Raw genomic sequence first — 144,179 nt, 5'->3', positions numbered from 1 at the left:
TCAGATTGTTTTTTCAGAGTCCATAGTCTCTCATTGTTCACCTCCCCTTCCAATTTCCCCCAATTCCCTTCTCCTAACTCCCCATGTCCTCCATGCTATTTGTTATGCTCCACAAATAAGTGAAACCATATGATAATTGACTTTCTCTGCTTGACTAATTTCACTCAGCATAATCTCTTCCAGTCCCGTCCATGTTGCTACAAAAGTTGGGTATTCATCCTTTCTGATGGAGGCATAATACTCCATAGTGGCTGCTGAGGTTTTATTCTTTTTTTTTTTTATTAATTTTATAAACATATATATATTTTTATTTTTTTTATAATTTTTTTTTATTTTTTTTTCAGCATAACAGTATTCATTATTTTTGCACCACACCCAGTGCTCCATGCAATCCGTGCCCTCTACAATACCCACCACCTGGTGCCCCAACCTCCCACCCCCCACCCCTTCAAAATTCTCAGATCGTTTTTCAGAGTCCATAGTCTCTCATGGTTCACCTCCCCTTCCAATTTCCCTCAACTCCCTTCTCCTCTCCATCTCCCCTTGTCCTCCATGCTATTTGTTATGCTCCACAAATAAGTGAAACCATATGAAAATTGACTCTCTCTGCTTGACTTATTTCACTCAGCATAATCTCTTCCAGGCCCGGCCATGTTGCTACAAAACTTGGGTATTCATCCTTTCTGATGGAGGCATAATACTCCATAGTGGCTGCTGAGGTTTTATTCTTTTTTTTTTTTATTAATTTTATAAACATATATTTTTATCCCCAGGGGTACAGGTCTGTGAATCGCCAGGTTTACACACTTCACAGCATTCACCATAGCACATACCCTCCCCAATATCCATAACCCACCACCCCCCAACCCCCTCCCTCCATCAAACCTCAGTTTGTTTTGTGAGATTAAGAGTCACTTATGGTTTGTCTCCCTCCCAATCCCATCTTGTTTCATTTACTCTTCTCCTACCCCCTCAACCCCCCATGTTGCATCTCCTCTCCCTCATATCAGGGAGATCATATGATAGTTGTCTTTCTCCGATTGACTTATTTCGCTAAGCATGATACCCTCTAGTTCCATCCAAGTCGTCGCAAATGGCAAGATTTCATTTCTTTTGATGGCTGCATAGTATTCCATTGTGTATATATACCACATCTTCTTTATCCATTCGTCTGTAGATGGACATCTAGGTTCTTTCCATAGTTTGGCTATTGTAGACATTACTGCTATAAACATTCGGGTGCACGTGCCCCTTCGGATCACTACGTTTGTATCTTTAGGGTAAATACCCAGCAGTGCAATTGCTGGGTCATAGGGTAGTTCTATTTTCAACATTTTGAGGAACCTCCATGCTGTTTTCCAGAGTGGTTGCACCAGCTTGCATTCCCACCAACAGTGTAGGAGGGTTCCCCTTTCCCCGCATCCTCGCCAGCATCTGTCATTTCCTGACTTGTTAATTTTAGCCATTCTGACTGGTGTGAGGTGATATCTCATGGTGGTTTTGATTTGTATTTCCCTGATGCCGAGTGATATGGAGCACTTTTTCATGTGTCTGTTGGCCATCTGGATGTCTTCTTTGCAGAAATGTCTGTTCATGTCTTCTGCCCATTTCTTGATTGGATTATTTGTTCTTTGGGTGTTGAGTTTGCTAAGTTCTTTATAGATTTTGGACACTAGCCCTTTATCTGATATGTCATTTGCAAATATCTTCTCCCATTCTGTCAGTTGTCTTTTGGTTTTGTTTACTGTTTCCTTTGCTGTGCAAAAGCTTTTGATCTTGATAAAATCCCCAAAGTTCATTTTTGCCCTTGCTTCCCTTGCCTTTGGTGATGTTCCTAGGAAGATGTTGCTGTGGCTGACGTCGAAGAGGTTGCTGCCTGTGTTCTCCTCGAGGATTTGGATGGATTCCTTTCTCACATTGAGATCTTTCATCCATTTTGAGTCTATTTTCCTGTGTGGTGTAAGGAAATGATCCAATTTCATTTTTCTGCATGTGGCTGTCCAATTTTCCCAACACCATTTATTGAAGAGGATGTCTTTTTTCCATTGGACATTCTTTCCTGCTTTGTCGAAGATGAGTTGACCATAGAGTTGAGGGTCTATTTCTGGTCTCTCTATTCTGTTCCATTGATCTATGTGTCTGTTTTTGTGCCAGTACCATGCTGTCTTGATGATGACAGCTTTGTAATAGAGCTTGAAGTCCGGAATTGTGATGCCACCAACTTTGGCTTTCTTTTTCAATATTCCTTTGGCTATTCGAGGTCTTTTCTGGTTCCATATGAATTTTAGGATTATTTGTTCCATTTCTTTGAAAAAAATGGATGGTACTTTGATCGGAATTGCATTAAATGTGTAGATTGCTTTAGGTAGCATAGACATTTTCACAATATTTATTCTTCCAATCCAGGAGCATGGAACATTTTTCCATTTCTTTGTGTCTTCCTCAATTTCTTTCATGAGTACTTTATAGTTTTCTGAGTATAGATTCTTAGTCTCTTTGGTTAGGTTTATTCCTAGGTATCTTATGGTTTTGGGTGCAATTGTAAATGGGATGGACTCCTTAATTTCTCTTTCTTCTGTCTTGTTGTTGGTGTAGAGAAATGCAACTGATTTCTGTGCATTGATTTTATATCCTGACACTTTACTGAATTCCTGTACAAGTTCTAGCAGTTTTGGAGTGGAGTCTTTTGGGTTTTCCACATAGAGTATCATATCATCTGCGAAGAGTGATAGTTTGACTTCTTCTTTGCCGATTTGGATGCCTTTAATCCTTTTTTTGTCTGATTGCTGAGGCTAGGACTTCTAGTACTATGTTGAATAGCAGTGGTGAGAACGGACATCCCTGCCGTGTTCCTGACCTTAGCGGAAAAGCTTTCAGTTTTTCTCCATTGAGAATGATATTTGCGGTGGGTTTTTCATAGATGGCTTTGATAATATTGAGGTGTGTGCCGTCTATCCCTACACTTTGAAGGGTTTTTAACAGGAAGGGATGCTGTACTTTGTCAAATGATTTTTCAGCATCTATGGAGAGTATCATATGGTTCTTGTTCTTTCTTTTATTAATGTGTTGTATCACATTGATTGATTTGCGGATGTTGAACCAACCTTGCAGCCCTGGAATAAATCCCACTTGGTCGTGGTGAATAATCCTTTTAACGTACTGTTGAATCCTATTGGCTAGTATTTTGGCGAGAGTTTTTGCATCTGTGATCGTCAAGGATATTGGTCTGTAGTTCTCTTTTTTTTTAAATTTTTTATTTTTTTCAGCATAACAGTATTCATTATTTTTGCACCACACCCAGTGCTCCATGCAATCCGTGCCCTCTACAATACCCACCACCTGGTGCCCCCAACCTCCCACCCCCCACCCCTTCAAATTCTCAGATCGTTTTTCAGAGTCCATAGTCTCTCATGGTTCACCTCCCCTTCCAATTTCCCTCAACTCCCTTCTCCTCTCCATCTCCCCTTGTCCTCCATGCTATTTGTTATGCTCCACAAATAAGTGAAACCATATGATAATTGACTCTCTCTGCTTGACTTATTTCACTCAGCATAATCTCTTCCAGGCCCGTCCATGTTGCTACAAAACTTGGGGATTCATCCTTTCTTTCTTTCTTTCTTTTTTTTTTTTATAGCTTTATAAACATATATTTTTATCCCCAGGGGTACAGCTCTGCGAATCGCCAGGTTTACACACTTCACAACACTCACCATAGCACATACCCTCCCCGACATCCATAACCCCACCCCCTCTCCCAACCCCCTCCCCCCATCAACCCTCAGTTTGTTTTGTGAGATTAAGAGTCACTTATGGTTTGTCTCCCTCCCAATCCCATCTTGTTTCATTGACTCTTCTCCTACCCCCTCAACCCCCCATGTTGCATCTCCTCTCCCTCATATCAGGGAGATCATATGATAGTTGTCTTTCTCCGATTGACTTATTTCGCTAAACATGATACCCTCTAGTTCCATCCACGTCGTCGCAAATGGCAAGATTTCATTTCTTTTGATGGCTGCATAGTATTCCATTGTGTATATATACCACATCTTCTTTATCCATTCGTCTGTAGATGGACATCTAGGTTCTTTCCATAGTTTGGCTATTGTAGACATTACTGCTATAAACATTCGGGTGCACGTGCCCCTTCGGATCACTACGTTTGTATCTTTAGGGTAAATACCCAGCAGTGCAATTGCTGGGTCATAGGGTAGTTCTATTTTCAACATTTTGAGGAACCTCCATGCTGTTTTCCAGAGTGGTTGCACCAGCTTGCATTCCCACCAACAGTGTAGGAGGGTTCCCCTTTCCCCGCATCCTCGCCAGCATCTGTCATTTCCTGACTTGTTAATTTTAGCCATTCTGACTGGTGTGAGGTGATATCTCATGGTGGTTTTGATTTGTATTTCCCTGATGCCGAGTGATATGGAGCACTCTTTTAATGTGTCTGTTGGCCATCTGGATGTCTTCTTTGCAGAAATGTCTGTTCATGTCCTCTGCCCATTTCTTGATTGGATTATTTGTTCTTTGGGTGTTGAGTTTGCTAAGTTCTTTATAGATTTTGGACACTAGCCCTTTATCTGATATGTCATTTGCAAATATCTTCTCCCATTCTGTCAGTTGTCTTTTGGTTTTTTTAACTGTTTCCTTTGCTGTGCAAAAGCTTTTGATCTTGATAAAATCCCCAAAGTTCATTTTTGCTCTTGCTTCCCTTGCCTTTGGTGATGTTCCTAGGAAGATGTTGCTGTGGCTGACGTCGAAGAGGTTGCTGCCTGTGTTCTCCTCGAGGATTTGGATGGATTCCTTTCTCACATTGAGATCCTTCATCCATTTTGAGTCTATTTTCATGTGTGGTGTAAGGAAATGATCCAATTTCATTTTTCTGCATGTGGCTGTCCAATTTTCCCAACACCATTTATTGAAGAGGCTGTCTTTGTTCCATTGGACATTCTTTCCTGCTTTGTCAAAGATGAGTTGACCATAGAGTTGAGGGTCCATTTCTGGGCTCTCTATTCTGTTCCATTGATCTATGTGTCTGTTTTTGTGCCAGTACCATGCTGTCTTGATGATGACAGCTTTGTAATAGAGCTTGAAGTCCGGAATTGTGATGCCACCAACTTTGGCTTTCTTTTTCAATATTCCTTTGGCTATTCGAGGTCTTTTCTGGTTCCATATAAATTTTAGGATTATTTGTTCCATTTCTTTGAAAAAAATGGATGGTACTTTGATAGGAATTGCATTAAATGTGTAGATTGCTTTAGGTAGCATAGACATTTTCACAATATTTATTCTTCCAATCCAGGAGCATGGAACATTTTTCCATTTCTTTGTGTCTTCCTCAATTTCTTTCATGAGTACTTTATAGTTTTCTGAGTATAGATACTTAGTCTCTTTGGTTAGGTTTATTCCTAGGTAGCTTATGGTTTTGGGTGCAATTGTAAATGGGATGGACTCCTTAATTTCTCTTTCTTCTGTCTTGTTGTTGGTGTAGAGAAATGCAACTGATTTCTGTGCATTGATTTTATATCCTGACACTTTACTGAATTCCTGTACAAGTTCTAGCAGTTTTGGAGTGGAGTCTTTTGGGTTTTCCACAAGTGTATCATATCATCTGCGAAGAGTGATAGTTTGACTTCTTCTTTGCCGATTTGGATGCCTTTAATTTCCTTTTGTTGTCTGATTGCTGAGGCTAGGACTTCTAGTACTATGTTGAATAGCAGTGGTGATAACGGACATCCCTGCCGTGTTCCTGACCTTAGCGGAAAAGCTTTCAGTTTTTCTCCATTGAGAATGATATTTGCGGTGGGTTTTTCATAGATGGCTTTGATAATATTGAGGTGTGTGCTGTCTATCCCTACACTTTGAAGAGTTTTGATCAGGAAGGGATGCTGTACTTTGTCAAATGCTTTTTCAGCATCTATGGAGAGTATCATATGGTTCTTGTTCTTTCTTTTATTAATGTGTTGTATCACATTGATTGATTTGCGGATGTTGAACCAGACTTGCAGCCCTGGAATAAATCCCACTTGGTCGTGGTGAATAATCCTTTTAACGTACTGTTGAATCCTATTGGCTAGTATTTTGGCGAGAATTTTTGCATCTGTGTTCATCAAGGATATTGGTCTGTAGTTCTCTTTTTTGTTGGGATCCTTGTCTGGTTTTGGGATCAAGGTGATGCTGGCCTCATCAAATGAGTTTGGAAGTTTTCCTTCTATTGCTATTTTTTGGAACAGTTTCAGGAGAATAGGAATTAGTTCTTCTTTAAATGTTTGGTAGAATTCCCCCGGGAAGCCGTCTGGCCCTGGGCTTTTGTTTGTTTGGAGATTTTTGATGACTGTTTCAATCTCCTTACTGGTTATGGGTCTGTTCAGGCTTTCTATTTCTTCCTGGTTCAGTTGTGGTAGTTTATATGTCTCTAGGAATGCGTCCATTTCTTCCAGATTGTCAAATTTGTTGGCGTAGAGTTGCTCATAGTATGTTCTTATAATTGTCTGTATTTCTTTGGTGTTCGTTGTGATCTCTCCTCTTTCATTCATGATTTTATTTATTTGGGTCCTTTCTCTTTTCTTTTTGATAAGTCTGGCCAGGGGTTTATCAATCTTATTAATTCTTTCAAAGAACCAGCTCCTAGTTTCGTTGATTTGTTCTATAGTTTTTGGTTTCTATTTCATTGATTTCTGCTCTGATCTTTATGATTTCTCTTCTCCTGCTGGGTTTAGGGTTTCTTTCTTGTTCTTTCTCCAGCTCCTTTAGGTGTAGGGTTAGGTTGTGTACCTGAGACCTTTCTTGTTTCTTGAGAAAGGCTTGTACCGCTATATATTTTCCTCTCAGGACTGCCTTTGTTGTTTCCTACAGATTCTGAACCGTTGTGTTTTCATTATCATTTGTTTCCATAAATTTTTTTCAATTCTTCTTTGATTTCCTGGTTGACCCATTCATTCTTTAGAAGGATGCTGTTTAGTCTCCATGTATTTGGGTTCTTTCCAAATTTCCTCTTGTGATTGAGTTCTAGCTTCAGAGCATTGTGGTCTGAAAATATGCATGGAATGATCCCAATCTTTTGATACCGGTTGAGACTTGATTTATGACCAAGAATGTGATCTATTCTGGAGAATGTTCCATGTGCACTAGAGAAGAATGTGTATTCTGTTGCTTTGGGATGAAATGTTCTGAATATATCTGTGATGTCCATCTGGTCCAGTGTGTCCTTTAAGGCCTTGATTTCCTTGTTGATCTTTTGCTTGGATGATCTGTCCATTTCAGTGAGGGGAGTGTTCAAATCCCCTACTATTATTGTATTCCTGTCGATGTGTTTCTTTGATTTTGTTATTAATTGGTTTATATAGTTGGCTGCTCCCCCGTTAGGGGCATAGATATTTAAAATTGTTAGATCTTCTTGTTGGACAGTTCCTTTGAGTATGATATAGTGTCCTTCCTCATCTCTTATTATAGTCTTTGGCTTAAAATCTAATTGATCTGATATAAGGATTGCCACTCCTGCTTTCTTCTGATGTCCATTAGCATGGTAAATTCTTTTCCACCCCCTCACTTTAATCCTGGAGGTGTGTTCGGGTTTAAGATGAGTTTCTTGTAGGCAACATATAGATGGGTTTTGTTTTTTTATCCATTCTGATACCCTGTGTCTTTTGATTGGGGCATTTAGCCCATTAACATTCAGGGTAAGTATTGAGAGATATGAATTCAGTGCCATTGTATTGCCTGTAAGGTGACTGTTATTGTATATTGTCTCTGTTTCTTTCTGATCTACTACTTTGAGGGTCTCTCTTTCCTTAGAGGACCCCTTTCAATATTTCCTGTAGAGCTGGTTTGGTATTTGCAAATTCTTTCAGTTTTTGTTTGTCCTGGAAGCTTTTAATCTCTCCTTCAATTTTCAATGATAGCCTACCTGGATATAGTATTCTTGGCTGCATGTTTTTCTCATTTAGTACTCTGAATATATCATGCCAGCTCTTTCTGGCCTGCCAGGTCTCTGTGGATAAGTCTGCTGCCAATCTAATATTTTTACCATTGTACGTTACAGACTTCTTTTCCCGGGCTGCTTTCAGGATCTTTTCTTTGTCACTAAGACTTGTAAATTTTACTATTAGATGACGGGGTGTGGACCTATTCTTATTGATTTTGAGGGGGGTTCTCTGAACCTCCTGGATTTTGATGCTTGTTCCCTTTGCCATATTGGGGAAATTCTCTCCAATAATTCTCTCCAACATACCTTCTGCTCCCCTCTCTGTTTCCTCTTCTTCTGGAATCCCAATTATTCTAATGTTGTTTCGTCTTATGGTGTCACTTATCTCTCGAATTCTCCCCTCATGATCCAGTAGCTGTTTGTCCCTCTTTTGCTCAGCTTCTTTATTCTCTGTCATTTGGTCTTCTATATCGCTAATTCTTTCTTCTGCCTCATTTATCCTAGCAGTGAGAGCCTCCATTTTTGATTGCACCTCATTAATAGCTTTTTTGATTTCAACTTGGTTAGATTTTAGTTCTTTTATTTCTCCAGAAAGGGCTTTTATATCTCCCGAGAGGGTTGCTTTAATATCTTCCATGCCTTTTTCAAGCCTGGCTAGAACCTTGAGAATCGTCATTCTGAACTCTATATCTGACATATTACCAATGTCTGTATTGATTAGGTCCCTAGCCTTTGGTACTGCCTCTTGTTCTTTTTTTTGTTGTGAATTTTTCTGCCTTGTCATTTTGTCCAGATAAGAGTATATGAAGGAGCAAGTAAAATACTAAAAGGGTGGCAACAACCCTAGGAAAAAAAACCCTTTAGCCAAATCAGAAGAGATCCCAAATCATGAGGGCGGAGAAAGGGGATAAAAAGGGGTTCAGAAAGAAAAAAGAAAAAAAAAAATTAAAACTATTAAAAAAAGAAAGCCGATAAAGAAAAAATATAAAAAGAGGAAAATATATATATATATATTAAACTATTTAAAAAACGTTAAAAAAGAAAATGGTAAAAGTTAAAAAAATTTAGCAGAAGAAGAGAAAAATAAAAAAAATTGAAGAAAAAAAATTAAATTAACTGCAAGGCTTTCAGATAGTAGTTGATTTTCTATTTCTAGAGTTGCTGTTCTTCTCTCTTCAATCTCCCGTTGGATTTGTAGGTATTTGCAATCTTTAGATAAGTTATTTAGCTGATCTCCCGCCTCCCGAAGTAGTCTCAGCCTGCTACTTCTCCGCCATCTTGACTCCTCCCTCGCTGCTGAGGTTTTAATATGGTCTTGGGTTTCTCAAATTTAGATCTTATATATCGTTGTAAGGTGAAATTTCAAGTGAAGATTGGGTAAGTCTACCGTTTCCATTTTTCCATTGTACACAAGGAATGTATTCCTTACCATTGGTAAATGCTGCTCAGCAAACACTATTACAGTTCTAGTATGTGCCACGTGTGGAAGGCATGCAGGTTGAACTACTGTCCCAAGGAGGATCACTACAGTAAAGCCAATGGACTTTTCCTAACCACTCAAGGTTATTTGTGATTCAGGCATGGTATCCCATATTAACCTGATTGGTGCATACTCCGGTCTTATTTAGAAAGTGTGTGCAGGCGGCTGACCGTTCCCTGGCCAGGCAGTGGTTCAGTAACTCACCAGACTCAGAAGTCAACTCCTGAGCATTAACATCACAGATTAAGGCTCCAGGTGCCCATGAGAAGGAATTTTTGTTTGTACTTTTCCCTGTTCTTAAAGAGCAATCTTTCATCAGTGGGTGGAAAGTACATAACAAGACCTGTGAAGAGCTTTCTATATAGAAGTCTAAAATTTTAAAGTCAGTCTTCATCTTCTTGGGTCTGTTACAAAGAAAGCCATAGAGATGTCCGGGTGTCTCCATGGGTTAAGCATCTGCCTTATGCTCAGGTCATGATTTGAGTGTCCTGGGATCAATTCCCACTTCAGGATCCCTGCTCTTCTCCCTCTCCCTGCTGCTCCTCTTGTTTGTACTCTCTCTCTCTCTCTCTGACAAAAAAGAAATAAAATCTTTTAAAAAAACCCTACAGACCCAAAATGGCAACCTTTAACTTAAGGCCCAGGTCACTAAACCAAAACTTACTACCTAACCCAAGTACAATTTCAACCCCCAAAAGAGACCTTTAAGCAGTGAACATGGGATTTTCCTGTTCAGCCCCGGGAAGATTCCTGATTGGTCTCTCCCATTCCTCTTAGGAGGGAAATAATACCTAATACAATGGATTTTTAAAAAAGATTTTACCCATTTATTTGACAGCAGAGACCACAGGTAGGCAGAGAGGCAGATGGAAGGGGGCAAACAGGCTCCCTGCTGAGCAGAGAGCCCAATGCAGGGCTTCATCCCAGAACCCTGAGATCATGACCTGAGCCAAGGCAGAGGCTTAACCCACTGAGCCACCCAGCCATCCCACAATGGACCTTTTGTTAACGATTTCCTTTTTCCTCCTTTTCCATTGCTGTAATCCTTTGGAGCTCACCTATACTTGCTGGGTGGGATGCTGCCTCACTCATGAATTGATTGATTAATACAGCCATTGTATCTTTAACATTTACATGGTTGAAATTTTGTTATTTAATAAATTTGGTGGCAGCAACGGGATCAGAAGTGGACTTTCATGGACATTCAGCGAAACAGGTGTGGGAAGCTTGAGTCCTTTGTGTTCCCTGTCTTTCCTGCTATTTTCAAGGCCTGTGGGTGAGTTCCTCTTGTTTCTGAGCTCCCCTTTCTTTCTTTCTAGGCTCCTGATCTAATTGGCTTTCAGGTCAGCATGGGCTGGCCGACGGTTATGCCCAGAGTCCAGCTGAGCTGGTGTGTTTGTCTATAACTCTATTGAGCTCACATATTTGCCCAGAGCCCAATTGAACTGGCAGAAACGTCTGCCCAGAGGCAAGCCCCTAAAATTTCAGATCACAGTTCCCTGGGTCCCATCCAAGCATGGCTCCAGGGAGAATTGTTGGTGCACACAGAGCCTTCCTTGTCCAGAACACAGTAGTATCTTTACTGCCCATACACCAAGGTGTACAATATTGTTTGTCTTGTTTTGTTTGTAGATAAAGACTACTCCTAATAGGGATCTCAGAGGCACAGTGACCTACAAAAATCGGAAGGCATTGGTCAAGCATTCAAAACCTCTTAGAGCCCTTGCCATCCCAAGGACACCCCTTGATAATATAAGTTGGTCAGGGAGTGGGTAGGCTGGATACTAGGTCAGCCATTAACCTCAAGAAAACTCATGTACTGAGAGCTAACAAACACACACACAAACCCGAATTCCAGGACACATCCCTGCAAGGTGTTAGCTCTGCTGGGAGAAGTCTTAGCTCCTAGGATCCTTAAATTATGATGAGTCAAGCTCACCACCTTCTAGTACACCTGCTCATTGTACAACTAACAACTATTGTCCCAAATGTTACAGATATCTAGCAAAAATGGCAAGATCCTACGAAGCTTGTTTTGTGTCCTAGGGTACTGGCTTGGTAACTGTCAGGTTGGAGATCCAAAATTAAGCTCTGACAGAAATGTGAACTTCAACTTCTTTGTGGATATATAGCTAGGCAGAAATGGATGTTAATTCCATTAGTGGCTATTTTCCTACCTTTCTGCTCCCAGCCCCCAGGGCAATTAGAACCTAGAAATACAATGTCCAAAATGGGGAACTTTCCAATTGGATAAGATCACTTAAGAAATGCATTTAGAAGCAAGTGTTCTCCAGTTACGCAGACTACGAAACCTCTGTTACTTGGCAAGCAGAAGTCTCTAAAATGTTTCAAAATTCCAAAGTCATTGAAACATTCCTTGCAAAAGTTTAATGAAAAATTAAAGGTTGAAGAAGCACCTAAAACAGAAAAACCTAGAGAAGACTGACATAACTCCTCGTGCTCCCCTTTTTGCTCCTTTGAGCATTCATTCTAGTCTGAATTGTTTTTCCACTCTGCAGACTACACAGCCATAAACAGATGTCTGCCACATTCATGGCCTTAGACACACCTTCATGGGAGGGCACCCAACTGAGCTCCTCCCAGAGCTGATAAAACTGGATGGTTTCTGGCAAGCTACTATACTATACTCTCAAACAGCCAAGTGGAAAATCTAGTAAAGTCCAGAGCCTGCAGAAGGGATCCTGAAAAACTGGCACTGCAGAGGGATGGGTGCAAACCCTTAGCAGAATCAGCTGCTTCCAAATCTGTCTGCAGTGCTTGATCCAGAGAGGATTATAAAATTTCACATTGTCTCATCCCTTCCAAGTCCAGACCCATTCCTATGGATCCCTTCTCTCACAGAGATAGGCTATTGCCTTCTTGCTGGTGGCATCCTGCCTAACTGTTCTTAGCTTTCTGCCTGCTGGGGACCTGCGGCTGGTTGGTTCCTTCCTTCGTCTCTCACTGTGAGTGACTCTGGATCTTGGGAGAGAGTATTCTTTGCACCCTCTTTGGGAACCCATCTTATACCCAAGTGGGGTCATTCCATACTGCCAGAAATCCTTAAAATTCAAATTATGCACCCAAAGGGAAGGAAGCAAATTGAAGCTCATATGCTTGGATAGGTTGGATCAACATAGGATGTCATTTCATGTAAATACAAGTCTGTGAGTACATTGAGAGCAACTGTCCTCACGGATCTGAACAGAACTGTAAATGCAGCTCTTTCAGCAATTCAAAGTTCCCCTAATCCTTTTCCCGATCCCCCAACTTCTCCTACTTATCAAAGGGTGCTTATAAAAGATTGGCTTTTTTTCTCCTTAAAGTTATACATCTTATCATGCCCGAGACTGAGGGAAACAAAAGGAAAGATGCCTTTCGAAAATACAAACTGCTAATAATAAATAAACATAAACTATGAACTGCTAAAGGGTTCCTGTGCCTAACCTCTAGCACAGTCTCCTTAATATTCCAGGGACACAAACATATCTTAACGTTTTCTCCAACATGTTAGTAACTCTAGGCTCCATTCAGTGGTCTATGTGTCCACAAATATATGTTGTCAGTGTCAGATATTTTTCTCACTGGATGGATATTGCCCAAATTAATTTGTAGAGAGCTCTATCTCCTTGGATTGGAGACAAGTACTTGTAAGGATTGGGCATTCTAAAACTGTCAGAAAGATAGAACCTGAACTAAATGTGTTTCAAATTCATATGATCTGGGCAAATAGACTTGGCTTTAGTTATCAGCACTAAAATTAAAACTTTCATGTGCTTTGGTTTGCTAAAATAAGTAGATGTGATCTCTATTCCAACATGTTAAAAAAATAGCTTGGAAGAATGACAAGCTTTTATGTTTCCTAATATTTAAAAATTTTTATTTTAATTAATTTTTATTTTATATTTTAAAATTTTATTTTTATTCCAAATTTTATTTATTTTATTATTAATTTTAATAAATTAAAATTTATTTTAATTCCAGCTACTCAACACACCATGTTATATTAGTTCCATGCACACAATACAGTGATTCAACACTTCCACCCATCACCTGTGCACATCAGGACAAGCACAATCTGCAATCCTCATCTCCTATTTCACTGATCCCACCCCATGTCTCACAGTTTTTATGGGTAATCTCAGTGAAACTGTTAGGAACAAGTCACATTGAATAGATGTAAATAAAATTAGAAATTTTAGATAAAGTCTTAGTCTCCTAAATCTCTTCGGTAAACTAAAATTTTAATGTTTTGGTGAGTTAGGTCAATGGTTAAATGGTTAAATGAAATAACTTTCATTAAATATCTAGATCATTACTAGGTAAGATAATACTAAGTTATTAGTAAATGAACATGAGTTTATCTCCTTTTGGTTACCTTAATGCAAAGAAACTGGGCTTGTTTTTAAATGCATTTTGTGCTTTCCTGAAAGATTGTTTACTGAAGAAGCACATATTTCAGCAAATTATGAAATGTATTCATAAATTTCCCAACCTAAAGAATACTTGTTCACAGTTCACAACTGCTTTCTTTAAAAATGAAAGTTTCCAAGAGTTAAGAATTCTAAGAAATGTAATGAAGGCTACTGAAAATAATAAGAAAAACAAGGCAGAATGCAAAGAAAGTAAGATGTGCATTTTTCATAAGCAAAGGAATAAGGAATGGAAGTCTTTTTTTTTTTTTCAGGGAAAAAAAGAAAGGAATTTTCTTCCACAGCAAAGCTGGTTATCTAAAGAGGGTAAACTCAGGACAAAAATTTGAATATAAAAGAGTAAGTTGTAAAGTCTTCTAAAAAGGGAATGTTTGGAAAGGAATGTTATGTGTGGTCAGGACAGACTAAGATTGGAATGAAGAATTTTCCAATAAAAAGTAAGCTGGTAAAACATTAGAATTTGGTCTTCCTTCCTCAAGAGAACAAAGGATTTTGTGGATTGTTTTTTAATTTTCTTTGGAGTTTTGCCCCACTTAAGTCTCTTTGACAGGGAACATTCCAAAGGATTTGCTAAACTAATTTGGCTTATTTGATATGTTAATTTACATGGGAATCATTGTCAATTAAAACTTCATACTAAGTTTTTTGTAGTTTTTGTTTGTTTGTTTTTTGTTTTTTGCTATTATAGTTGTAGGATTGTGGCACATGTAGATAAGGTCCATTCTGGTTCTACAAAACATGACTCCTCGTTGCCAGACAGAGGCCATCCTGATGTCCTTGTAACGTGGCACCTGTTTCCTTCTGAATCAGAGAGAAGAAGGTGGGTAAAGAATGGGAGTGATTTAAAGAAAGTCAGAGCTAAGGGAAAACCAAGACAACCACTTGGTTCTTCCCAGATCCCTGGCAAGCTCCATTTTTCTTGATTTTTTTTTTCATTTCTTCACCCACCATAGGGCATTTAAGATGATTCAAATGATAAATGGACATCAGTGGGAAGCCATATAAAACAGTAAAAACAAAACAAAACAAAACAAAACACCTGTTTACCAGTGCTGTCTAACCTGTCAGGTCCATAATCCTGAACAACTTTTTGTCTCCAGAAGTTTCAGGCCTCCTTCCTGTGGACCCTGCAGCTGGGTTCATTCCACTGCCACCTAGTAGGGTTTGTCATATACCCTTGTTGTTGTTTCTGTATTTTCTGGATCAGTTAAAGCCTTTCCCTGTCAAGGGGCTGAAGATTGATTGCAGTGTGGCAAAGACCCTGTTAAAAATGGGTTCCTCCCATGGGGCATACTTTCTGTGATCTCCAGTGACCTGGGCACATATTTCACTGGGAAAATCACAGGAGCCTTTAGGAAATCCTTGCAGACTTCATTGAATTGTTTCAGTGTACAACCTTTACTGACCTGCTCTGTTGCATGCTGGTCTATCCAACTACCATAAGCCTGCGATGTCCAGTGCTCAAGCCTGTCATCAACAGGTTATGGAAGCCTTCCTAGATCACAGTTAAAAGGATCCTCTCCATCACAGTTTACAGCTTGGTGATTAAGTATTTGAGACACATCATTAGAGGAAGATAGCCCTTGAAAGCCAGTAAAAGTGGGACCTTACTAAGTCTCCTTCTGTAAAACTCAAAAGTATTGAGCCTCAGGTGCACATCCCACAGTTACAGAAGGCTCCACCTGACACCTGGTCCTGCAAAGACACTTGATATTTCTGAATCTACTTGTAAGAAAGTGATATAGCTGACATCTGGTAGACCGTGCTCACCCAAGGCAATGGATCAAGACTCCAAGCTTTGACCAAACATACAATCCTTTACCCCTCTTCTCTTTTCCTTTACTCTGGCAATGGCCTGGGAAGGTAACACCCTCATCTGTATTGCCCAAGTCATTATTATGGCAGTATCCTCTGGAATTTAGAGCAACCTTTTATGTCAGGCTACCAGAAAATTCAGCCCTGGTCTGAAAATTACTCAAGCTAAATAAGACATCTCATTGGTTAATTACCCTACATTTATGGTCTGAGATAGAAGGGAACTACCAGGAAAAAGTGTGTTCCAAGATTCATGCCTTTGGCTGGCCTTAATTCCCTGGTTAGGGGTAAACGTAGATGGAATATGATCAAGACCTTTTCCTTCATTCTTGAAATTGTTGCAGAACCCCTTGCCAAAGCAATATCTGCCCAACAAGAATTCTTACACTCTGGCCAAAGGAGTTCTTGAAAATAAGGTAGCCCTTGGTTATCTCTTAGTTGAGCAAGGCTGGGTATGTGCTGTAGACAACAGCATGTGCTATACCCCGATGAACAGTTCTGGGGGAAGTTAAAGCCCAATAACATCAGATTACTGAGGAAGCCATGTGGCTTAAAAGAGTGACTCCTTCAGCAGGGTCTTTCTTACTCATTTGTTTTTAATTGTGTTGAGTCTTGGAGAACATAGCCTCAAACTGCACTCCAAACATTGGGAATTATCTTGTTTATTGTAATCAGTATAATCTGTGTGGTGCTTTATGTTTTCTCAAAAGCTCTAAATGCAAACGCAGAGATACTAACCTGTATACTAATGATCTTTCTACAACTGGAACATCAGGGAAAAAAAAATGAAGAGCATGACCAACTCAAAAATCTTAAGACTTAAGTGGTGACCTGTGAACATCACAAGGGTTAGTCAGAAAGGTCAAGAACTGTGAATACTTCACTGAGGAGCAACAAGTACTGTGAGCACTTCAGAGCAGTTGCTGAGAGTGACGTTAACGCCTTCAATTTAGAGCCCATCTCTCAGTTAAGCTGAGAGTCTGATCAAAAGGTGGGGTTGTTGAAAGGGAAAACCACAGGCTCAAAATGCCCTCACATGGCTTAAGGCCCTAAGTTGGTAAGCCAAGACTTAAAACCGACCCAACTGCAGTTTCAACATCCAGAACTATATAACTTTTAGCCAGCCCAGGTGGGAATTTCCTGGTCAGCACTAGGAAGTCTACTGACTGACCCCCTCTGTTCCCTTTAGGAGGGTGATCTTGCCTAAAACAATGGATTCTTAGCTGATAATGCTTTATTTTCTCCCTTGCTGTCTTATTTTTAAGATTTATTTATTTATTTGTGGGGGGCTGGTCAGAGGGAGAGGGAGAGCGAAACACAAACAGGCTCTGTGCTGAGCACAGATCCCTGTGCAGGGCTGGATCCCAAGACCCTGAGATCAGGACCTGAGCCAAAGCCAAGAGTCTGACACTTCACTGACTGCACCACCCATGCACTCCATCTCACATGTTATCTTGAAAGTCTTTTTTTTTTTCTTTCTTGTGGCCATCTGGAGCGCCCCTCTATCCACTGGATAGGATACTACCCAAGTCATTAGTAGATCAATTAAGACAGCACATTAGGTCTTAAAACTTACTGTGCTGCATTTGTCTTATTTCACAGATTCTTATTTTGTGCATTTACATTTGCTTCCTTTTATTTGCCATAAACATTTACCTATGCTTTCACCTGGACTGTGATGAAGATCCCATGAAATTATGTCAGTGAAAATGCTTGCTGTGGAAAACATAACATGGGTGAATTTATTCATACACTTATGTTAATGTACATCTTATTCTAGAACTAACACAAGTATGATCACAGAGTCAGCCACAAGATTTCAGTTCTACCGCTAACAGAGAGCAAAGCATTAATTTGATATAACCACTGGGCTAAGTGTGCTGTTAAATTCTGATTTTTCTAGTGATCAGAGAAAAGTAAAATGGAGAGTCAAGTTCCCAGTGAGCATTATGGTAAGGGAGAAGTTCTTGTTTATGACATATTTCACTTGACACTTATTTCTGAAATGGGTATCTCCCAAGGTCTTCTCATACAACATAGCTAATGATGGCATTTCTGTTCATGCAATTCTACAGTGGACATCTAGTGCTGGTTCTTGGGAGCTTTTTGTTCTTTTAGTTTTTGAGAAAAGCTTGTTCATATGTACGTACACTATACATGAAAGCCCAGAACAGTGAGTGATTCTGAAAAGAAAGAGCACCTAGATACATATACACGTTTTATTATCCAAACTATTACCTTAATGTCTCTATATCAATCAATGCATGATGTTAAGAGATTTTTGTTTATCTTTTTTACAGTTTTTATTTTCATTCCAGTTAGTTAACTTACAGTATTATATTATTTTCAGGTGCACAGTCTGATGAATAAAGTCACTGTATGGAAAAGAAGGAGACATCGAAAGCACTTTAAATTTAGCTTTTTAGGCTATTTTAACACTTAACATAATTATGCTAAATTTTCCTTCTTTGGGATTTACCCCCGCCCCTATACCTCAAACCCACTTCTTCCAGAGCACACTTGCTGCCAGCCCCAATGCAGAAATTCTCTTAGGGCTGTCTCCCACTGATTAGGTCCAGGGCGGGCCAGTGATGTCAGAGCAGCCAGGCAGCCACGGGGCAGGGGTATGGTGGTAAGGAGGGCCTGCATGGGGGACGCGACAGTGGCGGGGTATGAAGCAGCAGCGGGGAGGTGTGGCAGAAACCAGAGGGGTTGCGGTGAGGCAGCAGGGGCAACAGGGTGGGGTAGCTGGGAAGCAATGACTTGGAGTGGTGGGCTGGTTGGCAGTGGCTGTGGGTAAAGGGGTGGGGAGGTGGGGAGGCCAACACTAATACAGAGGCACGAGGTGGGATGCACCTGGGCTTCAAGGGGGCCAGGAAATGAGGTGGCAAAAAGGAGGCATGGCGAGTGAGGCAAGGATTTGGCAGGGGCAGCCAGGCAGTAGCAGCAGGGGACGGGAGGCAGGAAGAGTGGGGTGGGAGCCCTTGAAAATGGGGTAGGGCAGCAGTGCAGCACTTGGTGGGGGGGAGTGAAGCTAGACAGTAGCTGGCAGTGAGGAGAGGGGACCAGTGAGGGGGATGGAGGTGAGGCCACGCCTGCGTGGTGGGCATGACAACAGGGCATGTGAAGGCGGCTGGGCTGCGAAGCCAGCAGCAACAGAAGCATCTGGACCTGGGGCAGCAGCAGACTGGCAGTGAGGTGGTGGTAAGGGTCAGAGGGTCAGTGGGGGGGGGCACAGCGGGCCTAGGTAGCAGTGGAGGGCTGGCATAGCAGGGCATCAGCAAGGCAGTGGACAGCTGGGAAGCAATGTCACTGGGTCGCAGTCACTGAGGAGTTGGGGAGGTACAGTGGGGTGGCAGTGGTATTGGCGGGGCACAGTGGGTCAGCAGCGGAGTGGGGCGGGCGAAGCAGGACAGTATTGGAGTGGAGGTTAATTGTGGGTGGTGGGCAGGACCAGTGGGCCTGCGGTCTCATGGTAATGGGGCAAGGCAGTGGAAGCAGGGCAACCAAGGATGTGGCTGTGGCCTTGGAAACATTGGCAGCAGTACCAGGCCAGCAGGTGGGGGGGAGCGGGGATGCGGGGTGGGGGCAGGTTGGCAAGAAGGGGCGACATGGGTAGTAGCTTGGGGAGGGCTTCAGTGGCGCTGGGGGGATGTCCAGCGGGACAGCAGGTCGCTGGGGCGAGGTAGCTGTGGTAGGCTGCGCATGGCAGCAGGAATCAAGGGCAACTCAGTGGGGCAATGGGGCTGTAATGGCATGGGGCATAGGTGGGGCAGTGGGGCTGCACAGGCGGGAGGAGGTGGCAGCCAGGTGATAACCCTATGGTGGGGGGGACCAGTTGGGGGGAGCAGGGGTCACCAGAACCAGGTGAGGGGACAACCAGACGGTAGTGGCACAGGGAGCGGTGGTGGGCCCGTGGTGGGGGAGCTGTGTGACAGCCAAGTGGGGCAGCAGTGCGGCACCTGTTGGGGGTGGGCGCTGGGTGGAACCTAGGCAGCACCAACCGGGATTGGGGTGGGACCAGCCCAGAGGCAGCAGCGGCAGTGGGGCAGGCGTGGTGGGCTGGCCCATAGTTTATGTCAAGGGGGCGGTGCAGCGAAGCACAGTAGAGGCCGGTGGCACAGGGCCGCAGGGGAGCAGAAGGCCGCTGAGGTAAGGGGAGCAGTGTGAGGGGCACAGCAGGGTGGCAGGGGTGCATGTGGGCGGTAGCAATGTGATGGAAGGACGGAGAGGGGGGCAGATATTCAGGGCGGTAGTAGCGTGGTAATGCGCCTGGCAGCGGGGAAGCAATGGAGTTGGGGGAAGGGGGTAGCCGTTGGGCAGTAGTGGCTTGGGCTGGGAGGCGGGACCAGCCCGGCTTCAGCGGGGCGTCAACGTCATGGCGTGGTGGGCGGGGCTGCATGGGCCTGAGGAGTTGGCAGCCTGGTGATAATGCTAAGGTAGGTCAACGGGATCGTGGGGGAGGGAGCAGGGGTCACCAGAGGCGAGGAAGGGGCCAGGCAGTAGTGGCACAGGGAGGGGTGGCAGGCTGTGGGGTGGGAGCTGCATGGCACCCGAGTAGGGCAGCCATGCGGCACCTGTGGGCTGCTGGATGGAATCTAGGCGGCAGCAGAGGGGGTGAGGGGGTGGGACCAGCCCCAGGCAGCAGTGTAGCAACAGTTAGGAGGGCGTGGTGGGTGGGCCCATAGTGCACGACAAGGGGGCGGGGCAGCAAAGCACAGCAGAGGTCGGGGGCACCGGGCAGCAGCAGAGCGGCGGCAGCTGAGGTAAGGGGGCAGGGTTGCATATGAGGGGCACAATGTGGTAGAAGCGAGGGGAGGGTGGCAGATTTTCAGGGCGGTAGTAGCGCAGTAATGTGCCTGGCAGCTGGGAAGCAACAGAGCCGGGCGGAGCGGGGGGGGGGGGGGGGGATGCCCTTAGGCGGTAGTGGTGGTCGGGGCTGCATGGGCCTGAGGAGTTGGCAGCCTGGTGATAACACTGAGGTAGGGGGATGAGATCACCGGGGAGGGAGCAGGGGTCACCAGAGGCAGGGAAGGGGGCAGGCAGTAGTGGCACAGGGAGGGGTGGGAGCTCCGAGGCACTCGAGTGGGGCAGCCGTGCCGCACCTGTGGGGTGCTGGGTGGAATCTAGGCGGCAGCAGAGGGGGTGAGGGGGTGGGACTAGCCCCCGCAGTGTAGCAACAGTTAGGAGGGCGTGGTGGGCGGGCCCGTAGTGCACGTCAAGGGGGCGGGGCAGCAAAGCCTGCCGGAGGCCGGGGGCACAGGGGAGCAGTGGAGTGGTGGCAGCTGAGGTAAGAAGGGCGGTTTGAGGGGCACAGCAGGGTGGCAGGGGTGTATATGGGGGGACAACAATGTGGTAGAAGCCTTGGGGGGGGACGTTCAGGGGGGAAGTAGCACGGTAATGCGCCTGGCAGTGGGGAGGCAAGGGAGTGGGGGGAGGGGGGACTCAGACGGTAGTGGAGTGTGGGGGGAGGTGGGACCAGCTGGGTGTCCGCCAAGGAGTTGGCTGCCGCGTGATCATACTCAGGTAGGGGGACTGGACCACGGGGTTAGGGAGTAAGGGTCACCAGAGGCGGGGGAGGGGGCACCCAGGCAGCAGTGGTACAGGGAGAGGTGGCGGGCCTGGGTGGGAGCTTTGTGACAGCCGAGTGGGGCAGCCGTGTGGCACCTTTGGGGGATGGGTGGAATCTAGGTGGCAGCACGGGGAGTGAGGGGGTGGGAGCAGCCCCAGGCAGCAGTGCAGGAACACTGTGGTCGGCATGGTGGGCCATCCCATAGTGCGTGTCAAGAGGGCGGGGCAGTGAAGTGCAGCAGAGGCTGGGGACATAGAGCAACAGTGGAGCGGCAGCAGCGGTGCTAAAGGGGGGTCGTGTGGGGGGGTACAGCAGGGTGGCAGGGGTGCATCTGGGGGGCAGCAAGGTGGTAGCAGCGTGCGAAGCAGTAACTCGCGTGGCAGCGGGGAGGCAACGGAGCAGGAGGAGGGGCAAGCAGCTAGGTGGTAGTGGCAGGTGGCAGGGAGGGACCAGACTGGCACCAGCGGGGTGTCCATGTCATGGTGTAGTGGGCGAGGCTGCCGGACTCCATGGGAGCGAGGAGATGGCAGAGAGGTTATAACACTCGGGGGAGTAGGGCCAGCGGGGGAAGGAGGGGGGTGTCACCAGGCAGCAGTGGTGCAGGGAGGGGTAGCTTCCTGTGGTAAGGGGAAGCTGCATGACACCCGAGTGGGGCAGCAGTGTGGCACCTGTGGGGGGGTGGGTGGAATTTAGGTGGCAGTATGGGGGAGAGGGGGTGGGACCCAAGGAAGGGGCTCAGCAAGAGCTTGGCCAGTTGGTGGGCAGGCACATAATGCAGGTCAACAGGGCAGGGCAGCAAAGCACAGCAGAGGGCTGGGGCACATGGCAGCAGCAGAGCAGCAGCAGTGGTGGTAAGGGGCGGTGTTGGGAGGCACAGCAGGGTGGCACGGTGCATGTGGGGGTGCAGAAAGCTGGTGGTAGCATGGGCTGGGGGGCAGACGAGCTTGGCGGCAGCAGTGCGGCAATGCCTATGGCAGTGGGGAGTCAGCGGAGTGGAGGGGAAGGGGAAGCAGCTAGGCAGTAGTGACGTGGGGGTCGGGGGGACCAGCCAGGCATCATCGGGAGGCTAATGTCTTGGCATGGTGGGCAGGGTAGCAGGGCTGCAAGGGCGCCAGGAGGTGGCAGAGAGGTGAAAATGCTCAGGTATGGGGGCGGGACCAGTGGGGAAGGGAGCTGGTGTCACCCGAGCTGGGGGAGGGGGCAACCAGTCAGTAGTGGCACAGGCAGGGGTAGCGGCCCATGGGTGGGGAGCTGTGGACCATCCGAGTTGGTCAGCAGTGTGGCACCTGTAGGGGTTGGGTGGAATATAGGCAGCAGGGCAGGGTGGAGAGGGTGGGATCAGCCCTGAGGCAGCTGCGCAGCAACAGCTTGGCTGGCCTGCTGGGCCTGCTCATAATGCATGCCAAGGAGGCATGGCAGCGAAGCACAGCAGATGCGGGGGGGCACAGGACAGAGGTGGAGGGGCAGGAAGGGGGCGTTGTGGGGCACAGCAGTGTGGCAGGGGTGCATTTTTGGGGGGCAGCAAGCTGGTAGCAGTGCGGGGGTGTGGACCTGCTGGGCAGCAACATGCTTGGCAGCCAGGAGGCATCAGAGTGGGGTGGTGGGGGGAGTAGCTAGGTGGTAGTGTCCTTTACGGGTGGGCAGGACTAGCCGGGTATGAGCGGGATGTCAATGTCATGGCGTGGTGGGTCAGGCAGCGAAGCAAGGGCCTGGCTTTGCTGGGCTTGGTGCATGTCTACAGGGCGGGACCACTGATAGCAGCGGCAGCGGGGACCCAGGATAGCAGTGGAGAGGCAATGGTGGTTGTAAGTGGGGGTGCTGTGGATGGGGGTGCAGCGCGGTGGGAGCAGCTCATGTTGTGGGGGCAGTCTAGTGGTACCAGTGCGGGGAAGGTGGAGTAGGACTAGTGGGCAGCAGAAGCAGCGTGGCAACAGGGGTAGGGGAGCAGGAATGCTCCAGAATGGGGGCAGGGCTAGCAGCTAGGTGGTAGCATGCAGGGAGGGGTGGGCAGAAACAGCAGGGGGGCAGCGTGGCAGGTGGGGCAGCAGTGCAAGTCAACAGGGCAGGGCTACCAAAAGGGCTGGGTTACGAAGACCAGCAGCTGCAGGACATAGGGCAGCAGCAGGACATAGGGAAGAGTGGGACATAGGGCAGCAGCAGATCAGAAGCAGGGTAGTGGTAAGGGAGCAGTGACAGTGAGAGGCAGGGGACTGTTGTGGGGGCGTGGTGCACTCGGCAGGGTAGAGGTGCAGGGAGAGCACAGAGGGATGGTAGCTACAATGCGGTGGGGCAGCAGGACAGTAATGGCTCATGGTGGTGGGTGGGGTAGGACAGCGTGGCTGCATGAGCACATGTGGGGTGGCAGGCAGGTGCTGGCATGTGGAGAAGGGGGGACGGGACCAGCTGGGAGGCAGCTGCACAGTAACTGCACAGGAAGGGCATGAAAGGCGGGGTAGGTCCTTAATGCATGTCAATGGGGGCTGGACATTGAAGGTCAGCAGTTGCCTGGGGCACAGGGCAGAAGCCCAGCAGCAGCAGTGGTGGTAAGGTGGACAGTTATGAGGGGTGCTCTGCAGACGGCAGGGCCACAAGGTGGGGGCACCCAGGCGGTGGCAGCATTGGGAGAAGGCTGGGATGAGTGGGGCGGCAGCAGCACGTCAGTGGAGAGGGAATCTGGAGGCATTGGAGCAGGGGTAGGAGGGCCGATAGGCAGTAGAAGTTTGGGGGTGTTTGGTGGGACCATCAGGTTAATAGCTGTGTGGGCAGGGCAGTGAAATTCAGCAGCAGCAACAGCAGGATAGAGGGCAGCAGTGGATCCACAGGGGCACTTGCACTGGGGTAAGGTGGATTGCGAGGCAGGGGCTCTGCACAGCCACAGCAGCAAGGGGGCAGTATGCAGTGAAGAAATGGCACCGGGCGGGGAGGGGTGGGGGTGGGAGGGGGGGTGGGAGGGCGGGGGTGGTGGTGGTGGTGGCTGCAGTGGGGTGACTTGAGGAAGCACAGTAGGATGGCAGTAGACTGGGAGGCAAAGCAGGGAGGCAAAGCGAGGAGGGATTGGCCCTGAAGTGGTTGGGAGGGACCATCAGGGCAGCAGCTACATGGCAATGGCTGGGCATGGCTTGGGGGCAGGGCAGGGCAGTGGAGATGGGCGGGAGCAGCAGGGTGACCAAGGTAGCAGTGGTGGTGCTGTTGGAAACACAGGCACCAGGGCAGCAGGTGAGGGCAGTAGAAGCCTTGGAGGATGTCGCAGCAGGGTGGCAGAGTCCTGGGGGGTGCACAAGGGAGTGGTAAGGGCACTGGGGGTGGCACAGCAGGGCATCAGTTGCAATGGGCAGGAAGTGGAGCAGCAATGGCTAGGGTTAGCAGTTGTGGGACAAAGGGGCACAGCTGTGGAGTAGCAGGGTGGAGGGTGGCAGTGGTGGTGGCAGCGGCCTATCGGGAATGAGGGGTGGAAGGGACAGCGGCGGGTGTGTGGGGTGCATCAGGGTGGCAGTGGGGGGATTGCACAGTGGGGTGGCAGTGGTACGGGGTGTGGGGACCAGCCAGGCTGAAGCACAGGTGGGGGGGCAGTGATTGGTAGCAGCGCTATCAAATAATTTTTCTGCATCTGTTGAGATGGTCCTATGATTTTGATCTTTCGTTTCGTTAATGTTGCACATTAGTTTGATTGATTTCTGGATGTTGAACCGCTGTTGCATCCCTGAAATAAATTTTAATTGTACCTCTTCCGTATTGTTGAATTTGGGTTGCTGATAATCGGGTGAGGATTTTTATGTGTATGTTTATCACAGATACTAGTTTGTAATTTTCTTGTGGCAGCTTGGGAGGTTTTGATGAGGACTATGCTGTCCTCATAAAATGAGGTGGGGAGCATTCCCTCCTCTTGTTTTTCTGGCAGAGTTTGAGAAGGATTGCTATTCATTTCTTTTTCTGTGGATGATTTGTAGAATTCACCAGTGAAGCCATGGGGTTCTGGACTTTTGCTTGTAGGATGTTTTTGATTTCTTATTTAATCTCCCTACTGGTCATTGGTCTGTTCAGGATTTCCGTTTCTTCAGGATTCAGTCTTGGCAGTTTGTGTTTCTGGGACTGTATCCTTTTCTTTTGGATTGTCCAACTCGTTGGGGTGTAATTGTTCATAGTATTTTCTTATGAGCCTTTGCGTATCTATGGTATCTATGGTATCAAGGAACATCTCTTTCATTTCTGATGATGAGTCCTCTTTCTTTTTTTTTTGTTAGCTTGAGTCTGGATGAGACTCTGTCCTCTTTGTTCTTTTCAAAGAATCAGCTTTTTGTTGATATATTTTTTTAATCTTTCTATTGTCTTTTTAGTCTGTATTTCATTTATTTCAGTTCTGATGTGTTCCTCCCTTTCTTCTACTAACTTTGGTCTTTATTTGTTCTTTTTCTGTTTCCTTCAGGTATCAAGTTAGGTTGCTTATTTGAGATGTTTCATGTTTCTTTTTTTTTTTTTTAAAGATTTTATTTATTTATTATTTTAGAGAGAGAGCGAGAGAGAGAGACAGCGTGAGAGAGGGGAGGGTTAGAGGGAGAAGCAGACTCCCTGCAGAGCAGGGAGCCTGATGTGGGACTTGATCCTGGGACTCCAAGATCATGACCTGAGCTAAAGGCAGTCGCTTAACCAACTGAGCCACACAGGCGCCCTGTTTCATGTTTCTTTTTTTTTTTTATTAATTTTTTATTTTTTCAGCATAACAGTATTCATTATTTTTGCACCACACCCAGTGCTCCATGCAATCCGTGCCCTCTACAATACCCACCACCTGGTGCCCCCAACCTCCCACCCCCCACCCCTTCAAAATTCTCAGATCGTTTTTCAGAGTCCATAGTCTCTCATGGTTCACCTCCCCTTCCAATTTCCCTCAACTCCCATCTCCTCTCCATCTCCCCTTGTCCTCCATGCTATTTGTTATGCTCCACAAATAAGTGAAACCATATGATAATTGACTCTCTCTGCTTGACTTATTTCACTCAGCATAATCTCTTCCAGTCCCGTCCATGTTGCTACAAAACTTGGGTATTCATACTTCTTTTCTTTCTTTTTTTTTTTTTTTTTTTTACAGCTTTATAAACATATATTTTTATCCCCAGGGGTACAGGTCTGCGAATCGCCAGGTTTACACACTTCACAGCACTCACCATAGCACATACCCTCCCCAGTATCCATAGACCTACCCCCCTCTCCCAACCCCCTCCCCCCATCAACCCTCAGCTTGTTTTGTGAGATTAAGAGTCACTTATGGTTTGTCTCCCTCCCAATCCCATCTTGTTTCATTTACTCTTCTCCTACCCCCTCAACCCCCCATGTTGCATCTCCTCTCCCTCATATCAGGGAGATCATATGATAGTTGTCTTTCTCCGATTGACTTATTTCGCTAAGCATGATACCCTCTAGTTCCATCCACGTCGTCGCAAATGGCAAGATTTCATTTCTTTTGATGGCTGCATAGTATTCCATTGTGTATATATACCACATCTTCTTTATCCATTCGTCTGTAGATGGACATCTAGGTTCTTTCCATAGTTTGGCTATTGTAGACATTGCTGCTATAAACATTCGGGTGCATGTGCCCCTTCGGATCACTACGTTTGTATCTTTAGGGTAAATACCCAGCAGTGCAATTGCAGGGTCATAGGGTAGTTCTATTTTCAACATTTTGAGGAACCTCCATGCTGTTTTCCAGAGTGGTTGCACCAGCTTGCATTCCCACCAACAGTGTAGGAGGGTTCCCCTTTCTCCGCATCCTCGCCAGCATCTATCATTTCCTGACTTGTTAATTTTAGCCATTCTGACTGGTGTGAGGTGATATCTCATGGTGGTTTTGATTTGTATTTCCCTGATGCCGAGTGATATGGAGCACTTTTTCATGTGTCTGTTGGCCATCTGGATGTCTTCTTTGCAGAAATGTCTGTTCATGTCCTCTGCCCATTTCTTGATTGGATTATTTGTTCTTTGGGTGTTGAGTTTGCTAAGTTCTTTATAGATTTTGGACACTAGCCCTTTATCTGATATGTCATTTGCAAATATCTTCTCCCATTCTGTCAGTTGTCTTTTGGTTTTGTTCACTGTTTCCTTTGCTGTGCAAAAGCTTTTGATCTTGATAAAATCCCAATAGTTCATTTTTGCCCTTGCTTCCCTTGCCTTTGGCGATGTTCCTAGGAAGATGTTGCTGCGGCTGAGGTCGAAGAGGTTGCTGCCTGTGTTCTCCTCAAGGATTTGGATGGATTCCTTTCTCACATTGAGATCCTTCATCCATTTTGAGTCTGTTTTCGTGTGTGGTGTAAGGAAATGATCCAATTTCATTTTTCTGCATGTGGCTGTCCAATTTTCCCAACACCATTTATTGAAGAGGCTGTCTTTGTTCCATTGGACATTCTTTCCTGCTTTGTCGAAGATGAGTTGACCATAGAGTTGAGGGTCTATTTCTGGGCTCTCTAATCTGTTCCATTGATCTATGTGTCTGTTTTTGTGCCAGTACCATGCTGTCTTGATGATGACAGCTTTGTAATAGAGCTTGAAGTCAGAATTGTGATGCCACCAACTTTGGCTTTCTTTTTCAATATTCCTTTGGCTATTCGAGGTCTTTTCTGGTTCCATATAAATTTGAGGATTATTTGTTCCATTTCTTTGAAAAAAATGGATGGTACTTTGATAGGAATTGCATTAAATGTGTAGATTGCTTTAGGTAGCATAGACATTTTCACAATATTTATTCTTCCAATCCAGGAGCATGGAACATTTTTCCATTTCTTTGTGTCTTCCTCAATTTCTTTCATGAGTACTTTATAGTTTTCTGAGTATAGATTCTTAGTCTCTTTGGTTAGGTTTATTCCTAGGTATCTTATAGTTTTGGGTGCAATTGTAAATGGGATGGACTCCTTAATTTCTCTTTCTTCTGTCTTGTTGTTGGTGTAGAGAAATGCAACTGATTTCTGTGCATTGATTTTATATCCTGACACTTTACTGAATTCCTGTACAAGTTCTAGCAGTTTTGGAGTGGAGTCTTTTGGGTTTTCCACATATAGTATCATATCATCTGCAAAGAGTGATAGTATGACTTCTTCTTTGCCGATTTGGATGCCTTTAATTTCCTTTTGTTGTCTGATTGCTGAGGCTAGGACTTCTAGTACTATGTTGAATAGCAGTGGTGATAACGGACATCCCTGCCGTGTTCCTGACCTTAGCGGAAAAGCTTTCAGGTTTTCTCCATTGAGAATGATATTTGCGGTGGGTTTTTCATAGATGGCTTTGATAATATTGAGGTGTGTGCCGTCTATCCCTACACTTTGAAGAGTTTTGATCAGGAAGGGATGCTGTACTTTGTCAAATGCTTTTTCAGCATCTATGGAGAGTATCATATGGTTCTTGTTCTTTCTTTTATTAATGTGTTGTATCACATTGATTGATTTGCGGATGTTGAACCAGCCTTGCAGCCCTGGAATAAATCCCACTTGGTCGTGGTGAATAATCCTTTTAATGTACTGTTGAATCCTATTGGCTAGTATTTTGGCGAGAATTTTTGCATCTGTGTTCATCAAGGATATTGGTCTGTAGTTCTCTTTTTTGATGGGATCCTTGTCTGGTTTTGGGATCAAGGTGATGCTGGCCTCATAAAATGAGTTTGGAAGTTTTCCTTCTATTTCTATTTTTTGGAACAGTTTCAGGAGAATAGGAATTAGTTCTTCTTTAAATGTTTGGTAGAATTCCCCCGGGAAGCCGTCTGGCCCTGGGCTTTTGTTTGTTTGGAGATTTTTCATGACTGTTTCAATCTCCTTACTGGTTATGGGTCTGTTCAGGCTTTCTATTTCTTCCTGGTTCAGTTGTGGTAGTTTATATGTCTCTAGGAATGCATCCATTTCTTCCAGATTGTCAAATTTGTTGGCGTAGAGTTGCTCTTAGTATGTTCTTATAATTGTCTGTATTTCTTTGGTGTTCGTTGTGATCTCTCCTCTTTCATTCATGATTTTATTTATTTGGGTCCTCTCTCTTTTCTTTTTGAGAAGTCTGGCCAGGGGTTTATCAATCTTATTAATTCTTTCAAAGAACCAGCTCCTAGTTTCGTTGATTTGTTCTATTGTTTTTTTGGTTTCTATTTCATTGATTTCTGCTCTGATCTTTATGATTTCTCTTCTCCTGCTGGGTTTAGGGTTTCTTTCTTGTTCTTTCTCCAGCTCCTTTAGGTGTAGGGTTAGGTTGTGTACCTGAGACCTTTCTTGTTTCTTGAGAAAGGCTTGTACCGCTATATATTTTCCTCTCAGGACTGCCTTTGTTGTGTCCCACAGATTTTGAAACATCGTGTTTTCATTATCATTTGTTTCCATGAATTTTTTCAATTCTTTAATTTCCTGGTTGACCCATTCATTCTTTAGAGGATGCTGTTTAGCCTCCATGTATTTGGGTTCTTTCCAAATTTCCTCTTGTGATTGAGTTCTCGCTTTAGAGCATTGTGGTCTGAAATTATGCAGGGAATGATTCCAATCTTTTGATAACGGTTGAGACCCGATTTAGGACCGAGAATGTGATCTATTCTGGAGAATGTTCCATGTGCACTAGAGAAGAATGTGTATTCTGTTGCTTTGGGATGAAATGTTCTGAATATATCTGTGATGTCCATCTGGTCCAGTGTGTCATTTAAGGCCTTGATTTCCTTGTTGATCTTTTGCTTGGATGATCTGTCCATTTCAGTGAGGGGAGTGTTAAAGTCCCCTACTATTATTGTATTCTTGTCGATGTGTTTCTTTGATTTTGTTATTAATTGGTTTATATAGTTGGCTGCTCCCCCGTTAGGGGCATAGATATTTAAAATTGTTAGATCTTCTTGTTGGACAGTTCCTTTGAGTATGATATAGTGTCCTTCCTCATCTCTTATTATAGTCTTTGGCTTAAAATCTAATTGATCTGATATAAGGATTGCCACTCCTGCTTTCTTCTGATGTCCATTAGCATGATAAATTCTTTTCCACCCCCTCACTTTAAACCTGGAGGTGTGTTCGGGTTTAAGATGAGTTTCTTGTAGGCAACATATAGATGGTTTTTGTTTTTTTATCCATTCTGATACCCGGTCTCTTTTGATTGGGGCATTTAGCCCATTAACATTCAGGGTAAGTATTGAGAGATATGAATTTAGTGCCATTGTATTGCCTGTAAGGTGACTGTTATTGTATATTGTCTCTGTTTCTTTCTGATCTACTACTTTTAGGGTCTCTCTTTGCTTAGAGGACCCCTTTCAATATTTCCTGTAGAGCTGGTTTGGTATTTGCAAATTCTTTCAGTTTTTGTTTGTCCTGGAAGCTTTTAATCTCTCCTTCTATTTTCAATGATAGCCTAGCTGGTTATAGTATTCTTGGCTGCATGTTTTTCTCATTTAGTACTCTGAATATATCATGCCAGCTCTTTCTGGCCTGCCAGGTCTCTGTGGATAAGTCTGCTGCCAATCTAATATTTTTACCATTGTACGTTACAGACTTCTTTTCCCGGGCTGCTTTCAGGATCTTTTCTTTGTCACTAAGACTTGTAAATTTTACTATTAGGTGACGGGGTGTGGACCTATTCTTATTGATTTTGAGGGGGGTTCTCTGAACCTCCTGGATTTTGATGCTTGTTCCCTTTGCCATATTGGGGAAATTCTCTCCAATAATTCTCTCCAACATACCTTCTGCTCCCCTCTCTGTTTCCTCTTCTTCTGGAATCCCAATTATTCTAATGTTGTTTTGTCTTATGGTGTCACTTATCTCTCGAATTCTCCCCTCGTGGTCCAGTAGCTGTTTGTCCCTCTTTTGCTCAGCTTCTTTATTCTCTGTCATTTGGTCTTCTATATCGCTAATTCTTTCTTCTTCATCATTTATCCTGGCAGTGAGAGCCTCCATTTTTGATTGCACCTCATTAATAGCTTTTTTTTGGTTTCAACTTGGTTAGATTTTGTTCTTTTATTTCTCCAGAAATGGCTTTTATATCTCCCCAGAGGGTTTCTCTAATATCTTCCATGCCTTTTTCAAGCCCGGCTAGAACCTTGAGAATCGTCATTCTTATTCTATATCTGACATATTACCAATGTCTGTATTGATTAGGTCCCTAGCCTTTGGTACTGCCTCTTGTTCTTTTTTTTTGTTGTGAATTTTTCTGCCTTGTCATTTTGTCCAGATAAGAGTTTATGAAGGAACAAGTAAAATACTAAAAGGGTGGCAACAACCCCAGGAAAATATGCTTTAGCCAAATCAGAAGAGATCCCAAATCGTGAGGGGGGAGAAAGGGGATAAAAAGCGGTTCAAAAAGAAAAAAAAAAGAAACTATTAAAAAAAGAAAGCCGATAAAGAAAAAATATAAAAAGAGGAAAAAAAATATATATATTAGATAAACTATTTAAAAAACGTTAAAAAAGAAAACGGTAAAAGTTAAAAAAATTAGCAGAAGAAGGAGAAAAAGAAAAAAAAATTGAAAAAGAAAAAAAAATTAAATTAACTGCAAGGCTAAAAAATCATGGGGAGAAAGCCATGAGTTCCGTGCTTTGCTTTCTTCTCCTCTGGAATTCTGCCGCTCTCCTTGGTATTGAAACTGCACTCCTGGGTAGGTGAACTTGGTCCTGGCTGGGTTTCCCGTTGATCTTCTGGGGGGAGGGGCCTGTTGTAGTGATTCTCAAGCGTCTTTGCCGCAGGCAGAGTTGCACCGCCCTTACCCGGGGCTGCGCTGAGTAATCCGCTTGGGTTTGCTTTCGGGAGCTTTTGTTCCCTGAGCGCTTTCAGTAGAGTTCCGGAAGACGGGAATGAAGATGGCGGCCTCCCGGTCTCCGGCCCAGAGGAGCCGAGAGCCCGGGGCCCCACTCCTCAGTGCGCCCTCAGAGAACAGCGCCCAATGACTCCCGTCACCCTGGCCTCCGGCCGTGCTCCGAGCTGACCGAGCCTGCGACCGGTTCAAGGCAACCCCGAGCTGAGGGTCACTCCTCGGCTCTGTCTCTGTAGCCAGCTTCCCTGTTCTAATACCGGTAAGCTCTGCGACACTCAGACACCCCCCATCCTTCTGCGACCCTGCGGGACCTGAGGCCTCGCTGACCCTGCCCGGGCTTCACCCCAGTTAAGCCTCTGGAGCGATGTCCCTCAGCGGAACAGACTTTTAAAAGTCCTGATTTTGTGCTCCGTTGCTCCGCCGCTCGCCGGGAGCCGGCCCCTCCCCCCGCGGTCTATCTTCCTGTCGCTTTGGATTCACTTCTCCGCCAGTCCTACCTTTCAGATAGTGGTTGATTTTCTGTTTCTAGAATTGCTGTTCTTCTTCTCTTTGATCTCCCGTTGGATTTGTAGGTGTTTGCAATCTTTAGATAAGCTATTTAGCTGATCTCCCGCTACCCGAAGTAGTCTCAGCCTGCTACTTCTCCGCCATCTTGACTCCTCCCCCCCTGTTTCATGTTTCTTGAGTTAGGACTGTATCACTATAAACTTCCCTCTTAGAACCACTTTTTTTTTTTTTAAGGTTAGCTCTAAGGGGTGCCTGGGTGCCTCAGTCTGTTAGGCATCTGCCTTAGGCTCAAGTTGTGAATTTAGGGTCCTTGAATTGAGCCTTGCATTGGCTCCCTGGTCAGCATGGGAAGCCACTTTCTCCCTCTCCTACTTCCTGCTGCTCCCTCCACTTTGCTCAGTCTCTCTCTCTCTCTCTCTCTCGGTCAAATAAATAAATGACATCTTTAAAATGTAAAGTGAGCTCTATGTCCAGTGTGGGGCTGAAACTCAAAACCACAAGATCAGGAGTCACAGCACTCCACTGACTAATGGCGTGCCCCGCTTTAAAACCCGTTTTACTGCATTCCGTAAATTTGTTTCATTGTATTATTTTTTCATTTGCCCCAAAGTATTTCTTGGTTTCTCTTTTGGTTTGCCCATGGACCCAATTGGTTGTTCAGTAGCATGTTCTTTAATCTCTGTGTTTATGAAATTCCAGTTTTCTTCTTGTAACTGATTTCTAGTTCTATACCACTGTGGTTGGAAAAGATGGTTGATTTGATTTCAGTCATCATTTGGGAAAATTCTAGGCTTCTGGAGTTTACAGACTTGTCTTGTGGCCTCACATATGACCAGTGGTGGAGCATGTTCTGTGTGCACTTGGGAGGAGTATATTCCATGTGCTGTGATTGGATGGAGGGTTCTGAGTGTATCTGTCAAGTCCATCTAAGTAACGGGTTGTCTGAGGCTGATGTTTCCCTTTGTGATCTGTCTGGATGGTGTATCCATTGAGAGAATGTGAGGTATTAAAATTCCCTACAGTATTGGTGCTGATTGCTCCTCTTAGGTTGTCTGAGGCTGATGTTTCCCTTTGTGATCTGTCTGGATGGTGTATCCATTGAGAGAATGTGAGGTATTAAAATTCCCTACAGTATTGGTGCTGATTGCTCCTCTTAGGTTTGTTCATATATGCTCTACATATTCAGTTGCTCATCTGTTGGGTGGGTACATATTTATAAATGTTGCATCCTCTTACTGCATTGATACCATTATCAGTTTGTCGTGCCCTTCTTTGGCTCTTGTTGCAGTGTTTGCCTTTTTTCTTTTTCTCCTCCATTGGACGAAGAGTCAGAAGATCATCTGTTAGCTCTGCAGCCATGAACAAAGCACACCCTTGCTCTAAGTCTGGTTTTCTTTTTTTTTTTCCTCTATAAATAAACGCAATAAATTCTTCTCCCAGGACCATATCCTGACTCCAGCAAGAGAATGTGTATACAAGTGCTTTATAAACTAGGAGATACTGCCCAAGTATGAAAATGATTGTGCAACCATCAGATAGTCAGGATAAGATTTTTAAGACATATTTATTTATTGTAGAGACAGAAGAGAGTGCATGCACATGCATATGCTAGAGAGGGGAGGGTCAGAGGGAGAGAGGGTATCCTCCAGCAGCGTCCTGACTGAGTGTGGCGCCTGGTGTGGGGCTCTCTCCCAGGAACTTGGGATCTTGATTTGAGCCAAAATTAAGAGTCAGCCACTTAACTGACTGTGCCACCCAGGTACCCCCAGAATAAGATTTTTAAAAATATTTTTTGAGGGCTTACTCTCATAGGTATTATTCTAAGGGATCTCTATTTTATTCAGTTCTAAAAACTATTCTTAAATTAAAAATAGAATCTATTCTAAAAGCAAATGTTCATAATATCTTCAGAGGTGGGGAAACAGGCAGAAAAGAGGTTAGGGGCACCGGGGTGGTTCAGTTGTTGCCTTGGCTCAGGACATAATCCCAGGTTCCTGGGATCAAACCCCACATCAGGCTCCCTGCTCAGTGGGGAGTTGTCTTCTCCCTCTCCCTCTGTCCCTCCCTCTGCTTATGTCCCTTCTCTCTCCCTCCACCCCCTCTCAAATAAATAATTAAAAAGGTAAGTTACTTGCTCAGTGTCATGGTAAATATTAGAACCGGATCCAGACTGGTGTATGTGACTCTGAAGTTTGTGTTCTTTCATTTTAATATTTACCAAATAAATACCTAGCCCTCAAAATACCATAGATTAAATTAGTTTCCCCTTCCTCCATTCATTTAGTATTGGAAGATGCTACACAATTCCAGGACCCTGGCTGGCTCAGTTGGTGGAGTGTGTGACTCTTGATCTCAGGGTTATGAGTTTGAGCCATGTTGGGGGTACAGATTACTTAATTGAAATTAAAAAAAAAAAGATTCTATAATTGGTCTTGATTTCTTTTTTCCTTTTGACCCCTTCACCCATTTCTCCCACCTCCAACCCCGAACTTCTGCCACCCCCATCTGTTCTGCCTGTGAGCTCATATTTTTGTTTTGTTTGTGTGTTTGTTTGTTTGTTTTAAGGTCCTACATATAAGTGATTTCTAGTATTTGTCTTTCTGTCTGGCCTGTTTTACTTAGCATAATGCTTTCAAGGGCCACCATGTTGTAAATCAAAAGATTTCATCCTTTATTATGGCTGAGTAGGATTCCACTGTGTTCATCAACCACAGTTTCTTTATCCATTCATCCACTGATGGCATTTAGGTTTTTTCTTTATTTTCACTGTGGTAAATAATCCTGCAGTGTACACTGGGGTGAATATACCTTTTGTGAGTTAGTGTTTTCATTTCCTCCAGATAAATACTCAGAAAGGGAATTGCTGGATCCTATGGTAGTTCTGTGTCTCATTTTTTTGAGCAACTTCTGTACTGTTTTCCATAGTGGCCACACCCATGTATACTCCCAGTAACAGTGCACTAGAGTTTTCCTGTACTCCACATCTTCACCAAAACTTGCTATTTCCTGTCTTTTTGATAATGGCCCTTCTGACAAGTGTGAAGTCGTGCCTCATTCTGGTTTGATTTGCATTTCCCTGATGATTAATCATGTTGAGCATCTTTTCATGTTTGTGTAGACCATTTGTATGTCTTCTTTAGGAAAATGTCTATTTGGATCTGCTCCTATTACAGTAGATTGCCTGTTGAGTTTTTGTTGTTTTTGGTGATTTGGTGTGTTTTGCTTTGCTTTGCTTTGCTGTTGAGTTGCATGACTTCTTTATATTTTGAATATTAACCCATTATCAGATATATAATTTACAAATGTTTTCCCATACTGTAGGTTGCTGTTTTATTTTGTTGATGGTTTCCTTTGTTGTTTGGACGTTTTATAGTTTGATGTAGGCCCACGTTCCCAGCCCCATTGATGAAAGAGACTGTTATTCCCCTCTTGTTTATTCTTGGCTCCTTTGTCATAAGGTCCCGGACCATAGATGTGTGTGTTTACTGCTGGGCTCTCTCCTCTCTTCTGGTGATGTGTGTGTCTATTTTTATGACAATGCTAGGTTGTTTTGATTACTCTAGCTTTGTCATAGTCTGAAATGAGCAAGCACAATGCCTTTGGTGTGGTTCATCTTTCTCTAGATTGCTCTAGTATTCAGAGTCTTTTGTGGCATCATACAAATTTTTAGATCCTTTGTTCTCCTTCTGTGAAAAGTGTCATTAGAATTTTGATAGGAATTGCAATGAAACTGTAGATGGTTTAGGGAAGTATGGATATTTTACCACTATTAATTCTTCTAATCCATGAACATGCAATGTCTTTCAGTTTATGTGTGTTGCCTTCAGTTTCTTTCCTTACCGTCTTGTAGTTTTCGTTATACGGGATTTTACCTCTTGGTGAAGTTTATTCCTGGGTATTTTATTTTTTTTTTTTTTTTTTTTTTTTTTTTTTAAAGATTTTTTATTTATTTATTTGACAGAGAGATCACAAGTAGGCAGAGAGGCAGGCAGAGAGAGAGGAGGAAGCAGGCTCCCTGCTGAGCAGAGAGCCCGATGCGGGGCTCGATCCCAGGACTCTGAGATCATGACCTGAGCCGAAGGCAGCGGCTTAACCCACTGAGCCACCCAGGCGCCCCTATTTTATTCTTTTTGATGCAACTTCAGGTGGGATGATCCTCCTACTTTATTTTCTGATGATTCGTTATTAGCGTATAGAAACACAGCAAGTTTTTGGGGGTAGTGATATTGTATCCTGTCCCTTTACTGAATTTAGTCATAGTTTGAACAATTTTTCACTGGCTTCTTTGAGGTCTTCCTTATATTCTATGTCGTCTGCAAATAATGACCGTTTTACTTTCTTCCCAGTTTTGATGCCTTCTGTTTATCTTGCGTAATTGTACTGCTTTGGATTTTCAATATTGTGTTGAGTAAAAGTGACAAGGAAAGATCAGCAATGTTCCTAACTTAGGCGATCTTAGAGGAAACGGTAACAGCTGAAACTTTTCACTATGGGATGTGAAGTAATCTGTGTGGTTGTCATCTATGGTGTTCTTGATGTTGAGGTATGGTTCCTGGTCTATGCACTCTGTTGAGAATTTTGATTGCAGACGGATATTAAAGTTTGTCAAGTGCTTCCTCTGCATGTCAAGATGATCACATCATTTTTATTCTTTATTTTGTTATGTGCTGTATCTCTTTGGTCCATGTGCACCTGTGAACCATCATTGCATTCCTGGAATAAATCCCACTTGATCAGAGTATATGATCCTCTCAGGCATATTGGTGAACATTGGGTGCTAGTATTTTGTTGAACATTTTTGTATCTATGGTCATCAGGGATCATTGGACTGTAAGATTCTTTTCTTCGGGTGTCCTGTTTAATTTTGTATGAGGGTAATGTTGGCCTCAGCAATGAGTTTAGAAGCTTTCTGTTCTTTTTTTGGGGGAAAAAGTGGGCAAAGGACTGGTATGGATTCTTCCCTGAATGGTAGAATTCACCACAAAAAGCATCTGGTTCTGGAGCTTGGTTTTTTGGGAGGTTTCAAATTGCTGACATGATGAGTACTGGGTGTTTTATATAAGTATTGAATCACTAAAGATGAAACTGTTTCCACATCTTGATGGTGGGATGGATGAAGAGAAACAAGAGTCATGGGGGCCCAGCGCTCAGAGGCTCCATCTGCCACTGTGGCCGTGCTGTTCTTCTCAGATGCTAGCAGAGGATGAAGGATGTGGTGGAAACACGGCAGAGTGGTGGTGGTGGGTTGGCTGGAATGTGGGATCCAAGTGGGGTGATGAGACTGATGCGGGGCCCTCTTGTCACACTCACAGGGTACCAGATTGCTAACTGCCCGGCCAACAGCAACCCTAGCATGTTTACCACAGTGGAGATGGGTGCCATGGTGAGGCAATTCACAGCCACCAAGCTGGCCCCAGAGTCAGCGTACATCTTCAGGCTGATGACCAAGATGAGGCAGGGCTGGGGGAGCCCCTAGAGGCCACTGTCCTCACCACCAAGAAGAGAGGTAAGACCAGAGGCCCAGGTCCACTGTCCTGGTGACACGAGGACAGCTGGGCCCGTATGGGAGCCAAAAACTTGCTGGGTCCAGGGCTTCCTGGGGCAGGACTTGCAGGGTATAGTGTGTTTACACAACCCGTTATTTACCAGACAGGCGGGAATGTCCCTGGAGAGGAGGTTGTGTAACTGGGTCGGGGTGGCTCTGAGTCACCATGTTGGAGGGAGGCTCCCTGAAGCCAGGTGCTTTTTTCTCTGATGTTCAAAACCACATGATCAGCTGAGCCAGGTATTCTAAAACACGTTTCCTACCAAGCAATCCTGGGGAGATGTGTCTTCATGGATGCCGCTTCTTTTCCAAGGACTGGTGAGGTGGTTATTATTCAGTGTCTTGGTTTATCCTCACCAAATCCTGGGGGACAAAGTGCTGTGAGGCCCAGTTCTACAGAAGATGTGGGGGCACAGACAGATTCAGTCATTTACCAGGGACACAGCTGTTGAGGCAGTGATGTGGACAACCCTCCACAGGACACTGGGCCCCCTGACCTACAGCAGTCTGGCTGTGGGTTCCCATCTCAGTGAGCCCCTGATATGCCCTCTAGCCTCATCCTGGGATCTGCCGCAGTGGGCTTCCTCAACAGGGCCACCCCAACTACTCTAGGCCCTTTTTGTGCCACCTGACCTTGAAGGGACCACAGGGGTTCCAGCTTAGGCCTGAGTCAGGACAGAGCAGGGGTGATCTGGAATGCAGAGCAGCCACTGAACCCCCACTCTGAGGCTGCAACGAGCCTGGGTGGCTTTCAGGGCAGCGTGTGCCTGCCAGTTTCTGTGCTACAATCAGCCCACGTGCATAGTTCCCTTAGAGTTCTGGCTTCTGAATGTGTGGCTCAGGGACTGCATCCCTGTTCTCTCCACATCCAGGGAGCAGGGTGTGCCTTGACCCTGCTGAGGTCACAGGGTAGCACACGGGTAGTAGCTTGACCCAGCCTATCCCAGGAGTGGTGTTGAGCGGAACGTATGGCTCATTTACCTCCTGTGCTCTTGAACAGACAGCCCCATCCATGCCTCAGAGGTACCTCCCTGGACTTTAGAGCAAAATCAAAACAACAAAATGAAAGGGTCCAGGATACATTTGGGCCCATTTACCTGCAGAGGTACTCTTGGTCTGTGGCTTGCTCGTCAATGTTAGAGCAGGGCTCTTAGCTGAGCACAGGTAGGCTGACAACCAGGACTGCTGCAGGATATCTGGAAAAGTAGCCTCCCTGGGAGAAACACATTTGCTCACTACTCAAGTGTTATTTGTGCTCTTGTGCTATATCCTCATCTGACCCGCCTGTGTACCATGAGAGGCTGAGTGAAATGAGATGCCTGGAGTGTAGGTTGTGTTGGCTTCTCTATGTATAATCTGTCCCTAGGGGTTATTCGGCCGGTGGGGAGGGGGCTGGGAGACAGGTGTTTGGGGCTGACGTGCCTTGCTTTAGAGGTCCCCCCTGAGGTTGAGCAGGAACTGCAGGGGGCTACAGTCCTATCTGGCACCTAGGCCCACAGTGGTTGGGCTGAGGGGAGCAGAGGGCTGGCCAGCAGGAGTCTGCAGCTCCTCGACTGTCTGTTGGTGGCCTGCACCCAAGGCCCGGGGCACTGGAGGCAGAGCCAGAGTCACAGGGCACAGGCAGATGCTCATAGGAAAGGACTGGAGCCAGGGAGGGAGGCAGGCAGGCCCAGACAGCTGTATCAGCCAGCCAGTTCGCCAGGGGGCTGAAGCCCGGATCCGTGCTCTGTGCCGCATTGGAGGGTTGGCATGTCTCAGGGCAAAAAGCACACAACATGAAGACTGCCATAGCCACAACCCTGAAGCAGATGGTGTGGTGTGGAGCGGACTCAGGAACATGGGTGCAGTGGGTGTGTCTCCTCATCCAGTCTCCTTTTGGATGCCTAGGTCAGCACTTGGGCCTTGGACAGAGGGCAGCCAGCTAGGGTGTGGTAGTTTGTTCTGAGGAGGTTGGCAGGTTGAATGCTGCCCCATGGCTGGGGTGGGTGGTAGGGGTGGAGACCAAAATAGCCTGCTAAGTGCTAAGGCCCAGGCTCTGTGCAGGGGGATTCTTGGAAGCACCACAGAAGAAGAACCACATGTGCATGTCCCTGCAGCTCTGCTCCCCTTGCACAAACCTTGAATGGGTGCAAGGAGGGAGAAAGGGTGGGAAGGAGTATGTTTGCTCCTTCGACCCCTATGTGCGTTACCTTCTTCCAAAGAGATCTGTCGAGGATATGGAGCACAGAGGCCGAGCGGCCTGGTGGACACCAGGAGAGGGCATGCTGTGCAACCAGGGGAGAAAGGGCTAGACCTGCCTGAGCATGGTGGATGCAAAGGGGCACTTAACAACTGTGGGCCTCAGGCAAGGCCTGGGCTGCAGGGCCTCACTATCATCTGGGAAGCCTCCATGAACACTGTTGCAAATCCTTTACAACCTCTCTGGTTCTCTCCTTGGGAGAAAATGCTAGAAGCAGAACCCTTAGCTCAGAAGACATGAGCGTTTGTGGCTTGCAGGAATGGAAACTCATGGACATGCCGTGCCCTGGGGACCAGGGTGCAGGTCCTGTGGCTTCTGTGCTTCCATGTTGACATCTTGCCTTCTATGTTCAGTGAAAATATATCTCATTAAGCGTGTGTCCGCAGGCCTTTCATCCCTGCTCTGCCATTAAATGCCTGTGTCTGTACACGGTGATATTTCTTGCAGGGTCTTAATGTCCGATCTTGAAAATCCTCAAACTCAGATGGGTATGGATTTGCAGAACTCATGGGAAAGCTGCATTCAAGCTGAACAAGAATTAATAATGGGGGACTGAGTGCGTTGAGGAAGATGAGTCTACCTTTGTGACTCTTGTTTGAAACATTGCTGGGTCTTTAATGTTTCTTCTTCCAGATTGAGGGAAACCGTATCTGAAAATATCCATGATCTACAGAAATGTGATGAAATATTTCTGTGTGAACAAATGGGAGCATTTAACTTCTCTCTCTCCCTGAACCCTCCATCATTCAGAAACTCCCAGGGAGAATTCTTTCTTCCAAGGTACTTAGGATTATTGGCGTAAGTTCAGCACAAGTGCCTTTTTCTTGTAACAGGACACCGCTGGACACATGGGTTATTTTACCAAGGGATTGAGTGAAATGTCCAACTTGAGAGTAACGTGCATAGACTCTGATAATGACCAGACGATTTTCAGGAATTAAGGGTGACTTTGTGGAGCCCCTTGGCAGTAGCAGCTTGACACCTTGATGACACTGTGCCCAGGTGCCTTGTCAGATGATTAGGGAATGTTATTTGTTGGCAGGTATAGGAACCTCAGGATATTTGGGGGACCTCGAGAAGAGGAATTCATTGAAATCAACAGGTATTGCAGACAAGTCTGATGTGAGTATTGGTCTTGGCTTTGGCCTGGACACACTATTGAAAGTTCACTCTAGAGATTCTCATGAAAAGTTCCAGCACAGCAGGGTTTCAAAATCCATATGTACGGTCAGTCACTATGCCTGCCAGGCTTAGTTAGAATAGATGCTAAGAAACCAAGTTTGTTTGCTGCTGCCTTCTTGCGTCTAAGAAACCATCCCAAATCCTGTGAACTGAAATTCATCACCCGTGTGGACTGGCACCCGCTGCCACCACCACCAGACGTTTCTGTGCCTCGCAGTGGGTCCTGTGAAGCTGTGAATCTATTTAGTTCACAGTCAGGTTTGGGGACCTCACTTTGGAGGCTGGCAGTGTTTTCTGATTGGGACAATCCTATCAGAGCTATACCCCAAATCATCCCGGAATCCTCTAGAAGCTGGTTGTTGGAGGGCTTGCCCTTTGGGTCAGTAGCATAGTTGCTGGATAGGAGTGAAACAACTTCAATCTCCAAGGTAAAGGTTACATTCGTATTGTGTGGTGATCATTTGTTGGTTTGTTTGTTTATTTATTTATTTAATTTTTTGAGTTCCAGGGTCCAGGAGAGAAATGTCTTAGAAAGGAAAGGCAAGAGGCTCATTTCAGCCAAATAGAGTTGTGAAAAAAGAAAGGAAGCAAGACTAAGAGGGTCTCTCATGTAGAGTAAAAAAGACATTGAGGAGGTAGAGTATATGCACATCTCCTATGGGAGTTCCCTATCATTGAATTTATGGGATAGATGAATGAGAACACATGTCAAAGGTGAAAGAAGATTCAAGGAGAAGTAAGCATCCCTAGGATGGTCATGCAAAATGTAGTTGAGATAGGGCTTCTGAGGATCTTCTGTTTTGGTTCTAGGAGCAGCAGGAATTTTATTTAGACTCTCATCACCAGTTGCGAATGGTGATTGATGCCGGGGCCGCCACCTGGCTCACATCCTCCTGCTTGGGTCTGGCATAGACATCATGGAACTTCCGGTAGCCAATTTACCATGCATGTATTAGGTGAAGGTCTGGCAGCAGCAATGCTAAGACTTTCACAAATTCCGGGATCCTGCGGTTTTGGCCACTTTGAGCCTGTGCTCCCTGCTGGAAGGGATGAGCATGCTTTTAGTTTTGTGTGATACTGGTCTCCCCAAGTGTGGGTCCTGAGACCTCAGCTAAGTGGTCCCTTGTTTTTACAGGTGGTGCTTCAAGGCTCAAGTAACTTGGCCTTGTTGGCAGCATCCAGTGTGTGTGGCCTCTGTCTCTTCAGTGCAGATTCAAGTGCAGCACATACAGGAGTGTGACCCCTGTTGTCTCCCTGGTGGTTGTGCATCACAGTGGTAAGTTGTCTTGGTTCTGAACCTTCCGCCTGGGTTGAGGTTCAGGCCTTGACTTGGGTGTCTTCTTTTGCTGGCTTCTGTCTGTCTTCCAGAGGGAAAGATACTGTCTTCTTGTCAATTAAATTGGATATGTACCCTTAACCAGAATATCTAGAGTTTGTTGCTTGGGGAAAATTACTTAGTGGCACATATGGAGAAGGTTCTGCAAGTCCCTCCCCCACACAAAACATCTGAACTGTAGGTTGCTTCTGTTTAAGATGGGGAGGTGGGAGTGAGAGAGACACTGGGCAGGCTCCACACGCTTTGCAGAGCATGACACAGGGTTCAATCCGACAACCCTGAGATCATGACCTCAGCCAAAGTCAAGAGGGTCAGAAAGAGAGTCACTCACATAGAGTAGAGAAGACATTCAGGAGGTAGAGTATATGCACATCTCCTGTAGGAATTCCATACACTGAAGATTCAGGGTAGATGAATGAGAACACATTTCTAATATGAAGGAAGATTCAAGGAGAAGTAAACATTGTTACGGTGGTCATGTGAAATGCAGTTGTAATAGGGGTTCTGCAGGTCTTCTGTTTTGGTTCTGGGAGCAGCAGGAGATTTATTTAGACTCTTGTCACGAGTTGCCAATGGTGATTGATGTCTGGGTCACCTCCTGTTCTACATCCTCCTCCTCTAGTCTGCCATAGACATCATGGAACTCCTGGTAGCCAAGTTTGGAAGGGGTGGTATGGAGGGAGAGAGAGACCATTAAGCAGGTTCCAAACGCTGTAAAGATCATGAGACGGGGCTTGATCCGACAATCCTGACATCAGGACCTGAGCCAAAATCAAGAGTTGGTCCCTTAACTGAAAGAACCACGCAGGCATTCCTGGACATGCTTTGTCTTTGTGGAAGGGAGCGTAAGTACCCTTTCCTGTTCTAAAATCTTCTAAAATCTGCAGTGGTCTTACACCTTCTCAGGCCCAGAGATACGTAGCTGTTCTTGGTGGTGGAGAAAACCACTTGGCTACCAAGTTCTCATAGACGGGGAGGAAGCCCTCACTGCCTGATGCTGAACTGTAGAGGTTTTCCTGTCCTGGTACCTACAGTTCTTCCAGAAGAGCTCCTTTGTAAAAGATGAAATTAATTTGCAAGCCCCTGGGTGGCGCAGTTGGTTAAGCATCTGCCCTTGACTGAGGTCAGGACTCCTGGATCCTGGGGGATCAAGCCCTGCATTGGGTACCCTTCTCAATGTGAAGCCTGCTTCCTCTCCCTCTTCCCCCCTGCCCAACCCCGACTGTTTTTGCTCCCTCTCTAGCTCTCTTGCTCTCAAGAAGGTAAAGAAAATAGAAATATTTCTAAGCATGTAATTAATTTGTAAATCCTTTCCAGTTTATGAGGACAATATTAGTAGAATTAAGGACACATGAGAGGTAGGTCACAAACCACGTGTTTGTTGAATCTTGTTGCCATTCATCCTTGCGATCTGCATACATCGATGGATTAATGTTTTTGTGAACATACGTCAGTCACCTTGTGTCCTAAGATTCTGAGCTAACCCTGCAGTTGATGTTCTCATAGATCACAGGCAGTGCTATTTATGTGTTAGACTTCCTACCAACAGACAGTACCAGTGTCAACTGTGAGCGTTAGTAAAGGAAAAGTCCCCCCGTTCTTACTGTGCACAGTGTGCACGGTTGTGAGACCCCACCTGTTCGGTGATACTGGCCTTTCTGCAAGTACTGATGGAAGGGAGCAGATTTGCTTTATTTCTAGCTATTGGTTACTGAATACTGCATTCAACATCCCTCAGGATGTTACCCAATTGTATGTGTTTGCAGTGAAAAATTGTCAGTATCTGAGTTTGTATGTTAGTGTCACACTAAGAAATGCCTTGGGAGATATTTGCCCAGTGATTTTCTGATGGGAGTGTCAGGGGAAGAATTTCCCTCCATTGCACTGGGATCAGTGTTTCCTCAGGGTGAGGGTGTCGTTGCTGGATGAGAAATAAGGGATACCTGAAGACATGGCTTTCCTCATCACACACGGGAGGATTTTCTGGCTCTGTGAGGAATGGGATTCCCACGTGGATTTTCATCAGCATTCAGCAGCAGCGATGATGCAGGGTGTCCCAGGAGGTCCCTGCACTTTTGCTCCTGTATGAGGGATGACGTGCACTCTGAGATTGTAGCGGGAGCTCAGGCCAGAGCCCCAGCTGAAGCTTCTCCCACCAAGATACAGCACTAGTAGTTCTCCCCGTGTGAGTTCTCTGGTGTTGGGAAAGGGACCACTTCTGGCAGAAGGCTCTGCCTCCGTGATCTGAGAAACAGGGTTTGTACCATGTGATTTATGTGGTGGTGAGAAAGGTGGGCGCTCTGGGTAAAGGCAGGACCCCAGTGATGACAGACACAGGTTTCTCTGCTCTGAGTTGTGTGGTGTCTCCAGGTGTGAGAGCTGTATCTAACGGCTCTTCCACATTGAGCGCATTTGTTGGGGTTCCCGCTGGTGTGGATCCTCAGGTGCTGGCTAAAGGTGTGGCTGGACTAAATGCTTTCCCTTGAAGATGGCATTCAACCAGTTTCTGTCTGTGGGAATGTGTCCATGGCCTTGAAGGGATGCATGTTGCTGAGAGCACTTGTACAGCAATCCCACCACATGGCTTCTACCCCGTGTGAGGTCACTGGCATGAATAAGAGCAGAGCTCTCTGAATGAAGGGTCTCCCACCTTTGCTACATCCCTAAGGTGCCTCTCCGGTGGTTTTGGTGTGTACAGAGGTGAGCACTGCCCTAGAATTGTTTCCCCCATGCGTTATCATGTCTACTCTCCTTGGAAGGGTGAGTTCTCTCATGTCTCCCAAGGTTAGAGCCCTGACTAAAGGCTCTCCCACACTGGGGAGAGGTGTGTGGTGCGATCCAGGGTGAACGAGCTCTGATGTCACTAGAACCGGGCACACATGGCTGAAGGCCCTTCCACATTGTCTGTAAACACAAGGTTTCTCTTCCCATGACACAACACACATGGAGTGAGGTGAGGTACATGAGAAATCTTCCTCCTGTGCCCCAGCATTGGCTGGGTTCCCGTGCACTGTGACCCCTCTGCTAATGGCCAGGACAGGAGAGGCTGTGGAAGGATTGCTCACTCATGTTCCTCCCTTCCTGACTCAGCATACGAATTCCAGCCCCTTCCTTCAGGAATAGTCTCTGCGTCAAACTCTGCATGCCACTTGTGGTCAGGTGCAGTGTTACTTTCCTGAATTCAGATAGATCTTTCTACATGGTAGCCTCACATCCACGTCATCTTCTGATTAAATTTTAGATGTCTAAGTTTCAAAGACTATATCGGTGAGCTGTGTTGAAGCCAGTGACTTTTACAGACACTCAGGCGATAGCTTGACTTGAGGCCCATTTCAGCCGAGAAATGAAACTATTTAGATTTTTTGGGGGACAACATGTATGCTCAGTGTCTTGAAAGACAGGAGATTGTGGTGAATGCTTAGCATACCCCATGTCCAGCTGTAGTGTGGAAGGGCAGGGTTCATTACTGTGAAGCTTACCGTTGACCTGCAGAAAAGCAGACCTTTGAGATGCACCCGTGTGGGTATCACTTCATCCTTTTTAATAGGGAACCTATTGCTGTGAGCCCTTGGGTCTTCTAGGCAAAGAATGAGTCACGGAACACTACATGAAAAACTACTGAAGTACTGTATGATGACTAACGTAACGGAACAAAAGAAGGAAAGAGGGGGAAGGAAGAAGGAATACAAAGAAGCAAAAGATATAATGGAGGGAAGGAGGAAGGGAGGGAGGGTTTGAGAAAAGGGAGAAGAGAACCTGGTAGAGAGGCATTAGGGGAAAGAAAAATTTTGCAAGGTGCGAGACAAACATCTGAGAGTTAAGAGTTGAGCTTGATGACAAAGGAAAGAAATGGAGTCCTCTACTAAGGAGCAGAAACATGTTATAGGGTATTGGTGATTAGAACCTATTGACCAGATAAACATGTGAGAAAAAAGAAAGTGAGGATGCGATGCTGGGGATATTAAGCTGGGCAAACTCAACAAAGTTGAGGATTGAAAGAGATGCCATGTGATGGTTTCAGTCCAGGAATCACAGACGTGTCCTGTGGTCAGAGGACACAGAATGTGCAGTGGGTTAGGTGGGTGGAGACGGAAGAGTTGACAGAAATGGGACAGTGTTGCGGGGGTGTTTCCACAGGAGCCTTACAAAGAGACATGACTGATGTAGGAAAGGCGTTAGAGTTCAAGGGCCGATGGTCAAGAAGAAGTCTTGAGACGTCTTTGCTGGCAAAAAGGTTGATTTTATAAGCACAGGGACATGACCCGTGTTAGAAAGGCTTGCTATGCTGAGGTCGTAATGGGAGGCTGAGTCTCTAGAATGGCGTTGGGGGAGGTCAAGAAAAAGGGAGGTTTTGCAGACAGTTCCAGTAGGACACAGGATACACAGGATACCCGAGGCTTTGCTCTTGTCAAGTTAAGGTGTTTTTCCTTAGGAAGGCATTAATAGAAGGATATTTGGAACTTCCTGGAGGAATGTTACCTTCCTCCCCTCACAGGTCCTTCTCAAATGGAAGGGAATGCATGTTTGAAAAGAATTCCATTTTATTGACATTTTCCTTCTGCCTCAGACCTCCCTCAGTGTTATAGAGGGGAGGGAGATGCTAGGGCTTCAGCAAATGGAGGTGTACGGGTCTCTAGAAGTTAGCTAGCCTATTGTTAAGCAGGCCTCTTCCCAGAGAATCACTAGGACATTTATAAACTGAGGGAGACTCCGGTCTTGCAGGGTTTTGATATCTGTTTGTGGAGAATCTGTTTTTTTCCCCCCTTTCCATTCCTTAGTTTTAGGCAGCCAGAGTGCCTGAGGAATGTCCTCTGTATCACATGTTGGAGGGCGGTGTGGCATGCCAGCTCCTGCTTTGTGCCCAGCTAGCCTTCTCCTCCCTCCTCGTGTGCCCCTGAACAGTTTAGACCCTTACGTCATTAAGGTTGTGGAGGGAGGATGGTCTCATCTTCTGAAACTTCTTCCTGCTGAATAGGGGCATAGAGCTGTCCCTACCTGTGGGTCATTCCTGGTGAGCTGGGCGGCCGGGGCGGGGGGCTCTCTGTGTAAGAGTTGTGAGATGAAGAGGCCGCTGAGTGCAGGGGAGAACTTCTGACTGGATCTTCCTGAGTGGAAAGGACCTTCTGTCCTCTGGAAGTTACTGCAGTGAAGGGTTCCTGGCACCACCTGCAGAGATGCGGGGAAAACAACACAACAAGGTTAGAAGAAGAAAGAGAAGGAGAAACCCCATGAAGAGTCCTTTAATAGTGGGTGAGAACCCTCCCCCAGGCCAAGAGTTGATCCAATCCTTAGAAGGATCCTTGAAAGTACAGATTTGAGCCAGTGCTGTGTGTTAGGAACCCAGAAATCTCTTTGTGATAGTGGGGAATGTACCCACAGCATGCTGTTCTTAGATTAGCACAAGCTCCATCTTGTGTAGCAGTTACAACATCTAAAGCCTTTGTGTTTTGTAGAACTGCTTTATGCATTGGAATCATTCCCGTATTCCATTGAGAAATCCTGTTCGGGGTGACAGGTAGGGCCTTGACTTTGTACTCAGTAAGGAATTCCCCATGCCTCATGACATCCTCCAGTCCCAAAAAGGGACAAAGATGGATGCTAGGTGGCCATCTCAATGAAACAGAGCACACATGCACCGTTGCTTGAGATGTGGAAGTTTGGCTGGGTTGGTGATGGTTTTAATAATGTGCCCATGCATCTAGGCCCAACCCAAGAGTCCTCTGGAGCTTGGGGAAGCCATGGACACGGGTTAGAGCTTCATGGCCATTGGGTCCCAGCTAGGAGCCCCGATCTAATCCTGAGTATCCTTGAATTGCAGTCAGGCTTTCAACGGCTATTCGGGTTTGGAGGGCCATTCTTGGAATGTGCAGTCATTTCAGGCCCTTATTGGGTTGGTAGGTTTATGGCTTGGGAAGAAGAGCTTTTTCTGTAAATTGCTTCATGGGCATAGAGGATGAGGAAGGCCTGTTGGAGTCAGGATAAATACTTGTAAGATTTTGCCAATTACAACCAACAGGCAGGCACTAGGATCTCTGCTTTGGGGGCAGACATGTTTGCTGATAGGCTTTGGCCTCAGCAGTCTGAGTTTGGCTGATGACAGCATACCTGGTCTTTCTTACTTCCTTTCCATGAAACTGTTGCCATTGATAAACCACTTGTCCTCTGCATTTTCGTAGGGGTATCTTAAGTCTGTTCGACTTAAGAACCTTTCAAGAGTTATGAGCCATGGATGTAGAGTGGTCGGGTCCAGGGCTAAGGGTTGGGCCCCCAAGTGCAACTTCCACTCCAGTCACAGAGAGAGTGGGGTCCTTCACTGTCTCTGTAAGTCCCTAGAGAACCCTGTGGAGTGGTGTGTGTTCTCTGGCTTTGAGGGAATGAGTTCCTTAGCCCAGCCACATCCAGTTGGTCAAGGTGCTAGTTGAGTTGTACAGTCGTGGGGGAATCAGTCACATGTTCCAGTTGTTTAATTAACCCTGGGCCCATGAGGTCCTGGTGTTATCCCCACAGAATAAGAAGCAAGGGGATTGCCTATCCATGAGCTAATGTGGAAATGTTTCTGAAGATGACCTCAAGTTGTCTAGCTTAGGTAAGCAACACATATGGAAAGACCACCAGAGTTAGACTTGAATGTCCACAAAGGTGGGTTCTGGAAACCTACTTTTCCTCTTCAAAAGAACGCTCCTTTCCAGAGATAGCCAACTCAGGGCTCATTTCCTTGAAAAGCAAGTCCACTTTAACCCACGTGGCCCAATTATTGACTTAAGCTCAGCAAGCCTAGTGATTGATCATGTTGATCGCTTAAAATCTACATCACTGGGACTTTTCCAAGGAATCTCTAATCATTGTCTCTCTAGGCCAGAAGCCAAGGGAAGGGCTTGCCATTAGACATGCCTGCGATACCTGTGGATTTGGGCAGATTCCTTTTCCTGAGGTGTCCGATATATCCTGAGGTTCCTACACCTGCCAGGAAGTGACATTCTTTAAGCTCCTGGTGAGGCGGTGGGGAAGTCCGCAAGCAAGAGGTCAGGCCAACATTCCCAAGGGGCTTGATGGCTGCAGGTTTTCTGAAAGTCAGCCTTAGTTTCTTAAAGCCCTTTGGGTCCCATCTGAGTCTCTTCCTAGCTCTCTCCATAGGACAGTCCCATCCAAGCCTTGGTCAAATCACCCATGTTTCCAATGATGCCCTGTTACAAGGAGAAGAGATTCTTATTGAACATAGGGAGATGATGAGGGTTGCCATGGCGGAAGAAATGCTTCCTGAGACCTTTTGACTTGGAGGGCTCAGGTAGAGCAAAACGTGCAATGCTTTAACTTGCTTCCAAAGGAATACTGGACCCCATTTCTATATGTCCTAGATGTCTGTCTAGCATTGCCGACCTTGAGGCCCAAGTTTTCCCCAAGGTGCAGCATGGTGCTTGGGGCCCCAGTTCCTCTGCCGTAGTGTCTGGGTGCTCCAGAGGTCGAGCTCAGATTAGGGACAGCCTCTCTTCCCTACACCTATTGCTGCTGCAAAACACACAGACTGATGGGGGGCCCATTTTGTGGGGCCACTGCGAGTACTGAGCCCAGCATTGGTCACAGTCCTGTGTGTGGAAGCGACAGGGGTGGTTCAGGGGCAGCACCTATGGGAATACAGCCTGGGATGGCTGCCCACCCCCTGGAGTTGATTCCAGGGTGGTCAAGAGGCCCTGGCAGTCCCGCTTCTTCCTGCATCTGTACATGCTCTGCATGGTTGCGGGGACTGGAGGGACAGTGGGAGGAGGAGCAGCCCCTGCAGCAGACAGGGGAAAAGACCGGAAGGCCTGCTGTGCCCCCGAGTCCCAGGTGGGCTCAGTCTCACCAGACAATGAAGTATTGTAGGCCAGATCGTTGCCTCTGCTCCAAGTGTCAGTCATCATCAGGGCTCTGGGCAGCCAACATCTGGGTGTGGTGGCCGACTCACAGGGTCCTCTTGTCTTGTCCTCAGGGTTCCAGTGCGTCTTCTGGTTAGATACACAGAAGTCTTCTCTTTCTTGGCTTTCAGAGGTCAGGTGCAAGAGAGCCGGTCCCACAGGGTGTGTTCCTTGTGTTTTCAAGCCGAGTCTTCCTCTGGGCCCACATCGAAGCTGTGGTGGGCCCCAGGCCCCTCCTGGCTCCCTTTGTCTGAGCACCTCTGGAGACACTGGTGCCTTGGGGTTGTGGGTAGACTGTCCTGTGGTGCAGCTGTGGAGATAGCAGGTGGAGTGGTATGAGAGAGTGAGTGGCGTGTGGCCTGGGGCAGGTCTTACAGAGGCCTGTGGGGTTGTGTGGGACGTGTCTTCGAGGTCTTGAGGAGAGGTTTTCCCTGCAGGAGCGTGTGTGAAATGACGAAAGGGAAGTTTCCCATGGGCCCCCCTGGGGCTGAATGAAGGCTACACTCCCAGGGTCACTTACCAACTCCCTGACTTTCCTCTCCGGACTGTGGGGTCCTCGTCCTGCTGGGCTGTCCCTTCCCCAGCCTCTCTGAGAACCCACTCACTGTGCCCTTCTTCTGGGAGGGGAGGGAGCCTTTGCCCACACGATGTTGCAGGTGGCATGCAGAGATGACGTGCTCCCGACTCCCCGGAGGAAGGAGTTTGCACAGTCCACATGCTGTGGGCAGGTAGTGGGTGAGGTGGGAGCAGGCAGGGTGGCCTTCCCTGATGGGTCTTCCCTGCAGATTGAGGGATTGAGGAGAGTCGATAGAATATCAAATTCACATAGCAAAATGGTGCCATGAGGGACCCGCTATCTCCCATGAGGCTTCTTGGAGGCTCGGGGGACTGGAGGTGTTGGTCAGGTCCTACGGGTAGTGGCAGGCATACATGACTCGGCTGGAGACTGGGGCTACTCTGTGCCCACAGGATGCAGCGCTGGGAGGGGTGAGCTGTCCTGCTCCTATGAGCCTGGTGGCCCTGTCCTTGTTTGCTCATTTCTCAGGTGCCTGAAGTGGTTGAGGCCACCCCACCACTGTCTCTTCCCTACTAGTGTTGTTCGGAAGTCTACTGACTTTTGCAGGGTGGGAGGGCAAGGCTTGGGTCGTGCAGAGTGAGGGGATCAATGGGGCATGGGACTCTTTTCCAGAAGAGCACAGTGCATAGGCTTCCTGGGGTCCAGTCCCTCCAGGCAGCCACTGCCCTCCCTCGGAGTTCAGCAGCTCCTGGACGACACCACCCAACCACCACAGGGAATTGCATGGATCAGGGGGAGGTTCCCTGTGGGATGTTCTCAGGGCTTCCTAGTGCCTACAGGGACTGTGACCTTCCTCTCATCTCCTCTTTGTGGTCAGAGGCTAGGGCAGCACTCCGGGTTTTGTGTGGCTTCCCGAGGTGCCCACAACGAAGTCAGGGAAACGAGGGAGAACATGTGTCCATGTTTGCCTGCCCCTTTTCCTGCCCAACTCACCCCATTCCCAAGTTCTTCTCCTCTTCTGCTTCCCTTGTTGTTTCTGTCGTCCATAGAAGGGAAGCTTCTTGAAAGCTGTAAGCAAGAGCAGAATTGGGCATGAGCACAGACTCCCAGGCAGCAGAGAACCAAGTGGGGACATTCAGGCCCAGCCTCCCTTCCTGAGGGCCCCTGCAGCAGGGTGAGCTGTGCCCTGCCTTCCCAGCCCTACTTGCTGCTCTGCTGTTAAGGGCTGCTTCCCCGACTCAGTGGTGAGGGTCAGGGTGATGCTAGGAAAGGGGTGAGGAGGGCTGCACAGGGATTTCATGCAGTAGTTCATATGCAAAGCCTTAGTGCCTGAAGGAGACTAGGGCCCCCAGGGTGGGGCCTCGTCAAAGCAGGGAAAGGGGAAGAGCTTGGAGGAGGGGCTTATGGACAGATGAGAGAGGAAGCCCGAGATGGAGGTGGAAATGAATTACAGGCGCAGTGTGCCTCCTTCCATCGGAATCGTCGTTTTTCCGTGGAATCGTCCTCCAGTGCAGAGAGCAGTGATGATGCGGGGGTGGCCATGAGAAAGGACAAAGGGGAGTTAGTGGAGCTGACGACCTATGGCCTGCTGCTTTGGGGATGATGGGCTCTGCCCTTAGTTGGATGGAGCCCCAGCTCTGAGTCCTCCCTGGCCTTGGTTGCTTGATCTCCGCAGGGTACAGGCGGGTCTCTGCTTTCTCACCTGCTATTCCCACCTCCAGTTCTCTCCGAGACCTGGAAGCCCATCTGTGTCATCCTTTCCCTCCTAGAGGCCGTCACTGTCCCTAAGACTGCCTATGCTGGACTTTGCCTTTCTCCGTCCTTGTTCCTCTCCCTCCTTGCTCCCCTTCCTCCTCTTCCTCCCCTAGTGATGCTCCATGTCCTTCCCCCTGCCAGGCTCCACCAGTCATATTGTTGTCCAAGATGGGGCAACCAAGGAAAGAGAAGAGATATCCTGGCTCCCACAGAATCAGCCCCCTGATCCCCCTGGTGCTGGGAGCAGCTGTCATGGGTCTGGGATTGCTGGGGAACTGCAGGGAGAGATGGCCAACCACCTCCCCATAGCCTTTGTCTGCCCAATGCCTGAGATGACCTTCCCAGAGACATGTTTCAGGCTAATACTATGCCCTCTGTTTCCAGAAGTGTTACAGAGGTTGAATGGAGATGGGAGCACAGGAAATTCTCCAGGTGCCTTCAGCTGTTCAGTGCGGCCCTGGAACATGTCCAGTGGTGTGGTCACTGAAACATAGGATTCCTGTCAGTGCTCCTGCTGAGGCTTGCAGGGAATGGACGGGGCCAGGGGTGTGTGTAGGCCTTGGGCAGGCCTGAGGAATGTTTGCAGGTTGGGCATGACTGGGGAGTGGGGAGCATGGCCAGGGCTGTGTGCCGGAGAGGTGGGTTTGTGAGAGGAGCTGTGACTCCCTGGCCCTGCTCCCAAGAGGCTCTGTGCTATGCCTAGACAACAGCTGGTATGAGGTCGAGTAGACCTGGGACAGCATGTGTGTGAAGCAGTTCCAGCAGCCCCTACGCACAGGACTGGAGGACCCTGGCCCGCGACAGGGGGTCTCCAGGGCAGCTCCATGGGGGCGTCATTCCCTTGGAAACAGGTCCACAGGTCAGACTCGGCTGGGGTGTGAAGGCTGGCAGAAGCTAAGGGACACGGGAGCCTATGTAGTGAAGCCAGGGGAAGTATGCTTTACCTTCTCCAGCTCCTTCAAGGAGTCCCCTTGAAGGTACAGCACTTGGACAGAACCAGGAAGGTTTGGTAGTGGATGTTATCAGGGAGAGAGTTTACCTGTCTTCCATCTCCTGGCTCACACCAGAATGTAGTGTCCTGGTTCTGTTGCACAGGAGAGGGTGGTTGGGGCCTCCAAGTCAGGACCATGACCAAGTCTAGACCCATGCCAAGAAAGATCCAGAATCTCTTGTGCACCATTCCCGAGAGGCCATGAGCAAAGAGACCAAGCTTTGACATGTGGCAGCGGCAAACGGAGACAAGAGCAGGTTTGTGGGGAAAGATCCTTAACATAGCCGCCCAAGGAGTAGAGTGGTGGTTACAAACCCAGCCTACCCTAAAGGCCCGTGGACACAATGTCTGTTCTTTTTCCTTAGACACTATGAAATGAACAAATCATGCCTGTTGCCAATGCATCCCTTTCCTTTGTGGTTTCTTACCCACCTTCTTCATTCTCTAGAGTGGCAGGGGCAACCCCACGTTCCCAGGAGCCCTGTCCCACTGTTCCCTTCCTCTGTGTTGTTCCCTACCTGAAGAGACTTCATCCTTGCTGCTGGAGTGGTGGATGCTCTCTACACGTAGATCTGTAGGAACTGAAACAGAAGCAATGCTGTTATTAGAGAGACTGACTCACCCATTCATCCCAGTTCCGTTGAGATGTCTATGGGCCATGCAGCATCTGCCTGAAATTTTGCTCTGCTGTCAGAATTTCACGGGGCTGGTGGAGTCAGAGCCCTTCAAGGAGACAGGGATTGGAGTTTCATCCCTTCTGATGTGACCGGGATGCTGCAGCAGTCACCTCAGTGTCAGTTCTACATGCCCATGACTGCTCTCCCCTCCCAGTGCAACAGTCTAAAATTCCAGTCGTTACGGGACTCTTGACATGTGGCTGGTGGGAGTGAGCACCTGGATGTTTTCTTTTTCTTGATGATTTTCTTGTAGTTCATGGAGATAATAAATAACTGTGTAAAACGGATTGTAGACAGACTCTTCCCTGGTTACCTCAGCACTAGAAGCCAACCAGGAGTGAGAGACAAGCCCCGTTCTCCCGCGTATTTCTCAGGCATTAGTGGCTGGCCTGACAGGGACATTGATTTGTAAGATGTTCCCGGGCTCATGCACACCCACCAGGCACTGTTAGAGGCCTTTGGATCCAAAGAGATTAAGGTGAACCCCTAGTTCCTAGAATGGGGAATAGATTCAGTGCAGCACTGACCAAAAAGCACAATGTGATGATGTTCTCAAAACAGAGAAAGTGCTAAAGTAGATATGGAACCACAAAGGAACAAAACGAGACAAAACGTTTCTGAATATGAAAAAGTAGGTGGTGGGTCACCAAAAAGCACAATGTAATGATATTCTCAAAACAGAGAAAGTGCTAAAGTAGATAGCAGAGGAACACAACGAGACAAAGTGTTTCTGAATATGAAGAAGTAGGTGGTGGGTCCCTAGAAGCTGACCTTCGAAAACCTTGGATCACTCCCCTGAGCCAACAGGATGGTGCTGGCATAATAATAGGCAGGGGCATGTGGGAGCGAAATAGAGATGCCTGAATAAATGCATTCATGTTGGCATCACGATGCTTGAACAGACGGCTGACTAGAAAAAGCATCGTCTTCTGAAACAGCGAACAGAATGAAGAGGCAGCCCACATATTGGAGACACCATTTGCAATCCTTATTTCAGGAAAGGCATGCTCACTGACAAAAAGGAAAAACAAAAAACAAAACAAAAATAAGAAGAACGGGATTTCACCAAATGAAAAAATCGAGAAAAAGACTTGAATAGACTGTGCTTCAAAGGAAACGAATGACTGGCCAAACAGACGTATGAAAAGATGCTCAACATAAGGCATCGTGAGGGCAATGTAAATCAGAAGGCCGTGGTCTGTTTAGGGTAGAGAGGGCCCAAACCAGGAATTCAAACCCAAAACCCATGTTGGAAGGATGCAGAAAATTTGAGACTTTGTATGCAATTAGTGGAATGCAGAATGGCGCAACTACCCTGGAAAAGCCTGTTGAGTATCCTCAGAGAGCAGCAAAAGGTACTCCTGTGGATCCTGCACATGCAAGTGAGGAAAATAGATGTCGAAAAATCAGATTCTGTTCAAATACATGTTTCTCACGAGAGAAAGTCTTGTTTGCTACAAAAGAACCCTGAAACCTTAATTTGGCTCTGTTTCCATTCCCAGGCACTGAACTACCTTGACTTGTCTACTGGCCCAAATCTTCCAAATAAGACAAGGCCCTCTTGCACGGACGGATGGCCAGGGAAATGTGTGGTGATTGTCCTGTCACACTTGTTGAGGTTGGAGGTTCTCTTTCGCCACCTTGCAATGCACAGAGCACCCTTTGTTTCCCGCATGGAGAAGGCTCAGGTCCCCACAGTGATGCTCAGTTCCTGAAGAAGACCTCATTTCTCCTTTGATAGGACACCTTTTGGGCCCACCTCAGAGAGCACCAGCTAGGCCCAGTGGTGGGTGTGTGATTTCCCACGGGAGAAGGCTGGTTTAATTCTTAGATACAGTATCTGAAGGGAAATGGTAGATCTCCATGGAGAAACGTGGAGTGAATTGGCCCCAGCTGTTCCTGGCCACTGCTCCTTTGTCAGGGTCCTCCCTGAACGGGCTGTTGCATGAGGCTGCCCAGAAGCTGCCTGCAGAAGGAAGGAGTCTGTCCCAGCACTCAGTGCTTCCGATGAGGTTGGGAAGATGCATCGTGGGGCATCTGATGCAGAGACGTGTGTGTGAGTGAAGTGGCAAGAGTGAGGTACGGTGACCATTCATGCCAGAGATGTATCATGACGTGAGAGATCCATGGATACTGACTCAGTAGCAGGGATTGGAAAAGACACACTTGTGTCTTTGGGGCACAGTTTTCCCCTTCCTAGTTAGTGACGGGATTTGTTTTCTAGGGGAATTGATGTGTATTTGCAAGGAAAGAACACCTGTTTAAATTGTAGGTGTTGATGAGTTTTCACATGCATGGACATTCAGGACGTGATGGTGATGGGAAACTCCCGTGAGAAAGTGGAGACCATTAATTGCCATGTTGAAGGGAATAAACATGTATGAGAACATACCATTCACCCAACTGACACACACATCAACCCTGAGAATCACAGCACATGGATTCCCATGTAAACACACCTCCTGCCTAGCACCCAATCCTACAGCACCTAAGAAGAGCACAGTAGCTTCCGGGAACAGGGTCATGAGGCCTCATGGTCCAGCGCATGACCCTTAGTCTCATTGCAGCAGGATCTGGATTCTGGGTGGCTCTCAAGATGGAGCCTGCAAGGAAGCCCCAGCTTGCCCATTGTCCAGGTTGCTCCAAACCAGTGAGTGACTCTAGAGTACAGCATACTTACCACTCTCCCTTTCCAGCAGGGCCACCTGCTATTTCAGAAAAGAAAACATGAACATCAAATCATGCCTAGTCCTGCGTGCACAACTCTTTTGTTCTCTTGGTGGTGGGCTGGGACATGGAATCTACCTAGAGGTTGCATGCCCTGGATCCATTTGACAAAACAGGTGGCAAGGTGGTGTAAGCAGTACCCATGAAAAAGCTCACTAACCTGTGGGCTGTAACTGAACCTGCTATTTCCTCCTGCAGGGTCTTTGGAATCGGGTATCCATGAGTAACAGACTCTCACTCAATAATCTCCCCACCAGGTACATTGTACGTGCTGGGGTGTTTGGATCTGATTTCGATTATAAGAGAAACAAAGGATGCTGTGCCTCACATGAAGGAAGGCTAACTTACCACCTTGGTGAAAAATGGGGCCTTTCCCTCTATGCTGTCCACGGCAAGGCCATCGTACAGGCTAGCCAGGGGATCTAGGTAGATACAGACAGAGAGTGTCAGGACACGGACAGGGCTCTTCGGGCATCGCACAGGGAGCTTTGCTTGGCGTGCACATGTGGACAAAGTGTGGAGGTGGGGAGCTAATCAGTATGGACTGACCTGCAGTTGGCCCTTCTTTGATGCAGGAAGAAAGGTCCTGGAGAGGAGCAGGGAAGTGAATAGAAACTCTGCCTCCTATTGGAGCCACAGGGCATGGAGTAGCTGTGAAATAGTCCATCTCAAAGGCACACCTACCTCCTGCACCCAAACCTGCACTGCTTAAGGGCAGCAGAGTAGTTTCTGGGGACAGGGCCATGAGGCCCCGGGTCGTTCCCCCAAATACCTTTCTGTTACTATGACCCTTATTCTCAGTCCCACAGTACCTGGAATCAGGGTGGTTCTCATCATGGAGCCTGTGAGGAAGCCCCACCTTTCCCCTTTTACAGCTTGTTGCAAGCAAGTGAGTGACCCTAGAGTACAGAATACTTACCACCCTCCTCCTCCAGCAGGGACGCCTGTGATTTCAGAAAAGAAAACAGGGTATGAACATTAAATCATGCTTTGTCCTGTTTGCATGGCTTTTTTGTTCCCTGGGGGATGGGAAAAAACCAGATGGAGGAGTGTGATAGAGGCCCGTGAACCCCAAAGCGTGAAGAGATCAAAATGAGTCACGCACAAATGTGCCCAGTCTTCCTACAGATTCCACGTTCTGGGTCCCACTGGACAAAATAGGTGGGAAGAATAGCTGCTACCCGTACCAAAGCTCACTGCCCTGCAGATTGTAGGTGATCCTGCTGTGGTTGTCCCCGCCTCCCCTGTGATGTCTTTGGGATTAGGTAGCATTTTGGTAACAGATTCTCACTAAAACTTCTCCCTACCCTGTAAATTGTGCGTGCTGAGACTTTTATATGTGACTTTGATTTAAAAAGTCAAAAGAATTTTGTATCTCCCACAAAGAAAGGCCAGCATACCACCATGATGGAAAATGGGGCGTCTTCCTCTGTAGTTCCTGTGGAATGTTCACCCACCTGTCCATCCAGTGAAGATAGGGAGAGACACACAGAAATGTTCAGTACACTGGTGGGGCTTGGCAGGAAGAGCTCAGGGAGTTTAGCTTGGGGTGGGCGTGCACAGGAGTATGATGTTGGGTTAAATGGGTATGGACTGAGTAAGCTGCTGCTGCATCAAGAAAGGTCAGGGGAAGGAGCAGGAATGGAAAGAGAAACATTGACTCTGAACTTTAGCTACAGGGAATTGAATCAGGGTGACGTCTTCAATGTGAAGGAGGGTAAACACTAATATGCACGCTACATTTTACTGACAGGCAGATTCCTCAAACCAGCAACTGTGTCATGGTCATCGTCAAGACCGTTTCTTTGCCAGGATCAACCTATGCCACTCCTGCCTATTATCTCTCGCCTCTTATAGAAGATTGTGTTTCTTCAGAGGAACACTGGGTTGCTGGGTTGCACTCAATGCTAGCACAACCACAATAGAGTATTATATTTGTTCCTGAGTCATTCATGATAAGGAAAACCAGAGACACTGGATTTCAACCTACTGGCATCGGTGCATTCCAAGAGACCGCATCCACAAAGTGCTGATTCTTCCCAGTCTTCCTTTCCTGTGGCATGTGGGTGTGTCCTTCAAGTCAGTGAGACCCAATTTCCCAGGACCGCCTACCCCACTGAAACTGGAAAGTTCATTAGAGAGCTGAGGCCATGCAAGAGAAGGGCACTCTCTAACCTGGCCATGTAGCAGATTGTCAGGAAGTTTGATCGGGCACCAAGCTAATGAAGCTTTCGTGGCAGTTGCCATTTGCCAATGAGCCTTCACTCTGTGCATTCAAGATGTGAGCGTTTTTTTAAGGCTGCTGCTGATGTTTTGGTAGACTGAACTAGCTTCCTGATTCTTTTGTGTTTTGACATGTCAGAAATGTCCCCAACTAGGACAGATGTGGGCCCCTTCCTTTCTCCCCATCCCTGTCTGAGGAAAGGGAATCCTAAGCAACCCTCCAGGTGTAGCTGCAGTCAGCAAGGAATGTGGTGTCCTAGGGGGTGTGCACAGCGGGGATGAAGGAAGTTTGGCTTTGAAACTTTGACCCGTGCACTGAACTCCATTAAGTGGGAGATGTCTTCTGATGAAATGCACACATTTCAACACACCTACATGCTCAGTCCCACCGCATTGACCCACACAAAAACAAGCCCCAACCCTCAGATGCACCAAGCACACCACCTTGATGACCTACTTGTTTGCAGGGACTGTAGCACAGGGTCCTAGTTTGCTACAGGTCACTCCGTTTGTTCAGTCCAACCCAGCCTCTGTTCCCAGCAGGAACTCAGAATTGGGGAAGCTGTCCAGACCAAAGGAGGAGAGAAAGCCCTACCTTGTTCTTCAGCTAGATTTGTCCCCGAAAAGTGACTGATGTGCGAATACATACGTGGGCCATTTCCGGATGCCGCCTCCTGCAGTTGGAGAAACGGAAACCAGTGAGGATCACATCACCCTGTGCACACCATGTGCACCCATGTCTGTGCCCTTGGTGTCGTAAGCAAGCTAGGTGGGATGCAGTCATTGAGTTTATGATCCAAAGAAGGAGAAAATCACCTCCAGAAAAGGCTCCAGCTTGGAATGTCAAATCTCCTAAGTCCATTTTCTTCAGCAGCTAATTACAAAGCTATTTTCCGTAGACAATATTATGTCCCGGAAAATGCTCATGACCATCCATTGCCTAACTAATGGTGGTAGCGTTTTCTCAGTGCCCCTCTAAATACGGTGTCCATTAGTGGTATAAACGAACTGCAGGCTCTCAGCACCAAGGAAGTTGTCTCTACCCTCTGACATGTACGTGCTCAGATGTTCATGGAAAGAGAAATCAAACACTGGTTGTTCCTCTGAAGCACAAAATGACTTTACCGAGGTGACTGAGCGGCTCAGACATTGAAGCTTCTGCCGTCAGCTCAGGACCTGATTCTAGGGTCCTGGGATGGAGCCTCCACATTGGGCACCCTGCTCAAAAGGGGAGCCTGCTGCTTCCTCTCCCTCTGCTACTCCCTGCTTGCGCTCTCATGTGCTCTCTGTCTCTCTCTTTCTCTCTTTCAAATAAATAAAATCTTGAAGAAAAATGAGTTTACCTGAGGGAGAGTTGGAGTTTCTTCCTCTGCCCTCAAAATGGGTAGCTCTTCCATCAGGTCCTCGGGGGGAGCTAGGAGGATACAGAGCCACTGTGAGGACACTGGTGTGGCTGCTCAGGAAGTAGGCAGGGAGTTTGGATGGATGAAGACAGGAGGCGAGTGTGTGCGTGTGGGTGCTTAGGAGGTACGGACCTCACTGCTGTTGGGCCTTCTCCTTGGCGCACAGAGGAAGGGGTGGGGGAGGAGCAGGAAGGAAATGAGAAGAGGGTTTTTGTCTTTCTAGCCAAAGCGAGCCTGATTAAAGCCAAATAGTCAGTCCAATATGTGTGAACCCTAACCTGGCTTCTGTGTGAGAACCAAGTCCCATAACCTCTCCTGATTGACATGCCACTAAGCTGTCACACACTGCTTCTTTGGAAATCAGTTCTGGGCCCAAGATCTCCATATGGTGTGACTATACGCATCATGTTTTTGTAAGATTTTGCACGGGATAAAAAGCAGCCTTTCTTGCCAACTGAATTCAACCCTGAGAAAAGAAGCCTAGTAGTTTTCTTCACTCATCATTTGTCTTCAGAAAATCCCATGTACAACACTCGAGAACACTGACATCGTAGCTTATGTTAAAAGCCGGCACCATCGATGAGTTTAATATATTCCTTCTGCTATTCTAGAGCTGTACCGTGTGTGTTTCCCATGAAGATGGTGGCTGTCCAAACCCTCCCAGGTGTTCTGACCAGTGGGAAGTTCCTTACACAGAGGAGTCTTGGGAGTGTGTGCTGACACTCTCTAAGCCAGCTTTGCAGGAGATTTGCCATGGGGGTGTTGGGTCCAAAGCTTCCCACCAAGCTTGACCTTGATTTCCTATTTGCCAGTGGTGTCTGAGTGTGTGCTTAGAGAATTTGAACCTTCCTGAGGCTTATGGAAATCTTACCAAGTACACTGAATTCCCTCCGTGATGCTTTTCTGCCATTGGTCATGTGTACACATTGAGACCAGCTATGACTGATGTTTCCCTGGTCTGTCCTCCATGGGTCCACACCCTTTCCAGCATTATGGGCTTGAGCACGAGGATGTGGCTTTTCTCTGTGCACTTGACTCCACGGGCCAGGCTGTAATCTTTAACATGGACTTCTATACTTGCCCCGGCTTCTGTGACCTTGGAGGCCACTGTGTCATGTTGGGTCTTGTTGGGGACCTTCATAGAATCTAGGTTTTTGGCTGTGTGCACAGATGCTGGTGCCACTTTACTAGCTAGCACCTATGGTACATCATGACGCCCTGGCTGAGGGACTAACACAGGTGTGTAGGCCAGAACAACTTTCAGATTGAAACGTGTATTCAAATCTTGGCTTTCCAAGTAGGAGGTCAAGGGTTTGGGTCATTCATCTCTGCACCATGCCCATCTCAGAAAAGCAAACGGAAACATCCTCCAGGTACAGCTGTGGTGAGCAGGGGAATGAGTATGTTACATGTGCCAGGGTGATGAGAGTGTTTTGGAAGGGTGACACTTTCATTGTGATGGAAGTGTGAGAAAGACCTCCTGAGAAAGGCACACATTCGTGTTCACAAGCATAACGCATAGACACACACACACACATATGCACCCACCCATGCACACAGGACCTTCATCCCACATGCACACAAATCACTCCTTCCGTATGTACTGGTTCCCAGGCTCTGTACAACGTGGTTACTGTGCCTTACTGGACAGTCTTGGTCAGTATCCCCCAACCCCCCTTCTTTGTTGGAACCCAGAATCTGGGGGCAGACTTCTTTGTACTCTAGATTTCCTCCCAAAGCCCGATACTCTTAAATACGTACAGTTGTCATTCCTCCCAGCGTCTACCTGTGATTGGGGAAAAGCAAACACAGTGAGGATCCCAGCATCCTGTACGCTGTTGGGCCAGCTCTATTGTTTGGGGAGGACTTCAGGCAATTAATTGGATGAGGTACCATGGTTGAGTCCATTCCCCCACCCCCCCGAGTTAAAGAGGACACTTTGAATGATGCTGGAGCTTTTTGTGGCAGATCTCTGAAGTCCATTCTGATCAACAGATAGAACATTCTTTTTCAAGGAGAAACCTTTTCTGTTGAAGAAGGTGTTTGATCCCATCGAGTTTGTAACTGAGGCTGTCCCATGTCATCACCCTTTTTGGGTCCACTGTCCATAATAGGTTTGACCCAGCATTCCTCCACGGGGGCAGACCGCTTACCCCCTCCCCTGGGAGTAAAGTGCCAGATTTTCACCCTACATTGATAGAAGAAATCAAGGAAGGAACATTTCTGTCTCTGAGAAAGAGAGGCGAGCTTACCTCAGGGCGAGTTGGGGTGCTTTCCTCTGTCCTGTCCCTAGGAAGGTTGTTGGAGTGGCCCTCCACAGGGTCTAGGAGAACACAGAGGAGCTGTCGGGACATTGGCTGCGCTACTCAGGAATGACTCGGGGAGTTCTGCTTGATGTGGATGCGGGGCCAGAGTGAATGGATGTGAAAAGTGACCAAGCAAGGCCTGACCTGCTGCTGGGCCAATGTCCTTGGTGTACATAGAAACACAGAGGAGGAGAGCAGAATGGAAAAGGGAAATGGGGCTTTGGCTTTCAAATGGAGGGGATGTCATCAGTGGGAGCTCATTAGTGTCAGTCTGGGAAAAACACTCAAGGCACACTGGGTTTCAGGATGCAGTCCCCTGAGCCCTCCTGCCCACTGTGAAGCCAAGCCAGCTTGCCACTTCTTCACCTCGTCATGGGGCCTATTCAGAGGTCTTCCCTGCATCTCTCCTGTGACCCTATCTGTCCTCTGTTGCCTTGGAGTTTTGGGTTTTTCGGTGATTGGAATCTAAGTAATATCGACGGTTGTATTCATTAGCATGTGTACGTACAGTGACACTGCTCACATCCCTGATGCTTTGTAGACAGCACTCCCATCTACAGTGAGAACATTGCCATCCTATCTCCTGTGAGCTCTGTACCCATGACGACATGACTGGCCCTTCCCCTTTCCTCCCGCACCGTACTTTCCACTTTCTGGGTCTACGATTATCCCTACTCTAGTGTCCTCAAAGCCTGGGGTCATGTAATGTACGTCTTTCCTTGTGAGCTTGCTTTCAAAATGTGTATTAGGTTTTCAAGGTCCGTCTATTTCCTAAAACATTGAAAACCTGTTTCTTCTTATGGCTGAATAGCTCTCCATGGTGTGTATGTATGCCATTTAAAGTGTCTTTTCATCCCATGATGGATTTGGGGACTGTGCCTGTCTATGGCTGTTGGGAATTCAGCTGTCTTAGACATTGGTGCACAGATTTCTGTCTGTTTCCAGAATGGGAAGACATCCCAGAATGTATTTGCCCAATTTGTAGAATGGTAAACACAAGGAACGTACTGGGTACTTTAGTTTCCCAAAGGTTGTGAGGTTGCTTTGTTCCTTTTAAGGTACGTAGCACATCCATGTAAGATGTGGCTAATGGGCGGAAGTGGAGAGGGGAGATAGTGAAACCTCCTGTAGTATTCTGTTCCATTTTTATGTTCAGCATTACTGGTGGAAAACATAGTCCCTTCCTTCCTATGCATCTAAGGACCATGTTTCTTGGAGAGACATGTATGGACCTGTGTTCCAAAAAGAGTTAAGATCCATCCCTTCAGCTAGTGGACACTTTTCCTGCCCCTTGAATCCAGTTTGAATGAGAATTTCATCCTGACTTTTGGACTTAATGGTGACGGACGTCATAGAGGAAAACTGCTACCAGTGAAATTATAGAAAAATATGTCTCAGCAGTTTTAAAGGCTTTGGTTATGTCTGTGTTACTGAATGGAAGAATTCTTCTGCAATCAACGTAATGAGTCAGTATCGAAGGTACCTTCCTCGGTGTCCCCGATGGGGTAGACCTGATCCTGGAGGGAGAACCGGACTTTCTTCTTGGGTGGTGGTGGAGGGGCCGGTGTGGTTGTGGGCAGCTCCACATCCTCAGGGAGATGCTCCACTTCAGGGGGATACTCCACACAGACTCCTGGGAGACGCATAGAAATAGAGAGCAGTGTCGGCATCTTGTTGTCAGAAGACTGTAGGGGGATTCGACATTCTTTACTTCTAGTCCAACCGTCTATTTCCCCACGCACCAGCTGCCCAGCAGGCATTCCTCCCTCCAGGTCGGACTTAGGAAGATGTCCCTGTGTGCTGTGCTCTGAATTCCGCCCCCCTCCCACACCCACAGGTTTTGTGGGCATCTGCTTGTATTTAGCAGAGACGTTACAGAAACACAGCAAAGCACAGTGAGCATGCCTGATGGCCTGGATTCACACCCCATTTAGCAGCCACACCTACCCGAGAGCATTCCCGAGAGCCCTCTGTGCCCTGTTTCCCTGCCCTGCGGCCTAAACGTTAGTGTGCCGTTATGGTGTCCCAAGTGATTGACTACAATGAGCGCCTTGGACATAGGAAAGGACAGATGCTTCCCAGTTGCTCTGTAGGTGTTGATGAATGGATTGCCTACCGGATCAGCTAGACGGCTGGCTGTGGGTGAATCCAGACACGAGACTTGGGAATGGCTCCATTGCATGGGAGGATGGAAGCCCCCTCTTTATCCTTCACATGAGAATTATGTTTTACAGCCAACAGAGAATCAGTGTTCCTTTCTCCTGTCCTCCCCACAGCAGCACTGATGGGAGTGGAAATGGGCTAGAAGCCACAGTGGACAGTGGAGGGCACTGAAATGTATGGTGGTGAAGGGACTTTCCAGAGTTGCCACCCTGATGAATGATGGATCTGGGGCAGGAATGTCGTTGTTTCCCTGTGGATGGAGATCTCCAAGCCCCTGACCCCAACCCAGGGCCCCTCAGAAAATGTCCTGAACCCCTGAACCAAGAGCTGCACTCACAGTCTCCAATCCCCCATGCCAGTGTTTCCGTAGAGGAGAGCTGGTGCCCTGCAGGAGGTGTCTGTGCCACGAGACCAGACTCAGTCCTCACTCACCTCTGTGTTTGGGGCCCTGACATAAAATATGAGACTTTTTTCCAAATGGAGTCCTAGTGAAGGACCAGGAACATGTAGCATTGGCCACATTCCCCCACCTCTTTGCAAGGTCAGCATAGTCGCCCACAGCCTTTGTGAAAGCAACTTGAAACACCGCCCCCCTCCCTGCTCCTGGTGTTCTGCTTGGACCCCAAGCTGATTCAAACTCCAGGCCATTCCACTCCCAACTGTCACACTATGACCCCGCCGAGAATTCACTTGCCTTCAGCTGGCCAATCCCGAGGAGCAGTTCATGGTAAGAATTAACATGGAAGTGGCCATCTGGGCCGGGGATAGTTGGTTTAAGGAAGGAAATGTATGATGCTGGATGCCCTACTCTTGATCTGAGGAGTGTTCTGAGGAGCCTGGATGGAAGTGAGGCCGCCCTGGCTTGGGTGTGTTCCTCCCTGCTCTCTAGTTCCACCCCAACATCCCCTCTCTATTCTCAGGTCTCTTGATCCCCTCTGGAGACTGTAGGTGTAGGAGACAGTCTCCTGTCTCCCTCCATAGGCCTGGCCTTCAGAACCCAACCCCGCAGTATCTTTGAGACCAACACAGTCCACTGTGCAGCTGCCGAGTGTTCTTTCCACCCACCCGGTGGCACAGCCCATTCCCATCCACTCCCAGGCATCGTGCAGATGACCAGTGCAACCCTCCACATCAACCCATGAAAACACCCCGATATCTTCCCGTGTCTCTCCTTATAGAAACAGCTGCATTTCGACTGCTGACTGTTCCTCTCCGATTTTGTCATCTCCATTGAGAAGAGTTGACCGGCAGTTCCTTCCCCTCAAATGGGTTGCCTGGCTCGCAACAAGATTCTCCTGATTCAGGGACAACAATGTGGCGTATGACCTGTGTGTGTTCACTGAATGACTATGTCCGAATTTGGCATTCAGAAATAGTACGGTTTTCTGAATGTAGAAGCTACTTATGGAAGGCAGCTTCACCAAGAAATCAAAATGAAGTAACACAGAAAAACTAACAAATATGTGCATCTAACCAGGAGGAGAAATCGGAAGGTGGAAATGAAAAGCCAAAGAAAAGAACCCAGTGCCTGTAAAAGTGAGGCAGTCAACTTGAGAGAAGAGAATTGAGAAAATCGATAGGAACATACCCATATTACAGCAGTTGAGATTTCCCATCGTGGGGACCTTTACACCTGTTCACCAAACTGCAAGGGGCTTGGCTCACAAAGTCACAGTTGAAACGGAAGGAAGGGTGTGTGTCATCAGGTCACCATGGCGATGGGTCATGATAGAACTCTCAGAGGGAAGGCATCCCTGCACACTGTGGGGTAATGGAGAGAAGTGGGTTGTGGAGGGGGTAGATGGATGATGGGCATTGAAGAAGGCACTTGTGATCAGCTCTGAGTGGTGGATATAAGTAATGAATCACTGAATTCTACTGCAGAACCCAATACTGCACTGTAAGTTAACTAACTACATTTCTTTTCATTAAAAGAAGATACTCCTGAGGGCACATAGGAGACTTAAATTTTCATTTTACATCCTCTGCTCTGTAAAACTCCTATATATAAGACATTGTTTCACAAAGTCACTCTATGAAATCTTGGGCGGCTCAGTGGGTTAAGTATTTGGCCATCAGCTCTTGGAGTCCAGGGATCAAACCTAGCATCAGGCTCCCTGCTCAGGGGGGAGTGCTTCTCCCTCTGCCCCTCACCCAAGTCATGCCTGCTGTGTCGAATAAGTAAAATATGTAAAAAAAAAAAAAAGTGCCACCTACGGGGTCCCCCTCCCCAGGAAGGCCCTGTGTTCCTTCCAGGAGCTGCTTGGAGCCAAGGGTGACAGTTATAGTATTGTCTGTGGGGCGGACTGCCTGAGCCACAAGCTAAGGATGCAAACATATGTCCGTCATTTTTCAGTGAGTTGCATCAGTTTGGATCCCAAGGTGCCCTTTCTGCAGGGGACAGAGAGATACTCTTTGAAAACACTGGATTCCCCCTGCGTGTCTCATTTGAAAGGCCCTTAGCACATTGACCTTCCTCTTCCCTGCCACCCACCCTCAATTTCCAGTCTGCAGGGAGGGTCGTCCTCTCTGTGCCCTCCCTGCAGTGCAGACTGCCTGCACTGCAGACAGTGGACAGTGGACAGTGGACAGTGGGTTGTCTCCACCACTGGATGGCGCCTCCAGGGCGTTCATACATGGCATGCATATGTGGTGTCCTTACATGGACACAGAGGATGAGGCAGGTGACAGCTGAGCAGGACCCTCTTGGCTGCCGAGGTCAGTCTGTGCACTCTGGAGTGTTTGGACCCCAAACCTTTCTGCTGGTTTCACCCCTTGTCCATGCACTCCCTGGCGCTTGGCAAGCAGGGAGCCACATCCATTGTAAGTCCCTGCGGGACTGGCCACTGCTGTGTGGTCTCTTGGAAAGTGAAAATTCACAAGTCCTTGGCAAAAACCCAGGGGATATAGGCATTTGCAGGCAGCAAATATAAAGTGATTACTTTAGAATAGTTTCTTCCTGGGGCACCTGGGTTTCTCAGTCACTTAAGCAGTTGCCTTCGCCTCAGGTCCAGGCCCTGAGATCCAGCCCAAGTCGAGCTCCCTGCTCAGGGCAGGAGAACCTGCTTCTCCCTCTGCCTCTACCTGCCGCTCTGCCTACTTGTGAGCTCTCTCTGGCAAAGAAGTGAGTAAAATCTTTATAAAATAAATAAACAAATTAATAAAAATGACTTCTGCAACATAATACGATCGAAGGAAGAAAAAAAAAAAAACCCGAGTAACAGCATATATTTACACATGACAATACAATCATCATGCTGCTTCAGGTAATGCAGTTACACCAGTTTATCCAGTTTATATCTAAGTAGATCACTTTTCTGGCAGAGTTTTGGAAAACTTTCTTAATGATTTTATGTACTTCTTAAGTACTTTTTAAATAGTTTTATGTACTTTTAAGAAGTTAAGTTTTGAATAATATCAAGTAATCTCTGTCACTTTGGCAAATGTCAGGTAACAAATGTCAGGTAACAATAACAAAATTTATGACTTGGCGAGGGTTTTGGTGCTGGTGGTGGTGTGAAGACAAGTATAGTTATTTAGAGTACCTTATAGACTACGATGGAGGACTGTGGATGGATTTCGGATGTTCTGTCGAAATAGATATTTTATTTCCGACACCTGGGGCTGGTTCTTTGGAAAGAAATTTTCCAAACAGACTGATTGGAAACACATCAATTTCAGGATTCTGAATTTAAGGTGAAGTGGAGTTTGGCATTTTAACATTTCCTCTGATGTTTGTCATTACCTGCCGATGTATAAATAGCCTAACATGACCTTTGCCTTGGTACATCATTGTGTCAGTCAAGCAGTGGGTGCTGGGAAAAAACGGAAAAAAAAAAGACACTTCTCTTTGGGGAATTAGGGACAGTCATCTGGGGGACACTGAGTGGAGAGAATCAGGTGTGCTCCCGATTTTGAGCAGGGAGTACCGGTTTATGAGGGAAAAGCACAGGCACTTGTTTTGAGAGAATAATGATGAGTGCTGGCAGCTAACAGGTGTTACATTGTCTCTCTTTCAGTCCACAGTAGAAGGATGTGTACCAGGTGGTGGTGGATTTGCCACTGAGCAGGTCCATGTGCCGGAAGTCAAAAGTTCATGATGCTCAGATAATTGAAACAGGAGATGTGCTTATGGTTTCCTTCCTTAATGTCCTTCACACTCTAGTTCCAGAGTGGCTCTCTTAGCAAAGCTTACTTTGTTATGAATCTTCCTTGAGAATTCTCGTCCATCTCTTTTCTGCCATCTTTCTAACAGGAAAACACCAATGATCCGAGTATGTTTTCCTACTATCCCTTTTCATTGTCTGGGTGGCTGGCACCCTGCTTCAGGTCCCTCATGGCCCCGGAAGGGGGCGGTTTCCTAGTTCATGGATAATCCAGGCTAGGACTGAATCCAGGGATTCAGACTGCATCCCACTAAGAAGAAGATTTGAGGACGTCCCATCTAAGATGGTACGTATGTAGGGTCTCATTTCTGGGTAGATCTGATGGCTGACTTCTATTCTTGGAGGAACAATTATTTTGACATTTTCAGTAGTACTGCAAGGAGAAATGCAAGGTAGAAGCAACTGGAAAATTACAAAATTAAAATACTCAAGTCCAAACAGTGAATTTCTTCCTCAGATGCTGGGGTCTTTCCCCTTGTGTTCTCAGAGATTCTGGAGGAATGGCAAGCGCCATGACGTTGTGTTCTGGCGCCTCCACTCTTCCATCTGGAAGAGAGCCTGCTGTCTCCTTGACCCTGAGCACAGAGGGGAAGGGTGGGTCTTGCTGTTGTGCTCAGTGGATAATAGTCCCCGGTCAGGGAAGGAGGAGGACACCACTCCACAGACCCTCTGGGGATACCCAGGGCTTTCCCCGTGGAACCTCAGTGTGGTTCCAAGACAGGGAGGTGGTTCTGGACCCCCTGATCCCTGTCTCTTTCCTCCTGTAGGTGTGAAGAAATACCGGCACTTTGCGGTCATCCTGACGGCCTACAAGAGCATCGACCTGAGCCCATCTAGCATGCCGTGGAGGTGTTTGTGGGCGAGACTGGTATGCTCTGGGTGCCCCTGCCCTCTGGGAGTCTTGGCCTGCCTCTCTCAGGGGCCTAGCAGCGTGCTCCTGTTGAAGAGCATGGTTCCAGGGCACCTCGGGGTCGGGGGGAGACTGCGGGTTTCAAGTCACTGCTGGGAGAGAGGAGATCTGTGGAGGGCTGGGCAAACCCAATGGACAGAGACATGCTTCCAGTCTTGTCAGACTTGAGGGATTATTTCACACCTGGAGGCATCATCCTGCTTCCCGGGACCTGCTTCCAGAGAGAGGCACTGCCTTCTCGGGAATCCAGGCATGTGCGGACCTTCACCTCTGCCGAGAAGTTTGTGCTCGGTGGCCCATGGTGCCAGGTGGGCCCACAGCAACCTGGCATCCACGTCAGCCTGACCTGCTGGTCACAGCCCCTTCTCAGGTCTGAGATAGCCACGTGGCTCATTGTTTATACCCCTTTTAGATAAGTTGAAGCCCCTGAGTTTGTTGTCAGAGCTGCCTCTTCTTCGGAGGCCCCCAGAGGGATGTCAGGTCTCATTGAGCACCATGTGGGCTCGTCTCTGACCCGAGGGCCCTGTCCCTTCTCCCCTCCTCTGCTGGAGCTCCTGCTCAGGTCAGCTGGGGCAGCTAGAGGGTCATGCCTCTGGCCAGCAATGATGGGAATTCCCTCTGAGGACAGAGTCCCAGGCTGGCAGGAGATGTCGGTATGGTGCTGGGCCAGCCCTCAGAAATGGGTCAGGTGACCTTTCAAAATCTGGGGAGGTTTCGGTTTGAAACATAACAAGAGCATCCAGGCCATAACTTAGCAGGGTATTTCTGGAGCCATCAGAAAACTTTTGCAAACGTGAGGATGAGTGAAATGCACTGCCTGGAGCGTAGGTTGTGTAGGTTGTGTTTGCATCTCGGTACCTCTGTCTCCAGGGGTTATTTGGGCCGGTGGGTTGGGGGCTAAGGGGCAGGTTATTTGGGGCTGATATGCCTTGCTTCAGAGGAGCCCCTGTGTTGGAACAGGAAGGCGGGGTTGCAGTCCTCTATCTGGCACCTGGGCGCACGGTCGTTACTGTGGTGATTGAATGGAGGGGAACACGGGGTCGGCCAGCTCGAGTCTGCAGCTCCTCAATTGCCTGTTGGCAGCCTGCACCCAGACCCCGGGGAACCAGAGGCAGAGCCAGAGTTGCAGGTCTCAGGCAGTTGCTCATAGGAAAGGACTGGAGCCAGGGAGGGAGGCAGGGAGGCTCAGGCAGCCACATCAGCCAGCCAGGTTGCTGGGGGGCTGAAGCCCGGATCCGTGCTCTGTGCCCCATTGGATTGGCATGGGTTGGCATGTCTCGGGGCAAAAAGCATACAGTGTGAAGTCTGCCGTAGCCACAACCCTGAAGCAGATGGTGTGGGGTGAAGCACACTCAGGCACATGGGTGCAGTGGGCATGTCTCCTCATCCAGTCTCCTTTTGGATGCCTAGGTCAGCACCTGGGTGTTGGATGGAGGGCAGCTAGCTAGGGTGCAGGAGTGTGTTCTGTGGATGCTGGCAAGTGGAATGCTGCTCCATGGCTGGGGTGGAGACCAAAGGAGCCTGCTAGGTGCTAAGGGTCAAGCTGTGTGCAAGGGGATTCTTGGAAGCACCACACAGGAAGAACCCAATGGGTGTGTTCCTGCAGCTCTGCTCCCCTTGCACAAACCTCAGATGGGTGCAAGGAGGGAGAAAACGTGGGAAGGTGTACATTCCTTCCTTCCACCCTTCTGCGGGTTACAGCCTTCCAAAGAGATCCATCAAGGACATGGAACACAGAGGCCAAGTGGCCTGGTGGATACCAGGAGAGGGTGTTGTGGGGCACCCGGGGAGAAGGGGCACAGCCTGTCTGACCATGGTGGATGCAAAGGGGGCACTGAACAGGGCTGTGGGCCTCAGGCAAGGCCGTGGACTGCAGGGCCTTGCCATCATCCATGAAACCTCCGTGAACACTGTTGCAAATCCTTTATATCCTCTCTGGTTCTCTTCTTGGGAGAAAATGCTAGAAGTAGAATCCTTGGCTCAAAAGACATGAGCATCTGTGGCTTGGAGGAATGGAAACTCATGGACACGCCATGCCCTGGGGACAAGGATGCAGGTCTTGTGGCCTCTGCTTCCATGTTGACATCTTGCCTTCTATGTTCAGTAAAAATAAATCTCATTAAGCGTGTGTCCGCAGGCCTTTCATCCCTACTCTGCCATTGAATGCCTGTGACTGTACACGGTGATGTGTCTCATGGGGTCTTAATGTCCAATCGTGAAAATCCTCAAACTCAGCTGGCTACAGATTTGCAGAACTCATGGGAAAGCTGTATTCAAGCTTAATAAGAATTAATAAAGGGTGACTGAGTGAGTTGAGGAAGATGAGTCTACCTTTGTGACTCTTGTTTGAAGCATTGCTGGTTCTTTAATGTTTCTTCTTCCAGATTGAGGGAAACTGTATCTGAAAATATCCATGATCTACAGAAATGTGATGAAATATTTCTGTGTGAATAAGTGGGAGCATTTAACTTGTCTCTCTCCCTGAACCCTCCAGCATTCAGAAACTCTCAGTGAGTATTCTCTCTTCCCAGGTACTTAGGATTATTGGCATAAGTTCAGCACAAGTGCCTTTTTCTTGTAACAGGACACCGCTGGACACATGGGTTATTTTACCAAGGGATTGAGTGAAATGTCCAACTTGAGAGTAACATGCATAGACTCCGATAATGACCAGACGATTTTCAGGAATTAAGGGTGACTTTGTGGAGCCCCTTGGCAGTAGCAGCTTGACACCTTGATGACACCGTGCCCAGGTGCCTTGCCAGATGATTAGGGAATGTTATTTGTTGGCAGGTATAGGAACCTCAGGATATTTGGGGGACCTCGAGAAGAGGAATTCATCGAAATCAACAGGTATTGCAGACAAGTCTGATGTGAGTATTGGTCTTGGCTTTGGCCTGGACACACTATTGAAAGTTCACTCTAGAGATTGCTCATGAAAAGTTCCAGCACAGCAGGGTTTCAAGATCTGAATGGTATGCTCAGTTACTATGCCTGCCAGGCTTAGTTAGAATAGATGCTATGAAACCAAGTGTGATTGCTGCTGCCTTCTTGCATCTAAGAAACCATCCCAAATCCGTTGAACTGAAATCCATCACCCATTTGGGTTGGCACCCGCTGCCACCACTGCCAGGCATTTCTGTGCCTCACAATGGGTCCCTTGAAGCTCTGAAACTCTTTAGTTTGTGATTAGGTTTGGGGACCTCACCTTGTAGGGTGACAGTGTCTTCTGATTGAGAACATCCTATCAGAATGCAGCCGCAAATGGTCCCGGAATGCTCTAGAAGCTGGTTGTTGGAGGGCTTGCACTTTGGGTCAGTATCATAATTGGGGGTTAGGAGTGAAACTCCTTCAGTCTCCACAGTAAAAGTTACATTTTCATTTTGTGGTGATTAGGTTTTGTGTTTTTGTTTTTGTTTGTTTGTTTTTAGTTTCACTGTCTGTGAGAGGCATCTCTTAACAAGGAAAGACCCCAGAGGCCCAGTTCTGACAAATAGAGATTTTCCAGCTGGCGTAGCTTAGAGCTTCCTTTCAGTATGTGTTAATGCAGTTTGCCAGTTGAATCTCACAGAATTCCATTTAAGAATGTAATACTACTTTACTGTGTTACTCATCTCAAGCTATCCTTTTTTACTATTTTAGATTTGCTTACTGAACCTGTGACTAAAATATAAGGCAAAAATTAAGAAAAATAGTTAATGACTGATAATATGCTTTTGAATAGAGAGTTGTGAAAGAAGAAAGGAAGCAAGAGTAAGAGGGTCACTTGCGTAGAGTAGAAAAGAGGAGATTGTATGCACATCTCCTGTAGGAGTTCCCTATCACTGAAGTTACGGGGTAGATGAATGAGAACGCATTTCAGATGTGAAAGAAGATTCAAGGAGAAATAGGCATCCCTAGGACGGTCATGCAAAAATGCATTTGAAACAGGGTTTCTGCAGGTCTTCTGGTTTCGTTCTGGGAGCAGCAGGAACTTTGTTTAGACTCTCGTCTCTAGTTACAAATGGTGATTGAACTCTGGGCGACCTTCTGGTCCACATCCTCTTGTGCTTTGGTTTGGCATAGACATCTTAGAACTCCTGGTAGCCAAATCTCCAGTCACATATTATTTGAAGGTCTGCCAGCAGCAATGCTAAGTCTTTCAAACAACGTGGGGCCCTGTGGTTTTGGCCTCTTTGAGCCTGCACTCCCTGCTGGGAGGGAGGAGCATACTTTCAGTTTTGGGTGACTGTGCCTCCCCGAGTGCAGGTCCTGAGACCTCCACTAAATGCTCTACTTGTTTTTACAGATGGTGCTTCGAGGCTCAGGTGACGTGGCCTTGTGGGCAGCATCTAAAGTGTCTGGTCTCTGTTTCTTCACTGCAGATTTGATCAAGTGCAACATGTATAGGAGTGTGACCCCTGTCGTCTCCCTGGTGGTTTGTGCATCACAGTGGTAAGTTGTCTTGGTTCTGAACCTCCCGCCTGGGTTGAGGTTCAGGCCTTGACTTAGGTGTCTTCTTTTGCTGGCTTCTGTCTTTCTTTTGGAGGGAAAGATATCCTCTTCGTGTCGATTAAATTGGAGATGTGCCCTTAACCAGAACATCTAGAGTTTGATGCTTGGGGAAAATTACTTAGCAGCACATATGGAGAAGGTTCTGCAAGTCCCTGCCCCAAACAAAACATCTAAACTACAGGTTGCCTCTGTTGGCAGAATCCTAAGTTATTGCAGGTTTACATCATAAGCAGACATTCTCTCTATGATAGTCTTTCTGCGAACACTTTCTTTTTAGGGTCATTCATTTAGAGCAACGAATATTGGGCATCCTTACAAATGGGTCTCTGAGTGGACATGCTTTGTCTTTTTTTTTTCCTTTTGTTTTTGGAGGGGGGTGGTGCAGAGGTAGAGACTCTTAAGCAGGCTCCACATAGTTTGCAGAGTGTGACATGGGGCTTGATTCCACAATCCTGAGATCATAACCTCAGCCAAAATCAAGAGTTGTTCCCTTAACTGATAGAACCACACAGGCATTCCTGGACGTGATTTGTCATTATGGAAAGCAGTATAAGTATCCCCTCCTGTTCTAAAATCTTCTGAATCAGGGGGCTATTTCTATGTCTTCAGTGGTCTTACCCCTTCTTAGGCCCAGAGATACATATCTATTCTTGGTGGTGCAGGAAACCACTTGGCTATCACGTTCTCATAGATGGGGAGGAAGCCCTCACTGCCTGATGCTGAACTGTAGAGGTTTTCCTGTCCTGGTACCTATAGTTCTTCCAGAAGAGCACCTTCGTAAAAGATGAAATTAATTTGCAAGCCCCTCGGTGGCACAGTTGGGTAAACATCTACCCCCTTTGGCTGAGGACAGGATCCCTGGATCCTAGGGGATCAAGCCCTGCATTGGGCACCCTTCTTAGTATGAAGCCTGCTTCCTCTCCCTCTTCCCCGCTCCAACCCAACTGTTCTTGCTCTCTCTCTCTCTAGCTACCTTGCTCTCAAATAAGTAAAGAAAATACAAATATTTCTAAGAGTGAAGTAAATTTGTAAGTCCTTTGTATTTTATGAGCAGAATATCAGTAGAATTAAGGATACATGAGGTAGATCACAAATTGTGTGTTTGTTGAAACCTGTTCCCATTCATCCTTGCTATCTACATACATTGGAAGCTTAATGTTTTCATGAACATGCATCATCTTGTGTTCTACATTTCTGAGTTAATACTCCAAGCTATGTTCTCAGGGATGACCTGCAGTGTATTTATGTGTAAAACTTCCTACCAAGAGACAGTACTAGTGTCAGTTGTGAGAGCTAGTGAAAGAAAAGTCCCCCATTCTTACTTTGCACAGTGTGCATGGTTGTGAGACCCCACCTGTTCGGTGATACTGGCCTTTCTGCAAGTACTGATGGAAGGGAGCAGATCTGCTTTATTTCTAGCTATTGGTTACTGAATACTGCATTCAACATCCCTCAGAATGTTACACAATTGTATGTGTTTGCAGTGAAAAATTGTCAGTATCTGAGTTTGTTTGTCAGTTTTACACTAAGAAATTCCTTGGGAGGTATTTGCTCAGTGATTTTCTGATGAGTGTCAGGGGAAGAATTTCCCCCCTTGCGTTGGGATCAGTGTTTCCTCAGTGTGAGGATGTCCTTGCTGGCTGAGGAATAAGGGATACCTGAAGACATTGCTTTCCTCATCACACTGGATTTTCTTCTGTGTGAATCCTCCCCAGTCCGTCCTGTGTTGGCTCTGTGAGGAATGGGATTCCCACATGGATTTCATCGGCATTCAGCAGCAGCGGTGATGCAGGGTGTCCCAGGAGGTCCCTGCACCTTCGCTTCTGTGTGAGGGATGACGTGCACTCTGAGACTGTAGCAGGAGCTCAGGCCAGAGCCCCAGCTGAAGCTTCTCCCATGATACAGTGCTAGCGTTTCTCCCCATGTGAGTTCTCTGGTACTTGGAAAGGGACCACTTCTGGCAGAAGGCTCTGCCTCATTGATTGGAGACACAAGGTTTATATTGTGTGATTTCTGTGAGGGTGAGAAAGGTGGGTCCTCTGGATAAAGGCAGGACCCCAGTGATGACAGACACAGGTTTCTCTGCTCTTGAGTTGTCTGGTGTCTCCAAATGTGAGAGCTGTATCTGACAGCTCTTCCACATTGACCCCATTTGTCAGGGTTCCCACTGGTGTGGATTCTCAGATGCTGGCTAAGGGTGTGGCTGGACTAAATGCTATCCCTTGTAGATGGCATTCAACCAGTTTCTGTCTGTGGGAACATGCCCGTGGCCTTGAAGGGATGCATGTTGCTGAGACCCTTGTACAGCAGTCCCACCACATGGCTTCTACCCCGTGTGAGGTCATTGGCATGAGTAAGAGTAGAGCTCTCTGAATGAAGGGTCTCCCACCTTCTTTACATTCCTAAGACACTGCTCTGGTGGTTTTGCTGTGTACAGAGGTGTGCACTTCCCTAGAATTGTTTACCCTATGCATATCATGTCTACTTTCCTTGGAAGGGTGAGTTCTCTCATGTCTCCCGAGGTTAGAGCCCCAACTAAAGGTTCTCTCACACTGGGGAGATGTGTGTGGTGCGATTCAGTATGAAAGAGCTCTGATGTCACTTGAACGGGGACTCACGGCTGAATGCTCTTCCACTTTGGCTGTAAATACAAGGTTCCTCTTCCCTGTGAGTTCACACACATGCGGTGAGGTGAGGTACATGAGAAATCTTCCACCTGTGCCCCAGCATTGGCTGGGTTCCTGTGCACTGTGAACCCTCTGCTAATGGCCAGGACAGGAGAGGCTGTGGAAGGATTGCTCACTCATGTTCCTTCCTTCCTGACTCGACAGGAATTCCAGCCTCCTTTAGGTTTAATCTCTGCATAAAACTCTGCATTCCACATCTAGTCAGGTGCAGTGTTACTTTTCTGAATTCAGATAGATCTTTCTACATGGTAGCCTCACACCCACATCAAATTCTGATTAAATTTTAGATGTTTAATTTTCAAAGACTATATAGGTGAGCTGTTTTGAAGCCTGTGACTTTTACAGGCACTCAGGTGTTGGCTTGACTTGAGGCCCATTTCAGTCAAGAAATGAAACTATTCAGATTTTTGGTGGGACAACCCATATGCTCAGTGTCTTGGAAGACAGGAGATTGTGGTGAATTCTTAGCATATCCTGTGTCCAGCTGTTGTGTGGAAGGTCAGGGTTCATTACCTTGAAGCTTACCATTGAGTTGCAGAGAAGCAGATCCTTTGAGATGCACCCATGTGGGTATCATTTTATCCTTTTTAATAGGGAACATATTGTCGTGAGCACTTGGATCTTATAGGCAAAGAATGAGTCATGGAACACTACATGAAAAACTACTGAAGTACTGTATGTTGACTAACATAACAGAACAAAAGAAAGATGGGGAGGGAGGAAGGAATGCAAAGAACAAAAAGACAATGAAGGAAAGGAAGGGAAGGAAGGAAGGAAGGATGGAAGGAAAGGTGGGTTTGAGAACAAGGGAGAAGAGAAACTGAAAAATTTTGAAAGTTGTGAGACAAACATCAGAGAGTTAAAATTTGAGATTGATGACAAAGGAAAGAAATGGAGTCATTTACTAAGGGGCAGAAACATGAATTGGTGATTAGAACCTATTGACCAGATAAATAGTTGATAGAAAGAACCTGAGGTTGGGTTGCTGGGGAGATTAAGATGGGGAAACTCATCAAAGGTGAGGTGAAATAAGTGTCATGTCACAGTCCAGTCAAGAATCACAGAAGTGTCCTGTCCTCAGAGGACATGGAATGTGCAGTAGGTTAGGTGGATGGAGATGGATGAGTTGACAGGAATGGGACAGTGTTGCAGGGTTGTTTCCACAGGGGCCTTACGAGAGACAGGACTGATGTAGGAAGGATGTTAGGGTTCAAGGCTGATGATCAAGAAAGAAGTCTTGAGACACCTTTGTTGGCAAAAGGTGATTTTATTAAAGCGCAGGGACATGACCTGTGGGTAGAAATACTTGCTATGCTGGGGTTGTGATGGGTGGCTGACTCTCCGTGATGGCATTGGAGGAGGTCAGGAAAAAGGGAGGTTTTGCAAGAATGTTCATATTTGAGAGAAGACACACAGGATACAGGAGCCTTTGCTCTTGTCAAGTGAAGGTGGTTTTTCCTTCTTGTAAGGTATTAAAAGGAAGATAGTTGGGAGCTTCCTGGAGGAGTGTTACCTTCCTCCTCTCACAAGTTGTATGCTTAGCTAAAGCCTTTGTTTGCCATTGTACCTCAATAGGAGTGGCTTCTTGGATCAATATGACTGTGAGGGAAGAAACCATTCCAAGAATTCTTTTTTTTTTTATAATCAATAATGTTTATTTCGATTGTATCCATTTTTTTAAATCATTTTTTTAAATTTTTTTTTATTTTTTCAGCATAACAGTCTTCATTATTTTTTTTTTAATTTTTTTATTTTTTTTTCAGCATAACAGTATTCATTATTTTTGCACCACACCCAGTGCTCCATGCAATCCGTGCCCTCTACAATACCCACCACCTGGTGCCCCCAACCTCCCACCCCCCACCCCTTCAAAATTCTTAGATCGTTTTTCAGAGTCCATAGTCTCTCATGGTTCACCTCCCCTTCCAATTTCCCTCAACTCCCTTCTCCTCTCCATCTCCCCTTGTCCTCCATGCCATTTGTTATGCTCCACAAATAAGTGAAACCATATGATAATTGACTCTCTCTGCTTGACTTATTTCACTCAGCATAATCTCTTCCAGTCCCGTCCATGTTGCTACAAAACTTGGGGATTCATCCTTTCTTTCTTTCTTTTTTTCTTTTTTTTTTTTTACAGCTTTATAAACATATATTTTTATCCCCAGGGGTACAGGTCTGCGAATCGCCAGGTTTACACACTTCACAACACTCACCATAGCACATATCCTCCCCAATATCCATAACCCCACCCCCTCTCCCAACCCCCTCCCCCCATCAACCCTCAGTTTGTTTTGTGAGATTAAGAGTCACTTATGGTTTGTCTCCCTCCCAATCCCATCTTGTTTCATTTACTCTTCTCCTACCCCCTCAACCCCCCATGTTGCATCTCCTCTCCCTCATATCAGGGAGATCATATGATAGTTGTCTTTCTCCGATTGACTTATTTCGCTAAGCATGATACCCTCTAGTTCCATCCATGTTGTCGCAAATGGCAAGATTTCATTTCTTTTGATGGCTGCATAGTATTCCATTGTGTATATATACCACATCTTCTTTATCCATTCGTCTGTAGATGGACATCTAGGTTCTTTCCATAGTTTGGCTATTGTAGACATTGCTGCTATAAACATTCGGGTGCACGTGCCCCTTCGGATCACTACGTTTGTATCTTTAGGGTAAATACCCAGCAGTGCAATTGCTGGGTCATAGGGTAGTTCTATTTTCAACATTTTGAGGAACCTCCATGCTGTTTTCTAGAGTGGTTGCACCAGCTTGCATTCCCACCAACAGTGTAGGAGGGTTCCCCTTTCCCCGCATCCTCGCCAGCATCTGTTATTTCCTGACTTGTTCATTTTAGCCATTCTGACTGGTGTGAGGTGATATCTCATGGTGGTTTTGATTTGTATTTCCCTGATACCGAGTGATGTGGAGCACTTTTTCATGTGTCTGTTGGCCATCTGGATGTCTTCTTTGCAGAAATGTCTGTTCATGTCCTCTGCCCATTTCTTGATTGGATTATTTGTTCTTTGGGTGTTGAGTTTGCTAAGTTCTTTATAGATTTTGGACACTAGCCCTTTATCTGATATGTCATTTGCAAATATCTTCTCCCATTCTGTCAGTTGTCTTTTGGTTTTGTTCACTGTTTCCTTTGCTGTGCAAAAGCTTTTGATCTTGATAAAATCCCAATAGTTCATTTTTGCCCTTGCTTCCCTTGCCTTTGGTGATGTTCCTAGGAAGATGTTGCTGCAGCTGAGGTCGAAGAGGTTGCTGCCTGTGTTCTCCTCAAGGATTTGGATGGATTCCTTTCTCACATTGAGATCCTTCATCCATTTTGAGTCTGTTTTCGTGTGTGGTGTAAGGAAATGATCCAATTTCATTTTTCTGCATGTGGCTGTCCAATTGTCCCAACACCATTTATTGAAGAGGCTGTCTATTTTCCATTGGACGTTCTTTCCTGCTTTGTCGAAGATGAGTTGACCATAGAGTTGAGGGTCCATTTCTGGGCTCTCTATTCTGTTCCATTGATCTATGTGTCTGTTTTTGTGACAGTACCATGCTGTCTTGATGATGACAGCTTTGTAATAGAGCTTGAAGTCCGGAATTGTGATGCCACCAACTTTGGCTTTCTTTTTCAATATTCCTTTGGCTATTCGAGGTCTTTTCTGGTTCCATATAAATTTTAGGATTATTTGTTCCATTTCTTTGAAAAAAATGGATGGTACTTTGATAGGAATTGCATTAAATGTGTAGATTGCTTTAGGTAGCATAGACATTTTCCCAATATTTATTCTTCCAATCCAGGAGCATGGAACATTTTTCCATTTCTTTGTGTCTTCCTCAATTTCTTTCATGAGTACTTTATAGTTTTCTGAGTATAGATTCTTAGTCTCTTTGGTTAGGTTTATTCCTAGGTATCTTATAGTTTTGGGTGCAATTGTAAATGGGATGGACTCCTTAATTTCTCTTTCTTCTGTCTTGTTGTTTGTGTAGAGAAATGCAACTGATTTCTGTGCATTGATTTTATATCCTGACACTTTACTGAATTCCTGTACAAGTTCTAGCAGTTTTGGAGTGGAGTCTTTTGGGTTTTCCACATAGAGTATCATATCATCTGCGAAGAGTGATAGTTTGACTTCTTCTTTGCCGATTTGGATGCCTTTAATTTCCTTTTGTTGTCTGATTGCTGAGGCTAGGACTTCTAGTACTATGTTGAATAGCAGTGGTGATAACGGACATCCCTGCCGTGTTCCTGACCTTAGCGGAAAAGCTTTCAGTTTTTCTCCATTGAGAATGATATTTGCGGTGGGTTTTTCATAGATGGCTTTGATAATATTGAGGTATGTGCCCTCTATCCCTACACTTTGAAGGGTTTTGATCAGGAAGGGATGCTGTACTTTGTCAAATGCTTTTTCAGCATCTATGGAGAGTATTATATGGTTCTTGTTCTTTCTTTTATTAATGTGTTGTATCACATTGATTGATTTGCGGATGTTGAACCAACCTTGCAGCCCTGGAATAAATCCCACTTGGTCGTGATTAATAATCCTTTTAATGTACTGTTGAATCCTATTGGCTAGTATTTTGGCGAGAATTTTTGCCTCTGTGTTCATCAAGGATATTGGTCTGTAGTTCTCTTTTTTGATGGGATCCTCGTCTGGTTTTGGGATCAAGGTGATGCTGGCCTCATAAAATGAGTTTGGAAGTTTTCCTTCTATTGCTATTTTTTGGAACAGTTTCAGGAGAATAGGAATTAGTTCTTCTTTAAATGTTTGGTAGAATTCCCCTGGGAAGCCGTCTGGCCCGGGGCTTTTGTTTGTTTGGAGATTTTTGATGACTGTTTCAATCTCCTTACTGGTTATGGGTCTGTTGAGGCTCTCTATTTCTTCCTGGTTCAGTTGTGGTAGTTTATATGTCTCTAAGAATGCATCCATTTCTTCCAGATTGTCCAATTTGTTGGCGTAGAGTTGCTCATAGTATGTTCTTTTAATTGTCTGTATTTCTTTGGTGTTCGTTGTGATCTCTCCTCTTTCATTCATGATTTTATTTATTTGGGTCCTTTCTCTTTTCTTTTTGAGAAGTCTGGCCAGGGGTTTATCAATCTTATTAATTCTTTCAAAGAACCAGCTCCTAGTTTCGTTGATTTGTTCTATTGTTTTTTTGGTTCCTATTTCATTGATTTCTGCTCTGATCTTTATGATTTCTGTTCTCCTGCTGGGTTTAGGGTTTCTTTCTTGTTCTTTCTCCAGCTCCTTTAGGTGTATGGTTAGGTTGTGTACCTGAGACCTTTCTTGTTTCTTGAGAAACTCTTGTACCGCTATATATTTTCCTCTCAGGACTGCCTTTGTTGTGTCCCACAGATTCTGAATCGTTGTGTTTTCATTATCATTTGTTTCCATGAATTTTTTCAATTCTTCTTTAATTTCCTGGTTGACCCATTCATTCTTTAGAAGGATGCTGTTTAGTCTCCATGTATTTGGGTTCTTTCCAAATTTCCTCTTGTGATTGAGTTCTAGCTTCAGAGCATTGTGGTCTGAAAATATGCAGGGAATGATCCCAATCTTTTGATACCAGTTGAGACTTGATTTAGGACCAAGAATGTGATCTATTCTAGAGAATGTTCCATGTGCACTAGAGAAGAATGTGTATTCTGTTGCTTTGGGATGAAATGTTCTGAATATATCTGTGATGTCCATCTGGTCCAGTGTGTCCTTTAAGGCCTTGATTTCCTTGTTGATCTTTTGCTTGGATGATCTGTCCATTTCAGTGAGGGGAGTGTTAAAATCCCCTACTATTATTGTATTCTTGTCGATGTGTTTCTTTGATTTTGTTATTAATTGGTTTATATAGTTGGCTGCTCCCACGTTAGGGGCATAGATATTTAAAATTGTTAGATCTTCTTGTTGGACAGTTCCTTTGAGTATGATATAGTGTCCTTCCTCATCTCTTATTATAGTCTTTGGCTTAAAATCTAATTGATCTGATATAAGGATTGCCACTCCTGCTTTCTTCTGATGTCCATTAGCATGGTAAATTCTTTTCCACCCCCTCACTTTAATCCTGGAGGTGTGTTCGGGTTTAAGATGAGTTTCTTGTAGGCAACATATAGATGGGTTTTGTTTTTTTATCCATTCTGATACCCTGTGTCTTTTGATTGGGGCATTTAGCCCATTAACATTCAGGGTAAGTATTGAGAGATATGAATTTAGTGCCATTGTATTGCCTGTACGGTGACTGTTATTGTATATTGTCTCTGTTTCTTTCTGATCTACTACTTTGAGGGTCTCTCTTTGCTTAGAGGACCCCTTTCAATATTTCCTGTAGAGCTGGTTTGGTATTTGCAAATTCTTTCAGTTTTTGTTTGTCCTGGAAGCTTTTAATCTCTCCATCTATTTTCAATGATAGCCTAGCTGGATATAGTATTCTTGGCTGCATGTTTTTCTCATTTAGTACTTTGAATATATCATGCCAGCTCTTTCTGGCCTGCCAGGTCTCTGTGGATAAGTCTGCTGCCAATCTAATATTTTTACCATTGTACGTTACAGACTTCTTTTCCCGGGCTGCTTTCAGGATCTTTTCTTTGTCACTAAGACTTGTCAATTTTACTATTAGGTGACGGGGTGTAGACCTATCTTATTGATTTTGAGGGGGGGTTCTCTGAACCTCCTGGATTTTGATGCTTGTTCCCTTTGCCATATTGGGGAAATTCTCTCCAATAATTCTCTCCAACATACCTTCTGCTCCCCTCTCTGTTTCCTCTTCTTCTGGAATCCCAATTATTCTAATGTTGTTTGTCACTTATCTCTCGAATTCTCCCCTCGTGGTCCGGTAGCTGTTTGTCCCTGTTTTGCTCAGCTTCTTTATTCTCTGTCATTTGGTCTTCTATATTGCTAATTCTTTCTTCTTCCTCATTTATCCTAGCAGTGAGAGCCTCCATTTTTGATTGCACCTCATTAATAGCTTTTTTTTTTTGGTTTCAACTTGGTTAGATTTTAGTTCTTTTATTTCTCCAGAAAGGGCTTTTATATCTCCCGAGAGGGTTGCTTTAATATCTTCCATGCCTTTTTCAAGCCTGGTTAGAACCTTGAGAATCGTCATTCTGAACTCTATATCTGACATATTACCAATGTCTGTATTGATTAGGTCCCTAGCCTTTGGTACTGCTTCTTGTTCTTTTTTTTGTTGTGAATTTTTCCGCCTTGTCATTTTGTCCAGATAAGAGTATATGAAGGAGCAAGTAAAATACTAAAAGGGTGGCAACAACCCCAGGAAAATATGCTTTAGCCAAATCAGAAGAGATCCCAAATCGTGAGGGGGGAGAAAGGGGATAAAAAGGGGTTCAGAAAGAAAAAAGAAAAAAAAGAAAAAAAAAAGAAACTATTAAAAAAAGAAAGCCAATAAAGAAAAAATATAAAAAGAGGAAAAAAAATATATATATTAGATAAACTATTTAAAAAACGTTAAAAAAGAAAACGGTAAAAGTTAAAAAAATTTAGCAGAAGAAGAGAAAAAGAAAAAAAAATTTAAAAAGAAAAAAAATTATATTAACTGCAAGGTTAAAAAATCATGGGGAGAAAGCCATGAGTTCCGTGCTTTGCTTTCTTCTCCTCTGGAATTCTGCCGCTCTCCTTGGTATTGAAACTGCACTCCTGGGTAGGTGAACTTGGTCCTGGCTGGGTTTCCCGTTGATCTTCTGGGGGGAGGGGCATGTTGTAGTGATTCTCAAGCGTCTTTGCCCCAGGCGGAGTTGCACCGCCCTTACCCCGGGGCCGGGCTGAGTAATCCGCCCGGGTTTGCTGGGTTTGCTTTCGGGAGCTTTTTTTCCCTGAGCGCTTTCCGTAGAGTTCCGGAAGACGGGAGTGAAGATGGCGGCCTCCCAGTCTCTGGCCCAGAGGAGCCGAGAGCCCGGGGCCCCACTCCTCAGTGCACCCTCAGAGAACAGCGCCCAATGACTCCCGTCACCCTGGCCTCCGGCCGTGCTCCGAGCTGACCGAGCCTGCGACCGGTTCAAGGCAACCCCGAGCTGAGGGTCACTCCTCGGCTCTGTCTCTGTAGCCGGCTTCCCTGTTCTAATACCGGTAAGCTCTGCGACACTCAGACACCCCCCATCCTTCTGCGACCCTGCGGGACCTTAGGCCTCGCTGACCCTGCCCGGGCTTCACCCCAGTTAAGCCTCTGGAGCGATGTCCCTCAGCGGAACAGACTTTTAAAAGTCCTGATTTTGTGCTCCGTTGCTCCACCGCTCGCCGGGAGCCGGCCCCTCCCCCCGCGGTCTATCTTCCCGTCGCTTTGGATTCACTTCTCCGCCAGTCCTACCTTTCAGATAGTGGTTGATTTTCTGTTTCTAGAATTGCTGTTCTTCTTCTCTTTGATCTCCCGTTGGATTTGTAGGTGTTTGCAATCTTTAGATAAGCTATTTAGCTGATCTCCCGCTACCCGAAGTAGTCTCAGCCTGCTACTTCTCCGCCATCTTGACTCCTCCTCCCAAGAATTCTTTTTATTTGAGGTCTCACCTGAATATCCTAATTACAGGGAGTCACTGCAGATGGGAGGAATCTTGTCAAAGAGTTAAGGGCCTCCCCAGTGCATCATCTACTCCAGTCATAGAGAGAGTGGGGTCCTTCATTATCTCCATAAGTCCCTAGAGAACCTGTGTAGTGGTGTATGTTCTCTGGGTTTGAGGAAATGATTTCCTCATCCCAGCCACATCCAAAAGCATCCAAAGGTGCTAGTTGAGTTCTACAGTCATGGGGGAATCAGTCCCATTTTCCAGTTTTTGAATATTCCCTGTGCCCATGGGGTCCTGATATTATCCCCACAGAATAACAAGCGAGGGGACTGCCTATCCGTGAGCAATGCGGAAATGTTTCTGAAGATGACTTCAAGTTTTCTAGCTTATGTAAGCAATACATATGGAAAGACCACCAGCATTAGACTTGAATGTCCACAAAGGTGGGTTCTTGAAACCTGCTTTTTCTCTTCATAAGAATGCTCCTTTCCAGAGATTCCCTGCCCCCTTTTCCTGCCCAACTCACCCCATTCCCAAGTCCTTCTGTTCTTCTGCTTCCCTTGTTTCTGTCAAGACCACAGAAGGGAAGCTCCTTGAGAGCTGAAAGCAAGAGCAGAATGGGGCATGAGCACAGACTCCCAGGCAGCAGCAACCAGGGAAAGAGAGGAGATATCCTGGCTCCCATGGAATCAACCCCCTGATCCCTCTGTGTTGGGAGCAGCTGTCACGGGTCTGGGATTGCTGGATAACTGCAGGGAGAGCTGGCCAACCACCTCCCCATAGCCCATGTCGGCCCAGTGACTGAGATGACCTTCCCAGGGACATGTTTCAGGCTAACACAATGCCCTTTGTTTCCAGAAGTGTTACAGAGGTTGAATGGAAATGGGAGCACAGGAAATTCTCCAGGTGCCCTCAACTGTTCAGTACAGCCCTGGGAAATATCCAATGGTTTGGTCACTGAAACACAGCATTCCTGCCAGTGCTTCTGCTGAGGCTTGAAGGGAATGGACAGGGCAGGGGTGTGTGTAGGGCCCTGGGCAGGCCTGAGCAATGTTTGAAGGTTGGGTATGACTGGGGAGTGGGGAGCATGGCCAGGGCTGTGTGCCAGAGAGGTGGGTTTGTGAGAGGAGCCGTGACTCCCTGGCCCTGCTCCCAAGAGGCTCTGTGCTATCTCTAGACGACAGCTGGTGAGAGGTAGAGTGGACCTGGGATGGCAAGTGTGTGAAGCAGGTCCACCAGCTCCTGTCATGGGCCAGGCCTAGAGGACCCTGGCCCATGACAGGGGAATCTCCAGGGCAGCTGCATGGGCGCATCCTTCCCTTGGAAACACGTCCACAGGTCAGATTCGGCTGGGGTGTGAAGGCTGGCGGAAACTAAGGGACACGGGAACCTATGTATTGAACCCAGTTTTCCAGCTCTGGGAGTCCCCTTGAAGGTACAGCAGCTTGGACAGAACCAGGAAGGCTTGGTAGTGGATGTTATCAGGGAGAGAGTTTACCTGTCTTCCACCTCCTGGCTCACACCAGAATGTAGTGTCCTGGTTGTCCTGCACAGGAGAGGGTGGTTGGGGCCGCCCAGTCATGACCATGACCAAGTCTAGGCCCATGCCAAGAAAGATCAGGAATCTCTTGTGCACCGCTCCCGAGAGGCCATGAGCAAAGAGACCAAGCTTTCACATGTGGCAGCTGCAAAGGGAGGCAAGAGCAGGTTTGATGGGAAAGAACCTTAAAATAGATGCCCAAGGAGTAGAATGGTGATTACAAACCCAGCATATCCTAAAGGCCCGTGGACACAATGTTCTTTTCATTCAGCAACTATGAAATGCACATCATGCCTGTTGCCAACACATCCCTTTTGTTTGTGGTTTTATACGCACTTTCTTCATTCTCCAGAGCAGCAGGGGCAACCATATGTTCCCAGGAGCCCTGTACCACTGTTCCCTTCCTGTGTGCTTTTCCCTACCTGAAGAGACTTCATCCTCATTGCTGGAGTCTTGGATGCTCTCTACACGCAGATCTGTAGGAACTGAAACAGGAGCAATGCTGTTATTAGAGACACTGACTCACCCATTCATCCCAGTTCATTTGAGATGTCTATGGGCTATGCAGAATCTGCCTGACCTTTTTGATCTACTGTCAGATGTTCACGAGGCTGGTGGAGTCAGAGCCCTTCAAGGAGACAGGGATTGGAGTTTCATCCCTTCTGATGAGACCAGGATGCTGCAGCTGTCACCTCAGTGTCAGTTCTACATGCCCATGTCTGCTCTCCCCACCCAATGCAACTCTAAAATTCCAGTCGTTATGGGACTCGATATGTGGCTAGTGGGAGTGAGCAACTAGATGTTTTCTTTTCCTTGATGATTTTCATATAGTTCATTGAGATAATAAATAACTGTGTAAAATGGATTGTAGACAGACTCTTTCCTGGCAAGCTCAGCACTAGAAGCCAACCAGGAGTGAGAGACAAGCCCCGTTCTCCCGCGTATTTCTCAGGCATAGTGGCTGGCCTGACAGGGACATTGATACGTAAGATGTTCCCAGGCTCACGCACACCCACCAGGCACTGTTGGAGGCTTTTGGACCCTAAGAGATTAAGGTAAACCCCTAGTTCCTAGAATAAATGGGGAACAGATTCGGTGCAGAACTGACGAAAAGCACAATGTGATGTTCTCGAAACAGAGAAACTGCTAATATAGATATGGAACCACAAAGGAACACAGTGAACCAAAACGTTTCTGAATATGAAGAAGTAGGTGGTGGCTCCATAGAAACTGACCTTCAAATACCTTGGATCACTTCCCTCAGCAAACAAGAATGTGCTGGCACAAAAATAGGCAGGGGCATGTGGGAGCAAAATAGAGACACCCAAAGAAATGCACTCATGTTGGCATCACGATGCTTGACAAGACGGCCGACTAGAAAAGCATCCTCTTCTGAAACAGCTAACAGAATGAAAAGGCAGCCCACATATTGGAGACACTATTTGCAATCCTTATTGCAGAAAAGGTGTGTTCACTGACAAAAATGAAAAACAAAAACAAATAAGAATGGGATTTCACTAAATGAGAGAATAAAGAAAAAGACTTGAATAGACTGTGCTGCAAAGGAAATGAATGACTGGAAAACAGACCTATGAAAAGATGATCAACATAAGTCATTGTGAGGGCAATGTAAATCCAAAGGACGATAAGCTGTGGCATTGTCTGTTAGGGTAGCGAGGACCCATACCAGGAATTTAAGCCCAAAACCCATGTTGGAAGGATGCAGAAAATTTGAGACTTTGTATGCAATTAGTGGAATGCAGAATGGTGCAACTACCCTGGAAAAGCCTGTTGAGTGTCTTCAGAGAGTAGCAAAAGGAACTCCCATGGATCCAACACATGCAAGTGAGGAAAATAGATGTCGAAAAATCAGATTCTGTTCAAATACATGTTTCTCATGAGAGAGTCTTGTTTGCTACAAAAGAACCCTGAAACCTTAATTTGGCTCTGTTTCCATTCCCAGGCACTGAACTACCTTGACTTGTCTATTGTCCCAAACCTTCTGAATAAAACAGGCCCCTCTTGCACTGGCAGATGACCAGGGAAATGCGTGGTGATTGTCCTGTCACACTTGTTGAGGTTTGAGGTTCTCTTTCGCCATCCTACAATGCACAGAGCATTCTTCATTCCTGCATGGAGGAAGCCCAGGTCCGCACGGTGATGCTCAGTCCCTGAAGAAGACCTCATTTCTCCTTTGACAGGACACCTTTTGGGCCCACCTCAGAGAGCCCCAGCTAGGACCAGTGGTGGGTGTGTGATTTCCCATGGGAGAAGGCCGGTTTAATTCTTAGACACAGTATCTGAACGGAAATGATAGATCTCCATGGAGAAATGTGGAGTGAATTGGCCCCAGCTGTTCCTGGCCACTGCTCCTTTGTCAGGATCCTCCCCAAATGGGCTGTAGTACGAGGCTGCCCCAGAAGCCTCCTGCAGAAGGAAGGAGTCTGTCCCAGCACACAGTGCTTCCGATGAGGTTGGGAAGATGCATCGTGGGGCGTCTGATGCAGGACGTGTGTGTGAGTGAAGTGGCAAGAGTGAGATACTGTGACCATTCATGCCCGAGACCTACCATGAGGTGAGAGTCCCACGGATACTGAATCAGTAACAGGGATTGGAAAAGACACACTTGTGTCTTTGGGGCACAGTTTTCTCCATTCTAGTTAGCGACGGGATTTGTTTTCTAGGGGAATTGATGTGTATTTGCAAGGAAAGAACACCTATTTAAATTGTAGGTGTTGAAGAGTTTTCACATGCATGGACATTCATGACGTCATGGTGATGGGAAACTTCCTTGAGAAAGTGGACACCATTAATCGCCATGTTGAAGGGAACAAACACATACGAGAACATACCACTCATCCAACTGACACACGCATCAACCCTGAGAATCACAGCACATGGATTCCCATGTAAACACACCTCCTGACCAGCACCCAACCCTACAATGCCTAAGAACAGCACAGTAGCTTCCAGGGACAGGGTCATGAGGCCTCAGGTCTTGGTCTGGAACATGACCCTTAGTCTCATCGTGGCAGGATCTGGATTCTGGGTTGCTCTCAAGATGGAGCCTGCAAGGAAGCCCCAGCTTGCCCATTGTCCAGGTTGCTCCAAACCAGTGAGTAAGTACAGTAAGTACTCTAGAGTACAGCATACTTACCACTCTCCCTTTCCAGCAGGGCCACCTGCGATTTCAGAAAAGAAAACATTATGAACATCAAATCATGACTAGTCCTGCGTGCACAGTTCTTTTGTTCTCTTGGTGATGGGCAGGGTCATGGGCAGGGACATGGAATCTACCTAGAGGTTGCATGCCCTGGATCCATTTGACAAAACAGGTGGCGAGGTGGTGTAAGCAGTACCCATGAAAAAGCTCACTACCCTGTGGACTGTAACTGAAACTGCTGCAGGGTCTTTGGAGTCTGGTATCCATGGGTAACAGATTCTCACTCAATAATTTCCCCATCAAGTACATTGTATGTGCTGAGGTGTTTGGATCTGATTTCAATTGGGAGAAACAAAGGATGCTGTGCCTTACATGAAGGAAGGCTAACTTACCACCTTTGTGAAAAATGGGGCCTCTCCCTCTGTGCTGTCCATGGCAAGGCCATTGAACAGGCTAGCCAGGGGTTCTAGGTAGATACTCAGAGAGAGTGTCGGGACATTGACAGGGCTCTTCGGGAATCGCTCAGGGAGGTTTTCTTGGCGTGCACATGTGGACAAAGTGTGGAGGTGGGGAGCTAATCAGTATGGACTGACCTGCAGTTGGCCCTTCCTTGATGGAGGAAGAAAGGTCCTGGAGAGGAGCAGGGAAGTGAATAGAAACTCTGCCTCCTACTGGAGCTACAGGGCATGGAGTAGCTGTGAAATAGTCCATCTCAAAGGCACACCTACTCCCTGCACCCAAACCTGCATCACCTAAGGGCAGTGGAGTAGTTTCTGGGGACAGGGCCATGAGGCCATGGGTTTTTACCCAGAAAATACCTTGCTGTTACTAGGACCCTTATTCTTAATCCTGCAGGACCTGGGATCAGGGTGGTTCTCATCATGGAGCCTGTGAGGAAGCCCCACCTTTCCCCCTTTCCAGGTTGTTGCAAACAAGTGAGTAACTCTAGAGTACAGAATACTTACCACTCTTCCTTTCCAGCAGGGACACATGTGATTTCAGAAAAGAAAACAGTATGAACATGAAATCATGCTTTGTCCTGTTTCCATGGCTCTTTTGTTCCCTGGGGGATGGGAGAAAACCAGATGGAGAAGTGTGATAGAGGCCAGTGAACCCCAAAGTATGAAGAGAATTAAATGAGTTATGCACAAATGCACCCAGTCTTCCTACAGGTTCCACGTTCTGGGTCCCACTGGCCAAAATAGGTGGCAAGGAGGAATAGCTGCTACCCGTACCAAAGCTCACTGCCCTGCAGATTGTAGGTGATCTTACTGTGGTTGTCCTTGCTCCCCTGCAGTGTCTTTGGGATTAGGTAGCATTTGGTAACAAATTCTCACTAAAACATCTCTCTACCCTGTAAATTGTGCATGCTGAGATTTTTGTATGTGACTTTGATTAAAAAGGTCAAAAGAATTTTGTATCTCCCACAAAGAAAGGCCAACCTACCACCCTGGTGAGAAATAGGGCGTCTTCCTCTGTAGTTCCTGTGGAACGTTCACCCGCCTGTCCATCCAGCGAAGCTAGGGAGTGATACACAGAAATGTTCAGTACACTGGTGGGGCTCGGCAGGAAGAGCTCAGGGAGTTTAGCTTGGTGTGGGCGTGTACAGGAGTGTATCAAGATGTTGATTAAATGGGTATGGACTGAGCAAGCTGCTGCTGCATCAAGAATGGTCAGGGGAAGGAGCAGGAAAGGAAAGAGAAACACTGACTCTGAACTTTAGCTACAGGGAATTGAATCATCTTCAATCTGGAAGAGGGTAAACACTAATATGCACGCTATGTTTTACTGACAGGCAAGTTTCTCAAACCAGCCACTGTGTCGTGGTTATCGTCAAGACCGTTTCTTTGCCAGGATCAACCTATGCCACTCCTCTCTATCTCTCACCTCTTCTAGAACATTGTATTTCTTCAGAAGAACACTGTGTTGAAGGGTTGCATTCAGTGCTAGCACAACTACCCTAAAGTTTTATATTCTTTCCTGAGTCATTCATGATAAGGAAAACCAAAGACACAGGATTTCAAAATACTGACATCTCTGCAATCAAAAGAGTCCCCATCCACAAAGTGCCAATTCTTCCAAGTCTTCCTTTCCTGTGGCATGGGTGTGTGTCCTTCGAGTCAGCGAGACCCAATTTCCCAGGAGCCCCCCCCCCCCGCCGGAACCAGCAAGTTCATTAGAGAGCTGAGGCCAGGCAAGAGAAGGGCACTCTATAACCTGGCCGTGTAGCAGATTGTCAGGAAGTTTGATTGGGCACCAACCTAATGATGAAGCTTTCCTGGCAGTTGCCAATTGCCAGTGAGCCTTCACTCTGTGCATTCAAGATGTGAGCATTTTTTTTAGGCTGATTATGATGTTTTGATAGACTAAACTAGTTTCTTGATTCTTTTCTCTCTCTCTCTCTCTCTCTCTCTCTTTCATCTAAATAAAATCTTGTAGAAAAATTAGTTTACCTGAGAGAGCGTCGGAGTTTCTTTCTCTGTCCTCACAATGGGTAGCTCTTCCATCAGGTCCTTGGGGGTAGCTAAGAGGATACAGAACCACTGTGAGGATACTGGTGTGGCTGCTCAGGAAGTAGGCAGGGAGTTTGGATGGATGAGGCAAGTGTGTGGGTGCTTAGGAGGTACGGACTGCACTGCTGTTGGGTCTTCTCCTTGGTGGACAGAGGAAGGGATGGGAGAGGAGCAGGAAGAAAATGAGAAGAGGGTTTTTGTCTTTCTAGCTAAAGCAAGCCCGATCATAGCCAAACAGTCAATTCAATACATGTCAATCCTGACATGGCTTCTGGGTGAGGACCGAGTCCCATAACCTGTCCTGACTAATGTGCCACTAAGCTGTCACAGGCTTCTTCTTTGGAAATCAGTTCTGGGCCCAGGATCCCCATATTTTGTGACTGTATGCCTCATGTCTTCATAAGATTTTGCACTGGATGAAAAGCAGCCTTTCTTGCGGGGCTGAATTCAGTCCATAGAAAAGTATTCTAGGGGTGCCTGGGTGGCTCAGTGGGTTAAGCCGCTGCCTTCGGCTCAGGTCATGATCTCAGGGTCCTGGGATCGAGCCCCGCATTGGGCTCTCTGCTCAGCAGGGAGCCTGTTTCCTCCTCTCTCTCTGCCTGCCTCTCTGCCTGCTTGTGATCTCTGTCTGTCAAATAAATAAATAAATAAAATCTTTAAAAAAAAAAAGTATTCTAGTAGTTCTCTTCACTAATCACTTGTCATCAGAAAATCCTTTGTACAACACTTGAAAAGGCCGATATCATAGTTTGTGTAAATAGCTGCCACCGTCCGTGAGTTTCATGTATTCCTGCCAGTTTCCATGGGCTGTATCGTGTGTGTGTGTGTGTGTGTGTTTCCCATGAAGACAGTGGCTGTCCAAACTGGCCCAGGTCTTTTGACCAATGGGAAGTTCTTTACACAGAGGAGTGCTGGAGTGTGTGCTGACATCTCTAAGCCAGCTTTTCAGGAGATTTGCCCCAAAGTTGTTGGGTCCAAAGCTTCCAACCAAGCTTCACCTTGAGTTCCTATTTGCCAGTGGTGCCTGAGTGTGTGCTTAGAGAATTTGAACTTTCCTAAGGCTTATGGAAATCTTATTAAGTACACTAAATTCCCTCTGTGGTGCTTTTCTGGCATTGGTCTTGTGTACACGTTGAGCCCAGCTATGACAGATGTTGCCCTGTTCTGTCCTCCATGGGTCCACACCCTTTCCAGCATTATGGGCTTGACCATGAGGATGTGGTCTTTCTCTGCACATTTGACTCCAGTGACCAGGCTGTAATCTTTAGCATGGGCTACTATCTGTGCCCTGGCTTCTGTGACCATGGAGGCCATTGTGTCATGTTGTGTCATGTAGGGGACCTTCGTAGAATCTAGGCTTTTGGCGGTATACAGAGATGCTGGTGCCCCTTTGCTAGCTAGCTCCTATTTCATGACGTCCTGTCTGAGGGACTAAGGCAGGTGTGTAGCGCAGAGCAACTTTCAGATTGAAATCTGGGTTCAAAGCTTGGCTCTTCATGTAGGAGGCCATGGGTATGGATCATTCATCTCTGCACCATCCCTGTCTCAGAAAAACAAACGGAAGCCTCCTCTGGGTTCATTGCAGTAAGGGGGGTCTGAGGATGTAAAGTGTGCCAGGGTGATGAGAGTGTTTTGGAAGGGTGACACTTTGATTGTGATGGAATTGTGAGAAAGATCTCCTGAGAAAGGCACACATTCGTGTTCACAATCATAATGCCTAGACACCCACACATATGCACACAGCACACAGGGCCTTCATCCCATATGCACACAAATCATACCTTCTATATGTCCTAGTTCCTCCAGGCCCTGTACAACGTGGTCACTATGCCTTACTGGAGAGTCTTGGTCTGTATCCCCCAACCGTCATTCCCTGTTGGAACCCAGAATCAGGGGCCAGACTTCTTTGTACTTTGTACTTTGTACTTTAGTCCTCCCAAAGCAAGATACTCTTTTATAAATATATATATATATATATATATATATATATATATATATATTTTCTTTTTTATATATATATTTTTTGCCTAATAAAACATTTTTGTTCAGAATCTCAGTCTTCCTTCCTTTCATTACAAGGTTATTCACATGCTTTTGGGGCCTCCTGAACAATTCGACCACCCCTACTTCCTCAATCTCTATGAAAGTTATTGTTACCTAAAGTCGACTGCCATTTTTTTTAAAAACAGTTGGCATCTTTTTGGAGTTTACAGTTTTTTTGGTATGGAGTATCTGTTTGTGGGCTGATGAAGGTGACTTTCATCCTACTCTTTCCTTCTGAATTTGTTTCTTTTTGGGAAAGGAAATTCTCTAGTCTTTTAAAAGAAGCAAGATACTCTTAAATATGTACAGCTGTCATTACTCCCAGCGTCTACCTGTGTTTGAAGGAAAGGAAGCACGGTGAGGATCATAGCATTCTGTATGCTGTTGGGCCAGCTCTTTTGTTTGGGGAGGACTTCAGGCAATTGGATGAGGTATCATGGTTGAGTCAATGTCCCTCCACCAGAGTTAATGAGAACACTTTGAATGATGCTTGAGCTTTTCATGTCAGATCTCTGAAGTCCATTCTGATCAACAGATAGAACATTCTTTTTCAAGGAGAAACCTTTTCTGCTGAAGGTGTTGGATCCCATTGAATTTATAACTGAGGCTGTCCTGTCTCATCACCCTTTTTGGGTCCACTCTCTGTAACAGGTTTGACCAAGCATTCCTTCTAGAGGGGAGTAAGCAGTTATAAACTGCTTTATAATACAGTTATAAACCCGATGGGATCAAACCCCTCCCCTGGGAGGTAAATTGCCAGATTTTCATCCTCCATTGTTGGAAGAAATCGAGGAAGGAATATTTGTATCTCAGAGAAAGAGAAACAAGCTTACCTCAGGGAGAGATGGGGCACCTTCCTCTGTCCTGTCCCTGGGAAGGTCGTTGGACAGGCAACGACCAGGGTCTAGGAGAACACAGGGGAGTTGTCAGGACGTTGGCTGCACTGCTCAGGAATGACTCGGGAGTTCTATTTGATGTGTACTCAGGGCCAGAGTGAATGGATGTGAAAGGTGACCAAGCAAGGTCTGACCTGTTGCTGGGCCAATGTCCTTGGTGTACTTAGAAACACAGAGAAGGGGGGGTAGGATGGAAAAGGGAAATGGGGCCTTGGCTTTCAAATGGAGGGGATATAATCAGTTGGCACTCATCAGCGTCAGTCCGGGAAGCACTCAAGGCACACTGGGTTTCAGGACGCAGTCCCCTGAGCCCTCCTGGTCAATGTGAAGCTGAAGCCAAGCCAGCTTCCCACTTCTTCATCTGGTCACAGGACCTGTTCAACTGTCATCCCTGCATCTCTGCTGTGACCATATCCGTCCTCTATTGCCTTGGAGTATTGGGTTTTTAGGTGATGGAATCTAAGTAATATTGATGGTTGTATTCATTAGTATGTGTATGTTCAGTGACACTGCTCACATCCCTGATGCTTTGTAGATAGCACTGCCGTCTATGTCGAAAACACTCCCATTCTATTTCATTTAACCTCTGTACACATGAAGACAGGCCTGCCCCTCGCCCTTCCTCCTTCCACTATACTTTCCACTTTTTGGGTCTATGAATGTCCGTAATCTAGTGTCCTCAAAACCTGGGATCATGTAACGTACGTCTTTCCTTGCGTCCTTGCTTTCAAAACGTGTGTTAGATTTCCAGGTCCATCTATTTCCTAAAATATTGAAAACTTTTGTTTCTTCTTATGGCTTTTAACAGCACTCCATGATGTGTATGTAGCCATTTAATGTGTCCTTTCCTCCCATGATGGATTTGGGCACTGTGCCTATCTACGGCTATTGGGAATCCTGCTGTCTTGGACCATTGGTGCACAGATATCTGTCTCTTTCCAGTATAGGAAGACATCACAGAATACATTTGCCCAATTCTTAGAATGGTAAATGCAAAGAATGTGCAGTTTGAATAAGAATTACATCTCGACTTCTGTACTTAATAGTGGCAGACCCAATAGAGTGAAACTTCTACCAATGAAATCACAGGAAAATGTGTCTCAGCATTTTAAATTCTTTGGTTATGTCTGTGTTACTGAATAAAAGAATTTTTCCCCAATCAACATAATGAGTTAATATCCAAGGTACCTTCCTTGGTGTCCCCTATGGAGTACACCTGATTATGGAGGAAGAAACAGACTTTCTTCGTGGGTGGTAGGGGAGGGGCTGGCATGGTTGTGGGTGGCTCCACGTCCTCGGGGATGCTCCATACAGATTCCTGGGAGACACAAAGAAATAGAGAGCAGTGTCAGCATCTTGTTGTCAGAAGCCCATATGGGGATTCGACATTCTTTACTTCTAGTCCAACTGTCTCCTCCCCCTACTCACCAGCTGCCCAGCAGGTATTCCTCTCTCCAGGTCAGACTTAAGAAGATGTCGCTGTGTGCTATGCTCTGAATTCTTCCCCCACCACACACACACAGGTTTTATTGGCAACTGCTTGTATTTAGCAGAGACATTACAGAAATGCAGCAAAGAGTAGTGACCATGGCTGATGTCCTGGATTCACATCCCATTTAGCAGCCACACCTACCTGAGAGCGTTCCTGAGAGCCCGCTGTGCCCCGTCTCCCTGCCCTACAGCCTAGACGTTAGTGTGCCATTACAGTGTCCCAAGTGATTGGTTATAAGAAGCGCCTCGGACATAGGAAAGGACGGATGCTTTCTAATTGCTCTGTAGGTGCTGAGGTACTGAATGCCTATGGAATAAGCTAGACATCTGGCTGTGGGTGAATCCAGACATGGGACTTGGATGGCTCCACTGCACGGGAAATTGGAAGCTCCATCTTTATCCTTCACATGGGAATGATGCTTTACAGCTGACAGAGAATACATGTCCCTTTCTCCTGTCATCCCCACAGCAGCACCCATGGGAGGGGAAACAAGGGCTGGAAGCCACATTTGACAGTGGAGGGCGCTGAAATGTAGGGAGCTGAAGGAACTGTCCAGAGTTGCCATGCTGATGAGTGATGGATCTGGTACAGGAATGTCATTGTTTCCCTGTATGGAGATCCCCGAACCACTGACAACAGCCCAGGGCCCCTGAGAAAATGCCTGAACCCCTGAACCAAGAGCTGCCCTCACAATCTCAAATCCGCCTGTGCCAGTATTTCTGTAGGGAAGAGCGGGTGCCCTGCAGGAGGTGTCTGTGCCACGAGGACAGACTCATTCCTCACTGACCTCTGTTTTTGAGGCCCTGACATAAAATATGAGGCAGTTTCTTCCAAATGGAGCCCTTTTGAAGGGCCAGGAAAGTGTGACATTGGCCACCTTCCCCTACCTCTTTTTAATGTCAGCACAGTCACAGAGGGCCCTCCTGAAGGCCACTTGAACCCCACTGCTAATGGTGTTCTGCTTGGCTCCCAAATTGATTCAAACTCCAAGCCATTCCAATCCCAACTGTCACACTATGACCCCACCAAGAATTCACTTGCCTTCGGCTGGCCAGTACTGAGGAGCAGTTCTTAGTAAGAATTAACATGGAAGTGGCCATCTGGGATGGTTGGTTTCAGGAAGGAAATCTATGATGCTGAATGCCCTACTCTTGATCTGAGGACTGGTCTGAGGAACCTGGACGGAAGTGAGGCTACCCTGCTGGAGCGAGTTCCTCCCTACTCTTTCATTTCTCCCCAACATCCCCTCTCTACTCTCAGGTCTCTTGATCCTCTCTGGAGACTGTAGGGTTAGGGGACAGTGTCCTGTCTCTCTCCATAGGCCCGGCCTTGAGAACCTACCTCAGCAGTATCTTTGAGACCAACAGACAGTCCACTGCACAGCTATCGATTGTTCATTCCACCCATCTGGTGGCACAGTCTCTTCCCATCCACTCCCAGGCATCATGCAGATAGCCAGTGAAACCCTCCACATCAATCCATGAAAACACCCCAATATCTTCCAGTGTGTCTCCTTCTAAACACAGTTGCATTTCGACTGCTCACAGTCCCTTTCCGATTTTGTCATCTCCATTGAGAAGAATTGATTGGCAATTCCTTTCACTCGAATGTGTTGCTGGGGTCGCACCAAGATTCTCTTGATCCAGGGACAACTGTGTGGTGTGTGACCTGTGTGCGTTCGCTGTATGACTGTGTCCGAAATTGGCATTCAGAAATAGCATGGTTTTCTGAACATAGAACCTCTTTAAGGAAGGCAGCTTCACTGAGAAATCAAAATGAAGTAACACTGAAAAACACAGAAGTAACACAAAAAAGCATATACATCCATCTAACCAGAAGGAGAAATCAGAGGGTGGAAATGAAAAACCAAAGAAAAGAATCCAGTCTCTCTAAGAGTGAGGCAGCCAACTTGAGAGAAGAGAATTGAGAAAATCAATAGGAACATACTTGTAGAACAGCAGTTGAGATTTCCCTTTGTGGGGACCTTTACACCTGTTCACCAAACAGCAAGGGGCTCAGCTCACAGAGTGACAGTTGAAACGGAAGGAAGGGTGTATGTCATCAGGTCACCATGGCGATGGGTCATGAGAGAACTCTCAGAGGGAAGGCATCCCTGCACACTGTGGAGTAATGGAGGGAAGTGGGTTGGGGATGGGTAGATGGATGATGGGCATTGAAGAAGGCACTTGTGATCAGCTCTGAATGGTGTATATAAGTAATGAGTCACTGAATTCTTTTTTTTTTTTTTAAAGATTTTATTTATTTATTTGACAGAGAGATCACAAGCAGGCAGAGAGGCAGGCAGAGAGAGAGGAGGAAGCAGGCTCCCTGTAGAGCAGAGATCCCGATTCGGGGCTCGATCCCAGGACTCTGAGATCATGACCTGAGCCGAAGGCAGCGGCTTAACCCACTGAGCCACCCAGGCGCCCTGAATCACTGAATTCTACTGCAGAACCCAATACTGCACTGTAAGTTAACTAATTTTTTTTTATTAAAGAAAGATACTCCTAAGGCACATAGGAGACTTAAATTTTCATTTTATATCTGCTACTCTGTAAAACTCCTATTTATAAGACACTGTTTCACAAAGTCTCTGCAGGAGTTCTTGGGCGGCTTAGTGGGTTAAGTATTGGCCATCAGCTCAGGTCCTGCTCCTAGAGTCCAGGGATCAAACCCAGCATCAGGCTCCCTGCTCAGGGAGAAGCCTGCTTCTCCTTCTGTCCCTCACCTAAGTAATGCCTGATGTGTTGAATAAGTAAAATCTTAAAAAAAAAAAAAAGTGCTTCCTACAGGGCCCCTCTCCCCAGGAAGGGCCTGTTTTCTTTCCAGAAGCCCCTTGGAGTGAAGGATGATAATTACTTGTATTGTCTCAGGGGCAGACTGCCTGATCCACAAGCTAAGGATGCAAACATATTTCCATCATTTTCTAATGAGTTGCATTAATTTGGAATCCAAGGTGCCCTTTCTGCAGGGGACAGAAAGATAATTCGTCAAAAACACTGGATTCCCCTTGTGTGTCCAATTTGAAAGGCCCTTAGTGCATTGACCTCCCCCTTCCCTGCTCTCCATCCTCAATTTCCGGTCTGCAGGGAGGGTTGCTCCTTGTGGACAGTGGGCCGTCCCCACCACTGGACGGTGCCTCCATGGCCTGCATACATGGTATGCATATGTGGTGTCCTTACATGGACACAGAGGATAAGGTAGGTCACAGCTGGGCAGGACCCTCTTGGCTGCCAAGGTCATTCTGTGCACTCTTGAGTATTTAGACCCAAAATCTCTCTGCTGGTTTCACTCCTTGTCCATCCATTCCCTCGAGCTGGCATGTAGGGGGCCACATCCATTGGAACCAGCTGTAGGCCAGGCCACATGCTCTTTGTGGTCCCTTGCAAACTGAAAATTCAGAACCCTTTCAAGTACTTTAGTGGGGGTAACAGGCACTTCCAGGCAGTAATTTAAAGTGTTTTTTTTTTTTAAATATTTAAAACCCTTAGTGCGATTTAACTTTATAAATAATGGGCACTATAATGTTAATAGATTAAATTAATTTAAAATAAATTATGCAATTAAGTGTTATCCTGACAACTGGAAAAAGCCTAAGTAAATATTTCAAATAGGAGAAAGAATTAGCACAAACTGTATCTTTCATAATTCTATAATTTTGAGTTGAAATTTGTTTCATCTTGCTTTTTAAAATTATTCATCTCAACATTTGATTTAAAACATTATATGATCTCTCAGTTAATCATTTAAATTCATATATTTGTATACATAGACTGTTATGACAAACTCAGCCTCAAATTTTCTCCAGTTGCATCCTAAATGTCTGTTAATTAAATGTCCTATAAAGTCAAATCAGTATAACAAATTCAGCTATCCCAAATCCCAATTAAGATCCTATTATTATTATTGATTGTTAAAAATCATTCTGATTTGTTATTTTAATGTTACACTTAATCTTATTTAAATTAGATTGCCTACATTTATAAACAATAACCTATGTAATCATCTCCAGAAATGCCATAGTCGCTGTTAATTCTGAACCTAGTTTTTCAAGTTTTAATGTTGTTTATGAGTTCTTTCAAACTTTACAATAAATTCATATTTTGCTTATGTTAAGCAAAAAAAAAAAACTATTTTAGGACATGTAAAACATAATAGGATTGGGATAAAACGTGTAACAGCAAAAATTTCACACATTAGAATACAATCTTTTTGTTTCTTTAGGTAATGTATTCATACCATTTTATCCAATTGATATCTAAACTGATCATTTTACTGACAGTTGATAAAGCCTTATTATGTCCTGGAAATGTGTACTTTACTAACTTAATTTTTAAAAAATTTTTTATTTATTAATTTTTAATTAACATATAATGTATTATTAGCCCCAGGGGTATAGGTCTGTGAATCATCAGGTTTACACACTTCACAGCACTCAACATAGCACATGTCCTCCCCAATGTCCATAATGCCACCACCCTCTCCTTACACCCCTCCCCCCAGCAACCCTCAGTTTGTTTTGTGAGATTAAGAGTCTCTTATGGTTTGTCTCCCTCCCGATCCCATCTTGTTTCATTTTTTCTTTTCCTACCCCCCAAATCCCCCACTTTGCATCTCCACTTCCTCATATCAGGGAGATCATATGATACTTGTCTTTCTCTGATTGACCTATTTTGCTAAGCACAATACCCTCTAGTTCTATCCATGTTGTTGCAAATGGCAAGATTTCATTTCTTTTGATGGCTGCATAGTATTCCATTGTAGATATATACCACTTCTTCTTTATCCATTCATCTGTTGATGGACATCTAGGTTCTTTCCATAGTTTGGCTATTGTGGACACTGTTGTTATAAATATATGGGTGCACGTGCCCCTTTGGATCACTACATTTGTACCCTTAGGGTAAATACCTAGTAGTGCAATTGCTGGGTTGTAGGGTATTTTCAACTTTTTGAGGAACCTCCATGCTGTTTTCCAGTGTGGTTGCACCAGTTTGCATTCCCACCAACAGTGTAGGAGGGTTCCCGTTTCTCCACATCATCGCTAGCATCTGTCATTTCCTGACTTGTTAATTTTAGCCATTCTGACTGGTGTGAGGTGGCATCTCATTGTGGTTTTTATTTGTATTTCCATGATGCGGAGTGATGTGGAGCACTTTTTCATGTGTCTGTTGGCCATCTGGATGTCTTCTTTGCAGAAATGTCTGTTCATGTCTTCTGCCCATTTCTTGATTGGATTATTTGTTCCTTGGGTGTTGAGTTTGCTAAGTTCTTTATAGATTTTGGACACTAGCCCTTTATCTGATACGTTATTTACAAATATCTTCTCCCATTCTGTCAGTTGTCTTTTGGTTTTGCTGTTTCCTTTGCTGTGCAAAAGCTTTTGATCTTGATGAAGTCCCAATAGTTCATTTTTGCACTTGCTTCCCTTGCTTTGGTGATGTTCCTAGGAAGAAGTTGCTGCAGCTGAATGTGAAGAGGTTGCTGCCTGTGTTCTCCTCAAGGATTTTGATGGATTCCATTCTCACATTGGGGTCCTTCATCCGTTTTGAGTCTATTTTTGTGTGTGCTGTAAGGTGATGGTCCAGTTTCATTTTCCTACATGTGGCTGTCCAATTCTCCCAACGCCATTTGTTGACAAGGCTGTCTTTTTTCCATGGGACATTCTTTCCTGCTTTGTCGAAGATTAGTTGACCATAGAGTTGAGGGTCTATTTCTGGGCTCTCTATTCTGTTCCATTGATCTATGTGTCTGTTTTTGTGCCAGTACCATACTGTCTTGATAATGACAGCTTTGTAATAGAGCTTGAAGTCCGGAATTGTGATGCTACCAACTTTGGCTTTCTTTTTCAATTTTCTTCTGGCTATTCGAGGTCTTTTCTGGTTCCATATAAATTTTAGGATTCTTTGTTCCATTTCTTTGAAAAAAAATGGATGGGATTTTGATAGGGATTGCATAAATGTGTAGATTGCTTTAGGTAGCATAGACATTTTCACAATATTTATTCTTCCAATCCAGGAGCATGGAACATTTTTCCATTTCTTTGTATCTTCCTCAGTTTCTTTCATGAGTACTTTATAGTTTTCTGTGTATAGATTCTTAGCCTCTTTGGTTAGGTTTATTCCTAGGTATCATAGTTTTGGGTGCAATTGTGAATGGGGTGGACTCCTTAATTTCTCTTTCTTCTGTCTTGTTGTTGGTGTAGAGAAATGCAACTGATTTCTGTGCATTGATTTTATATCCTGACACTTTACTGAATTCCTGTACAAGTTCTAGCAGTTTTGGAGTGGAGTCTTTTGGGTTTTCCACATATAGTATCATATCATCTGCGAAGAGTGATAGTTTGATTTCTTCTTTGCCGATTTGGATGCCTTGAATTTCCTTTTGTTGTCTGATTGCTGAGGCTAGGACTTCTAGTACTATGTTGAATAGCAGTGGTGATAATGGACATCCCTGCCTTGTTCTTGATCTTAGCGGAAAAGCTTTCAGTTTTTCTCCATTGAGAATGATATTTGCGGTGGGTTTTTCATAGATGGCTTTGATAATATTGAGGTATGTGCCGTCTATCCCTACACTTTGAAGAGTTTTGATCAGGAAGGGATGCTGTACTTTGTCAAATGCTTTTTCAGCATCTATGGAGAGTATCATATGGTTCTTGTTCTTTCTTTTATTAATGTGTTGTATCACATTGATTGATTTGCAGATGTTGAACCAGCCTTGCAGCCCTGGAATAAATCCCACTTGGTCGTGGTGAATAATCCTTTTAATGTATTGTTGAATCCTATTGGCTAGTATTTTGGCGAGAATTTTTGCATCTGTGTTCATCAAGGATATTGGTCTGTAGTTCTCTTTTTTGATGGGATCCTTGTCTGGTTTTGGGATCAAGGTGATGCTGGCCTCCTAAAATGAGTTTGGAAGTTTTCCTTCTATTTCTATTTTTTGGAACAGTTTCAAGTGAATAGGAATTAGTTCTTCTTTAAATGTTTGGTAGAATCCCCCCGGGAAGCCGTCTGACCCTGGGCTTTTGTTTGTTTGGAGATTTTTGATGACTGTTTCAATCTCCTTACTGGTTATGGGTCTGTTCAGGTTTTCTATTTCTTCCTGGTTCAGTTGTGGTAGTTTTTATGTCTCTAGGAATGGATCTATTTCTTCCAGATTGTCAAATTTGCTGGCGTATGGTTGCTCATTATATGTTCTTATAAGTGTATTTTTGGTGTTCGTTGTAATCTCTCCTCTTTCATTCATGATTTTATTAATTTGGGTCCTTTCTCTTTTCTTTCTGATAAGTCTGGCCAGTGGTTTATCAGTCTTATTAATTCTTTCAAAGAACCAGTTTGTAGTTTCGTTGATTTGTTCTATTTTTTTTTGTTCCTGTGTCATTGATTTCTCCTCTGATCTTTATTATTTCCTCTCTCCTGCTGCATTTAGGCTTTCTTTGTTGTTCTTTCTCCAGCTCCTTTAAGTGTAGGGTTAGGTTGTCTATTTGAGACCTTTCTCGTTTCTTGAGAATGGCTTGTACTGGTATATATTTTTTCCTCTCAGGACTGCCTTTGCTGTGTCCCACAGACTTTGAACTGTTGTGTTTTCATTATCATTTGTTTCCATGATTTTTTTCAATTCTTCCTTAAGTTCCTGGTTTACCCATTCATTCTTTAGAAGGATGCTGTTTAGTCTCCATGTATTTGGGTTCTTTCCAAAGAAAGAACAAAGTCTCCATGTATTTGGGTTCTTGTGATTGAGTTCTAGCTTCAGAGCATTGTGGTCTGAAAATATGCAGGGAATGATCCCAATCTTTTGATACCAGTTGAGACCTGATTTAAGACCCAGGATGTGATCTATTCTGGAGAACATTCCATGTGCACTAGAGAAGAATGTGTATTCTGTTGCTTTGGGATGGAATGTTCTGAATAGATATTTGATGTCCTTCTTGTCCAGTGTGTCATTTAAGGCCTTTATTTCCTTGTTGATCTTTTGCTTGGATGATTTGTCCATTTCAGTGAGGGTAGTGTTAAAGTCCCCTACTATTATTGTATTATTGTCGATTTCTTTCTTTTATTTTTGTTATTAATTGGTATATATAGTTGGCTGTTCCCATGTTAGGGAAAAAGATATTTAAAATTGTTAGATCTTCTTGTTGGACAGACTCTTTGAAAATGATATAGTGTCCTTTCTCACCTCTTATTATAGTCTTTGGCTTAAAATCTAATTGATCTGATATAAGGATTGCCACCCCAGCTTTCTTTTGATGTCAATTAGCATGGTAAATTGTTTTCACCCCCTCACTTTAAATCTGGAGGTGTCTTTTGGTCTAAACTGAGTTTCTTGTAGACAGCATATTGGTGGGTTTTGTTTTTTTTAATCCATTCTGATACCCTGTGTCTTTTTTTTTTAAATTTTTAAAAGATTTTATTTATTTATTTGGTAGACAGAGATCATAAGTACGCAGAGAGGCAGGCAGAGAGAAAGAAAGGAGAAAGCAGGCTCCCTGCTAAGCAGAAAGCCCAATTTGGGGCTTGATCCCAGGACCCTGGGATCATGACCTGAGCTGAAGGCAGAGGCTTTAACCCACCTAGCCGCCCAGAGTCCCTACCCTGTGTCTTTTGACTGGGGCCATTTAGCCCATTTACATTCAGGGCAACTATTGAGAGATATAAATCTTGCCATTGTATTGCCTGTAAGGTGACTGTTACTGTATATTGTCTCTGTTCCTTTCTGATCTACTTCTTTTAGGCTTTCTCTTTGCTTAGAGGACCCCTTTTTAATATTTCCTGTAGAGCTCATTTGGTGTTTACAAATTCTTTTAGTTTTTGTTTGTCCTGGAAGCTTTTTATTTCTCTTTCTATTTTCAATGATAGCCTAGCTGGATATAGTATTCTTGGCTGCATATTTATCTCGTTTAGTGCTCTTAATATATCATGCCACTTCTTTCTGGCCTGCCAGGCCTCTGTGGATAAGTCTGTTTCCAATCTAATATTTTTACCATTGCATGTTACAGACTTCTTGTCCTGGGCTGCTTTCAGGATTTTCTCTTTGTCGCGAAGACTTGTAAATTTTACTATTGGATGACGGGGCATGGACTTTTTGTTACTGATTTTGAGGGGGGTTCTCTGTGACTCCTAGATTTTGATGCTTGTTCTCTTTGCCATATTAGGGAAATTCGCTACAATAATTGTCTCTAATATACCTTCTGCTTTCCTCACTCTTTCTTCTTCTTCTGGAATCCCAATTATTCTAATGTTGTTTCATCATATGATATCACTTATCTCTCAAATTCTCCCTTCATGGTCCAGTAGTTGTTTGTCTCTCTTTTGCTCAGCTTCTTTATTCCCCATCATTTTGTCTTCTATATCACTAATTCTCTCTTCTGCCTCATTTATCCTAGCAGTAAGAGCCTCCATTTTTTATTGCACCTCATTAATAGCTTTTTAAAATTTCAACTTTGTTAGATTTTAGTTCTTTTATGTCCCCAGAAAGGGCTTTTATTTCTCCAGACAGGTTTCTTTAATATCTTCCATGCCTTTTTCAAGCCCAGCTAGCACCTTGAGAATCGACATTCTGAACTCTAGATCTGACATATTACCAATGTCCGTATTGATTAGGTCCCTAACCTCTTGTTCTTTTTTTGTGGTGAGTTTTTCTGCCTTGTCATTTTATCCAGATAAGAATATACAAAGGAGCAAATAAAATACTAAAAGGGTGGCAAAGACCCCAGTAAAATGTGCTTTAACCAAATCAGAAGAGAACCCAAATCATGGGGGGAAGAATGGGGGTTAGAAGATGTTCAGAAAAAAAAAATTAAAAAAGAAAAAATAAATAAGGAAAAAATATAAAAAAAGAAAAAATATATATATATTAGACTGGTGTATAAAACAGGGTTACTCACTTAATTTTGGGAGTATTTTGGTCTCTTAGAAGAAACAACCTCCCCAAATTTAAAGAATGAAAAACATATATAAGGGTAAACACGATGAAGGGATGGAATATGACTATAAAGATGAATTTTTTAAAAATTTCTAAAAAAGGAGTTGATAAGTTGGTTGGGAGAATAAAGATAAAGAAAGTGGAGAGAATTTGCTCAGGCTGGAGACTAGAACAAAGCCCTGTGCTAGATTTAGGGTGTATTTTGATCTATTAGAGGAGGTTTTATCCCCAATTTTTTTAGAAGAAACAACCCTATGTGTATACAAAAAATAAAGTAGATACAATGAAGGATAAAATAGGACTATAATAATGAAGGTTCAAAAAAGATTTTTTTGAGAGGTATTGTTAAGATAAACTAGTTAAAAATGTTAAAAGAGGAAAGGGTAAAAGTTAAAAAAAATTTAGCGTAAGAAAAAATAAAATTAAAAAATATTAATTAACTTTGCAAGACTAAGGAATCATGGGGAGAAAGCCATGAATTCCATGCTTTGCTTTCTCCTCCTCTCGAATTCCGCTGTTCTCCTTGTTAAGTGAACTTGGTTGTGGCTGGATTTCTTGCTGATCTTCTTGGGGAGGGGCCTATTGTGGTGATTCTCAAGTGTCTTTGCCCGAGGTGGAATTGCACCGCCCTTACCAGGGACCAGGCTAAATAATCCACTCTGGTTCGCTTTTGGGAGCTTTTTTCCCCTGAATGCTTTCCATAGAGTTCTGGAGGACAGGAATGAAAATGGCAGCTTCCCAATCTCCAGCCCAGAGGAGCCAAGAACTCGGGTCCCTACTCCTCAGTGCGCCCTTGGAGAAAAGCGCTCAATCACTCCCACTTCCCTGGCCTCCGGCTGTGCTCCGAGCTCACTCAACCTGTGGCCAAGTGTCTCTGTGTCTGGCACACAGCCCTGCCTGGAGTATCTGAACCCCACAGATCCCTGAACTCTTCCAGGGAAGTCTCCCCAGGTCTTGTGGTGTCCCCACTCACAGAGCAGTGGCCTGTTTCAAGGATCACGATTTAAGGTAACCCCGAGTTGGAAGCTCACTCCTCGGCTCCACCTCCGTAGCCAGCTTCCCTGCTCTAATACCTATGAGCTCTGCAACACTCAGACACCCCCAATCCTTCTGTGACCCAATGGGACCTGAGACTATGCTGCCGTGCATGGGCTTCACCCTGGTTTAGCCTCTGGAGTGATGTCCCTCAGTGGAGCAGACTTTTAAAAGTTCTGATTTTGTGCTCCATTGCTCCGCTGCTTGCCTGGGCCGCCACCCCCCCCACACCCCTTCAGTCTATCTTCCCGTTGCTTTGAATTCACTTCTCTGCTGGTCCTACCTTTCAGAAGGTGGTTGATTTTCTGTTTCTAGAATTGCTGCTCTTCTTCTCTTTGATCTTCTGTTGGATTTGTAGGCATTTGGAATGGTTTGATAAGCTATCTAGCTGATCTCCTGCTATCTGATGTCATCTCAACCTGCTATTTCTCCGCCATCTTGACTCCTCCTCCCTAACTTAATTTTTGAATAATATCAAGTAATATATGTCACTTTGGCAAATGTTGGATAATAGCTAATTTTTGCTTATGACATGGCAAGAGTTTTGGTGGTGGTGGTGTGAAGACAAGTATAGCTCTTTAGAGTACCTTATAGACTATGATGGAGGACATTGGATTCTGATATTCTGTCAAAATAGTCATTTATTTAAGATACCCAGGACTGCTTCTTTTGAAATAAATTTTCCATAAGGATTTAACTCTAAACAAATCAATTTCAGGAATCTTAATTTAATGTGGAGTGTACTTTGGAATTTTAGTATTTCCTCTGATGTTTGCCATAAGCTGATGTTGTATAAATAGCCTAACATGGCCCTTTGCATTGGTACATCATTGTGTCAGTCAAGAAGTCGGTGCTGGAAAACACCTGAAACTTCAATTTGGTTTCTTGGGGACTGACATTTGGATGAAGTAGAGTGGAGAGAAATGAGGTGTTCTTCTGATTTTTGAGCAGAATGTGCAGGTTTATGAAGGAAAAACACATGCCCTTGTTTTGAAAGAAATCTGGTGACTGCTGGCAGCTAAAATAATCTTCGACAAAGCAGGAAAAAATATACAGTGGAAAAAAAGACAGTCTCTTCAATAAATGGTGCTGGGAAAACTGGGCACCTATATGTAGAAGAATGAAACTCGACCATTCTCTTACACCATACACAAAGATAAACTCGAAATGGATAAAAGACCTCAACATGAGACAGGAATCCATCAGAATCCTGGAGGAGAACATAGGCAGTAACCTCTTCGATATCAGCCACAGCAACTTCTTTCAAGATATGTCTCCAAAGGCAAAGGAAACAAAAGCAAAAATGAACTTTTGGGACTTCATCAAGATCAAAAGCTTCTGCACAGCAAAGGAAACAGTCAAGAAAACAAAGAGGCAACCCATGGAATGGGAGAAGATATTTGCAAATGACAGTGCAGACAAAAGGTTGATATCCAGGATCTATAAAGAACTCCTCAAACTCAACACACACAAAACAGACAATCATATCAAAAAATGGGCAGAAGATATGAACAGACACTTCTCCAATGAAGACACATGAAAAAATGTTCATCATCACTAGCCATCAGGGAGATTCAAATCAAAACCACATTGAGATACCACCTTACACCAGTTAGAATGGCCAAAATTAGCAAGACAGGAAACAACGTGTGTTAGAGAGGATGTGGAGAAAGGGGAACCCTCTTACACTGTTGGTGGGAATGCAAGTTGGTGTTCTCTTTGGAGAACAGTGTGGAGATTCCTCAAGAAATTAAAAATAGAGCTTCCCTATGACCCTGCCATTGCACTACTGGGTATTTACCCCAAAGATACAGAGGTAGTGAAAAGAAGGGCCATCTGCACCCCAATGTTCATAGCAGCAATGGCCACGGTCGCCAAACTGTGGAAAGAACCAAGATGCCCTTCAACGGACGAATGGATAAGGAAGATGTGACCCATATACACTGTGGAGTATTATGCCTCCATCAGAAAGGATGAATACCCAACTTTTGTATCAACATGGACGGGACTGGAAGAGATTATGATGAGTAAAATAAGTCAAGCATCATATGGTTTCACTTATTTGTGGAGCATAACAAATAACATGGAGGACATAGGGAGATGGAGAGGAGAAGGGAGTTGAGCGAAATTGGAAGGGGAGGTGAACCATGAGAGACTATGGACTCTGAAAAAGAACCTGAGAGTTTTGAAGGGGTTGGGGGTGAGAGGTTGGGGGAGTCAGGTGGTGGGTATTAAGGAGGGCACGTATTGCATGGAACACTGGGTGTGGTGCAAAAACAATGAATTCTGTTAAGCTGAAAAGAAATTTAAAAAAATGTAAAAAAATTGGTTACATTGTGTCTGTCTCAGTCCAGCATAGAAGGATATGCTCATGAGGGGGTCTAGTTGTACCTGAGCAACTCCATGTGCCTAAAGTCAGAAGTTCATAGTGCTCTGGAGAGTGAAACGGAAGAAGTGCATGTGTGTTACCTCCTTATTTACTTTGCACTCTAGTTTGAGTGGTTGTCTTAGCAAAACCTACTTCATTTTGAATCTGCTTTCACAATTCCAGCCCATCTTCTTTCTGATATCTTTCTGACAGGAAAATATCAGTGATCAAATTGTGTTTTCTTACCATCCCATTTCATTGCTTGGGTGGTTGGCAACCTCCTCAAGGTCAGTCCTGCCCCTGGATGGTCAGAGTTTCATGATTTATGGATAATCCATCCTTGATGAGTCTTTGTGGAAATCACATGTAGCTCTTACTTCTGGTCCCATTTCTGGGTAGATCTGATGAATGACTTCTGTTCTTGGATCAAGAATAATTTTGATATTTTCAGTAGTACTCCAAGGAGAAAGGCAAAGTATAAGCAATTGGGTAATTGAAAATAGTTCAGAATTAATATATTCAACAGTAAAACCTAAAAATCTGGATGCAAGTGAATCACAAGTCTTGAAGCAGCCAGCTTAAGTACCAGAAAACATAACATCCAACCCCTCTGGGGTGATGGTCTCATGTCTTTTAAAGGATTTATCTAGTCAGTGTAACTTAGTGGTTTTTAGTTTTTAATTTAAAAATATCCCGCTTTTGAATATAGGTAAAGGCAGGGAGGGAATGAGAGTAGGGATCCAGAAACCTTGGAGACTATGTTTACCAGCAGAGCAGTAGCCCTGCTCAGTGTCAGAGAGCAAGAATCACAATTCATACACAGAGAAAAATAGGCCAGCAATTTTACCTGCTTTATGACTTTCCATCAGAATTTTGTGTTTTGAATGTACTGTGGTACAGGCCTGGCCCTGTCTTGGGAGAGCAACTTGGCCCATTTGTCATGTGATTCCTTTTCTGGGCTACAGTCAGAGGAGGTCTGGCATTGGTTTGGTTGTCCAGTTGGAGGTTACAGCCATTTTATTTTATTATTTTTTAAATTTTTTAAAATTATTTTTGTTAATATTTAATGTATTATTTGCCCCAGGAGTACAGGTCTGTGAATTGTCAAGCTTATATATTTCAAAACACTCACCATAGCACATACTGTCTCCAGTGTCCGTAACACAACCACCCTCTCCCTATCTCCTCCCCACCCCTCAGCAACCCTCAGTTTGTTTTGTGAGATTAAGAGTCTCTTATGGTGTGTCTCCCTCCTGATACCCTCTTGTTTCATTTTTTCCTTCACTATCCCTCCAAACCCCCCACCCTGCTGCTCAAATTACTTATAAAAGAGAGATCATATGATAATTCTCTTAGTGACTTATTTCACTCAGCATAATACCCTATATTCCCATTCATTTCAGTTGCAAATGGCAAGATGTCATTTCTTTGGATGGCTACATAGTATTCCTATGTGTGTGTGTGTATACATATATACATTTGGGTGCACATGCCCGAGTGGATCCCTACATTTGTATCTTTAGAGTAAACAGTTGCAGCCATTTTAAAGAAATTGTTGACCTGAACCCATGAGTCAATGCCTTCTAGTTTGGTGATGAGAAATAGCTGGTATGAATCCTTCCAGAGGGACCAAAGGGAGTCTTTGTGGACTCATTTCTAGGTCAAAGGCCATGTTGATATCTCTGTCTCCCAGGTGCATGATGTGGACAGACTGTTCCAGTAATGACTCATTTCTTTGAAGGGCCCATTTAGAGCTGTCATTTCTTACTAAGTCATCACATCACTTTTACTTTGCTTATTTCACATGCCCCTTGATCATATCTCCCTGATCTTCCAGCAACAATTGCAAGGTTTGAATGTTTATGTCTGCCATGCAGAGTGATCTAAGAATCAGCAGTATTAAAGGACAATCTTTGGGCCTTGGCAAATGGAAAGATGCAGTGGGTTTTGCCAGTTGGGTTTTGATGATGCCATTTGTTTCTTCCACAAGGTGGAATGTTTGGGAATGATAGGCCCAGTGGAAATGTTGCACAATTGGCTGAATGTAGCAAATGGCCCAGTATGTGTCCTATGAAGTGGGTCCCTCAGTCATTGTGTATTCTCCAATTTGGAAGTGTTTTCTTCAGTAACCTTTATCTCTTCCTGAGGTTGTAGCTCTTAGAACAGGGAAGGCTTCTACCCAGTGAGTACACTTAAAAACCATTAGTAAAACACATTGTATCCTGAGATGATGGCATCCAGATTCCAGTCATCAGATCTCTGCTTCATTTATTCCTTCTGTGAGCTTATTTTCTTCCTTCTACTAACCTTGGTCTTCATCATTTTCTAGGCCCTGTAGGCATAAGGTTAAAGTGTTTGAATTTGTTTCCTTGTTCCTTTATGCAGGCCTGTATTGGTATAAAATTCCCTCTTAGAACTGCTGTTGTTGTGTCTGAAATACTTGGGACTGGTATGTATTAATCTCCATGTGATTTGTGGTTTCCCCTTTTTTCATTAACCTATAGATTGTTTTATAGCATGGTGTTTAGCCTCCATGCCTTATTGTTTTTTTCCAGTTTCTTTTTTCCTGTGATGGTTTTTAGTTTTATACGGTTGTCATTGGAAAAGTTGTATAAGATTTTAACCTTCTGAAATCTATTGAGATTTGTTTTGTGGCTTAACATGTGAATGTGAAGGTGCCATTTGCACTAGATTGGATGAGGTTTCCGTTGTTTTTGAATTGAATGTTTTGTTTATAACTGTGAAGTCCACCTGGTCAGAGCCGTCATTCAAAAAGGGAGTATGGACTCTGAAAAACAACATGAGGGTTTTGAAGGGGTGTGGGGTTGAGAGGTTGGGGGATCCAGGTGGTGGGTATTATGGAGGACACACATTGCATGGAGCGCTGGGTGTGGTGCAAAAAACAGTGAATTCTGTTACACTGAAAAGAAATAAAAAACAAAAACAACAAAACAAAACAAAATTAAAAAAACAGGTTTCTTATTGCTTTTCTGCCAAGTTGGCCTATCCATTCATACACATGGGGTGGTAAGCCTCTGCTATTATTGTATTAATGTCCATATTTCCTTTATGTCTGTTAATATTTGCTTTACGTAGTTAGGTGCTCCAGTGTTGGGTGCATAGACATTTATACTCTTGTATCCTCTTCTTGAATTGATTGACCTGCACCATTATGTATGCCCCTCTTTGTCTCTTGTTGCAGCCTTTGTTTCAAAGTCTGTTTTGTCTGATACAAGTATGGCTACCCCAGCATTTTTCCACTTCCCTGTGCATAAATGTTCTTTTTCCAACCTTTCACTTTCAGTTTTTGTGTATCCTGAGGACTAAAGGGAGTCTCCTGTAAGCAGCACATAGATGGGTCATATTTTGTTTGTTTGTTCATGTGAATCCATTCTGTTATTTTCCATCTTTCCATTGGCATATTTAGGCCATTTACATTTAGAGTACCTATTGGAAGGTTTGTACTTATTGCCATTTTGTTAATTGTTTTCTGCTTGTTTTTATGGTCCTTCTCTTTGTTGTTGTCTTTGTTTTGTGATCAATGACTTTCTGTAGTGTTATGTTTGGCTTTCTTTCTCTTTATTTATCTGTTTTTCATTTATTAGAGGTTTTGGGTTTGTGGTTACCATGAGGTTCATATATGACATCTAAAGTATAAGGTAGTCTATAATAAGTTGATGTTCACTTAAGTTTGAACACATTTTAGAACTTTTTACTCCCTCCTCCACACTTGATGTGTATGTTTTCCTATGTTCCACAATTGTACTCATACTTTTCTCAATCTGTTTATGAGCTTTTCTTTTCCACTTTAAAGAAGTCTCTTCCCGTTTCTTGTAATGTCTTGTTAGGGGTGAATCAATTCCTTTGAGTTTTTTTTTGTCACAGAAATTATTTGCCATTCCTTCAGTTCTGAATGAATCACCCTGCTGGTTAGAATATTCTTTTTTCTTAAGATTTTATTTATTTGTTTGACAGAGATCACAAGTAGGCAGAGAGGCAGGCAGAGAGTGGGGTGGGGGAGGAGCAGGCTCCCTGCTGAGTAGAGAGCCTGATGCGGGGCTGGATCCCAAGACCCTGAGATCATGACCTGAGCTGAAGGCAGAGGCTTAACCTGCTGAGCCACCCAGGTGCCCTGAGGGTAGAGTATGTTTGGTTATAGGATTATTCCTTTCAGAATGTTGACTAGATCATCCCATTGTCTTTTGGGCTGCAAGGTTTCTGCTGAAAATTCATCTGATGACTTTATGGAGTTTCCTCTACACAGAACTTGTTTCTCTCGTGATGTTTCTATAACTCTTTACCTTTAAACTTTGACATTTGAGTTATTGTGTCATCCTGTGGGCCTCATTATGTCTCTCTTGTTTTGGAATTTCTGTGCTTCCTGAATTTGGTTCCTGATGTCTGTTTCATTCTCCAGTTGAAGGAAGATTTCATCCAATATGTCTTCCAACTATGGTTTCTGACCTTTCCCTCTTTCTTCTCTATTTTCTCTAGTATCTCTACAATGTTAATGTTTCCTTGCATCATAGTGTCCAAGTAATCCTTTGACTGAGCCTCATCTTCTTTACTTTTTTTCTTCTTCTTTACTGTTCAGCTTCCAAGCTCTCCATCACCTGGTCTTCCAGATGACAGAGCCATTGTTCAGAAACCCCTAATCTAGATTCTCTACATTGTATTTTTCATTTCAGTTATTATATTCCTTAACTCTGTTTTTTTTTTAAATTTCTGTCTTCTATCTATATCTTCTTGAAGTTCTGAGTACTTCCACTTTTTTCTCCAGCCCAGTGAACATCTTTTTTTTTTTTTAAAGATTTTATTTATTTATTTGACAGAGAGAAATCACAAGTAGGCAGAGAGGCAGGCAGAGAGAGAGGAGGAAGCAGGCTCCCTGCTGAGCAGAAAGCCCGATGTGGGGCTTGAACCCAGGACCTGGGATCATGACCTGAGCCGAAGGCAGCGGCTTAACCCACTGAGCCACCCAGGTGCCCCCCCAGTGAACATCTTTAATGATCATTACTTTAAACATTTTACCGAGCATATTGTTTATCTCTGTTTCATTTAGTTCCTTTTCTGAGGTTTTATATTGTTCATTTATTTGGAGCATATTTCTCTTTTACCTCATTTTGTTTGACTTTCTGTGTTGTTGTCATTGCTTTTGTTCTATTTAATGTATGAGGCAGAAAAGCTGCTTGTCCAAACAAGCAATGGTCTTGTGTATGGTCATCCTCTCTGTAGACTGTGTGTGCCTGGTGATTGAACAGCTGGCCAGAGTTGTGGGTGGCACGTGCTAGGGGGACTAGGTCACTTTGTATGGGCTGCCTGGTGGGATAGTTAGAACTGAAGTAGGTGTGAGCCAGGGTGGTCCCCAGGCTTTCTGAGCAAGAATGCCCTGACAGGATATCTTAAGTGAGAATAGATGGGGGCGAGGGTGGTCCTGGGCTCCCTGTTCAGAGGGCTCCCTAGTAAGGCAACTTTAGGTGAACTGGGTGCAAGGTGGGGCCTCCCAGTGTGCTCAGTACCAGGTGAACATTGGTCCAGCAGTTAGAGCCAGGAAGTAGGCCTGTGGGTCCTAGGGTGCTCCCTAGAAAGCATGCACTGATAGGGTGGCTGGAGTTGAGATGGGAATCACGCCAGGAAACTGGGGTGCTGGGGGAAGAAGGCACCCTGCCAGGGAGGCTGAAGGCAGAGCAGACATGAGTCAGGAGGCCCCAGAGCACTCTGCCCCAGGGGTACCCTAGTAAGCCCTCTGGAGATCAATTTTTGTGGACATGGACATCCCAGGCTTCTTTATACCTGTGGCACATGGGCAAGACAGCTGGAAATGCAGTGAGTGCTGACTAGGGTTTCTCAGTGTGCGCTGCTTTGGGGCTGCCTCAGTGGGATGGCTGGGAGTGGTGTGGGCTAGGGGCCTGGGTCTGAGATGATAGGCAAGCTAGAACTCCCAGTGTCCTGTGCTCCTGTGTCCATTATCAATCTGGAGGGATCGTGGAAACCATAGTACTTGCCAGCCTCTCCAATGGGGGGAGAGATTTCCAGCTACTTCTCTGCCATTTGTCAGGGTTGTAGGGCTGATCGATTTATATTCTAGTTGCCCTTTTAAATACCTGCTTTTCTACTGTGCCCCAGGGTTGACAAGTCTGCCTCCATCCTATTCTTCTCTACTCCAGTTTGCAGTGTCAGGAGTGGGCATTGCCTTCATGACCTTGTCTCTGTCTCCCTTGCTGTCAATGTAGATAAGGTGTGAACACAGTCAACAGGAGTGAATTTAGAAACTTTCTACATCACCTTTCTTGGATCAGCTGAGTTTCTAATTTTCATCATGTTTCTAGTCGTTCCTGTAAGAATCCCAGGAAGCGACTCTAAGTCTTCTGTCGCCCTGGGAAGTAGTCTGCATCTGTTTTGGCACCTCCGCTTTCATGAGAGTGAGAGTCCTGCTCTGGCCCCTTGTTGTAAATACTGTGCTTGCCTCTGGCTGGCTCTCTTGCCTGGATGACTCAGTCTCTATTTCCCTGTGGACACATGCTCTGAGGTGCCTCCACCTAAGTCAGAACACAGGTGTCAGTGTGCACAGGGCTTAAGCTTTGCTCACATTTGGGGTTTCCTTTTCATTTTGATGCCTGTAAATATTTACGTATTTGTATTCCCATCTATGTCTTCTCATTTCAAAAACTATTTTATTAACCATTTATGTTTCAATGCTTTGGGAGAAGAGGGCCTCACTACATAACAGTGTAGTTCCCACCTGACTGACCTTTCTCATTCAATTTCTACTGTCTGGATTGAGAGTGGTGGTCTGAACTCCAAGATGATGGCTACGATGAAAGTTTGGTAGTGGACAGAAGCACCTCAGCTCAAAATATATATTTTGTAATGAATTTTATAAAATGTCTTAGTTGAATGTGGGTGGTGAGGTATGGGAGTTTTACAATATCTGCCAGTCTTCTGGACTGATCACTGGGTAAATTTGGAGTCATTTAGTGAAGTGGGAGAGACTGGAAAAGAAAGCTCATTTCCTAAGTGGTTGCAATCCAGTTTCCTTCTGGCCACGGGGAGATGAAACACTGATGAGACCTAGAAGTAGACCTATCATGCAGCTAGATGGATACCCAAGGGGACCTGAAGAAAAGTCTGGATAGAGGAAAAATAGGAAGTTGTCAGCTTATTGATGCTCCTGAAAGCCTGTCTCTGCCATTTATATCTTCTGTTCTAGGGCATTCAGGTTGATTGTCCAGAGCCACACATGTTGACTAATTCTGATCTGACACATTCAGCTGCCAGGTCTCTATTCAGATTTGGCAACTCTTCCTCCTTCAGATCACCGGATGCCTGAGTTTTCTCTTAACACAAATAATCCTTTACATTTGCATGGCAAGGGAACACAAGTGGCTCCTAACTCAATCCTGTGAATATGGGTAGACTTAACATGAACACATGGCTATAGGACAGAAAAAGTGGTTATCTAGATATTAGGTGAGAACTTTTGTCTGATTTGTTAGGATGTTTCTACCAGCACTGAGGTTTTCATGTCACAGGCATTTTTCCCCTCCACATAGAAAGCCATAATTTATGGAAATCCTTTGTTCATAATGAAAAGTTCTGCCAAGAGAAGACCCATCACAAATATAAAGAGCCACATTCCCCAGAACAACAGTGATACCTTAATTTGTTAAAATGAAGAAAATTAAAATTCATTGGTTGGTTCTAAAGAGGTTTAAGGTACATCACGCTGTACCTCCTTATATTTAGGTCCTCCTTAGTGTAAATTGCCACAATTCATCTGATCAACAGAAAGTCAGTTTTAAAGGCAATATTTAAAGAATATGCTTATAGCTGTAGAAGTAGAGCAATTTCAGAATGTACAACTTTCAATCTCAACATTACTAGTGCAATCCTATTCTCAACACATGAAGCAAAATCATGTGGGACTCTATAGTTATATGTAAACGTATTTGTCACTTTCAGCAGCCATCTACCAAATAAGAGAATGAAGAGAGAAAATGAAGGTCTGTCCCGGAACATAAATCTGAATATCTGAGAACAAAATTGCATCTGGTTCCACAGAGTTGAATAAAAGCTCTTTTATTCCATTAAGATAATCCATAAAGTGCAGCTTCCAACCCCAGACCTTTCTGTTACCAATATCACGAGGTACAGTGATTATTCCTGAATAAATTAGAATAAAGGTAGTGGCATATCAGGAGACCTTCTGTTCTTTTAAAACAATGAAATGAAATAAAAAATCAGAGGAATCTTAATAGGAAACTTAAAAGGCCACGTTTTCTCTGGTTAACTTCCTGACATCCATGTCCATTTCTGATGGGAAGTGCTGCTCCTTGTTCTTGGGAGCTGCCCACACCCACCACCACACTTCAGACCCCCCATCCCCAGCTCAGGCTGTAGCTGGGTGAATGAGTTCCTGCAGGATAGCTCCTTGGTGCAGTCCATGCACCATGGCCACTTGTTCATGGCCAGATACTCCTTTGTATTCTATTTAATGCCTTTACTTGCATCTCAGTGACACATTTTGCATTTTTTGTGGTTGCTCTTGGGAGCACAGTATACAATTTAATGTATCAGAATCCACTGAGAGTTAAGAGTGTGCTAGTTTAATAAACATCCAATTGTCAGATCCTTACCACAGGACAGTTCTGTGTTCCTTTTTCTATCCATTGTGCTCTTCTTTTTTTTTTTTTAAAGATTTTATTTATTTATTTGACAGAGAGATCACAAGTAGGCAGAGAGGCAGGCAGAGAGAGAGGAGGAAGCAGGCTCCCTGCTAAGCAGAGAGCCCGATGCGGGCCTTGATCCCAGGACCCTGGGACCATGACCTGAGCCGAAGGCAGAGGCTTTAACCCACTGAGCCACCCAGGTGCCCCATTGTGCTCTTCTCATGGATTTTATATCTCCCCATGTTACAACCCTCACAATGTAGTGGGAATTTTTGCCGTAAGCAGTCCCAGTTCTTGGAAACAGGTGATAGGGAAAAGTTGTTCGTATATATTTGGGGACAGAGGCTTGGAGGCTCTGAAGATTCACGGATTCTCTTTTGAGTTCACTGCACTTCTTGCTTCCACCCATGAATCTGGGAGAGATAGGCCACTGACTTATTTTATAGGTCAGCATTGCTCCAGGTATTTAAAAATATCATATGAGGTGGTCTACCCTGAATTAAAAAAGAATTACCTTCTATCAACTGTTAATGAGTTGCTTAGTAGGCACACAGTTGTTATAGAAACAGCCTTCAGCTGAGTGTTTGGACAGTGCCTGGGATTCAGTGTACCTGGAGCAGCACTCCAGTGGCCAGAACCTCCCACTGAAGTAGAAGAGCACCATTCTGGAAAGATGCATTCTGACATTGCAGCCCCAACAGTCTTAGGAGGGACTTCCCCCATACTAACTTTTCAGCCAGAGCATTGCCTCTGTTCAAGGCCAAGAGGAGTGTGTCTCACCGTGGCTGCTGTCTAGCACAAGTTGGCTAACAAGATTTATAAGGTCTTGTCTGGGGCAGTAATGTAGAAAAAAAGGTCTTTAGCAAAGAACTGGACACATCAGCTGAAAGTCCATGTCATTTTTGATAGTCTAGTGTCCAACTGAAGGTTCTGGGTCCCTGGGCTTCAGTGGAAAAATTTCGCCAGAAGGAAGATTGAAGTCATTCCTACTCTAATTTCTTGAAAGCCAACTGGGATTAAGTAAGAGGCCCCAGGACAACATAGATGGTTCAAAACTGCAATATTACAGTATTGAAAACATGTAGACTGAGTATATTTCAGGGGTGTGATGGACCAGAAGTATCCACTGGTGACATTGGGGTTGGAGACTGTCTACGGTCATGCAGGAGCTCTTGCGAGAGGACCACACACGGAAGCTCAGTCTTCTGAATCTCAAGCTGTTCTCCTTCATTGCATAACATTGTCAATAAAGAAACTTATTCAAGGACTCTAATTGGCCGTATTAAATAGAGAGAAAGGTGGCCTCCTTTGATTCAAGGACTCTAATTGGTCGTATTAAATAGAGAGAAAGGTGGCCTCCTTTGTTTATATCATTTATGCTCAGAACTCATGGTTCTGAAGAATTGCTCTGCACAAACACACTGTTATTCTCTGGACTGTCATTCTCTGGTAGCAATGCCCAGAGTAGGTTGGGGAAGGGAGAGAGAGGAAAGAAGACTGAGCAGTCTCCTGTGAAAATAATATAAGTTCCTATATCGTTAAGCATGATAACAATCTTCCCCATTGGGTTCTCTCTCAATTTGGCTGAAGTGGGCACCAGTTCACACTCGCTAATGCTTGTTATATAAACTGATGTCCAAATGAACAGCGACAAAAATAGGAAGTTATGTACGTGCAGTTGGAGACCTTTTAAGGTCAGTTGGTTAAGGTGACATACGAAGAGTAGACTGAATTTCAAACCTTTTTTCTGTTTGAGAAGTGATCCTTCCTCTCCACTGTCTGATCATCAAAGGGGTGAAATCTCTGTAAATGCTGGGATGGGTGTGTGAGCAAACCAGGAGGTGGTGTGTGATGTCAGGAATGCCCACAGGATCCTGGAACATCGGGATTCACCCTGTTGAGTGGACGCGAGGGTTTAGTGGACTCTCCTCTTCAGACTCAGTGAGGTGGGCTGTGGTCAGTCCCTCCAGGGTCAAGGGTGAGAAAGGAGAAAAGGAGGAAGTGGCTGACTCAGAGCTGCCCTGTGCAGTGATGTGGTTGTGCCCTGCTAGGCCCTTGGGCCATCCGCATTGTCTCTATTGTTAAGCAATGAAGGCAGAAATGCCTTTCTGTGCATTTTTTCTCTTCATCAACTGGCTTTGCCAACTAGGTAGTGTTCTCATTAAGTGAAAGAATAAATTTAGAATAACAGCTCTGGACGCATGAGCACAGTGCGAGTTAAACAAAAGATAGGACACAAAAGTGAGGTTCTTTTCCTAACTCGCTTTTCGTGGGCCTGGGCATGAACTCCGCCCACTGTGACAAGGGCACAGTTGCACTGGAACATGTGGCTTGAGATGTGGCTATGGCAGGAGAGGCAAGGCTGAGGGAAGCTCTGGCCAGCTGCATCTGTGAGCAGCTGGGGCTTCGTTTCCCTGACCCTGATCATGCTTTTCTGAATCCATTCCCATGTTTTGTATGCAGAATTCCCTGAACACAGGGCTTGGCTACACCATGGTTAGCTGCAGTAATTAGTTGAATTCTTAGAAGAGCATTTGGTTGGGGTACCTATGTGGCTCAGTCATTAAGTGACTGTCTTTGGCTCAGGTCATGATGCCACGGTCCTGGGATCGAGCCCCACATTGGGCTCCCTGCTCAGTGGGAGCCTGCTTTTCCCTCTCCCATTCCATTGCTTGTTCTCTCTCTCTCTCTGTCAAATAAATACATAAAATCTTAAAAAAAGTTGAAGAGCATTTGATTGGTTACCCATGACAAGTATACATAGTTTCTAAACCCCAATGACTCTTAACATGAGTCCACACCAGGTCTCCTCTGTGCCCTGTGTTCATGGCTCTGAGCTTCTTGGGACACTTGCAGTTGGAGAAAAATGGATGCTGCTGCTGTGAGCACTCTCTCTGAGCCTCCCAGGTGACTGATTATAAGGAGAGAGGAGGGATGGGGGTGTTTGTTGTTCCTGAAACACAGAGCCTTAACACTGATGGGGAGGAGAGAGAGCCATCAGTCTGGCCATTTCCTGGACTTCCCTAGGCCAGTGCAGTGTTGACACCGCTGGTGGCAGTCAGAGTGGGGGCAGAGGCCCTGGGCACCATGTTAATTATTTGCTTGTAGGAAATGGAAAGTGGATCCTCTTAAAAGCCTGTCTGCCTTGCTCTAGAATTTGTGAGACTTCATCCAGAGCAAATGTCATTTCCATCACTGCAAGGTAACTTGGGCCCTTCCGGGGGCCAAGTGTCCAGTCGCCAGAGGGAAGAGATCAGGAGCAGCTCTCCAGTGACCATCACACAAAATAAAAGATGCTGCATTAATAGGGCCTGGCACTCTCCTTTGGGCTTTGCCCATTCTTCTTAGCCAGGAGGCAGGAGGCAGTAGGCAGGGAAAGTCTGTGTGCATCTTCTCAACTGTCACATTATACTGAGAAACAGCCCAACAGAAATGTCATCCCAGTGAATATCACGTGACAGATAGTGAAATGTAGTCTTCTGTTGCCTCCCTGCCACTGGCTGTTGGCAGGATTTTCATCTCCACCAGTTGGATGCTTAATGGATGCTTTATATTCCCTTCCATAATCACCAGTGGCTTTGAAAATCTCTGCATATTTTGATTAGATGTTTGGATTTTTTTAAACCATGTCTTCTTGACATTTTACTACTTCAGTGTTGATTATCCCCTTACTCATTACCAACACATTGAGTACAAAGATTTTCTTTTTCCTTTCATCTTTATGGTGCTTCATCCTTAAGAAAAGCAACATTGAAATAGTTTCAGCTAAAGCACTAATGTTGGTTCCTTCCTAAATAAGTGGAGAGTTTTCCCTGAAAAGCCTGAAAATGTAAGCACCAAGTTTTCCTACTAGTTGGTCTGTAGGATCCTGTTGTTTGAACTCTAAGAAGGTCAATACAAGCCAGGATCACCCATCAGAAAATTCCTGTGGCTCCTCCTTCTCAGAACCCCAGGAATCCCCACAATCCCGAAACTGGAGGGTGCTCGCAGCTGAAGGTGGCCCCTGTGCAGGGAAGCAGGCAAAGCAGGGGGGATCTTGGCAGTCCCTGTTACCAGACAGCAGGGGGTGGCTCTCAGCTATCTCCTTGGGTGCACTTGGCCTCAGGGAACAAGAGATGAATAACACATTAGTCTGCAGTTTTCTCAGCTGTGAGATTCAAGTTGGAGAGAGATTTGCTTCAGGGCATATGGCACATAGTAGGTCAGTTATCGCTCTCCCTTCTGCCCTCGGGGGAAAAAAAAAAAGAAATCACAAAGGTATGAGGTGCCACAAATCAGCAACTCTACTCTGTGTCTTTGGAGTAGCCAAGCGATATATACTGACAGTCCTTCTCAAACCTAAAGGACTAACCCAAACCAAAAAGAAAAAGCCAAAGCCATTTTTGTTGTGTGCTCCATCTTCCTAAGGTCTGTAATGGTGAGATACATGGGAGTAAAAGGAAGCAGATGACTCCAGTGCTCACTGACTCCTTCCCGTGGCAAGTCTCTTACTCAACATAACCATTTCAGGAGGCAGGGATGTGACAGAGGGATCAATCATGTGATCTGATCTCGTTGGAGAACTGGTCTGCCTACACTTTAGCTGAGCCCAGGAACCCTAGTGGTACAGTCCCGGAGGGGGACCCTCTCAGGGCTATCAGCCAAGCCTAGAAGGGCAAGGGAGAAGCTTGGGTCTAATCATCCATGTCATGGACTTACTGTGACAGTGGCTAGACTTCCCCAAAGTGGTCTGTACACAGTTTATCATAGACCAGTGTTTTGGGGCCTTGAGTGTATCCTCCTCATATGGCAAATAGAAATTAATCATTTCAGAGAATGACTCAACTGCCTATTCTTCAGTGTGGTCAATATACTTTCCAAGAAATATAGCAAGAGTTGAGCAAGTGCAGGCACCCTCCATGAGAGGTGGCAGACCCCATTTTCACACGGGAGAATGGAATTGTAGCAGAGGCTTTGGTGCAAAATCCTAGTATCTTCCAGGCAACCATCCCTACAGAAAGTAGTGATTGATTGATCCACAAAGAGGCAGGTGGGACAGATTATAAATTCTTTGGTAAAGAGAAAAAAAAGAAATCCCACCAGAAAATGGTCCGCCATTTCCAAATATCTTTGCACTTGCCCTGCTTTTTCCTGAATAATTTCACAGCCATGTCCAACAGTAGCAGCTATCCGTGTGAGCCAGGACAGGTGTGAAAAGCCTTTGGTAGAGCTAGTTTGCTGTGAGCTCTTCCCCAAGGCCAGTAATGGTGAATCCAGTGGGTCATTCTGCCTGTCCCCCCAGGGCTGGCAGGAGGTTACCTTTATCCTTGATAAAATTTGGGGGACAGCTACTTTTCTTCCTGGATGTTCATATTATAACCAAAACTCAGGATGAAATGTGTTCAAGACTAAAATCTTCTGTCCTTAATTATGTAATATGGAGGATAAGGAAGCAGTGGGCAGTCTTTTCAGAACCTCACAAATCTTCATGCAAAGTAGCCTCCTGTCAAAGGCCAAGCCTGGGGATCTCTGTTGTACACAGTGGGGTCCGTCCCAGTTGGCCTGGAGGACAGGTGGCTGGCAGCATCGTCAGCAGAATGTGACCCTTTGCTGACCCACTGTGCTCTGACATGAGTGACAAAACATAAAGAAGATAAACGTTTTGAGAGGGAAAATGTTACGGATCAGAGGGAAAATTTTGTCACCTTTTTAGCAAGATAACCCCTGTTCAGTGTAGCAAATAATCAATATTCATCCACTTAGGTAAAAGTGTTTTCGATGGTTGAAAATAGAGATTATACTTTATACCTTCCATTCCCAGTTTTTCACTACCCTGTGTTAATGTCATCATGTTCCAAATATTTGAAACAATTGAAAATGCTTAAGTTTAAATCAAAGAGCGTATCGTAATGTATTTCACCATTTCCCTATAGGACATTCAGGTTAATACTCACGTAAATGTCTATTTTTGTATTTATTTCATGTACATTGGCTTGCCCCATGAGATGCGGTGTGGGGGGTGGGAATGGCTCATGCACACTTCCCCTTATATTCCAGAGGGGCAGTGTAGGGAGAAAACTACACTACAATTTGGGTCAGGGAATGAAATATAGAGACAGGAGGCAGAGATAGGACAGACCGTTCTCATGGCACAGCACCTCCTGCTGGGCACCCGCTCTTCCCTACAGAAATTTTGGCACAGGTGGATTTGAGATTGTGAGGGAAGCTCTTGGTTCAGGGGTTCAGGCATTTTCTGAGGGGCCCTGAGTTGGTGTCAGGGGTTCGGGGATCTCCATCCACAGGGAAACAATGACATTCCTGTCCCAGATCATCACTCATCAGCATGGCAACTCTGGACAGTCTCTTCAGCTCCCTACATTTCAGCGCCCTCCACTGTCAAGTGTGGCTTCCAGCCCCGTTTCCCCTCCCATGGGTGCTGCTGTGGGGATGACAGGAGGAAGGGACACTGATTCTCTGTTGGCTGTAAAGCATCATTCCCATGTGAAGGATAAAGAGGGGGCTTCCATCCTCCCATGCAGGGGAGCCATCCAAGTCCCATGTCTGGATTCACACACAACCAGCTATTCAGCTGATTGGATAGGCATTCAGTACTTCAACACCTACAGAGCAATTGGAAAGCATCAGTCCTTTCCTATGTCTGAGGCACTCACTTGGGACACTGTAACGGCACACTAACATCTAGGCCATAGAGCAGAGAACCAGGGCACAGTGATCTCTGGAACGCTCTCGGGTAGGTGTGGTTCTAAATGGGGTGTAAATCCAGGCTATCAGGCATGCTCACTGTGCTTTGCTGCATTTCTGTAACGTCTCTGCTAAATACAAGCAGTTTCCCATAAAACCTGTGGGTGTGGGAGGGGGGCGGAATTCAGAGCACAGCACACAGGTACATCTTCCTAAGTCTGCCCTGGAGGGAGGAATGCCCCTGGGCAGCTGGTGAGTAGGGAGAGGAGAAGGTTGGACTAGAAGTAAAGGATGTCTAATCCCCCAAGGTCTTCTGACAACAAGATGCCGACACTGCTCTCTATTTCTATGCGTCTCCCAGCAATCTGTGTAGAGCATCCCCCTGAGGATGTGAAGCGGCCCACAACCACGCCAGCCTCTCTACCACCACCTGTGAAGAAAGTCCATTTCTTCCTCCATAATCGGGTGTACCCCACTGGGGGCACTGGGTAGGGTACCTTGGATATTGACTCATTACCTCAAGAAAAATTTTTATAATTTCTTCAGTGTTGTACACTTAAGAGAAACTATAAAGATGTTGTGTGATGTTTTTCCATTTCATAAAAGCACAGTTAAATGTATCAAGTGCATCATTAGTGTAACTGCAGAAGTTAAGATGCATTTCTAATTCAACATCAGAGGAGGACTCACTAGGAAGCAAAGGCTCAGGGCTCTTGGGACAGTGGGGTGGACCTTGCCCCTAGTTAGAGGTCAGCCTCTGTCCTGCCAGTGGTGAAGTGGCTGAGCACCCACTTTAGTTCTGACTGTCCTTGTTGTTTCCCAGACCTATCCGGACCCCCTGCAATTGTCTGCACACAGGATTCCTTTGCAGAGTTCAAAGGTTCAGGCACAGGGAGCATCACTGTACCTTTCACTCGTTTTTCCCTCCCAGCTTTTTCACTTCCTCTTTCTGCTGCCAGTGAGCACCTCTTCTTAGCTTTTCCACATCCCCTCCTTTTCCAATGTCCACCTGGAAGGCCCTGGTCTCCTGCAGGCACTGAGGCCTTGCATTTGCCGTGTTCCTGAAACTTCCCTGAAGCCCTCCTCAACCCTTTTTAGCTGGTGTTGCTCTGGCTCCTGACCCCTGGGCTGGCCCACTGAGTCTGGGAAGCAGCCCTGAACAGCCCAACGGGGAGTGGGATTAGGAGTCAGCAGGGGTGAGTCCGCCCTGCTGGACGAGGGGCTCCAAGAACTGAGGATTTGCCTGGGTGTCCCCACTTGGCTGTTTCCTGCCTGGGTGGCTGTCATGCTCAGGGCAGCTCTTGCTTTCAATTCTCAGGAAGCTTCCTTTAAACAGACTTAAGAGAAGAAGTAGAGGAAGCAGTTTGGAAGTCAGAACAAGAGGAGAAAATACAAATGTGGTGAGCTGGGCATGAAAAGGGGGAAGACAGCCACGTGTCCATGCTCTCCATCACTTCCCTGATGTACTTACTGTCACTTCAAGAAAAGTTTCCAAATAGTGGGGTGGCTGCTATTGTGTGTGAGCACAATGTGGAGATGGGGGTGGTCATGAGTAGACCATGGGTCAGACCCTCAGGAGCTCAATCTGGCATGTAAAGATGCTGGGGAAGAGGGATACAGATTGGCCTCCCAGTCCTTCCTTGCATTTCCTTTCAGGAAAATGTCATGGCTTTTGATTCAGGCAGGAATTGACTCATTGGGGTGGAGGCTGGTTCAGGCATGTGCTGTTATCTGGGTGAGGAATTGGGGAAAAGAGGGAGGGGAGCCCTCTATTCAGAAATCATGGATGTAATCTAAAGGACTCAGGGTTCAGGGTTCTTTGTCCTAAGAAAACCAACTACTTTCCTATCCCTGAGCTTTCCCTGTCCCCGTCATTGCACTGTGACTCTGGGCAAACCATTTAACATCTCCACATTTCAGTGCCAAGAACCCCAGAACAGGGGTCCTAACTCCTGGCCCCTGCCTCCCACAGGGAGGATGGCAGATGACAGGAGACGATGACACAACTTCTCCATGGGCAGACAAGCCTCATGTCCCTGTGAATGCTGAAAGGCCACCTTCTACCCTTCCCTGCCCTGCAGGCATCAACATTTCCTCTCTGGGGGAAGTCACCCCTTTATTTCTTGCTTATTCCTGCAGACATGCCATATTGGAACACTCACGCAGCACTTACGAGGGACCACTCATTGTCTTTGAGGGTTACCTGGATTTTTCTAGGATGCTTCATAACATAATACCAGTAAGGAGGACCTTTGGGCAGAACAGGGAGCTGGGGACAAAAAGGTCAAGTAACTTGCCCAGTTACATGTGGCTTCTAGTAAGATTTGATACCAGCCACCAACAGCAGCCTCTGTGTTCTCTGCTCACTGTGAGCACTGCATTTTGAGATCATCTCATCCAAATGCTTATGTTCCCACCCAGTCCCTGGGGTGTCAGGTACACACCACATCCAACAACCCTCTCTAGGCCCAGCTCAGACTCAGTTGGCTCCCCAGGTCCTTGTGAACAGGAATGTGTGTGTGACCAGGGAATGAATGACGAGTTCCCAGGGTCGTCTTCAGCTTCACCTCAACGGTTTTGGTTTTGGTGTATTTTCCAAGATTGTGGCTCAGGTTAGAAGAAGGAAAAATCATAAGGGGTTCAAACACTGGAGTCAGAGCATCATTGGCAGCCAAGAAATTCTCCTGGCTGTCCCCAGCCGTGGTTCACCAGCACCCACATGGGCATCTGTTGAAACAACAGGGGAGTCGCATACATTACTTCCACTGACTACAACTTTGAGGTGCTGTGGATGTAAATCAGTATTTAGATTCAAGAGAAGAAACTGCAGTTTGCACAGCAGAGTGTGGATGCTGGAAGGAAGGAAGGAGCAGGAAAGGTCACACACAGAGCAAGTGCAGCTACTTCCCGCTCTCACAAGGCCTTAGTCCCAGCTGCACAGATAGTGGTTCAGATCTTAGTCTAGGAGACACGGGCGCTGGTAGACTTCATGCATTAAGGCACTGAAGGGCCAGCCTGAGCAGCCCTTTCCTTGTTCATTAACTGTTCCACAGTGAGGTGTGGTCATTTGAGCAACTGTCATGTAGGCAGTTGGTTTGGAATGTGCTGCATTCTGAGGCAGTTGGGAGTTAAGAAGCCTACTGGTCATTCAGGGTGTTCATAAGACCTGGGACTTCTCACTGCAAGGCAGTTGATACGGTCAAATTCTGGTTGTGGAAAGGCAAGTGAGGAGGAGTTGGGGACATGTTTGGATCCCTTCAATCCATCAGCGGGTCTGCATTTGGGGGAAAGAACCAAAATGTAGACTGAAAGGTAGGGAATGAATGTAGAGCCAGAAGATGGCTCAGGATTTGAGCCATCTTCTTGGGCCAGCATACCCCTGGGGCACCAGTGACTCCTTGTACGAGTGTTGGGGAGGGAGGTGTGGACCTGGGCCTGAGGACAGTGCTTGGTTCAGTGTGCAGTGCATGATCTCGTATCCCTGGGTGACCAGGGAACCATGTGTGTCCTGTGCCCCAGAGCCAACCCTCGTCAGTGCTGCGACCCTGAGCACATCACTTAATCTCTCCCAGTTTCCATGCCCTGAACCATGAAGTCTTGCCCCCAGCCCCTCCCCTGCTCACCTCATGGTGCTGATGTGAGCAGAACCAGAACTAACAGTTTCTGCACTGTCAGAAGTCGAGTATGGAAATATCCAGTCATTACTGTTGAGGGATCTGTACCTCTCCTCAGTTCTTTTCTTCTGGGCCATGTCCTTTGGAGTCTTCTCATTAAGTATGAAATGATCATAATCATCTCTGTGAAAAGTGGCCATTTTTCTTAGTATTAATTGTCCTTGTGTAAAAAAATGTCATACTCTTTGTCTTAAGATTTACAAAGCTGGCCTAGTTTTCTTTAATATCTGCTTAATATCTGCCTATATGATTAATATCTGCCTATTTTCCCATTTTTATTATGTTAGTCATCATACAGTACATCATCAGTTTTTAAGGTAGTGTGCCATTACTCATTGTTTGTATAACACTCAGTGCTCCATGCAATCTGTGCCCTCCTTAATACCCATCATGGGGCCCCAGCGCTTAGAGGCTCCATCCATCACTGTGGCTGTGCCACCCCTCTCAAATGCAGGCAGAAGAGGAAGCACCTGGGGGAAACAAGGCAGAGTGGTGGTGGAAGGGTGGCAGAATGTGGGGTCCGTGAGCGGGTGACATGACTGACACGGGGCCTCTTGTCCCACCCACAGAGTACCAGATTGCCTACTTCCTGGCCAGCAGCCTCCCAACATTTTCATCAGGATGGAGATGGGCACCACGGTGAGGCAGTCATTGGCCACTGAGCTGGCCCCGGAGTTGACATGCACCTTCAGGCTATTGGCTAAGAGGAGACAGGGCTGGGGAGCAGCCACTGAAGACCACTGTTAACACCAGTGAGAAGAGAGGTAAGACCTGAGGCCTAAGTCCACTGTTGTGGTGCTACAGGGATGAGAGCTGGGCCCACATGGGAGCTGTGAACTTGCTGGGTCCACAGCTTGCTGGGTTCAGGCCATGCACCCTATTGTGTCTACAGAGCCCGACATTTACCAGATAAGCAGGACTGTCTTAGGTTTAAAGCTGGAGATGTGGCTCAGGTTGGGTAACTGGCCCAGAATGGCTCTGAGGCAAATGTTTGAGGGCAGCTCCTTGAAGCCAGGCACTTGGTTTCTGATGTTCAAAACCACATGCCCAGCTGAGCAGATGCTCAATAAAATATTCTACTGAGCAGTGTTAGGGAGATCTGTCTTCACAGACGCCATTTCTGTTCCAAGCACTGGTGTGGTGCTTATTGTTCATTGGTTTATTCTCACCAAATCCTGGGGGACAAAGTGCTATGAGGTCTAATTCTACAGAAGTTGTAGGGTCCAGACAGATTCAGGCATTTGCTGGCGACACAGCCTTGGGGCGCTGATATGAACACCTTCCACAGACTCCAGGGCCCCTCTTCCTACAGTGATCTGATGTGGGTTCCCATCTCAGTGACCCCTACCATGCCCTCCAGCCTCACCCGGGGATCTGTCTCAGCAGGGCCACCCTAGCTTGAGATGCAGAGGTTAGGGCCAGTCCCAGAGGTCTTGGGGAAGAGGACAACAGGAAGGCACTTGCATATACAGCTGACAGGTGTGCTTAGAGGGATGACCTGTGCTACCTCCCATCTGAGATTTCCAAACAGGCTCTGGAGCTGTGAGAACTTAGACAAGGCCCTTTCCCTCTCTCTGCCCTGACTTCCACCTGTGGCCTCTTGGGAAGCACCGGAGGGCCAGCACGGTCTGCAGAACTCCAGCAGCTGACCTGGCGCTATGCCCATGCTCAGAGTATGGGCAAGTGTCCATGTGGGCTGTGTGTTCACTCTGACGAGATCTAGAGCAGTCTGAGGGAGGCATGGGTTGAAACCAGAGTGCTTGAAAATAATCCGAAGGGCCAATCAGAAAACCTACAAAAGGTAGAAGGCAAAGGAGGATGGCATGCCCTGAGACCTTGCCATGGTCTGGCCATGTTCCAGGCATTGCAGCCCAATGCTGTCTCTACTTCCCACACAAGCAGGCCATACCCCACCTGCTAGAGTTTTTGTGGAGACTTCATTCCACAGGCTAGACTGATGAAAGCATTTGCCATTGGCCTTTGATTGAACCTGCAGGCTCTTTACTCTTCCCAGAAGTCAGGGTTGGGACAGAATGTTCCAATCCTCTGATCAGAAGGTTGATTCTCCTGGTGAGCTGCCCACCTCTGCATTAACACGACAAGAGACACTCTGGCACTCTGCACAAATACAAACATGTATATGAGGGAAACATTTTCTCATCGGAATGACTCAATAGATTTTCTTCTTATAAGTCACAACATTGTAAGGCATCACTCCATTCTCTGCTTCCATGCTCACATGAAGATCTCCCAGGAGTGTGTCCAAATTTCTCTTCTCTTCTAAGGACCTTTGGAACTTCTAATTGCCTCAGTATTTGTCAAATGATGGTTGGATCCTAAATTGCTTCTCCATATATGCTTTGTCTTCATCTTCAGCAACTGATAACTCCCCATGTGAATTTTCTATTATCTATTATAATACCTTGCTCATGGTCGTCTGTCCAATGCTTGTCATTACATCTGGATACAGCTTTGCTGTTAATGACCTTCAAACTTGAAGGTAGTCTGCTTGTCTTTGGGTGCATTAAAAAGGCCTGTGGATACTTTGTTTTGGGGTGTTGCAGGGTTTGGTAGCGTGAGCTTATATTTTCAGAACTCAGAACTCTACATGTGCAATTATGTGTAATTGCTGCATTAAATGGCAAGTGAACTGAAAACCTTGATAAATAGAACTGAAAACCTTGATAAATAAAACCAAATTGTCCTCCAAAAAAGAAATCAGTCATTGGATTAGGGCCCTCCCTACCCAGTGTGATCTCCTCCTAACTGCAAGTTCTACAAAATCCTATGTCCATGTAAGGTAGCATCTACAGAAATGTGGGTTAGGACACCAAGGTATCTTTATGGAAGATACAGTTCAAACCACAAGAAAGGAGTTTTCCTACAACAAAGCTGTGGCCTCTACTGTGGGACCAGGACAGTGTTTATTAAGGTGCTGGTGGCACTCTATGGGCTGCAGCTGTGTTGGTGTTGTGGAGAATTGCGCATGTATCCCTGTCCCTGGAGAAGCTTCACAACACTGCTGTAGCCAGTGGTCCTGCGCACGCCGTTTGTCCATCTGGTCACAGCTTGTGCAGTTTTTGTCCTTATTTTCTGAGTGTTCCAGAGGAGACATGAGACCCAGAGCCCCTGGGCCCCTGGTCAGCACTCTGGCTGCTGCAGCCCTCCCCAGACTCATTGACCAACAGACATTGATGGGAGGGAGAGGGAGGGCTGGGCATCCCAGGGTGATCCAGGGTGGGTTAGTTTCAGAGCTTCAGGGCCTGTCTACTACCATTCATGTTCCACAGAGTCTCTAAACATTGAAAGAGCACCTACGCTACACTGGGCCCTTTGTATGCCACCTGACCTTGGAGGGACCACGGAGGTCCAGCTTAGGTCTGAGTCAGAGTAGAGTAGGGGTGATAGGGAATGTAGAACAGTCACTGGGAGCCCCCTATGAGGCTGCTACGAGCCTGGGTGGCTGTCAAAGATGGCATGGGGCCTGCCAGTGTCTGATGCACAACCAGCCCACATGTATAGTTCCCTTCAGTTCTGGCTTCAGAATGTGTGGCTCAGGGGCTATGTCCCTGCGCTCTCCACCTCTAGGGAGCAAGCTGTGCCTTGGCCCTGCTGAGGTCACAGGGTAGCAGACGGGCAGTAGCTTGACCCGGCCTATCCCAGGAGTGGTGCTGAGCAGAACATGTGGCTCATTTCCCTCTGTGTTTTTGAACACGCACTCCCATCCATGCCCCAGAGCCATCTCCCTTGGCTTTGGAACAAAATCAAAACAACAAAATGAAAGGATCCAGAATGCATTTGGGCCCTTTTACCTGCACAGGTGCTCTTGGTCTGTGGCTTGCTTGTCCCCGTCAGAGTAGGGCTCCCACTTGAGCACAGGTAGGCCGATAGCCGTGCCTGCTGCAAGGTATCTGGAAAAGTTGCCGCCCTAGGGAGAATCCCATTTCCTGTCTTCCTGATTGTTATTTGTGCTATTTCCTGGTTACTCTTCTGACCCACTAATTAGAGGGTAAGCACAGACCCCAAATATTGTGGGCTGGGGTGCCTGGCTGTCTCAGAAAGCAGTGCAGGAACCCCCAGGGAGCTAACTGTAAGTGTGGGGACAGTAGTGTGCATGGGCTGCGGCTTCCTAGTGAGGCACCAGCCCGCCATGTAGGTAGACCTCATTTGCAGTAACTGTTCCATGCCTGCTAACTGCCTTTTCTGCTTTTCTTTCCCCTAATATCCCAGAGCAGCTTTAAGATCAGAAAAACAGTTTCAAGACCACGAATAGTGGCTCCACGTTAACATAAATTAACATGTAAGTGCGCACTGCCTTCCGCAGGAGCAGCCATGACCCTGGGGCAGGCCTGGGCCAACAGCCATCACTGCCCCCCTCTAGGGCCCCATTCCTTTTCCCTGGCTGAGCCTCCATCCCCATGAAACACTCACCCCTTCCCCTCCCGGGCCCAGGTCCCCACCCTCTACTTTCTCTGCCTTTGAGTCCACCAGGGACCATCCACTACTGTTATGGGTTCGTCCCCTTTGAGGAGGGGAAGTCTGGCTTTTTCTCTATCCAGCTTCATCCCTGCTGGGGCACATTTGGTATGCCCTTACTGTTCAGAGCTGAGTAGCACCCCACTGCATGCACTCACCCCATTTTGGCTGCCAATTTATTGCCCCTTGCCTTTGGTGCACTATGTTGCTTGACCTCGTGCTCCTGGTCCTCCTATGGTTTCAAGGTCCAAATATAGGGCAAAGGGGGCCCTATATTGTGACTCTCCTCTGTGTGGGAAACTAACCATGATTGTGTTCATGTACCTCCCTGGCTTGTCCCGGTTGACTACAAGGAGCCAGAAGGTCCCTGGAGGTCAGGGTGGGGACTAACAGGCCAGGCAGGTATACCTGCCCCATAAGGAAGCACAGCTTTGGCAAGACTGACAGAAGGAAAGGGTGGGTCCCTGTGTGTGCTTGAGGCCAGCATGGGCAGGAACATTGTGTTCTGATTCTGAACCTCTGCAGGCCAGCGCTTCCCGAGAAGGTGAGATCTGAACCCTGGCATGCATCTCCATTCACTCAGGGGTCAGACCTGCACATAGGTCTCAGGAAAGCCCAGTGATGATGAAGCAATATTAACTCATGAGAGAACCTTCCAGAATATACTGGTAAACAGGTCAGCTCTTTTCAACCTGTCACTCAGGCTCTGCCTGTATAACCATAAGTATGTGGCTTCATGTGCCCTTGTCTTGCAATGATATGGTTGTTAAAAACTCAGACAACTTTGCATTGCCAGTATATTTCTTCCTTAAACAGTGGGGTCTTTCCTCACCAGTTTATGGAGAGATTTGGGACCAAAGGCAAGGCCACATCAATTTCTGCCACCTCCACTCTTCCCTCTGGAAGAGGGCCTTCTGCTGCCTTGACCCTGAGCACAGAGTGGATGGGTCTGCTGAAGCGCTTGGTGATTGTTAGTCTGGCACCAGTGAAGGAGGAGGAGTCCACTCCACAGACCCTCTGGGGACACACATGGACTGACCCGTGGGCCCTTGGTGTGATCCCAAGGCAGGGAGGTGGTCACGGGTCAGCTGACTCCTGTCCCCATCCATCTATAGGTCTGAAGAAACACCGGTGCTATGCAGTCATCCTGCCGGCCTAAAACATAATCTGCAAGATCCTTGCTGGCTTGCCCATGGAGGTGTTTGTCAGCGGATCGGTAAGCTCCGGGTGCCCCTGCCCTCTGAGAGGCCTGGCCTGCTGCTCTCAGGGGTCTAGCAGCATGCCCGTGTTGAAGAACATGTTTCCAGGGCCCCACGGTGTGGGGGACAGCGGGTTCAAGGTCACTGCTGGGAAAGATCTGCGGAGGGCTGGGCAAACCCAATGGACAGAGAGATGCTTCCAGTCTTGTAGTCAGACCTGAGGGATGATTTTCAGAGAGAGGCTGCTTCCTCCTCGGGAAGCCAGGCATGTGTGGACCTCAGCCTCTGCCGAGAAGTTTGTGCTTGGTCACCCCGGGTCCCAAGTGGGACGCATAGCAGCCCAGCACCCACATCAGCCTGACCTCCTGGTCAGAGCCCCTTCTCAGGTCTCAGAAACCCATGTGGCTCATTGATTGTACCCCTTTTAGATATGATGAAGCCCCTGAGTTTGTTTTCAGAGCTGCCCCTTCTTTGGAGTCTCCCAGAGGGTTGTCATGTCTCGTTGAGAGCCAGTTGGGCTTGTCTCTGACCCGAGGTTCCTGCCCCTTCCCCCCTCTTCTGCTGGAGCTCCTGCTCAGGTCAGCTGAAGCAGTAAGAGGGCCATGCCTCTGGCCAGCAATGATGGCAGTTCCCTGTGAGGACTGAGCCCCAGGCTGGCAGGAGAAGTCAGCTCGGCTGCTGGGCCAGCCCTCAGAAATGGGTCACGTGACCTTTCAAAATCTGGTGAGATTACTGTTCTAACAGCAGCACTGAGGCCATAACTTAGCAGGATTTTTCTTGACGCATCAGTCAACTGTGCAGCATGTGAGGATGACTGAAATGCGTTGCCTGGAGTGTAGGTTGTGTTGGCGTCTTGGTATTTCTGTCTCCAGGGGTTATTCGGGTTGGTGGGGTGGGGGGTGGGAGGCCAGTATTTGGGACATATGTGCCTTGCTTCAGAGGTGCCCCTGAGGCTGAGCAGGAAGGCAGGGGCTTCAGTCCTATCTGGCACCGGGGCCCACCTTGGTCACCATGGTGGTTGGGTTGAGGGGAGCACAGGGCTGGCCAGCTAGAGTCTGTGGCACCTGAACTGCTTGTTGGCAGCCTGCACCCAGGGCCCAGGACCTGGAGGCAGGGCCTGAGTCACAGGGCCCAGAGCAGATGCTCATAGGAAGGGACTGGAGCCAAGGAGGCAGGCAGGCCCAGGCAGCTTATTTAGCCAGCCGGGTCGTGGGGGCCTGAAGCCCAGCTCCATGCTCTGTGCCCCACTGGAGGGTTGGCATGTCTCAGAGCAAAATGCATCCAGCATGAAGTCTGCCATCCCCACCACCCTGAGGCTGAAGGTGTGGCATGGAGCCCACTCACGTTGTGGGGCAGCTGTTACCCATATGTGGGCAGAGCCCTCTGTCCCAGAAAGAAGCCACCTGCCATCCAGCTGTCCCTCCCTCCCCTGCCCCACTTCCCCTGCCCAATGGCCTGGAGGTCAACTGTTGGTCTCTCACAGTATCTGTGTTCTCCAGCTGGCTTCTTTCTCTGCACATGTTTTGAATGTTCATAGCATTAGTAAGCACCTTGTTCCCTATCACAGCTGGGGAATATTCTGCTATGTGAACACAAACATTTATTTTCTCCCCATCTATTGATGGACCCTTGGCTTAGCCCTACCACTCAGGTTCTGTGAGGAGAGATGCTGTGAACAGTGATGCATTGGTATTTTCCAGCGGTGTTGAGCTAATGCTGCTCCTGAGTGGCAGGGGAAGCCACAGGGGCTACAGTGGGGGACCAGGCCCTGAGGGAGGGTGTGAGCTCTTCCTCCACCCTGGGCCCCTCATCTCCCTCCACTCTCTGGCAGGGGTCCTGCTCTGACCCATCTCCTCCACCTACCTACTCCCCATGCTATCTTCGCAAAACTTGGGTGTCAGCCCCCTGGACCCCTTGACCTCCCAGAAGGGAAAGGGGAGCCCTACCCATCAAGCCTAGTCTCCAGGGCCATCTGAAACACCACACATACTCTGAGGAGCCAGCGGTTTTGCTGAGGGCACTGGCATGGGATGCTAGGAAGGGCTTTTAAACTGTCCCGAGAGGTTCTGTACTCAAAGCGTGTGGAGCACTGCCCAGCCTCTTAGCTCTGATCTCTCCCCCTCATGCCCAGGACCCACCTCTGGGGGCCTCCTCTCCAGAAAGTTGTCTCTGGCCCCTTCCCAGGTACAGGTCAAGCTTTCTCCCTCTGTGCCCAGATCCACAGGCACTGTGTGGACACCTCTGCCTTTGTTATCAGATGAGACTGTTCTTTCTTCCTCCACATGGGTCCACGACCACTCATCTCAAAATGTGCCTCATCCTGAGCTTAGAACCAAAGGGGACCTGAGTGCCTTTGCTGTCCTGTAAATAAAGGTCCCCAAACTCCCATGAGCATGAGGTAGAACAGCTCTGGGAATCCTGAGCACTGGGAAATGCTAGGTAGGGTGAGAGGATGTGGGTGGACTTCCATTTCTCAGAGCAGGTGGGAATAAGTGGGGGGACAGGGCTAATCAGAGATGCTGCATACTGAAGCAAGGTGACATGTGGCAGTGGCATCTGCCTTGTGACTGCTGTGACCCTAGTACTCTTACTGCCACAGGCACACACATGCAGTTCACATGTTTCTCCATCAAGTCTTCTTTTCAACACCTCCTACAGCACCTGGGCAGGGGAAGGGAAGGCAGCTAGCCAGGGTGCATTACTGTGCTCTGAGGAGGCAGGCAGCCAGGATGCTGACCTTTGGGTGGGGTGGCCTGGCAGTAAGGCAGGAACCAGAGAAGGCTGCTAAGTGCTAAGGGCCAGGCTCTATGCAAGGGGATTCATGGAAGTACCACACAGAAAGAACCCCATGTGTGTGTCCCTGCAGCTCTGCTCCCTCTGCACAAATCTCAGATGGGTGCAGGGAGCAAGATAGGGAAGTGAGTTTATGTTGCTCTTTCCACCATAATTTGGGTTACAGCCTTCCAAAGGAACTAGTCAAGAACAAGGAACATGGAGGCAGAGTGGCCTGGCAGATACCAGGAGAGGGTGTGCTGTGCACCCATGGGAGAAAGGGCTAGACCTGTCTGCCCTAGTGGGATGTACTGTCAAGCAGATGAACTGTTGCCCCAGGGAAAGGAAGGACTAGACTGGTTCTCCCTCCAAAAGAGGGAGTCGGAATTTCTCCTACACCTGGGGGGAAGCACCCATGGGAGGTCAGGTCAGCAGCCTGACCTTTGTTCTTTGACACAATAACTGTTGCTGAAAAGGAAAAATGGACAGTCATGAACTGTTGTCATCAGTTGCTTCAGGGGCCATGTCAGTGACGGGCCTGAGTGTTGCTTCAGGAGACCACAAAGCATCTTGGAATGATTTTTTGGCTCTTTTTGTAAAGAATGAGAAACTTACTGAAATCTGTGACTCTTCCTTTCTTGTAAGTGGGCAATTTTTTTAATTGTGGCTATTCTGAAGGAGAGAGAATTGGCAGTGCTTCTCACTGTTTTAGCTCCCCTTAGGGACACATAGAGATGAGCTCCAGCCTCAGAGGACAAGAGAAGGCTTTGGAGCTCTGCTGGTCTGAGTCTGATGTGTGGGCAGGCATCCAGGGCACTTGGCCCATGGCCTTTCCCCAGCATCATGCACCACAGTCTCTAGGTAATTACCAAAGTATACAGGTCGTAACAGAATGAAAGCCAGGGGCAACTTCTGTGGCAGGTCCGGTCTGTCTTTCGGTGGGCCTTGCTGTGTGTAGGTGGAGAAGTGGGTTTAGAGGCAGATGAACACCAATGGTGGAGTTGGTGTCTGCTGGGATGTGATAGCCTGCTGTGGGCCAGATGTGATTGCTCTATCTGACTCTCAGAGGCCATCACCCAGGCTCGAGGTGGTCAGGGGCTCCTGGGGCTCTTTCTCAAATTGGGCCATTCACTAGGCCCACCCTAAGGGAGAGGGGGATGCATCAAGTAAAACTATGAAAATGTGGTTTATAAAATACATTTGCCCTCCAGAGCCTCTTCCCTCCCTCAGGACACCCACTGTAATACCCCACGTGAATTCCTGTAGGGTGGCATTTTCCTAGGACAAAGATCGTGACCTCAGACCAGAGCTAACACAAATATTGGTGCAGAAGTGGGGGTTCTGAGGTTTGCTCTGCCCATGACACCCACCCATGAGGAGCCCTGTGTGACATGTGACCCATCGCCAACTGGCCATATGAGGGTCAGCAGAGACTGGCGATGAGCCTCAACTGCCTTGTCTTCTGTCCACCATGTCCATAGTCTGTCCATCCCCAAAGGCCTTGGCAGGAGACCCTTCAATGGGACCAGAGCTCCCGCCATGGAAACTCTATTCAGTATGTCCCCTGCTCTCTGTTCTTTCCAAAGAGGCCACAAACCCTGCAGGTTAGCAGTAACCTGAAGCTGTGAGACTCATAAAGTTGGGGAAGGTCACTGAGGTTCAGTATTGTACTCGGTCTTCTTGGCTTTGCTGTCAAAGGGCCACAGGAATATCGAGGAAGAAATAAACATGCCCCCAGGACAATTGTTGGCTTTGAGAATTTATGGAGAGGATGTAAGAACCCAGTTTCTATGCCATGCAGTAGTCCAGGTCCAACTGTTCTCATGAGAGGTCACCCCTACACAGAAGACAGTGTCAACAGTGCCCATGGAGTTCAACATCAGAACAGCCCTAAAATGTGATCTGTTGCAACATGGACTGGACTGGAAGAGATTATGCTGAGTGAAATAAGTCAAGCAGAGAGAATCAATTATCATATGGTTTCACTTATTTGTGGAGCATAACAAATAGCATGGAGCACATGGGGAGTTAGGAGAAGGGAGTTGGGGGAAATTGGAAGGGGAGGTGAACAATGAGAGACTATGGACTCTGAAAAACAATCTGAAGGGTTTTTTTTTTTTTTAATTTATTTTCAGCATAACAGTATTCATTGTTTTTGTGCCGCACCCAGTGCACCATGCAATCCGTGCCCTCTCTAATACCCACCACCTGGTTCCCCCAACCTCCCACCCCCTACCTCTTCAAACCCTTCAGATTGTTTTTCAGAGTCCATAGTCTCTCATGGTTCACCTCCCCTTCCAATTTCCCCCAACTGCCTTCTCCTAACTCCTCATGTCCTCCATGCTATTTGTTATGCTCCACAAATAAGTGAAACCATATGATAATTGACTCTCTCTGCTTGACTTATTTCACTCAGCATAATCTCTTCCAGTCCCGTCCATGTTGCTACAGAAGTTGGGTATTCATCCTTTCTGATGGAGGCATAATACTCCATAGTGTATATGGACCACATCTTCCTTATCCATTCGTCCGTTGAAGGGCATCTTGGTTCTTTCCACAGTTTGGCAACCGTGGCCATTTCTGCTATAGACATTGGGGTACAGATGGCCCTTCTTTTCACTACATCTGTATCTTTGGGGTAAATACCCAGTAGTGCAATTGCAGGGTCATAGGGAAGTTCTATTTTTAATTTCTTGAGGAATCTCCACACTATTCTCCAAAGAGGCTGCACCAACTAGCATTCCCACCAACAGTGTAGGAGGGTTCCCATTTCTCCACATCCTCTCCAACACATGTTGTTTCCTGTCTTGCTAATTTTGGCCATTCTAACTGGTGTAAGGTGATATCTCAATGTGGTTTTAATTTGAATTTCCCTGATGGCTAGTGATGATGAGCATTTTTTCATGTGTCTGATAGCCATTTGTATGTCTTCATGGGAGAAGTGTCTGTTCATATCTTCTGGCCATTTTTTGATATGATTATCTGTTTTGTGTGTGTTGACTTTGAGGAGTTCTTTATAGATCCTGGATATCAATCTTTTGTCTGTACTGTCATTTGCAAATATCTTCTCCCATTCTGTGGGTTGCCTCTTTGTTTTCTTGACTGTTTCCTTTGCTGTGCAGAAGCTTTTGATTTTGATGAAGTCCCAAAAGTTTATTTTGGCTTTCGTTTCCTTTGCCTTTGGAGACATATCTTGAAAGAAGTTGCTGTGGCTGATATCGAAGAGATTACTGCCTATGTTCTCCTCTAGGATTCTGATGGATTCCTGTCTCACATTGAGGTCTTTTATCCATTTTGAGTTTATCTTTGTGTATGGTGGAAGAGAATGGTCGAGTTTCATTCTTCTACATATAGCTGCCCAGTTTTCCCAGCACCATTTATTGAAGAGACTGTCTTTTTTCCTCTGTATATTTTTTCTGGTTTTGTCGAAGATTAACTGACCATAGAGTTGAGGATCCATATCTGGGCTCTCTACTCTGTTCCACTGGTCTATGTGTCTGTTTTTATGCCAGTACCATGCTGTCTTGGTGATCACAGCTTTGTAGTAAAGCTTGAAATCCGGTAACGCGATGCCCCCAGTTTTATTTTTGTTTTTCAATATTTCCTTAGTGATTCGGGGTCTCCTCTGGTTCCATAAAAATTTTTGGATTATTTGCTCCAGCTCTTTGAAGAATACCAGTGGAATTTTGATCGGAATGGCATTAAAAGTATAGATTGCTCTAGGCAGTATAGACATTTTAACAATGTTTATTCTTCCAATCCAACAGCATGGAATGGTCTTCCATCCTTTTGTGTCTTCTTCAGTTTCTTTCATGAGTGTTCTGTAGTTCCTCGAGTACAGATCCTTTACCTCTTTGGTTAGGTTTATTCCCAGGTATCTTATGGTTCTTGGTGCTATAGTAAATGGAATCGATTCTCTAATTTCCCTTTCTGTATTTTCATTGTTAGTGTATAAGAAAGCCACTGATTTCTGTAAATTGACTTTGTATCCTGCCACGTTACTGAATTGCTGTATGAGTTCTAGTAGTTTGGGGGTGGAGTCTTTTGGGTTTTCCATATAAAGAATCATGTCATCTGTGAAGAGAGATTTTGACTTGTTCATTGCCAATTTGGATACCTTTTATTTCTCTTTGTTGTCTGATTGCTGTTGCTAGGACTTCTAATACTATGTTGAACAAGAGTGGTGAGAGTGGGCATCGTTGTCGTGTTCTTGATCTCAATGGGAAGGCTGCAAGCTTTTTCCCATTGAGGATGATATTTGCTGTGGGTTTTTCATAGATAGATTTGATGAAGTTCAGGAATGTTCCCTCTATCCCTATATTTTGAAGCTTTTTTTTCAGGAATGGATGTTGGATTTTGTCAAATGCTTTTTCTGCATCAATTGAGAGGACCATGTGGTTCTTCTCTCTTCTCTTATTAATTTGTTCTATCACATTGATTGATTTGCAAATGTTGAACCATCCTTGTAGCCCAGGGATGAATCCCACCGGGTCATGGTGGATAATATTTTTAATGTGCTGTTGGATCCTGTTTGCTAGGATCTTGTTGAGAATCTTAGCATCCATATTCATCAGTGATATTGGTCTGAAATTTTCCTTTTTGGTAGGGTCTTTGCCTGGTTTGGGGATCAGGGTAATGCTGGCTTCATAGAAAGAGTCTGGAAGTTTTCCTTCTGCTTCCATTTTTTGAAACAGCTTCAGAAGAAAGGTGTTACTTCTTCATTGAAAGTTTGGTAGAATTCCCCAGGGAAACCCTCAGGTCCTGGACTCTTGTTTTTTGGGAGGTTTTTGATCACTGCTTCAATCTCGTTACTAGATATCAGCCTATTTAGGTTGTCGATTTCTTCCTGGTTCAATTTTGGGAGTTTATAGTTTTCCAGGAATGCATTCATTTCAACTATGTTGCTTAGCTTATTGGCATATAACTGTTGATAATAACTTCTGATGATTGTTTCTACTTCCTTGGTGTTAGTTGTGATCTCTCCCTTTTCATTCATAATTTTATGAATTTGGGCTTTCTCTCTTTTCTTTTGGATTAGTGTGGCCAGTGGTTTATCTATCTTATTGATTCTTTCAAAAAACCAGCTTCTAGTTTCATTGATAAATGTTCTATTGTATCTCTGGTTTCTACCTCATTGATCTCTGCTCTAATATTGATGATTTCCCTTCTTATGTGTGGAGTTGGTTTGATTTGTTGTTGATTCTCCAGTTCTTTAAGGTGTAGAGACAGCTGCTGTGTTCTGGATTTTTCCATTTTTTTGAGGGAGGCTTGGATGGCTATGTATTTCCCCCTTAGGACCGCATTTGCTGTATCCCATAGGTTTTGGACCGAAGTGTCTTCATTCTCATTGGTTTCCATGAATTGTTTCAGTTCTTCTTTGATCTCGTGGTTGATCCAAGCATTCTTAAGCAAGGTGGTCTTTAGCTTCCAGGTGTTTGAGTTCCTTCGGAACTTTTCCTTGTGATTGAGCTTCAGTTTCAAAGCATTGTGATCTGAGAATATACAGGGAATAATCTCAGTCTTTTGGTATCAGTTGAGTCCTGATTT

The 144,179-nt window shown here is 45.9% G+C and overlaps 1 long non-coding RNA gene and 1 pseudogene across 1 annotated transcript; both read left to right on the top strand.

Annotated features, from left to right (window-relative positions):
* The first annotated feature begins 37,584 nt into the window (after positions 1–37,584).
* On the top strand, positions 37,585–135,870 carry LOC125082688 (uncharacterized; annotated as a pseudogene).
* LOC125082689 (uncharacterized) lies at positions 51,047–55,951 on the top strand. The gene is made up of 3 exons (XR_007122043.1): positions 51,047–51,058; positions 53,247–53,251; positions 55,819–55,951. It is a non-coding gene; the product is annotated as an uncharacterized LOC125082689 (long non-coding RNA).
* Positions 135,871–144,179: the final 8,309 nt, after the last annotated feature.

This window comes from Lutra lutra, chromosome 12 (genome assembly GCF_902655055.1).
Source record: "Lutra lutra chromosome 12, mLutLut1.2, whole genome shotgun sequence".
Classification (NCBI taxonomy): domain Eukaryota; kingdom Metazoa; phylum Chordata; class Mammalia; order Carnivora; family Mustelidae; genus Lutra; species Lutra lutra.
This window is presented reverse-complemented; position numbering and strand designations above follow the sequence as displayed.